The following is a 144,179-nucleotide window of genomic DNA, read 5'->3' as shown; positions in this document are numbered from 1 at the left end:
TCGAACGCATGACGGATACGAAGCGTTTTACGACGGCGCTTAGAACATTTCGGATGGAAGCGCGTTATTAAGGACCGGAGGTTCTTCTTATGTGCTAACACAACAGTGATTGTTTTCAACTCAAGCCGGGGCTTCTGTTGTAACGATCCATACTCTTTGAGTAAACTACGATATTTCTGTTTACGTCTCGAAACAATGTCTTTCACTATATGGATGGTAAGTAGATTACTACGATTGAGTTGATTAGAAATATCAGGTGTTCCCTCTCTGGGGCAATACACTATGGCTTCTCTACGCTCCTGATACTATTCAAGCATTGCAATAAGCTGCGATGGTGTGCAAGGCTGATTATTATTGCTGCGATGAGGCGACAATGCATTGTTCACATCATGTCAAATAACTAGCCTCTTTTTATTACAAAAGAAACTGAAATTGCGCGGTTTTTCAAAGTGTTGGGATCAAAACTCAGACCCGGTAATGCATGAATCCCTTTTTTGAAATGATCTTGTAACGCTTGAGGCAAAGTTTTTATGGCGTGATGCAGTGAGCTGGCAGCTAATATGAAAACCATATACTATCTTTTAAACAAAGTTGATGTGAGCTTTGCTCAAACTCCAAAGCTTGATGTTAAATGCAGAACTTATCAATACAGAAATCTTAAAACTCTGGAACTTACAGGAGTTGGTAAGAACAATGCTAGCAGACCACAGCAACAAACTCAACCAAACAAACTAGCCGTAACTCCAGAACAAATTTAGGTCACACCCCAGAAAGAAGGAGAGAAGCTACTACCAGACAAACTAGCGCAAGACATCAGGGGTTTTATTTACCAACATCAATACAGTTCACGGCAACAAAGTAGTATAACCAAAAGTCGGAAAGTTCCGGAAATTTACTAGCCGTAACTCCCGAACAAAGTTAAGTCACACCCTAGCAAACCACCATACTCAGACAGCAAAAGTGCATAGTACCAAAATTTATTAAGCTACAACAAATTGCCAGCAAACAAATGTTATGAAAGTCAGGAAACAAACCAGCCGTAACTCTAGAATGAACTTGAGGCACACCCTTGCAAGCAACGAGACTAAACAACCAACCAGCATACTAGCAGAAAAAATTTTACTACAACAAAAACTCAACATACTACATCACACAACATATAAACAGGCAATAGGAAAAAACGGCCACACGGAAACAAAAAAACAGAAACGGAAAAAAGAAACCAGATAACCTGCGGAAAACAGACGGTAGTGATTAACTCAAAAAATGGGGAGAGCGAAGTGTTTAGTAAAACGCTATTGGAGAGAACCAACCACAAATTAACCCGTAACTCGTGAGTAAACTAAGTCACACCGCCAGTTGGTGGGTAGACCCCAACAACAAAGCAAGACTAAGAGATTTTCAGGTTATCAAAGGCTTGGATGAGTTCCACCTCCTCGAACGCATGACGGATGCGAAGCGTTTTACGACGGCGCTTAGAACATTCTGGATGGAAGCGCGTTATCAAGAACCGGAGGTTCTTCTTATGTGCTAACACAACAGTGACTGTTTTCAACTCAAGCCGGGGCTTCTGATGTAACGCTCCATACTCTTTGAGTAAACTACGATTTTTCTGTTTACGTCTCGAAACAATGTCTTTCACTATATGGATGGTAAGCAGATTACTACGCTTGAGTTGATTGTAAATATCAGGAGTTCACTCTCTGGGGCAATACACTATGGCTTCTCTACGCTCCTGATACTATTCAAGCATTGCAATAAGCTGCGATGGTGTTCAAGGCTGATTATTATTGCTGCGATGAGGCGACAATGCATTGTTCACATCATGTCATATAACTAGCCTCTTTTTATTACAAAAGAAACTGAAGTTGCGCGGTTTTTCAAAGCGTTGGGATCAAAACTCAGTCCCGGTAGTGCATGAATCCCTTTTTTAAAATGATCGTGTAACGCTTGAGGCAAAGTTTTTATGACGTGATGCAGTGAGCTGGCAGCTAATATGAAAACCATATACTATCTTTTAAACAAAGTTGATGTGAGCTTTGCTCAAACTCCAAAGCTTGATGTTAAATGCAGAACTTATCAATACAGAAATCTTAAAATTATGGAACTTACAGGAGTTGGTAAGAACAATGCTAGCAGACCACAGCAACAAACTCAACCAAACAAACTAGCCGTAACTCCAGAACAAATTTAGGTCACACCCTAGAAAGAAGGAGAGAAGCTACTACCAGGCAAACTAGCGCAAGACATCAGGGGTTTTATCTACCAACATCAATACAGTTCACGGTAACAAAGTAGTATAACCAAAAGTCGGAAAGTTCCGGAAATTTACTAGCCGTAACTCCCGAACAAAGTTAAGTCACACCCTAGCAAACCACCATAATCAGACAGCAAAAGTGCATAGTACCAAAATTTATTAAGCTACAACAAATTGCCAGCAAACAAATGTTATGAAAGTCAGGAAACAAACCAGCCGTAACTCTAGAATGAACTTGAGGCACACCCTTGCAAGCAACGAGACTAAACAACCAACCAGCATACTAGCAGAAAAAATTTTACTACAACAAAAACTCAACATACTACATCACACGACAATTAAATGGGCAATAGGAAAAAAACGGAAGCGAAAACATGAAACCAGATAACCTGCGGAATACAGACGGTAGTGATTAACTTTAAAAAAGGGGGAGAGCGAAGTGTTTAGTAAAACGCTATTGGAGAGAACCAACCACAAACTAACCCGTAACTAGTGAGTAAACTAGGTCATCCCGCCAGTGAGTGGGTAGACCCTAATAACAAAGCAAGACTAAGAGATATTCAGGTTATCAAAGGTTTGGTTGAGTACCGCCTCCTCGAACGCATGACGGGTGCGAAGCGTTTTACGACGGCGCTTAGAAAGTTTTTTCGGTCATGTGCTGGTTATCAAGGACCGGAGGTTCTTCTTATGTGCTAACATAATAGTGAGTGTTTTCAGCTCAAGCCCAGGCTTCTTATGTAACGCGCTGTACTCTTTGAGTAAACTAGGATATTTCTGTTTACGTCTCGAAACAATGTCTTTCACTATATGGATGGTAAGTAGATTACTACGCTTGAGTTGATTGTAAATATCAGGAGTTCCCTCTCTGGGTCAACACACTATAGCTTCTCTGCGCTCCTGATTCTTTTCAAGCACTGCAATAAGCTGAGATGGTGTTAAAGGCTGATTATTATTGCAGCGATGAGGCGACAGTGAATTTTTCACCACATCATGTCATTTAATTAGCCTCTTTTTATTCCAAAAGAAACTGAAATTGAACGGTTTCTTGGACTTTCAAAGCGTTGGGATTAAAACTCAGACCCGTTAATGCATAAATCCCTTTTTGAAAATGATCTTGTAACGCTTGAGGCAAAGATTTTATGGCTCGATGCAGTGAGCTGGCAGCTAATATGAAAACCATATAATATTTTTTAAACAAAATTGATGTGAGCTTTGCTCAAACTCCAAAGCTTGATGTTAAATGTAGATCTTTTCAATACAGAAATCTTAAAATTCGGGAATTTGCAGGAGGCGGTAAGAACAATGCTAGTAGAACACAGCAACAAACTCAACCAAACAAACTAGCCGTAACTCCAGAACAAATTTAGGTCACACCCTAGAAAGAATGAGAGAAGCTACTGCCAGGCAAATTAGCGCAAGACATCATGGGTTTTTATCTACCAACATCAAAACAGTTTACGGCAACGAAGTAGTATAACCAAAAGTCGCAAAATTCAGGAACTTTACTAGCCGTAACTCCCGAACAATGTTAAGTCACACCCTAGCAAACCACCACACTCAGACAACAAAAGTGCATACTACCAAAATTTATTAAGCTACAACAAATTGCCAGCAAACAAATGTTATGAAAGTCAGGAAACAAACCAGCCGTAACTCTAGAATGAACTTGAGGCACACCCTTGCAAGCAACGAGACTAAACAACCAACCAGCATACTAGCAGAAAAAAAATTACTACGCAAAAAACTCATTATACTACATCACACAACATATAAACAGGCAACAGGAAAAAAACGGCCAAACGGAAACAAAAAACAGAAACGGAAAAGTGAAACCATATAACCTGCGGAATACAGACGGTAGTGATTAACTTAAAAAAAGGGGGAGAGCGAAGTGTTTAGTAAAACGCTATTGGAGAGAACCAACCACAAACTAACCCGTAACTAGTGAGTAAACTAGGTCATCCCGCCAGTGAGTGGGTAGACCCTAATAACAATGCAAGGCTGAGATATTCAGGTGATCAAAGGCTTGGGTGAGTACCGCCTCCTCGAACGCATGACGGGTGCGAAGCGTTTTACGACGGCGCTTAGAAAGTTTTTACGATCGGGAGCGTGTTATCAAGGACCGGAGGTTCTTCTTATGTGCTAACACAATAGTGAGTCTTTTCAGCTCGAGCCCAGGCTTCTGATGTAACGCTCTGTTTTCTTTGAGTAAACTAGGATCTTTCTGTTTACGTCTATAAACAATGTCTTTCACTAATAGGATGGTAACTAAAGTACTACGCTTGAGTTCATTGTAAATAGCAGGAGTTCCCTCTCTGGGTCAACACTCTATAGCTTCTCTACGCTCCTGATATTTTTCAAGCACTGCAATAAGCTGCGATGGTGTTAAAGGCTGATTATTATTGCTACGATGAGGCGACAATGAATTGTTCACCACATCATGTCATATAACTAGCCTCCTTTAATCACGAGAGAAGTGACTCAGGTGAAATTGATCGGTTTTTCGTCTTTCAAAGCGTTGGGGCTAAAGCTCGGGTATGCATAAATCGCTTTTTTTCTATGGTCTTGTAACGCTTGTGGCAAACTTTTTATGGTGTGATGCAGTGAGTTGGCAGCTAATATAAAAACCATATAATATTTCTTACAACATAATTGATGTGAGCTCTGCTCAAACTCCAAACCTTGATGTTAAATGCAAAATCTTTCAATAATGAAATCTTAAAATCAGAATTTCGCGATTTTCAATATGGAAGTTTTAAGAATTCCGCGATGTTCTATACGGGAATCTTTAATTAAGAATTCCGCGATTTTCAATACGGAAATCTTAAAAATTCCGCTATTTTCAATACGGAAATCTTAATTTCTCAATACGGAGTTTTTTTTTTGCAAATTTGAAAAACTTGACGAACTTGTTCTTTTTTTAAATTGACTTTAAATTAACTTTTTTCCCTTCGCTTTTATGCCAACATCAGCAAAAACAACGCAATTTGATTAATTGTAGATATTGACAAATTGTCAAAATCGATGTTTTTTCAAAAAGAAATTTAGGGGGCTACTAGATTTGCCGGCTAAGGATATTAAATATACAACAAACTAGAAAATTTACTGCCTGAAATGGAAATTGTTGAATGGAAAAAGTTTAAACCGGATTAGTCCTAAAGTTTCTGCGTCAACGTTTTCGCCGTTCCGTGAAGATATTGTTTTGTCAAAGGTGGGTTCATCTGTTGCACATGTGTTGATTGCGGCTGGTAAGATATCCACCACTTCACATCTAGAGTCCTCTGTGGCTGTTCCGTGTTCCTAAAACACACTGTGATACACTCTGAAACCAACTTGACCTGTGTAGATCGTAGGCCGAATCAATGCACGGACCGGGAATTTGTGTCTCTCTCTCTCAGAATGGCGTATAACAAGTTCAAGTTCTTGTGGGGTTCTTTTGCTTCTTGTACATCTGACGATTGGGATCGTATAAAACAAAGAGGCTCGTGCTTGAATGAGATAAAATGATTAGTCTCCTGAGGTAAATGGTAATTGCTATCCGAACTATGAAAACGATAGTTAGAATTAGAACTAGGAAAAAGATAAAAGGTTCCAGTCTATAATCAGCCTTGAACACGCTTGAGGAGTCGCGGCATAACTTTTCCACAAAGTAGAGCAAAACATTTGTTATTTTCGCGCTAAAACTGATTTCGCGTTACCAGAAAATATATGTGATAGAACCCTCTATCGGAACATTGTTTAAATTATCATAATTTCGATAAAGACATCCGACGAAGCACAACTGTAGTTCAACGTATCAAGGCAAAAATGAAACAAACCGGCAGATCTACTAACTTTTTGTGGCAGGTCTTAGTCTAAAGTTGATCACAGAGAAGTTTTTGAAACACAAAATTATAAAGCCTAAAATGAGCGCAAGCGATTTAGTATATTAATAGGTTCAACGAAAAATGTGTTAAACGAACTTTTTCTGAGCTTTCTATGCCAAAGAACGGATATACGGCTTACATGCTAGAAAAATAACGTAGGAAAACTTTCTCGCTCAGTAGATTGTTCATTTCATTAAACAGAGCGTTGCTCATTTCGCTATTTACTTGGCAACACTAAAAGAAGGTACGAGTGTGACATTTGAAATTCATCTTTCAACTCAAAGAAAGATTATCTTAAACATAATTCAGGTGATTATCAGTTAAAAAAAAGCAAGAGAGGAATTTGAGGAGAAATTTGATTCAGTAGCTAAGGATGAGTCTAATGAAAAGCTAAAGTTGAACATAATACTAAAAACAAAACTACAACCAAAACTGAGGATGAAGGAGGAGAATGGTAACGATGAAGCAATAACCAAAAAAACGAAGCTAAAGCTGAATTGAAGCTGAAGCTAAAGCTGAAGCTGACTCAGAAAATGAAGACGGTATCATATATTCGAAATAATTGTGTGTATTGTGATAAAACATTTAGAAGTGAGAAGGTTCTAAAACACATGAGAATATTCATTGGAGAGTGAACTTGGAATCCAGTGACACATTTAATATTACTTCTTCTCTTAATAACTGCAAGCTCTATATCAACAGACTAGATCAAAAATGTATTAATAATATTGATGAATCAGTAAACTATGTTCTATTTGATATTATTCCATATAAATGATATAAAAAGAAAGTTACTGGTAACTTTTTATATAGGAAGATAACACCAGTTGGGGGAAAATGGTCTGAGACCCATGAGTACTAGTAAATCTAACAACAATAGAACACATTACTTGAGCCCTTAATCAAGATATCAACCAATGACTAGAGCTATCTAAAGAAACATTCGAAGGTCAGGGTTATGACTATGAGTTTGTTGGTGTAACAGATACTAAATAAGTGTAGAAATAACTAAAGCATCATTTGGGGCTGGCACTGTTTTACCAGTTGACTTGAAACACAAAATTAAAGCGATATTAAACATAAAGAATAATAAATATAATTGTGTTAGATTATCATTTACTGCTGCTTGATATCCAGCAGTTAGAATTGGAACTAGGGAAATGGAACTATTCTAATCTATAACTTTGAACTGGGTGAAAGTGATTATGAGTATATAGCTAGAATTCAAGATAACTATAAACTTGACATATATATATATATATATATATATATATATATATATATATGTATATATATATATATATATATATATATATATATATATTTATATATATATATATATATATATATATATATATAAACCTTGTGGAAATGAAAAAGTCGAAATACTAGTAAGATGGCAAACTTACTCCTAAGATAGAAAGAACGTTAGTTTACTCCTAAGAACTCTAAGTATTAATATAGATGTGCAACTAGAGATACACGTTAACAAAAGATGTAAACAATGGCATTGTGATAACTGTGAAAACTGGTAATACTCTGAAGCTAAATTTAATGAATACAAATGAAGCCAAAGATTTTTTTGCTCAACAAAGAAACGTATAACATTCAAGAACTATCAAAAACAACAGAAAGTAGAGAATATCATATTCGCTAGTGCTACATGAAGGGTTTAAACAGACGTTTTGATGATAACACGTTTGCAATACCTACTCACATGCCTATTTCAGTTGGCTTTTTCTTTAGCTCACCTTAAGACTACAACCACAAAGACTGCTTCGGCTCTGATTGTTTTTCAGTTTTTGTTAAAGATTTATTAGACATATAAAACACATATAATATCAAACCAAACAAACCAATAATTTTTACTGCTGAAGATGAGCTATACCATAACGCTAATAATATGTGTCAAATATATAAAAAACAATGTTAAAACAAAGTCACAGATCATTGTCATAAAACAGGCAGATACAGAGGTCCAGCTTGTATGATATATAATCTCATTTATAAAGACCAATTGTTTATACCAGTTATATTCCACAATGGCAAGGGCTAAAACTTCAATCTGCTGTTTGATTAGATATTCAATCAAAGTGCTGGTAAAAGAAAAATGAAAGCTCTTCCCTGAGGCAATGGGAAATCTGGAACCTTTAGAGTAGGTATGTTAAAGTTTATTGATAGTTATAGTTTCATGGGCACATCCATAAGCAAGATGCCTGAGATTTGTAACCTAAAAAACAAATCAATAAACACTTACGAGTATTTTGAAAACGAACAATCATTTTATGTTTTATTAGGTAACCTAACTAGAGAGGACTTCAACTCTTCACTACCAATCAAACCACCATCTCAAGAAGAATAAGTTGATTCATACGTACTGATCGATAGAGCTAATAGCAAGAGGACTTGTAAAGACTTTACACTAGAATACATGCATGGTTTTAGCTCATAAATTAGACTAAAAACAAAAACATATAAACTCAACACTCTATACTACATAAGCCTTCCTAGTTATATTCCTTTGATTGTTTTCTGAAGATATGTGGGTTGACTCAGGATACTATTCAAGATGAGCAAATGCTAAAAGATTTCATTGATGCTATAAGAGAAGGATTTTATGGCGCCATGGGTAATAGATTTGTGAAATGTTATAGTCATAATCCTAACCTCAACTCTAGTCCTAGCACTAACTCTAGCCCTAGCCCTAGTCCCGACTTTAGTTCTGACGCCAATCCTAATTCTAGTTCTAGTCAAGACTCCAATCCTTACTTTAGACCCAACCCTAACTATAGTAAAAGGTTCATTGCAGAGCATGACCGGAGGTCCATACAATACATAGACGCTAACCCTCTAAATGGTTATGTCAAATGACTGAAATTTCCATACAAAGAATTTAGCTACGTTAACATGGCGGAGCAAGATCAGAGATCCATATTTCTGAAAACTAGTGATGATAGAGACTATGGGTATTGGATTATTTGTGATATAAACTATACACACATATGTAAAGATAATACTAGATGTTTACAACTACTCCCACTAAAACGAAGAATACAAAAAGATGATTTAGTCTTAATAAAAGGAGAGAAAGGTTGCGCAACAGCAGGAAAAACTAATCATAGACCGAAACAATGAAACAGAATATCCAATCCACTATAGAATGTTAGAAAAATTACACAGAGTGCATAGAAAAATTGTTGCTAGTATGAGAGCAGAGGTTACTAAAGTACATTGAATAATTAAACTTAAATAGGACTATTTTATTAAAGACTATGTAGAACTTAACACTGCGATGAGAACTAATGCCAACAACTGAACCCAGAAGGACACTTTTAAATTAATGGATAATGCACTAGTTGGTAAATCCTGTGAGAATCCTCTAAAGCGTATAGAAGCCAAGATACTAACAGTCGAACACGAAATAATTAAATATGTATCCCAGCCATTATTCGAGATATATTTAAGTATAAGTATGCAGTTCTTATAGAGTTTTATAAAAAGAAATAAAAGATAATAAGCCAATATATCTGGGTGCTACAGTATTAGTACTAAGTAATGATACATTCTTAATGCTCTGAAATCATCACTCAAAAATTTACAGCTACCTTATATGGATACTGATAGCTTCATAATAAGTTATAGTGAAGGTAATATCCCTGACGGATACATGGACTTAAGCAATCTTGATATACCAATCAAGACCAATATTAAAGTACCTGGTAAATTTAAATATCAATTTGGCAAAAAAATCATAGGTGAGTTTTGGGGTATTATTTACAAAAACATATAAATTAGCATGCCGCAAGCAGAGCTCTTCTACTAAAGCGAAAGCAATAAAGACAGAGAATAGAAGTAAACATGCAGACTACTATAATGCGCTAATGTATAATAAAGCGAGAACTGTAAATGAGAATAGAATACAAAAGATATGTAAAGATATCGTCACATTCAACACAACTATAGGAAGCCTAAACTCTTGATAAGCATTTGATGATAAAAAGACTATCTGAATAACATTAAGAGCTATCTTCATGATAACAATCTATATCTATTTACGACAGATTTAATAAGTAAACGTAATAATACTCCGTTAGAGCTATTAATATAGTTAGGGCTAGACAAAGATGTTGTAGACAAAAATCTACTCCTTGAGAAAACTAAAGAGCTAACTATTATTGATAAGCGCGAACTAATCTTTGCTGCTTTTACTGTATATAATGATTTACCATAAGAAATGGGAAAATTAGAAACGCTAAAAGAATTAAACAGATTAGGAAAGGACAATTGAAGAAATAGATTAGAAGAGAAACTAAGAAAACAAGAATATTTTGGTGAAATAGAAGAGTTACTTGATCATATAACTAAAACATTAAAAGCTTATGGTGAAAAGAAGTTATTCATAGCTAGCTAAACATTAGATGTGTTAACAGATAATGATGGTGAAGCACAGGCGAAGCTCCATAATAATCTTACTTCAAAATTTTTAGAGTTTTCACAAAGTATAATCTCTACCACTTTAGAGTTTTCACAAAGTTTTCTCTACCCCATTACAAAATGCTAAAGGCGAAACATTTGCCTTAAGCAACGATATGATTGAAAACCCTAGCAGACATGAAGAATCAATAGATCAAAGAATTACAATTAATCACCATTGTTGCAAAGGCAAAGCACTATCATATAAATGGTAAAAATATATCTGTAACAGAAAATGGTATAAGAACAATAAATAAACTTTATTATTTCTCAAAGGCCTTCTCTATTTTTGTTACTAATAAAGATGTAACCGAAAAAGACATAAAAAGCTATGAAAATTAAATAAAACGATTTCTAAGGGATATTAGAAAAGGGGATACTAGAAGTAATAGGGTGAAATTTATTGATATCACCAAGAATTGAAATCATATAACTAAGAAGAGATTCTACTAGCGACGAAACTCTTTATGATACTACTGAAGAAAAAGAATTTAAAACTAGTGGTCTTACTTGGTACGTTGACCCTAACAATTTATAGAAAGACTAGATCTTCTTGTTCTAGAAACAAAAGCCGGAAATTATGGTTTTATTATGAAATCTTAAATATATCTAAACAGCTATTTTCTGTAAAAATTATCAGTGAAGTGCAACTAGATAATTTTGTTTTTAATAATGGTAAATGAACATGTCCGCAACTGCGTTGGTTGATAGAAATTCGAAAATATTGGTTAGATAAAGCTCTAATTTTTGCCGAAACCACAACTAAAGCTAAACAACAATTACTAGATAAAGAATTAATCTGTCCTCAAATAACAAAGTTTAAAAGAGAAAGAATAGTACCCTTATTTAAAGATGACAATTGGTCAGCTGATTTGATTGGTGAGCCCTCTTTAAGTAAATAAATTAAAAATTATAAACTTATTTGAACCATTATAGATTTTTTCACTAAATATGCCTGGGCTATACCTTTAAAGAATAAATCTGGTAAATCTATAACTAATGATTTTAAAATAATCTTATCAGAAGGGAGAAAACCAGAAAAGTTTTGGATTGATAGAGGTTATGAGTTTTATAATTAAACATTTAACTGTTTACTTAAAGAATGTAAAACAAAATTAATTTTCTACTTATAGTGATTTTGAGGCTGTTTTTATAGAGAGATTTAATAGAACATTATTGCACATAACTAACAAACTAATGTTTATAAATGATGATGGTAATTAGGTAAGTCTATTAAATGATGCTGTTGTAACACATGACAATAATAAACACAAAACAATAAATCTCACACCCGTTTGTGCATCAAATAATCCTGAAAAGATTAGATAATCATTCAGCTTTACGAATATTAAACCCATACTCAAAGTCGGTGATTATGTTAGAAATGCTGATAAACGTAACATTTTTTCTAAAGGATATACATCTAATGGGAATACGGAGTTAATAAAAATTAATCAAGTTCTAAAAACTCAACCACCAATATACAGAATAAAATATATCGATAGAGAAATAAAAAAAGCAAATATGAACAAGAATTAATAATATCTGATTTTGATTTTGAATCTAATAAAAAGGTCTTTGGAGTCTCTTGGTTGAGTTCTTAAGGTAAACAAATACAAAGATGACCAGAAATACATTTAATCAAGCTAAACAGATAACATCAACTAGTAGTCTAAGATAGTGATAACATAGTTATGAAAAAAAAACCTATAAAATTACGAATGTACACCCTCCCCACAGATGAAAAATGTTGTTATTAAAGACTATTGAGATAGCAACTTGTTATCCTCCTCTAATAAAATGGATATTTTAAGTAAAAGAATAACTGAACCAAGCAAAAGTGAATTTGATAAAATTACGACTAAAGCATTACAACTAAACAAAGCACAAGTTAATGATGAACTAATTAATGAGTTTATTAAATCAGTGAATGATTGTACAAACAAAGTCAACTTTTGTAATAAGGTTGCTAGTGACCCTATCTCTAAAAATAATCAATTAAAACTAGAGTTTGCTACTACAAAATGTAATCAGAATATCAGTAATATAAGGCTAGATGATATGTTTACTACTGATCTACGGGAATTTAAAGAAGTTAATGAAAAGACTTCCTCTGCAATTGATGAAGCTCTTGTACAATCTAGAAAAACAATAATACACTAAAAAATAGCAATATTATTGGAAGTTAAGCTAGTAGACAGTAGAGAACAAGTAGGACTAGAGTTGCACTATGACTTTAATTATAAGGATATAATTAAAGAGATTGATAGTTAGTTTTGTTATGGAGTCTTATTTATAGCTATGGTTATAGCTACAACTATAGCTATAATTATAGCTATGACTATAGCTCTAGTTATAGTTATGACTATTGTGATAGCTATAGTTAAGACCATAGTTGACTATAGCTATGACTATAGCTATAATTTTAGTCATAACTATAACTATCAATAAAGCTAAATTTTTGTTTATTAAAATTGAATGTAGATGAAGAAACAAAACATAGTGCACCTTTACTTTGTTCTAATATTAGTTCTTTATCAGAAGAATACATAAATGATAAGATCCTAGCTAGTAATAATAATTTTAATAATATTAATAGTATTTTAAAAAGTAAAAACTGCTTTGAGACTGAAACAAAGGTCTATAGAAAGAAGCTAAGCAAATATAAAACTTTTATTAATATAGCAGAGATAACTGAAATAGTATTTTCATCAAGAGCAACAACGGCAACGACGACATCAGTTGCAAAAACTGGTATATGAGTACCTAATTCTATACCAACAGTTTTTGCTACTGTTATTGTATGAGGCTCATAATCAAAAACACTTAACACTAAAATAAGAATAAAAATCATTAAGTACTCACAGATGTATATTTGAGCTAAGCAGTTTGGTGATAATTTTAATAAACGAACCGTAAGTCAATAAAAGATAATGAGATAGATAATGATGAATATAATGAATTAGTCACGATATATGACGATTATTGGAAAAATACAAAAAATAAAAATGAATCTTTTTAAAACTTAAGTCAGTAGTAGTTTGTAACAATAGTTTATTTAGTAATTAAAATATTGGTTTCAATATTCATAGATGTCTTAGTCTCAGTCTCAGTCCTAGTCCTAGCCTTAGTCTTACTCGTAGTTATAACTCTAGCAATATAACTATTTCACCTTCTTTGTACCTAAAAATAAACCTTCAACTTCTCTATTACCTTTATACCTTCCCCTGTTGTTGCAAATTTAATTAACTCAGGTGTAGCTGTAAGAGCCGCTTTAGGGTTTGTAGTTGCAGCTGCACTTCATATTTTACTTGCTATTGCTGAAGCCTTTACTGAATTGTTTGCAACTTTCTTTCCAAAGTTAACTGTCTTTTCATCAACACTCTTAAAGGAATCCTTCAATTGCGCAGCTTCCATTGTTGCATCGGATACTGTCTTAGATTTATTTTTTTTCCATTGAGTACAAAAGCCTTTTAACTCTTAGCACCTCTAGCTGATATAAAACAGTGGATATTAATAGTACCACTGTAATGTCAACCACCAACACGATTTGAATTAGTTTTAAACTTTTGGAATTGCCCCATATTCCTCCCCATTTAAGGAAGGTAAAAAGTACAACTCTATTATTATTAAGCCTAAGCCTAAGCCCAAGCCTAAGACTGAGCCAAAGACTCAGAGTAGGTCTAAGATTGACGGTGAAGTCTGTGGCGTAACACGGACGGAGTCCTGTCTAAAGCAAACAAAAAGAAAATAGATAAAACATTTGCTAGGGGTTTTGTTAAAATAAATAACAATAAAAAGTCTGACTACGACTGTAACTAACTTATTAGCCATAACTAGATTATTAGCTAGAGTATTTAGCTAGAGTATTTACTAAATTATTAGCGTCAACAATAAACTTAACTAAAGTAATAGTCATATCTTTTATCAATTATATATATATATATATAAATATATATATATATATATATATATATATATATATATATATACATTCTATAACTACTTTTAAATGTTCTTTGACTTATATATGGTTCAATACTATCTAATAATCCGTTATAATTTCTATTGAAATTTACAATACCTTTATATGCAACATTATAATTATTAGCACCATAATTAGTACTCATTCTATCATCGGGATAGGTTACAATACCAATCTTACAAAATATTCAGTAACATGCATTTCGTTGAATATACTAGCATCATTAGTTTGTTCATTGACATTTTTATTTTCAAAAGTCGCAATAAATTATTGAAGTATTAAAAAAAACCACTTTCTACGCCAATATCAAACGAGAATGATCTATATTTTCGATTGTTTTACCACCAATAAATTCTAGACTAAAAGAACTAAATAATTCCATTGCACCACAGATTAATAATCTAACATTGGCATCATTAGCTATTATCCCACCAGCATTATCTGAAACATTAAATTCTATAACTAAATATGATTCCTGTATGCCTAAATGATTCTCTTCTCTACTAATCAAAATATTAAAATTTTTATTAACCGTATTCTTTGTTGCCAGATTGTTCGACTTGTAAATTGTTCTATTGCTATTGTGTATATCATTATTATGCATATATTTTTTGTTTAAATCAAAGTCCATTTTTTGTAGGATAAAAACTACAGACAACCTTATATTATTTGAACTACAAAAGATTCATAAAGCTTTAACTAAAACAAAACTAGAACATACACTCAAACATTAGAATGGCAAATCCAACAGACAGATTTAACTTAGGTGAATCTATACTTAAGGCGACAAAAATAGGTTTAATTAGATTATCAGTTTGTAGTTCAGTGTTCACTGTAAGGAGAAATAATAACCAATTTCCGTATGACAGTGTGGTTTTAGATATTTTCTAGCTCTGGCTCCAACACGTACACTAACACTAACACTAGCACTAACACTAACACTAACACTAGCACTAACACTAACACTAACACTAACACTAAATCTAGCTCTAGCACTAACACTAGATCTAACGTTACATCTATTCCTAATTATAATAATAATGGACCCCCATATTAAATTCAATTTTTGTACCAGGCGCATATGATTAAACCGAAATAGAAGAAGTAATGGAAGAAGAAATTGATTTTAATGTTATAATTGAACCTGATAAGAATTCAATGAAAAGTAGATTGGAAGTAAAACAATGAGAACTTAGCTCTGATGTAGAGAACTCAAAAGCCCCAATACTAGGCTTTAGAAAATTTTTATACAGAGCAGGTGGATATTCATTTTATACATAACATTATGGATATTCATTGTTATGTGATATCAGGAGTTAAAGATAATGGTAAAGATACTGATATACTATATAAATCAGTCTAATGAAACCACAAGGTCATTTAAAAAAAATCAACAAACTTGTTTTATCAAAATCTTATTAACCAAACAAAAAAATGCATAGAGTTTCATATTAGAGGTTAGCACGGAAGACCAATTGACTTTAATGGAGATGTATTAAGTTTTTCTTTACATTTAGTGTAAGATATATATATATATATATATATATATATATATATATATAATTAAAGCTATAATTATACATATGATAGAAGATACAGAAATAATATTAGATATATAATTAGATATAAAAGTACATATAATATTAGATATAAGAAAATAGATAATAGATAATATTTTTAAGATAATAGCCTTTAGATACAATTTCAGATATAATAGTAAATATAAAAATAGATACAATATTAGATATAATTTTAGATATAATATTAGATATAATATTGGATAAAATAGTAGATATAATTTTAAATATAAAAGTTGACATAATATTATATATAATAGTAGATATAAAAGTACATATAATAGTAGATAAAAGATAATAGACAATAGATAATATTTTTAGATAATAGATTTTATATAGAATTCTAGATATAATAGTAAAAATAATATAAGATAAAATATCAGATATAATGGTAGACATAATAGTAGATATAATATGAGATATAGTATTAGATATAATAGTAGATAAAATATTACATATAATATTAGATATGATGTAAGATATAATATTAGATAAAAGATTAGATAATAGATAGTAGATGATAGAAAATAGATAATAGAGATAATAGTAGATTTAAAAGTAGATAAAATATTAGATATAATATTAGATATAATTTTAGATATAATATTAGATATAATATTATATATAAAAGTAGACATAATATTAGATAAAATAGTAGATATAAAATTACCTATAATAGTAGATATAAGATAACAGATATTAGATAATAGATATGAGATAATAGATTTTAGATAAAATTTTAGATGTAAAAGTAAAAATAATATTAGATATAAAATTGGATTTTATAGTAGATATATTATAATCAGATATAATATTAGATATAGTATGAAAAATAATATTAGATGTACTATTGTATAATCGATAATAGATAACAGATATTACTTAATAGATAATAGATCTAATAGTAGATTTAATAGTAGATATAATATTAGATATAATATTAGATATAATATTAGATATAGTATTAGATATAATGTTAGTTATAATATTAGATATATTATTAGATATAATGTTAGATATAATATTAGATATTATATTAGATATAGTATTGGATATAATATCAGATATAATATTAGATATAATATTAGATATAAAAGTAGATATAACATTGGATACAAAAATAGATATTGTAGTAGATATTATAGTAGATTTAATATTAGATATAATAATAGATATAATAGTAGATATAATAGTAGATATCATAAAGATGTAATAGTAGACATAATGTTAGATATAATATTAGATATAATATTGGATATACAGTAGATATAATATTAGATATTATATAGATATAGTATTAGATATAGTAGATATGATATTAGATATAATATATGATATAATAGCAGATATAACATTAGATACAATAAAAAATATAATCTTGGATATAATCTTGGATATAATATTAGATATAAGAGTAGATATGATATTAGATATTTTTATGGATATTATAGTAGATATTGTATTATATATAAAACAGATATAATAGTAGATATAATAGAAGACATAATAAGAGATATAATAGCAGATATAAAATTTGATATATTAGTTGATATATTATAAGATATAATATTAATTACAATAATAGATAATAGATTATAGAGAATAAATATAAATAAAACTATATACAATATTAGAAATAATAGTAGATATAATAAAAAAAATAATATTAGATATAATATTTGATATAATATTAAATATTATATTAGATATAATATTAGATATAATGGTAGATATAATATTGGATATAATATTAGATATAATATTAGATATAATATTAGATATAATATTAGATATAATATTAGATAAAATATTAGATATAATATTAGATATAATATTAGATATAACATTAGATATAATCTTAGATATATTATTAGATATAACATTAGATATATTATTAGAAATAATATTAGATATCATATTAGATATAGTAGTAGATATAATAGTAGATATAATATTAGACATAATTTTCGATATAATATTAGATAAAATATTAGATAGAATATTAGATGTAATTTTAGATAAAAGGTAATAGATACAATTTCAGATATAATAGTAAATATAAAAATAGATACAATATTTGATATAATTTTAGATATAATATTAGATATAATATTGGATAAAATAGTAGATATAATTTTAAATATAAAAGTTGACATAATATTATATATAATAGTAGATATAAAAGTACATATAATAGTAGATAAAAGATAATAGACAATAGATAATATTTTTAGATAATAGATCTTATATAGAATTCTAGATATAATAGTAAAAATAATATAAGATAAAATATCAGATATAATGGTAGACATAATAGTAGATATAATATGAGATATAGTATTAGATATAATAGTAGATAAAATATTACATATAATATTAGATATGATGTAAGATATAATATTAGATAAAAGATTAGATAATAGATAGTAGATGATAGAAAATAGATAATAGAGATAATAGTAGATATAAAAGTAGATAAAATATTAGATATAATATTAGATATAATTTTAGATATAATATTAGATATAATATTATATATAAAAGTAGACATAATATTAGATAAAATAGTAGATATAAAATTACCTATAATAGTAGATATAAGATAACAGATATTAGATAATAGATATGAGATAATAGATTTTAGATAAAATTTTAGATGTAAAAGTAAATATAATATTAGATATAAAATTGGATTTTATAGTAGATATATTATAATCAGATATAATATTAGATATAGTATGAAAAATAATATTAGATGTACTATTGTATAATCGATAATAGATAACAGATATTACTTAATAGATAATAGATCTAATAGTAGATTTAATAGTAGATATAATATTAGATATAATATTAGATGTAATATTAGAGATAATATTAGATATAATATTAGATATAGTATTAGATATAATGTTAGTTATAATATTAGATATATTATTAGATATAATGTTAGATATAATATTAGATATTATATTAGATATAGTATTGGATATAATATCAGATATAATATTAGATATAATATTAGATATAAAAGTAGATATAACATTGGATACAATAATAGATATTGTAGTAGATATTATAGTAGATTTAATATTAGATATAATAATAGATATAATAGTAGATATCATAAAGATGTAATAGTAGACATAATGTTAGATATAATATTAGATATAATATTGGATATACAGTAGATATAATATTAGATATTATATAGATATAGTATTAGATATAGTAGATATGATATTAAATATAATATATGATATAATAGCAGATATAACATTAGATACAGTAAAAAATATAATCTTGGATATAATCTTGGATATAATATTAGATATAAGAGTAGATATGATATTAGATATTTTTATGGATATTATAGTAGATATTGTATTATATATAAAACAGATATAATAGTAGATAAAATAGAAGACATAATAAGAGATATAATAGCAGATATAAAATTTGATATATTAGTTGATATATTATAAGATATAATATTAATTACAATAATAGATAATAGATTATAGGTAATAAATATAAATAAAACTATATACAATATTAGAAATAATAGTAGATATAATAAAAAAAATAATATTAGATATAATATTAGATATAATATTAAATATTATATTAGATATAATATTAGATATAATGGTAGATATAATATTGGATATAATATTAGATATAATATTAGATATAATATTAGATATAATATTAGATATAATATTAGATAAAATATTAGATATAATATTAGATATAATATTAGATATAACATTAGATATAATCTTAGATATATTATTAGATATAACATTAGATATATTATTAGAAATAATATTAGATATCATATTAGATATAGTAGTAGATATAATAGCAGATATAATATTAGACATAATTTTCGATATAATATTAGATAAAATATTAGATAGAATATTAGATGTAATTTTAGATAAAAGGTAATAGATTCAAATAGATTTCAGATATAATAGATAACGTTAGATATAGTTGATAGATAAGAAAATAGTATAATAAAAAATAGGTAAAAGATAAAGATTATATTTATATATAGATGTATATATATATATATATATATATATATATATATATATATATATATATATATATATAGAAATATAGACCTAGAGATAATTTCAGATATATTACGTCTTCCAAAAGTCTCTGATAAGTTTGTCCATCCTCTTTTTCTGTCGTGTCAAAGAAATTATTTTTTCTTGTTGTTTTTGGTTCAGGCAAGGCTGTGATTGGCCGTCCTATCAAAAAATGTCCTGGTGTAAGTGCTAAGGAATCATTGGCATCATTTGAAACAGATGTAATAGGCCTCGAAGTTAAGATTGCCTCATTTTCTGTCAAAAATGTAGTGAATTATTCGAAAAACAGTTTTGTTCTTCCAATGCTGCGCTACATGTGACGTTTCAAAGAATTAAAAGCGGCCTCCCTTAGTCCTCAAAAATTGGTGTTCTCGGCGGAATAGGAAGCCAAGTAATACTGTTCTCTTTGCTGAACGTTGATATCAAATCCACAACCTCGTGAGTAGCTAAGGCTTGTAGAAACCCTAATTCTCCCCTGGTCCCAAAGAAAGTTGTTGAATTGTCGCTGTATTTTGTAACCTCTGAGATATTGCTCTCCCACTAGATAATTTTACTGGGTCTCAATATTAGGTTAATCAATTTTGTTATGCAAGGTATTCAACTTGTATAACATGAGGGGGGACGTGTTATCTAGTGGGGGTCCCGCTTTTAACTTCCCACCTTAAATTTCCCCCTTTTAGATTTTTTGCTATAATTTTTCAGGGAGTTAATGCGTTTTGTTACTAATGGCTTGACTATTTTATCCTTAACCTATTTGTCGACGAACCAGATGTTCCGGTGCAACATTAATTGAATCACTTGCTTAGAAATGCTTTATAACGCTTTATGCTAAAGAATCTCAAGTTCGAAAAGACCAAGTCATTTTGAAAATATCGTTTGAAATTTTGAACATTTGGTTTCAGCACGTTGTTAATTATCATTGTTTTTCTCATCTTGGTCGATTGCATTGAAGGTCATTGTATCAAAGGTCATTGTAAATCGTAACACAAAATTTTTTAAACAGCAGAATTATTTTCCTATTAGGCAACGCAATTTGCATGCGTTTTTCTATGTCCATTTAATTCTATTTGAGCAAGTAGAAGACACAACACACATTACGAAGATTTCGGTCTTACTGGCAAAAGATTAGCTGATTGTGCAACACCTGGTGCCGTCAAATTTTTTAAACTTCGTAATTTCTTTTTCATCCATCCAAACATTTTGTGTTTTCCACTCTCACGACGATTTTGTATTTATATTGTTAAAAAAATTTAGGGAGACGGAGGGCCTCTTGCTTTCGGAGTATGTGTAAAAATATTTTAATTGTGTAAAAAGTCTAAAATTGTGGAAACGTTAATTGTTTTGGATTGATTACAGTCCACTCATTTACACTTACAATTCGGTTGATTACAACACATTTAGAGCCATACAAGATGCTCAAGTAATAAGACCTCTTCTAGATCATCGGAAAAAACACGAATGTGTATGACAGAAACAATAGTATTAAAGCGTTGGTTAAACTTAACTTCTGCCGATTGCGCTGAGTGGTGTGATTTGAAACTCCAGTCAAAAATTCCTTGCATTGATAAGAAAATCGTCGTGTGGTTTTTGAAAGTGAAAACTAAGAAACTACCTTCATTACAGAGAAAGTACTTTTGGATATAATTATCAACCACAATAAGTATTTTGAACATAATGCGTAATTTTGCGTCTTAATAACGCGTGCATTGAAGTTGCTCTCTCGATTTCAACCCGCCTGACGACAAAAAGATAACCTTTATTGTACACTGAGTCATTAGTACCCTAAACTGATCCCCATTACTTTTTTTTAAATCTTTGTCTGTCATCGTTTCAGAAAAGTTGGAATCTAGAAGTCTCTTGGAAACTGGTTTTTTAAAGACTGTGTTCGAGAGGAAATCAATTATGTAGCGTTTGACCAGGAGTTTGTGTCTTCCCCACACCGGTGAGATCTAACCAAAACGACCCCGCCCTTGTTTTTACATCTGATGGGATCAAAAAATTCAATCGAAGCACTGTTGGTAGACTTTTTAAACGCAGAAAAAAAACGTTCTACATATAAGTATCCAATCTTAATCAGATAAAAACAGCTATGAAGACTAGAGCAAAAAACATTTTGTCAGCTGAGAGCGATTTTACTACAGAGTCTAGTCAGGGGGCTAAGCAATCCAATTTTTTTCATGATTGACTCAATAAAGGAGTAGTTTAAAAAATAATGAGGAGTAAGCGGATTTCAACCCTAAGGTTCTTTCCTGGGAAGCTCCGCTTATGATGGCCGAAATTGCTTTCATCTGTTATCGATACTTTCATTTCACAAGCACAATCGGTAGAAAACTAGAAAAAACTCTTTGCGGTCAGTAAATGAGTTTCATGAACCACGACTTGCGGGGGTGACTAACACAAGCAGCAACAAGAAAAACAGTTTTTGAGCAGACTTGAGCGATGTAGATCAGTTGATTAAGCTGCACAGAGGTACGAGGCGGACAACCTGAAACACTTAATGAAAAGTAACAACGAGTCAATAGAGGCTTTATCATGCCGTGAGTAGTCTCTGCTGGCAAGAGCAGTTTGGGGTGGAAGCGACGGTTTTGTCTTCGGAACAAATGGCGCCTGTTAACGCCACAAAGTTGAACAAACTTAAGAAGCTGCACTCTAAGAAAAACAATCTAATTGCTAGTTTGATCGGGATGGTATCACGCAAGCGTATCAATTTGACGAGATATCAGTGTTCTCGCAAATTGAGTCGTTCCCCTAACTTTCTGCAACTCTGCCGCGGAGAATTTATCCCGAGCATCTGCTGCATGCAGTAAACTGCGCTGCACCTGATCAGTCAAAACGAGCAATGAGTATTTTATCCAAATTCGTCAATTTAGCCAGCAGGGGACAGCTTCCCGAGTTTGATGCTCCTCTTCTATGTAGTGCAACAATAACTGCAATCCAAAGTGCAAAAACTAGGGTCCGTCCGATCGCTATTGGGGAAATCCTTCGACGTCTTATTGCTAAATGCATAGCTCGTGAATGAAATTAAGAAGCTGCTGTACTAATTAACACAAACAATTGGTAGTAGCAGTGAAGGCTGGCACTGAGAGCTGAGTACGTGCAACAGACATTTCCTATGCAAAACTGCTAAGAAGACAAAAATTCCGGAGTATCACTGATTGATTTCAAAAATGCATTCAATTCTTCATTGAAAAGAAGCAAAGTCTTGGAAGCAGCTGCTAAATTTTCACCTAGTTTTGCCTCGTTTGCGATATTTTGCTATTCATACCACAGTCATTTGCTTTGTAACAACATATGTATAATTAATATAATAGGTATGAGAACGAGGGGATCAATTGGGTCAACTTTTGTTTTCACTATACCTGTGGCAATCATAATAGAAATTGAAAAAAAAACAAATCTATTACAGCATATTTGGTATTTGGATGACGGCATCCTTGCTGGTACTAATCAACAAATTTGCAGAGCATTGATTTTGTTGACTGATTTGGGAGAAGGCGGCGAGTTAGACCGCAGAACAGAAAAATTTGAGCTCTTGATGTCATCTTTTGATTTGAATGCTATAGATAACAAGGTAAAGAGAAATAGCACAGCAGTACTTAAAATCTTGGACGCTGCCATTAGCAATTTCAGCTTTTTGGCTCTCTTTTTGAGGATGTTGTACGTGTATCTTGATCGCTAGTTGAAACGCTCCAATGAAAGTGTTAGCTATATGTAAAAGAGATTCAGTGACAAACTGTTTATTACTCTTCTTAAGGCAGACTGCGATTAGGCAGTTCACTGCCAGTGTATTGTCCAAGCTCAAGATTGCTAGGACCTGTCACTGATGTACTCAATCGTGGTACGATTGAATGATGTGTGAACAAAAAGTTATATATGTACTGCGTTTGACTGAGTATTAATTCACTGCGCTAATGGTGTTACTAGTGGTGGATGGATACCACAGGGTACCACAGAGGAAAAAGAGTCAACAAAATAGAAAAAATAATCGATAGCTTTGCTCATCTAGACAACCCACAGAGTGCACTTGGAATATTTGAATTTTTGAAGCTGTCTTGGTGCCCCAAAGATGGTATATTCCCTGCGATGTAAAACTCCGTCGAAAGAAAACTCGGTTACTTTGCAAGATTTTTACAATTTTTAGAGAACGATTTTGCGGAATTTGTTAGGGACCGTTATAACTGACAACGCTTGGAAACAATCTTGTCTGTACACCAATAAGAAAAAGTGGTGTCGGAATTAGATAAGCAGTTAACCAATTGAAATCGGTGTAAGTTGATTCAGGATCGCAGTCAAACGCTTTGGTAGGACATTGACCAGAGAGAAAATAACAGACAACCAAATCTTCAAGGAAGCCGTGAAGTACTGAATAATCTCGATGTTTCTCAGTATACACAACATGAGAGGCACTTGACGATGCTGTTTTTTCCAACCTTCTTGATCAACGGGATTCAAATAGCTGGAAATATTATTTGTTTTAGCTGGGTGATCAACCATTAAGCTGTCATGTTCGGGGAGAAATAATATCGCGGCTCAAAGGTGTATGTGGTAGAATATTTGCCGCTTGCTCAACTGCAAACTTAGCATCCATTTACGAACAGAAAACTTTTTTTACTGAGAGCAACTGATGACCAGTTCTGGTTTATTCTTGCCTTGCTAGTCAGCAAGACAACTAGCTGCGTATGATGTAATCATATTTTCTCTACTGCAGCCCAGTGTACTTTCAGATGCCGCGAAGAGATATGGTTTTCGTTTAACAAATGCTGAAGAAAGTAAATAGGATCAATTTGCCAAAAAAATTGTTGAAATAGGTTTCCAGTTTGCACCACTGGTATTTGAATCCTTTGGAGGCTTCTTAGAGTTGGCTCGAAAATCTTTGAATCGTTTAGCCTTGCAAGCCGATAACTGAAATTTTCAACAGGCCGGTTGATCAATTGCCCACAATTGGCTTCCTCAAGGAGTTTCAGTGACCTCAATGAAAATTTCAGCCACAATGCTGATCGCTAGAACACTTCAATACTCTTGCGACAAAACATTCAACTCCAAAAACGGTTAATTCATAGTGTTGTCTCACGCAAATGTTAGTTGCCAGGGTATTGTCGAACGAGAACTCGCTTGTTACCCAATGATTTGGGACAATGCTCATCTTTTTCAACCCAAATTTGGGTCAATGCGCAAATTGTGTGGGCTCATGGGAACAAACAAAAGGTTCTTTCTCATTATCTCCCTCCACGAAAATATAACCCCCCATTTTGGTATTTTTACCATGATTTGGGGGGCTATGGGCTATCTGACCACTAAGCTGTGGGGGGATGTTGTAATGGGAAAGACCGGAAACAAAATGTAAAGACTCAATTGCGTGGATACCATAGTGAATTGTGGGTACAAACCTGATCAAGCAAACTTAGAACTGAGTTCTCTAACAAAATTATTTGGCAATTCGGGAGTTTTTTTTGGAACGTCTTATTGCTAAGGCCTCTCCAATTTTTGAAAATTGATTTCTAAGACAGTGTTTTCATTCGGAGAATTTTCTTAATTGGTGAACATTGTTGTGGGACTGCGGGTTGCTAGTGGCTTTTTTGCACGTTGACATGGCCGAACATTAATTTAACTGTTTCAAGTTTTCCCCTAGAATTTATGAGGAGGCTAAATTTGACCACTACGCTAAACGTTTTTGGTATAATTTGATATGGCTTTTAGTTCCACTTAAGATTATCATGAAACATATTGAGAAACAAGGAACGATTAGCTGTTGCTGCTAATCCCGGAAGTTATAATTTTTTAGAATTTCTTCTAGCGTTTAATAGGCTGGCTGGCACAATAGATTTATTTTGGTTTCATGTTGCCCAACTTCCCCTCCAGGCCATTCGACAAATACACGCTTGGCTCGCATCATCTAAGCAATAAATTAAGCGCTTAAATTGAGCGCTGAATTGATTCTGAAAAACCAATTTTGCGGTATGATAGTCAGGGCAATATTAATACAAATTTTGCGCAACCCAATGTCAATGAAAAAGTCATAACTCGACCCAAAAAAAGTTGCCAGAAACTTTAATTAAGAAGACCATAATTAGGGCTGTTAGATGTCATAATTCGATGCATAGATGTGTTTTGTTTCCCCGTGTTTTTTACGCACCACAGTTACAAATTATATGTAGTTATATAGCATGATACTATGTTAGCGCGTGCTCCGGGGGGGGGGGGGGGGCGTACAAAATATAAGCTCACTAAGGGAGGGGGGGGGCAAAACAGAATATTCTAATCTATGAAATCGTTTAGCCCTGCGAAGTCAATAGTTCAATGATTATTTTGTTTTATAAGTGTAATTTAGGTTAGCCTAAACTAGTAAAATATTTCTTAAATTTGACCCCGTACCCGTTACAGCCAAGGTTATTATCCTAATAAACGCTAAAGTTTCATGATAGAATGAAAGTTTATCAAGATGCAACTGGGTCCAGAGGGCTTTATATCTGATTTTATTATAGAGGCTTTTGGATGTTACGTTTTTGTAAACTTGAAGGGTGAATTCGAGGCGTGAATGTGCGATCCAGTCTAATGAAGGTGACCTATAGCAAACAAACATAAACAGTTAGTCAAATAAATGGAACGGAACGCCTGAACAAGAATTTTTTAAAATTTTAAAAATTAAATAGACATTTTCTTGTCAAATAAGTTGCCCTGAAAAGAACACTTTATTATTCAAATTTATATGCCACTATTTTCCTCTGTTAAGTTGATTCCCATTACTATTCAATTGTGTTGCTAATTTCTGGAGAGCAATTTCCAAAAACTATCGAATTCCCTCTTTTCTTTAACTCCGCTCTATTTTCTGCTGTGAAAAGAATACGATTCATACAAGAATTAAATGATCAGTGATCAAACTATCCGATACTGAGGTATTCCCTATTTATGGTGAGAAAAATTAACTTGTACAAATTAACGTCGTCAATAATTTTGGCGCGACTATCATGCAGACGCTAGTCCTAAACATACAGCCAAAACATTAGTGATGGAGAGAGAGGTGGAGATGGCAAAGGGCCGCAAACACAAAAATGCGAGAAGGTTGGGAACGGTTTTCAATCTCAAAAAGGGCGCAGTAGCCATGGTAAGATACTGCCTGTAGACTACTATTCGATGAGACCAAATGAGTGGTACTACTAGTGGCATCAATCATAGATTAAAAAAGTTGGTAGAAAACTAATTTAGTTAAAAAAAATTGCGGTAAAAATTGAATTTTTTTTCCGTATTTCTATTCAAATTATGTTTCATTCTCAAAAAACTCTGAAACTTTTCTCAATAACAGTACTTTCTGTAAATATATTATTGTGTTAAAAACCAATTGATAAAAAAACTTTGAACGTTTTAATAAAAAAAAACGATTTAATGATTAAAAAACTGACTTCATTAAAAATTTTCATATAGTTCTAGGTCTTGCAGGAGCAACTCTGCCTTTCTCACCATCAAAATTCCATCATCTCTTGCCATTGCTTGTGAATAACAGATTGTCCATTGCTCTGACATTTGTTGCAACTGACAACATGTGTAATTATACTCTGTTCATTCGCATTGTCTTTTCTGCCATTTCTTGTAAAAGATCAGTTTTCGTAGCATTTTGCGCTAAACAATTTAGTCATTACTTCTGATCAATTTAAGTTATTAGCTAGCTCTGCAGGCCTTACTTCAGGTCAATATTGGACAAAATATTTGGTTCCAAACCTGATCAATTATTGTGGTGTCCACATTTTTCACCAGGGACATATGGCTAACTGTTTTTTACTCATTGTTGAGTCTATTCTTTACTTTGAATACTCTTCTCTTGAGCATTTTGTTAATTGAAGGTTCCTGTTTTTTGTGACTAGTTTTCCATATCCGCTTAAAAAGCAATCTCATCTAATAGTCAATGGTAAACCGAAATTCTGAGTGTCAAAGACGGAGACTACAAGAAAAACAAGTCACGTTCCGTTGTTTTTTGAAAAAGTTCCTTGTCATTTCTTCTAATCAATATAGATGATTAGATTTGCAGGTCGCATTTCAGGCCAATATTGGAAAACGTATTTGGTTCCATGGAAACAGAAAAATTATTGTGCTGTCCTAATTTTTCCCTTGGAAATATGACCGACTGGTTTGGTTTCCTTGTTAAGTCATTTCTGACGTCAAGTTCTCTCATAGTGAACAAATTCTGAAATGAAAAAAAAAGCGCATCAGTTCTTCAGTTGTTGTGTATGGCTGCAGACAGATTTCTACGAAGATATTTCTTCCAGTGAAGAAAGTATAATTCACACTTGAACTGACTGATTTTTGCGAACCTTTTGTCCGCATGATTGCCTATCGAGCCGATTCACTTATATATCACTAAAAAATGATTGCCAGTTGACAATCTTTAAAGACATTGTAATCATTTTCATCCAAGGCAGCTTTAAATGCGGAAACAGAAAGTAATCTTCCAAATATTGCGGTTCATCTGGATCTGCAAAAGGTATATTCTTCAGAAAAAGCTTTGGCATTTTCTGCAGTCAGCCGAAATGACATTGTTGGTCACTAAAACTTGTTTTTTTCAATTTTTCTATTACAACACGATCATACTAGGAGTTCCTGGGTACCTTAGTAATCGTTTTTATCTTATTTTTTCATCAAAGCAGCTTCTATATGATTGTCAATAAGGATCGATCATCAGAATCAATAAAAACTGATATTGTTGATTTTTTGCTATCTTGTGCAATACTACCTCTGCCTGCTCAACTACCTCTATTTCTCTATTTGCCTAACTATCTGTATTAAGACGAACTTGATCATCATAATAAACAAACTTATTACAAAACAGGCTACTGGCCATAATAAATCCGTGGGTATATTTACTATGACCAACATGAGGTTTTTTTCTCCTAACCAGATGTTGGTTTGCTGCGCTTATACAAAATTGAACTGTGAACAACAGAAAGTTTCAGCAAAAAACGTAAAACAATTTGCAAAAAGAACTTACTCGTTTTTTGTTATTTCGATTCAGTTTTTACACAGCTAAAAACTATTTTTTGTTATATTGTACGACACTATGTAAGAAAATAGCAGGTGCTCCGGGGGGTGTGAAAGTAACAAGCTCACTAAATTGGGGCAGGGCAAAAAAGCTTAGATCTGAAAAAATATCATATTCAAATCTATGAATTAGTTTAGCCCTGAGAAGTCAAAAATTCAATTATTATCTTTTATAATGTGTCATTGAGATTCGACTAAACTAATGTAGTATTTTTTGGAATTGACCCCCTACGCGTTACAACCAACAATTTTGTTCTAATGAACGTTGAAGGTTCTTTATAGAATGCATGTTTATCAAGATGCAACAGGGCACTAAGTCTGCTTTCATTATAGACGCTTTTGGATTTACGTTTTTGTAAACTTGAAGGGTGAATTCGAGGCGTGATTGTGAGGTTCAGTCTAATGAAGCTGACCAATAGCAAACTAACATAAACATTTAGACGAATAACTGGAAAAAAACACCTGAACAAAAAGTTTATATAATTTTAATTTTGTAGTCAAATAACTTGCCCTGATTTTTTTCTGAAAACGACTCTTCACTTTTCCAATTTTTTTTTCCAGTATTATTTTTTACTATTAAGTGGATTTCCAATACTATTGAATTATGTTGCTAATTACTGGAGAGCAACTTCCAAATAAAATTGAATTCCCTGTTTTCCTTAACTCGGCTCTATTTTCTGCTGTGAAAAGAATAGGAACCACACAAGAACTAAATGATCATTGATCAAACTATCCAATACTGATGTATCCCTTATTCTTGGTGCTAAAAATTAACTTGTACAAAATAAAGTCTGCAACAATTTTGGCACGAGTACCAAGCAGACGCTAGTCTTGAACATACAGCCAAAACATTAGTGATGGAGAGAGAAATTGAGATGGCAAAGGGCCGCAAATACAAATATGCGAGAAGGTACATTTTTCCCAGCAATGTATGGCTCACTGTTTTCACTAATTGTTGAGTCCATTCTTTACTTTAAATACTCTTCTTTTGAGCATTTTGTTAATTGAAGGTTCCTGTTTTTTGTGACTAGTTTTCCATATCCGCTTAAAAAGCAATCTCATCTAATAGTCAATGGTAAACAAAAATTCTGAGTGTCAAAGACGGAGACTACAAGAAAAACAAGTCAAGTTCCGTTGTTTTTTGAAAAAGTTCCTTGTCACTTCTTCTAATCAATATAGATGATTAGCTTTGCAGGTCGCATTTCAGGCCAATATTAGAAAACGTATTTTGTTCCATGGAAACAGAATAATTATTTTGCTGTCCTAATTTTTTCCCTTGGAAATATGACCGACTGGTTTGGTTTCCTTGTTAAGTCATTTCTTGACGTCAAGTTCTCTCATAGTGAACAACTTGTGAAATGAAAAAAAGCGCGTCAGTTCTTCAGTTTTTGTGTATGGCTGCGGACAGATTTTTACAAAGATATTTCTTCCAGTGAAGAAAGTATAATTCACACTTGAACTGACTGATTTTTGCAATGTTTTTATCCGCATGATTGCCTATCGAGCCGATTCACTTATATATCACTAAAAATGATTGCCAGTTGACAAATTTAAAGACATTGTAATCATTTTCATCCAAGGCAGCTTTAAATGCGGAAACAGAAATTAAGTTTCCAAATATTGCGGTTCATCTGGATCTGCAAAAGGTATATCCTTCAGAAAAAAGCTTTGGCATTTTCTGCAGTCTGCCGAAATGACATCGTTGGTCACTAAAACTTGTTGTTTTCAATTTTTCTATTACAACACGATCATACTAGGAGTTCCTGGGTAACTTAATAATCGTTTTTATCTTATTTTTTCATCAAAGCAGCTTCTTTATGATTGTCAATAAGGATCGATAATCAGAATCAATAAAAACTGATATTATTGATTTTTTGCTTTCTTGTGCAATACTACCTCTGCCTGCTCAACTACCTCTATTTCTCTATTTGCCTAACTACCTGTCTTAAGACGAACTTGATCATCATAATAAACAAACTTATTACAAAACAGGCTACTGGCCATAATGAATCCGTGGGTATCTTTACTATGACCAACATGAGGTCTTTTCTCCTAACCAGATGTTGGTTCGCTGCGCTTATACAAAATTGAACTGAGAACAAGAGAAAGTTTCAGCAAAAAACGGAAAACAGTTATTGCAAAAAGAACTGACTCGTTTTTTGTTATTTCGATTCAGTTTTTACACAGCTAAAAACTATGTATTGTTATACTGTACGATACTATGTAAGAAAATAGCAGGTGCTCCTGGGGTTGTAAAAGAAACAAGCTCACTAAATTCGGGCAGGGCAAAAGAGGTTAGATATGAAAAAATAACATATTTAAATCTATGAAATAGTTTAGCCCTGAGAAGTCAATAATTCAATTATTTTTTTCTCTTTTAGTGTGTAATTGAGATTCGACTAAACTAATAGAGTATTTTTTGAAATTGACCCCCTACGCGTTACAACCAACAATTTTGTTCTAATGAACTGTGAAGGTTCTTTATAGAATGCATGTTTATCAAGATACAACAGGGCACTAAGTCGGCTTTGATTATAGACGCTTTTGGATTTTGCGTTTTTGTAAACTTGAAGGGTGAATTCGAGGCGCGATTGTGAGGTTCAGTCTAATGAAGGTGACCAATAGCAAACTAACATAAACATTTAGTCGAATAACTGGAAAAGAACACCTGAACAAAAAGTTTATATCATTTTAATTTTCTAGTCCAATAACTTGCTCTGATGTTTTTCTCAAAACGACTCTTCGCTTTTCAAATTTATGTTCCAGTATTATTTTTTACTATTAAGTGATTTCCAATACTATTGAATTATGTTGCTAATTTCTGGAGAGCAACTTCCAAAAAATATTGAATTTCCTGTTTTCTTTAACTCGGCTCTATTTTCTGCTGTGAAAAGAATAAGAACCACACAAGAACTAAATGATCACTGATCAAACTATTCTATACTGATGTATCCCTTTTTCTTGGTGCTAAAAATTAACTTGTACAAAATAACGCCTTCATCAATTTTGGCGTTATTTTGTACAAGCGAGTACCATTCAGACGCTAGTCTTAAACATACAGCCAAAACATTAGTGATGGAGAGAGAGGTTGAGATGGCAAAGGGCTGCAAATACAAAAATGCGAGAAGGTACATTTTCCGCCGGCAATGTATGGCTCACTGTTTTTTACTCATTGTTGAGTCCATTCTTTACTTTAAATACCCTTATCTTGAGAAACTTGTTTATTAAAGGGTCCTGTTTTTTTGTGACCAGTTTTCCATATCTGCTTAAAAAGCAATCTCATCTAATAGTCAATGGTAAACAAAGAATGAAGAAAGTTGATGAAGAAAGTTCTTTTTCATTTCCTCTGATCAATATTGATGATTAGCTCTGCAGGTCGCACTTCAAGTCAATATTGGAAAATGTGTTTGGCTCGACCAAAACAGAGTAATTATAGTGCTGTCCTAATTTTTCCCTGAGAAAAATGACAAACTGGTTCGTTTTCTTTGTTGAATTTTTTTCACGTCAAATTCTCTCACAGTGAACAACTTGCAAAATCAAAAGTAAACCTGCCTCAGTTCTTCAGTTGTTGGGTATGGCTGCGAATATTTTCTACGAAGATATTTCTTCCAGTGAAGGATGTTTTATTCACACTTGAACTGACAGATTTTTGCAACACTTTCATACGCATGACTGCCTGTCGAATTGATTCACGTGAAATTGATTTTCAGTTGAAAAATTTCAGAGATATCTGGAACATTTTCACCAATGGTAGCTTCACATGGAGAAACGGCAATTAAAATTTCAAGAAATAATTTGCGGTTTATCTAGATCTGCAACTGGCATATCCTTCAGCCAAACCTTTGGAACCTTGTGCAGCCAGCCAAGTTGACAGTGTTGGCCACTGAATCGCGTTTTTTCCATTTTTTTCTTGATCCTACTAGGAGTTCCTGGGTACCTTAATCATCATTTCTAATCCAATTTTTTCATGAAAGCAGCTTCTATTTGATTGTCACTAAGGATCGATCATCAGTATCAATAAAAACCGATATTACTGATTTTTTGCTATCTTGTGCGATACTACCCCTGTTTGCTCAACTACCTCTATTTGCTTATCTACCTATCTTAACAGGAACTTGATCATCTTAATAAACTAACTAATTACAAAACAGGCTACTGGCCGTTGTAAATTTTTTGATATCTTTACTTTCCGCAACATTAGGTCTTTTCACCTAGCCAGATGTTTGTTTGCTACAATATTGAACTGTAAACAACAAAAAGTTTCCGCAATTAAACGGAAAAAAATGATTACGAAAAAATGACTCATTTTTGGTATTTCATTTTGTTTCGTTCTCAAAATTTTTTTGAATCTCTTCTACATTAAATTACTTTAATACTTTTTTTATAAATTGTATTGTGTTTTAAAACCATTTGATAGAAACTTTGCTGTAAAATTTCGGCTCATTATTTTTCAACCCTGAAATTGTTATAAGTCCTATAGGATCAACTCCCTGCATTTTTCACCTTAAACTGAAATTTCCCGCATCTGCTGACGCTCCTCCAGATTAACATCACCAAATGTTTCGCCTGGTGTGGCGAAAAATTTCTGCAATTTAACTTCTTTTGATTTGCACTGCTTTTCAATCTGATTTAATTTATTAGAACCCTGAAATTTTTGTAAGTCTCGTAGGTTTAACTCCTCATTTTTTAACATGAAATGAATTTTAGTGCTTCTCTTGACGCTGCTCATGAATAAAATCACCCTCTGCTTCAAGTAGTGCAAAAAATTTAAAAATTTTTGTCATTTCTTTTGATCCGTTTAAGTGAATAGCTCAGCAGGCCTTACTTGAGGCCAATATTGGACTAAATATTTGGTTCCAAACCTGATCAATTATTGTGTTTTCCACATTTTCCCCGGGGATATATGGCTAACTGTTTCTTTACTCATTGTTGAGTCTATTCTAAACTTTGAATGATCATGCCGTGAGCAATTTGTTAATTAAAGGTAGATTCAACTTACCTCTTCAGTGGTTGGAACTGACTTCAGACATTTTACCATGTAAAATTCCTTTCAAAGAAAGATGTAATTATCAGACTTGAACACACTGAATTTTGACAACTGTTTGTAGTGGGTAATTGGGACAGGTTGGAAAACTTTTTCTCCGCATGCTTGTCTCTTGAACTGATACGTCAAATTGACTTCCAGCTGTTATTCTCCAAAGATCTCTTGAGGATTTTCATCAAAAGTAGGATTACATGGATAAATGCAGAATTAACATGGATAACAGGTAGTTTTACATGAATAAATGCTCTTAATTTTTAAAGAAAAAGTTTGTAGCAAATCTGGATCTGCAAGTGGCATCTTGAGTAAAATTTTTGGAATTTTTTTGAGCAAATCAACTTGGTGTTGGCTACTGGAAAGCATTGTCTCGTTGATTAACTTGATCTCAACACGTTCATATTAGGAGTCACCGGATACCTAACAGTCATCCAAAAAGCTGCTTTATCATTGTCACCGGGGATCGATTATCAGTATCGAAAAAGTAATTGGTACTAGTGGCCTGGTTGCTACCTTGTGCGATAGTACATGTATAGTTCCTCATCCAAGTTTTTATCGAACAATCGGTGTCAAAAGATTTTTGGAAAAACTATTGCTTTTCTCCTGATAATGCAAGTTGTATACATCCTACACAGAAACAAATTTCACCTCTTTGAGTGTTGAAAAAGACTAAAAGATGTGCGCAATTTCGCATTGACGCTCTCAGCTTGTATTGGTTAGGTACAAAACAATTTTCAGCAGAGAACATTCCATGGAACGATGGCTTTGATAATCTCTCTCCGCTTTTCATGGGTACCGTTAAAACCGTCGTTGATGCTGTTTCTATGAATTTTTCCATTTGAATTCCTTTATCCAAAACTAAATCATACATATTGTTCATGATATTCAGCTTCAATCACAAAGAGCCAATGTTGCCATCTCGTTGGTGCCACCTCGAAGATTGTTTAGAAAAGTTTTTAAACTTTTAGTCATATAAGTAGCTGTAGATGCCGAAATCTCTTAGATCATCTTTTATTGATGCTTCGCTGAAACAAATTATGGCTAACTTGGCCGCAGCAATCAGTATTGCGTGAATTTGATCAAAATTCTGCAGCGCTTTTTGTTGTCTGATGTTCATAAAAATTCATTAAAAGTTTTTGCTAATTTATAACGTTTTTTAATTGGAAGTTTCACGAACTTTCCAGATGTCCTCTCAGATGAGTGATCAACTAAGAATGATCAACAAATTTTATGAAACAAATATCTGTTTCATAAAAACAAATATTTTTTCGTTGGAATCGAAACATTTTTCAGTCTTAATTTGATGACTGTTTGCGTTTATCGGCCAAGTTTGAATCCAGTGGGTCAAACCAACAAAAACTTTTTTGGTTACGCTTCTAATGCAAAATTTTAAAACAGCTTGAAATATCTTGTTGGTTGAGGTGACGCAAGTCTTCTTAATGTTATGGTAGATTTTTTCTCCCTTCAGATTTCGATAAACCCTGCGACCTTCCTCAAATCAGTTTCTGCTTCGGTGCAGGAATTGATCCGTTCTAAGACATTGCATTGATTGCGTTTAACGTTGCAGCCGCTTTAAGTAGTGGATAAAACAAGGAAACCAACCACCAGCAAAATTTGTCCCTTTCTCAAAACGCTAATCGCGTATGTCGAATCGGGCCAAATTTTACTGCTTGCTGGTTTCCTTGTTTTATCCACTACTACATATTCACTCTAAGTCTAACATTAAATTATGAAATGGCTTAATTCTAGAGAAAAATAATAAGCTCGCTTAAAAACTCACCACTTTTTTCGTTTTTTCACACTTTTATGTTAAATCTTTCAGAATATTCCTCGAATCTGTCTTTGGTATGTGTATATCTATATCTATTTAGATAAATACATAATCTACACTTAAAATTTTTAAATCTAAATCCGCTGATGTGTTGAGTTTCATTACACACACTACAAGTTATTTATAGACTAGAGTGTATTCTTAAAGTAACCCTTACAGATATAACATTCAAGTAAACTGTCTAATCATTTATCACAACATTTTCTCCATGATTTATACCACCACATTTTACTGCTGTCGACATTTTTAATTTGTATGTTTTCAAAAATGAATTTTTTGTCTATAAAAATAAAGATGTCTGAAGTTGAAAACGTAAACTTTTGTTATATTTGTGATTTGGCCCTTGAAACAAGGAAACAATTTATCAAATATAATTTAAGTGATGAACACTTAAACAGGGCGAGAAAGGAGTATGAGGATGAAGTGGAAGATCCACAAAGCGGCTTCACCGATGAAACTAAGGAAAGGGTGTATAATTCGGATGAAGATGACTACGTTCTCAGACCTAAAGATAATACTAAGGATATTATTAAAACTAAAACTGAAAATAAAACTAAAGGTGATGATACTACCTACAACAGAGTTAAGTATGAGTGTAAAGAATGTCATGAAGAATTTGGGAATAAAATAGCGCTAACTACTCATTCATATAGTCATAATCGCAAGTATCTAGTAAACACAGAATACTTTGATATAAACTCTAGCCAGAACATGAGAGAATTTTATATTACTGATAAAGCTGGAAATTACATTGAAGACATAGACGAAGCCATTAATAACTCTTTAGAAGAAATTAAAATCTGTTACCAGTATAGAAAAGTTAAGAGTCTTAAATATAAGATCACAGCTGAGTGTGAGTACAAAAAGAGAACCAAAGAAGAAGTTAAAACTACTAATATTTTTTTCAACACTGACTATATTATTAATAACGCAATATATGAAAATGGAGATTTCACACAATGGCTAATTTTTGAAAAGGAAATATATGAGGGTTATGGCTATGACTTTGAGTTTCTGGGATTAAGAAGTATTCAGAAAAATATTGAACCAACTAAAAGATCTATTGGTAGTTATATAGATTTACCCACCGATCTCAAAAACTCTAAATCAATATTGAATATACGTAGTTATAAATAAAACTGCTTGCAACTGACTATTACTGCTTGGCTATATCCTACCATGCACCACGCAACACTTGAAAGAAATACCAGGATAAACTAATTGCACCAAGACAACAACATGGAGATGACTTCGGATATATATTAGGAATACAAAAATTGTACAATTTTAATATTTGGGTATACACACCCTGTGGTGGGGGTAAAGTAGAATTGTTTAAACCAGTGGATGATTTTGATAAAGATAGAAAAGATGTCAGAATATTGGTTTGGCGAGACGATACTACAGAACACTGTGCTCTAATTAAAAACATAGAAACCTTGTTACAACGACCAAATAAAAATAACATTAAATACTTTTATTGTGATAGATGTACATATTGGTTTGATTCAAAAATTAAACACGACAGACATGAATGCAACAACTCTTTCAAACCCGAGGTTATTTGTCCTAAGAAGAAGAAAATTACTTTTATAAATGAACACAAACGTCAAAATATAAAAAATATTATAACTGCTGATATAGAATGTTGCATTGTTCAAGTCGTGGGGGTTACATCTGGCAGGGTATTTTCAAATACTACTTCGGTCTTGATTGTATCAAAAATTTGCTATTGATCTATTAGAAATAGAAACTGAGAATAACTTCAAGCGCAACAAACAAATGATATTTAATGAAGAGGATAATTTATATCATGAAACTAATAACACTTGTCATATCTGCAGTAAAACATGTATTAATAAAGTAAGAGATCAATGTCATGAAACTGGTAAATATAGAGGACTAGCATGTAGAATATGTAATCTGAGGTACAAACAACAAAACTTCATTCCTGTAATATTCCACAATGGCTCTGGCTATGACTTCAACCTACTATACAGTGAACTCTTTAAGCAGAATAATGATAAAAGAAAAGTAGATAACATACCACTAGCCGCTGGTAAGTCTAGGATGTTTAGCATTGGTTGTCTCAAATTCTTAGATAGTTATATCTTCTTAGGTATGCCTCTAAATCAAATGGCAAAGATATACGGGTGTAAAACTAAAACATTATACCCATATGAATACTTTGGTTTAGATGACTTGGGCACCACGACGAAGTAGTATGACAGCGAAGCTGCCAATGGTAGCAAAGCTACCTACCAAGAAGTTATAGGTAATCTAAAAATAGACGACATCAAATCCTCACTACATAATTAATTACCAACACAAGAAGAAGTAGATAACTTTAACAATGAAAACAGTCATAAGACCAGTAGAGATCTAACTATAGAGTATTTACAGAACGATGTCGAAGTATTAGACTATTGCATGAATGAATATGTTAAATTAAGCATGAAAGAATTCAAGCTCAATCCAATACATTACGTTAGTCTACCAGGTTATAGTTTTGATTGTTGGTTAATGTCCAGCGGTGTTTCATTAGATACATTACAAGATAAACAAATGCTAGATGATTTTGTTCGGGCAAAGAGAGGTGGTTTATGTGGAATAATGGGTGAGAGATATATAAATAACAGTGATGGTAAGTCCATGGCGAAGCATGACCGGAGTTCCATATGGTACATAAACGCAAACAACCTATACGGCTCTGCAATGTTGCAAAAACTACCTTATAAGGATTTCGAGTTTATTACTACTACTACTACTACTACTACTACTACTACTACTACTACTACTACTACTACTACTACTACTACTACTACTACTACTACTACTACTACTACTACTAATACTACTACTACTACTACTACTACTACTACTACTACTACTACTACTACTACTACTACTACTACTACTACTACTACTACTACTACTACTCTTGATCCGCGAACGGACGAAGTCCGTGGCAAGCCAAGCGGGTTCCTCGATACAATATTGAGTAATCCAGATGATAGTGATCATGGTTACTATATAGTTTGTGATATTGATTATACTAATAGTTGTAAAGATAGAACAGAGCAAGTAGAACTAATGCCCAATAAGAGAAAGATAAATGATAATGAATTGGGATATCGAGAAAGAGAGAAAGGTAAAACAAAAACAGAGAATTTAATCTTAGACCAAAACAACAAAACAGAACACATGGTTCAGTATAGGATGTTAAAGTTCTATGTTAAGATGGGAGTAAAAGTAGCAAAAATACATAGAGTAATTAAATTTAAACAAGATTATATACGTAGAGATTATATACAAAATAATACAAATAAAAGAGCAACAGCTAAAACTGAAGCAGAGAAGGATGTAAGGAAATTGATGAACAACTCCCTAAATGGAAGAATGTGCATGAATCCCCTACACTTCCTTCAGAGTAAGTTCTTACACGATGAAGAAAACATAATGAAAAATATAAGTAAACCAACATTTAAGAATATAACTAGATATAGAGATTATAGCCAAATCGAATATATAAAGAAAAAAATAGAATATGATTCTCCAGTATATATAGATGTTACTATCTTAGAAATAAGTAAATTACACATGCATGATGTATTCTATAATATTCTTCAACCATATCTCAAAGATCTACAACTCCACTATATGGACACTGATAGTTTTGTATTAAGTTATACTGAAGGTAAAGTTAGTGACGAGCACATGAATCTGTCCAATCTAGATTGCCCAATTAAAACTAATAATAAAGTTCCAGGCAAATTCAAACATGAAATAGGTAGTAAAGTTATAGAAGAGTTTATAGCCCTGTCACCAAACACTTATAGTTTCAAAGACTATACTAAGAATACTAAAGAGAAAGGAATAAAGAATTGTAATAATGCTAAACACGAGGAGTATTATAATGCAATTTTGTATATCACAAAGAGAAGTGTAGATGAATGAAGAATACAAAAAATTGGTGATAACATGACAACAACGAAAACAAATAAAATTAGTCTAAACCCATTTGATGATAAAAGATTTTATGTAATTAATATTAAAAGCTATCCTCATGATGAGAATCTATATCTATTCAAAAGAGATCTGGTAAATAAAATCTGCAAAGCAGGTTGGGGAAGGCCAAGCCTTGTTACACCAACCAAGGCCAAAGGCCCTTCCCTCATTAAGAATGCATCATTAGATGGAGACAAAGACCTATTGGTTAATAATATTCTAGAACTAACAATTAATGATGATAGAAAGTTAATTGAAGCTGCTATTAGATTATATAATGAACTAAAAAATGACTAGGCTAGATAAACTCATAGAATTAAATAAACTACAAAAACTAAACAGAAGAAATAGATTCGAAGATAAATTGAAACAACAAGAATATTATGGTGAAATAGAAGAGTTATTTGATCCTCTAACTAAATCTTTAATTACAAACGCAGAAACAATGCAAGCTCTTCAAAACAAAACTTTGGCCGAGCTAGACATTAACACTAATACTTTAAAGAGTCTAGGACACCATCAACAAAACAGCTTTCTTGACGAGCGGGCCGCCCTCTTAACACCCACACCCGATCCACACACAACATTAAAAGATGATAGAGGGCAAACTTTTGCCGTAGACAATGATATGATTGATATTTTATTACTAATAGGTAAACAAACAAATAAACAATTCCGATTAATATCAGTTGATCCAAATTCAAATAAATGACGTAGATGTATCTCTAGTCCCTGATGGTATAGAAATAAAAGGTAAAGTCTATGATTTTTCTAAGGGCTTTGCTTTTTTGTACTAACAAAGATGTCACCGAAAGAGATATAAAAGGTGATGAAATCAAAATAAAACAATTTCTAAGGAATATTGGCTATAAACAAAGAGGAGATACTAAAGGTAATAGATCAAAACTGAAGAAGAATGTTTTCTAGTATCGGTGAACTCACTTCTCATGTTATATCAATACAAACTTCCAGTGAAGATGAAATATATCGTCGTGATACTTGTGATTATGAACAAGGGATAGTAGAAGAAGAAGAAGAAACTGATTATGAAACTGATTATGAGACTGATAATCAAATAGAAGCTAGTGGTCTTAGAAACCCTAACCAACGAAGTTGCCACCACTAAGCGGAACCAAATAATCAATTAGAAAGATTAGAATAATTAATACTAGAAACAAAAGCTGGTCATGATGGATTATATGATGAAATGGAAGATATATCTAAGCAACTATTATCTATGACTATTATTAATCAAGAGAAACTAGATAACTTTGTTTTTAACTATGGTAAATAATTAATGATGGAAAAACAACAACAACTATTAGCTAAAGAAGTATTCAGTCCTCAAATAACAAGGTTTAGAAGACAAAGAACAATAACATTGTATAAAGACGAAACATGGTCAGCTGATTTAATTGATAAGTCATCTCTAAGTAAATACAATAATAATTATTAGTTTATATTAACTGTTATAGATAATTTCACAAAATATGCATGGGCTATTCCATTAAAGAATAAATCTGGTTTATCTATAACTAATGGTTTTAAAATATTGTTAAGAGGAAATCCACAGGGTGGCTCTGAAAGTCCACAAGGTGGCTCTGAACATAGAAAACCAGAAAAGTTATGGGTAGATAGATGTAGTGAGTTTTACAATAAAACATTTAAATCTTTACTTAAAGATTATGAAACAAAACTATGTTCTACTTATAGTGATTTAACGGCTGTGTTTATCGAGAGATTTAATAGAACATTATTACATATAATTAATAAACCAATGTCAATCAATGGTGATGGCAATTAAGTAAATATACTAAATGGTGCAGTCATAACATATAACAATAACATTCATTCAACAATTAATATGACACCCGTTGATGCTTCTAATAATCTTGATAAAGTTAGATACTATGTTAAATCTACCAAAGCAACACCAAATTTAAAGTCGGTGATTACGTTAGAAATGCAGATAAACGTAATATCTTTTCTAAAGGTTACACTTCTAATTGGAATAGAGAGTTGTTTAAAGTTAATGAGATTTTAAAAACACAACCACCAACTTATAAGATAGAAGATATGAATGGAGAGATAATAGAAGGTAAAAATTACGAACAGGATTTATTAAAATCCGAGTTTGACTTTGAATCTAATAATAAGGTTTTGGAATCATTAGGTATAATTCTGTAATTTTTGTAAACAAATACAAAGATGACAAGAAACAGACTCAATCAGGCTAAATACCAATCAACATCAACAAACAACTTAACACTAAGTAAGGCTCGTGGGTTATTCCTAGAAGATAATGATAATATTGATATGAAGGATACCTATAAAGTTACAAATGTACATCCTCCGATAGATGAAAAAGATGTTGTTAATAAAGAGTATTGTCACAATAACTTATTATCCTCTTCTAATAAAATAGACATTTTAAGTGGAAACATAACTGAGCTAAGAAAAGGTGAATTTGATAAAATTACAGCTAAAACATTACAACTAAACGAAAGACGAGTTAATGATGAACTAATTGATGAGTTTATTGAATCAGCAAATGAAGTCACAAATACTGTTAACTTTTGTAATAAAGTTGCTGCTGATGCTATCTCTAAATATAATCAATTTAAAAAAAAACTTGATAAAAGATAAGTTTAATCAGAATATCACTAACATACAGCTAGATGATATGTTTACTATGGGTCTAAAAGAATTTAAAGAAATTGATAAAAAGACTAATTCTGCCGTTGAAGCACTTGTAAAGAATAAAAGGACAATAGTACAATATATAATTGCTATACTTTTACAAAGTACGTTAGTTGATATACAGAGCGAGCAAGACTAGAGATGCATTAGGATTTTAAACAAGAAGATATAATGAAGGATATTGAGAGTTATTTTACTACTGAAAATGAGTCAACCAACAGTACCGAGTGAGAAATTACTTTACCCAGATCTATCATCTGTATCAGCAAGATTGATAAATGAAAAAATCCAAGCCAATAATAAATTTAACAACAATATTAACATTGTAAAAGATATTAGAAATTATTATGAAACTTAAACTAATAACTATAACAAGAAGTTAAGTAGATAAAAAACTTATATTAACGTAGCTGATATAACAGAAATACTATTATCATCATTTGCAACAACGGCAACAACAACATCAGTTGCATTAACAGTTATAGGATTACCTTATTCTATACCAACAGCTTTTGCTACAGCAACCGTTTGTGGTTCACTATCAAAAACAATTAATACTAAAATAAGAAATAAAATTATAAAATATTCACAAATGTATATTTTAAGTACAGTTTAGCGACAAGTTTAATAGACTACATACTAAGTCAATGTATGATAATAAATTAGATAATGATGAGTATAATGAATTAGTTAAGGTATATGAAGAATATAAGAAGAATCGGCGAAGCCGCAACTCCGTTGACAAAGAACAAGCTGAGTGTTTTTTTAGATTAAAGCTATTAGTGTTTAGTTATAATAATGTATTTAGTAATAATAATATTAATACTAATATATATCCGCGAAGCGGTTACACCGATGGTAGAGCATGAGCGAAGGTCAATCAGGGAAACTTCTTGGCTTGCCACGAGCGGAGCTCGTTCGCAGATAGATAATATTGGAGCTAGTCTTAGTCTTAGTTATACCCATACCCATAGTTATATTTAAACTCTAAAATAATTAGTTCTCTTTTCTTTGTACCTAAGTATAAACCTTTTCCTTTTTGTACTACCTTTATACCTTAACTAGAAGTTGCAAATTTAATTAAATCAGGTGTGGCTGATAAAGCAGCTCCAGGGTTTCTACTTGCAGCTGCACTTCCTATTTTACTTTCTTTTTCTAATGCTCTTACTGGATTGTTAGCAACTTTCTTTCCAAAGTTAATCGTAGCTTTACCAACACTTTTAAAGAAATCTTTCAATCCCTCTGCTTCTATTGTCGCATCAGATACTGCCATTGACTTATTCCTTCTACACTTAACACAATTACACTTTAACATTTTAGTACCTTTTGTGGAATCAAAACCTCTTATATTAATAGTACCACTATAATGTCTACCACCAACACAATTTGAATTAGTTTTTAACTTATTTAAAAGACGCATTTCTATCTATAAAAATTAATGGAAGTTAAAAAGTATAATCCCTTTGTTGTTATGAATAAGCATAAGTCTACGGGATCCACCCGCGAGCGAAGCTCTCTCGAAAGTTAAGCCTAAGTCTAAACCAAAGCTTGAAGCTGGAGGTTAGGTTGGAGAAGCAAGGGGGAAGCCCCTTTATCTCTAGAGAATAAAAAGAAATTAGATATTATTTATGCTAAGTGTTTTGTTAAGACAAGTAAGAAATAGTTATAATTATAATTATGATATAATATCAACCATCTTATTACCATCACTATTAACACTAATAACCTGTCTAGTTAATACTAATGCATGACATATAACATCTGCAACTGCAGCACTAAATTTAAAATTAAGTTGCATTGGTTGTGGTCCTATATGATCACTTTGATATCTAGTATCGAATACATATATTCTATAATTACTTTTGAATGTTCTATGATTTATATATGGTTTTATATTATGTTGCAGCCCAATATAATCTTTATTAAAATTAACAATCTCTTTCAAAGCCTCTTTATAATTATCAGTACCATAATTAATATTCATTCAATCCTCGGGATAAAACTCGCTACCAATCTTACAATAACATTCAGTAATATTCATTATATGAAATGTACTTGCATCGTGAGTTTGTTCCTTAACATTATTCTTTTCAAAACCAACTATTAAATATTGTGTTCTTTCCATACCACATTCCATACCTAGGTCAAACAAGAAGTTAGTAGCATTGGGTACATTCTTATAAAATGTCTTTCTTTCATAATAAATAAAGTCTACATTATTCTTTCTACTTAAACTCTTTTGCACAATATTTCTATTGTCATTACTAGGATCAATACTGAGCACACACCATGATATATCTCTAATTTCTAAATTACCATCATTATCAACTGCACCAGGATTAGCATTAACTATATATAGAGCTCTATCATTATTATTCCTTTTTAATATTAGTTTAAGTCCTAAACCATATATAATCTTTTCTAAATCATTTACGAAACCAAATAGATCACTCATCTTAATCATCATATACATATGACCTCGTTCTGCAGCAATATGATCACCTTTAAGTTGACTATCTCTATTACCTTGATTTCTAACAAAATCACTCTCATATTCATCACCAATACTATTTAATAACTTATACACTAATAGATTAGGATGACAATGATCTATATATTCAATAGTCCTACCACCACTAGTTTCAAGCTTAATTGAAGTAAACAATGCCATCATACCATAATTAACTAATCTGATATTAGCATCATTAGCAAATACACCACCAGCATCATCTGATACAACAAACTCTATCTCTAGATATGAATCCTGTAAATTTAAATGATACTCTTCTCTATTGAGTATGATATTAATATTAGTATTGATTGTAATCATTGTTGGCAGATTATTTATTTATATTTTATAATCTTACTTTTGTGTATACAATTATTGTAACCATAAGTTGTATCCAAATTAAAATCCATTTTTAGAAGATAAAAAATGACTGATCCACGAAGCGGCTTCTCTGATAATTTAATCTTAAGAGAACTGCAAAATATACATGAAGTTTTAACTAAAACTAAAGACGAGCATAAACTTAACTTTAGAATAGTGAAATCAACAGAAAGGTTTAACTTTAGTGAACCTATACCTAATACAACAAAATTAGGTTTAACTAGATTATCAGTTTATAACTCGGTGTTTAATGTAAATGGGAATAATAATAAATTTAGATTCAATTCATTAGATCGACAAAGTTTCTCTGATACAAAATTATATATCATAACATCCGGTGCATATGAATCATCTGAAATAGCAGAAACAATAAAAGAAGAAACTGAAGGTAATGTTATAATAGAAGTAGATAAAAAATACAATGAAATGTAAAGTGGAAATAAAACAAGGAGCACTTAGCTTTGACGTAGAAAACTCAATAAGATCTTTACTAGGATTTAAGAAAGTATTATATAGAGCAGGTACATATACATCTCAGAAAATTGTTGATATAATGGGTTTTAATACAAATAATATTCATTGTAATATTATATCTGGAGCTAAAGATAATGGTAAAGATACAGATTTATTGTATACATTTAATCTAACTGAACCACCAGGTTATATGATCATAGATATTCCAACAAATGTTTTATATCAAAATTTAACTAAAGACAGAATAGAATATATAGAGTTTCATTTTAAAGATGAGCATGGAAGACCTATAGACTTTAATGGCGATGTATTGAGTTTTACTTTGCATCTAACATAGTCAGCTGGGTGAAGCCCCATTTGTGTTAACAACTTCGTTGATCTGACGGAGTTAGCTGGGCGAAGCCCTATTTAGTGTTACAGCTAGGCAAAGCCTTGTTTTATTATAATCACAACATATTTGAAATAGTATTTTTTCCTTAAAAAAATGTTTAGTATTAAATGTGATGAATGTAAAAATAAGTCCTGGGCTCAAAGTTGTAATTGGTGTCAGGGCAAACCATATCAATGTTTTGTATGTAATAGAGTTATAACACATAGAGATAAACATAATCATTTGTTTGAACATTTTAATAATCCCGATCAATATCTTACATGTAGAAAGTGTAAAGTATATCAACATATCTCCCAGTTTAGATTTAAACAATTCTATTGTAGGTTATGTACATATTCACAGATTAGTATAGTTATAAATTATAATTAAACATAAATAAATAACTATAAATAAATAAATATTTAATTATAAACATAACTATACCATATTCACAGATTAATATAGTTATAAATTATAATTAAACATAACTAAATAAATATAATTAAAAATCTACAATACTCTCTGATCCCAGTTAATTCTTAGTTTACCATTAATGTTTTTATATTTAGTTATATCAATGACAATGTAATTATAAGGCTCTTTCCATACCTTATTACATATATTAGCAAAATCATTAAAACTAAGTTCAACATTATTAAAGAAATCTTGATAGATAGAGATGAGGACTTTACCTCTCTGTTCAAATAAAATAAATAGATTACAGTTCTCTTTAACACTCTGTCTATCTATTGTGATTAGATTTTGGTTAAGATAAATCATATTGCAATTATTATGTCTACCTCTGCAAAAGTATTCATTAATAACTGGTTCTTTGGCTCCAACATCATCGATTATCATTAGTTTTTTCAAATCTTTGGGTAGTTTATCGGGAGATGGTAAATCTTTTATATCTTTAACAAACTCAATATCTGCTTTTGGGTTTATTCTCTCTAAACCTATTTATTGATCACCAGTAGGTCCAATGATGTAAAGCTTATCAAAATATATACTAGATAGAATTAGTTTTTTTAATGAGAATTTCTTACCGCATTCACTAGGATTAGATATTATACATCTAAAGTTCTCTGGGAGTGTAGCTTCAGTAAATATACTATCATCATTTAGCCATGATTGGAGATCTTCATTTATGTTTATAGAGATAGTATTAGTAGGACATTCTTTATTGTTGGGTTTACCCTTTTGATGTTTTTCATCAAATTGATATATAACATTATCTTTAACATTATCATTATCATTATTAGCAAAGCTACTTCGTAGATCATTGTCATTATTAGCAAAGCTACTTCGTAGATAATTATCATTATCATTATCAATGACATTATCATTATCAATATCTTTAATATTATCAATAACATTATCATCAACATTATCATTATCATTAACATTACAAACCAAGCAAAAACACTCATTATATATTCCAGGGAATTTAACTTGATTAACTAGAATATTTAAAGCACTTTTAATTCTAAATCCTCTATCAATAAGATAGATCATATAAAAACAATAAGCCCCACAATAAGATTCATCATGTTGTTGTATTAGAGCCTAGATCAACATATTCTTCTAAAAATAATGGTGGTGTTTCTACACCAAAACTATCAAAGTAATATGTAGGACCATCTTCTCTTCTTATAACTAAAACCCAAAGTGTACCATCAGTTGGATGTAGATTTACAATAATGTTGAAGTTATTGGCAATAATATTATCTGGAGTCTCATCTCTCATTACAATTTCAATTAATGTTAGACTTATATCTTTACCTATAACTTTTATTTTGATACCACTCATAGCATTATTATCAATATTAAGTTTATTACTAAATTCCTCAAAAGTTAGTATAATCACTTTTTATATATAAATTTTATATATAAAAATGGATAAAGGAGGTAAACTTTTTATTTTCATTATCATAATTGGAGTTTGTTATATAATATATGATTCAATACCAAGTAAATATACAAAACTTGAAGAAAACTTTGGTGGATTTATGAATAGAAGTCTAGTTAGATTTGAATATGAAAAGTCACCATTACATACTATTGTTTATGGTGGAACTGGTACAGGGAAAACATATTTTATTAGACAATATTTAAAGTTATACTTGGACCAGGACCAAGATCAAACCCAAGCTAAAAATATAATCATAGTATGTAAAGATGATAGAGATTGGATAGATCTTGAGACTGGCGAGTTTTATATTGGATTTAATAAATGTGATATAAATATGATCACATCAAAAAATAAGTCTAAATTCAAAGATAGCGTAATTGTTCTTGATGATAAGGGCGATAAGTTAAATAAGGATATAGCTTATTATTTCACAGAAGGAAGACATTATAATATTCAAATTATTGTAATGTGTCATGAACCAGCTCAAATAATTAATACAGCAAGAATGGGTTGTGATACTATTTATTTAACAACTTATAATGGCGCTGATCTATTTAAAAATTTTAATGAAATATATAAATGTGAACATAACTTCAATAAAATAATTAGTGAATTAAATAGTAACTATTATAATTGTACAGATGGAATATCAGATGAACTTCGTTATGGTATAATAGGAAAGAGAACACTTTTATTATTATTGATAAGAATAGAACTATGTTATATGACTCGAGAGTTGGTTTCATTGATTTAAAAGCTCTTAGTTTAAAAGATGAAATAGAAAGAGAAGATATAAATAAACGCATAGCATATATGAAACCACTCATTATAAATGCAACAGATAGAAATGTTATTAATCACGATAACTATATATTCTATTTTAATAAACTTCTTAAATAAATAATTTTAAAATACTGAATGATGTTCTAACACAAGAAATGGTTACAGGAAAAGTTATAAAAAATTTATCAACTATTGGTGCAAATATAAGCTCAGGTTTAATTTTAATTAGTCATATTTATCCCGATATGATATCAAGAAATGCCGGAGATATAGCAATGGGAGCAAGCACAATGTTGAACAGAGTAAGTACATTGGTTAACATTGGATATGGAGAAGAGTTGGATAATGATCTGCGAACGGACGAAGTCCCTGGCAAGCCAAGCAGTTTGGTAAACCACGAACAAAATTCGTTCACTGATCCACGAATTACAATACAAGGAGAATATATAAATGAAGAGAATGGGATTTTAAATAGAAAGGGGGGAAAGTATTTAAGCAATCTATATGAAAACAATGAAGAATTTAGCAATGAAATTATAAATTTCGTTAGAGATAAAAAAAGAATTAGACCTTGAAGTGATTTTCGATAGAAGATATAAAACTAATATGCTTAATATGACGGGAAAGAAACATTTAGCTGAGTATATCACATCTAAAGATAATACTAAAGATATAATTGAAATCTTGGCTAAATATTAATTTTTAATCAGTGAAACTGCTCAACGAAGTTTTTTTGCAAATTCGCAGATTTTGCCCCATCATAAAAGGTTATAAAATGTTTAGAGTGTAATCATAAATGTGGAGCTCCCTTTAATCTAGCATTTCATTATTCAATATGTCATGAAGATAAAATTGGTAAATGTGCATGTGGTGATAAAACATTAAGTGGTATTTGTATCAAGGAACTTGCTCAACGACGTTGTTTTGCAAATTCGCCGATGAAAACTTAATGTTCTTTTAAAGATGAATCTGGATATAGTCCTAGTATTGACTCTAGCTCTAATCCTAGCTCTAGCCCTAATCCTAGCTCTTGCTCTAGCTCTAGCCCTAATCCTAGCATTGATCTTAGCTCTAGCTCTAAAGTTATAACGAGATGTTGTAATAGAGGTAATTATGTAAAACCACTAACCGATTTTGATAAAAGCAAGTATACATGTAGAAATTGTACTTCTACTAAAATTAGTTGTCTATATTGCCCTTCTATTGTGAGATATGATGGAATGAATGCTCATGTAAAAAGACAACATCCAGATGTGGACATACCTAAAGGATTTCCTAGAAATCTGCGAACGGACGAAGTCCGTGGCAAGCCAAGCAGCTGGGGAACCAAGATCGAAGGTCCTTACACTGATCTGACCCCCAAATTTTGTCACATTTCTTATTAATAATGGAATAAATATAGAAAAAGTAAAAGAAAATATAAATTTATCGAAGAGTATAGATAACTTAAAATAAAAAAAATATAGAAAAATAAAAAAAATTCATTAAAAAATTTAGATAATTTTAAAGTTTATTTAAAAAAGAGGGATTTCACTCTTTAAGCGCGATAAATAGTGATTTTGTACTGGGGCATCACTCCGATAGGGGATATACACATACCAAAGACAGATTCGAGGAATACTCTGAAAGATTTAATATAAAAGTGTGAAAAAACGAAAAAAGTGGTGAGTTTGTAAGCGAGCTTGTTATTATTTTCTAGAATTAAGCCATTTCATAATTTAATGTTAGACTTAGAGTGAATATGTAGTAGTGGATAAAACAAGGAAATCAACAAGCAGTAAAATTTGGCCCGATTCGACATACGCAATTAGCGTTTGGAGAAAGGGACAAATTTTGCTGGTGGTTGGTTTCCTTGTTTTATCCACTACTGCTTTATTTGCAATTTCGTTTTTTCACACTTATTTTTGGCTGTGATAGTTTTATTTTAGTTGCATCAACTTATGAGCTGAGATAAAATGCAGGTTATTTCGAGTAAATATGCTCCACAATAAATGCATCTGTTTTTGCAGATGATTGGAACTGATTTCAAAAATAGTTGCAAGTTCAATTTATGTCTTTGTTACAAACTTGTTCTTCATAACTTTCATCCAAAGCGAGTGAAACTTCACAGCTCCCTTTTCATTTTCAAGCCACTTCTAGCAATTGGTGCGGCCCCTGATAGTGCTTGACAAGGTAAGCAATTGAACCTCTCAAGCTAGGCCATACAATTCGTTGCTTCTCATTTCCCGCTCTAGGAAATCTTGTTCCAGGAAATCTTGTCTTTGCTTTTTCTTTACTTCATCTCAACTTCCAGTTTCCCTCTCCTACAAACAAATTTTGCTGCAGGCTTCGCATCTGTCAATTTCCTCTCAATTTCCGCCTCAGCTTGAATTCAAGGAGTTGGTAAAATTGCTCAGAAAAGTATTTTTCTCTTTCTGTGTCAAGCAGCTTGATGTTTTGAGTTATTCTTTGTTTAGGACGCACTCTATTTTGCTTAATAGTGGACTCAAATCAAGTCTCTGCCATTTTAGCGATATATTAAGGTGATACCCTAGCAAAAAATTTTTTATGACTGCCTTTTTAAAAACCTAGAGGGCTAAATTCAAAGTTTCTGAGCAGCTTGCTATGTACTCCAGTGGTTGTTTACAAATTTTGAGCTTGGCACTAATTGACTCTCTATGTGCACTTTTCATTTTCAACTTTTTTTCCAACAACCTGTACTGATTATCTTACCAGTAACAAATTGTAACGACAACGGTCAACCATTCTCTGTACAGGAATAAAAGAGAATCTAAAAGAGTCTTTTGTGTCTGGGTCAAAATTTGAAATGGACAATATCAGTGTTTTTGAAAGGCAGCGGCGGTCTGTTGGCCAAAGCTTGGTCTCATTGAGCGCTCAGGGTCGGCAAAACAAATGTAGCAGCGGCTCACTGAGCAACTCAGTTACCACGTTTTGCCTCATGCATCAGCCCGTCTCACGATGTTTACATCAGCCTTGTCGATGAAAAGCTTGATTTCCGAATATACCTCTTCATGTTCAGCATCAATACCAATTACTGAGAAACTGAGTTAAAAAATAGCGTTTTTAGGCTTACTAGAGATCATTTCTCTAACAGCTCATGTGGTCAACTTTATCTGCTTCGTGTTCTGCCAAGCCAAAGTTAAGGATTGCTGCAAAAGAAATTTTCAGTGAATTTCATCGTTTTCAACACGACATTCATCAAGTTACATACTTGGCCATTTCTAAATGACAGCTTAGTTATGTTGACTTCATTTGACTCACTATTTGCAACTCAAATATAAAACTACAGTTAGGTTTCAAAGTTTAAGAAGTAAACAAGTTAAACAAACCTCAACGTGCGTCTACTTGTGTGGCAAAATTCACGAGGAACAGTTGAATTTATCAAACATTTCAATAATATCATTCCAATTTAGCTTGTAATTGCAATTTTGACAGGTTTTTTTATACATACACACTAAATAAAGTTGAGGTAAAGTCACCTGAAAAAACACCTTAACTTACTGAAACGTTCTGGTAATTTTACCATACCTGAACTTACCTCAACTTTCCTCAAATTTACCTGAAAATTACCTGAAAAATTGGGAGGAATCACCTGAGATTTAAACTGAACATATCTTAAATTTAACTGGAAAACACGCCTGCACAGTTAAGGTAAAATTACCGGATCTTACCTCAAAAATTTTCAAAAAATACTTAAAAATTAACACGTGGTGTGCTGTCATAACTGTTTTCTAATTTTCCTAGCTGTGTTTGCTAACTGCGAAGCAGAGCTTCCTCGTTTATGTTCGAAAGACGATTTCAACTAATTATGATTTCTGGTTTGACATCGTTTTTCAATATCTTTCCGTTGAGATACGGGCTGGAACCTCTGTTTTCGTAATTTGGCCAAATAAGTTCTTGTTTCTGTTCTGAGACCGATCGGAAATATTATACAGAAGAAGGAAAATGTCTGGAGCTGAAAGTCATAGAATCAATGCAGCCGTTGTTTTTCAACCTTTTCATAAAAAGTTAAAGCCTTGGTCGTCGCATCATCATTGTCATACAGGCTAATAGCAATAGTTTGAGTAAAAAATTACATCGACGATTTTTTTATATCGTACAAAATGGTTTCAAAAATTTATCTTTTTGTTAAACTACAGTTAAAAATCAGAGATGTTTGCTTGTTTTTTTCACTTTCTGGTTCTAAAGAAAACGTCGGATGTGGCTGAGCGATCAAAATATGCCTTAACGAAAAATCTTAGATTGTCAATTTCCTTCTCCACCACATTTTTTTGAGTTTGCCATAAAAAAATAGCTAGCTTGTAAACTGTTAGAGAAAGCATTTGTTTATTTTTTCATCACAAAAATTAATCAGCTTGTTAAAAAACCGAAAACAGAAATGCATCATCATCGTAGAGACAAAAAAACTTGGCTTTCGTTATATGATAAAATTGTAAAATTTTTATTTCAATGTATTGTTTTTGAAGTTTTGATATTGACGTTTTGCGATATTAGATTTGATGATGAGAGGAATGTTACCATTCTTCAATTTTTCGAACAGAAAAAAGAAAAGATTGCAATTCAAATTATTTGGTGTCGGTATGGCGTGAAAAAAAACTTTACTCTCTTTACAAAGCTTGATTTGTGTTGAGAAATAGCATTTCTGTAGCTAGATGGAACAATGAAACTACATTTATTGACCTTATTCAACCAAATTTTCCAATTCAGTGGAATTGTTGATATCTATGATTTAGAAGTTTAAATGACACCAGGAAAAAAATGCCTGCTTAAAAAACTTTTGTTGTTTCCAGGTTAAATTTTTGTTGTTTCCAGGTTACTAATTTGTAAGCTTTTTGTTCAAAATATCTTGCGACTAGCTTCAAAAAAGAAAAATTAAGGGAAAATGACGCCTGAGAACGTTTTTTTTAATTTTGGCTTCAAAAAGAAATATTTTGTTTCTTTATTTTTTTATACCAAATAAACTATTGCTATACCCCAGCAAAACTTAGAATTTATGGCTGGGATATGGATAAGCTTCTAAAACAAAAAAAAAGTAAAAACTACTGTTTAAACCCATGGCATTATTTTTTTTCACAGTCATTAACTAAAAACTTTCATTCTCGTTTTAGCAGTTGTTATGGCAGATGTATTATGTTTATTTGAACATTAAAAAAACATTTTTTCAGCGGAAACCCTAATTCTATCAGCGGAAAACCTAATATATCAGCAACATATTTGAATGTCGAATAAACTTCTTTTGTTATCAGACGTTTTTACCTGTAATCGCCAAATTACTAAACCTACTTGGTCCAATTGGTGTCTGTTTTAGAGAAATCCTTTAATCCAATAACGAATCGAGTAAAAATATGCATTTAACTGACCAGATCAAATGAGCTCGCTGGATCAGGCAACTCTTGAAATGTGTATAAGCCAAAATTTAATTTTGGTTTAAAATATCAGTAGTAAATTCCCATATATTTTACTTGCGCAATTTTTATTATCATTTGCTGCTACCGAAACGCAAAAACATAACTTCCACTAGAATTAATCCTTTCTGGATGGATTTATGCACCATAAATGTTGAAATTTTTGTTGTTGAGAATCTGATGTTCGAGATGTCGCATTTCACGCCTGATGACATGCCTGACGTTGCCTGCCTGTCATAAAGCAAGCAATCTAATCAAAATTTCTGCGGGTTCAAATACGAATTTCAGTTTTTTTCAGTGACCTTTGCCTTTTCATTGATGTTTTTGATTGTTTTTTTAAACCAATGTAAAGCTGACTACCGAGCAAACGCTTTCAAGAACAAATTCTTCCTTTTGCCAGGATCCTGCAATTTTTGAAGAATCTTTCCTGCATTACCCTCCATTTTGAGCAAATCAAGCCTTTTATATTGGGTACTTAAACATATTTCATAATCAAATCAATTATTCCATGAAAAAAATGACCTCGACTTTTACCTCGTATTTATCTCAGCTAAAACTTTGCTACTGTTCTTTAGGATGGCCTACTTTTGCGGCTGGTCTTGCAAGCCTGGAGTAATTCTGAAAACAAAATATTTCTGCTTGGCCCGAAAACTTTACGTGCTTTTTATGTGTTATGTGATGTGTTGGCTATTGCATATAAAGTGGTCAACCGGTACACATCCTGAGGTTTTCATTGCTTACGAAGTTATAAATACAAAATCTATAGTAAAATGAAGATCAAAAATCATTGGTGTATGCTGGTGTATTGACGACAATTAGAGCTATGCTAGCTAGATCCATTAAGAGATCAAAATGTTTTTTAGGGAGAACTTGAATCTGTTGGACTGCGTTTTGCTTTTTTGCAATGTTTTTTTGGTAGATAGCGCATCAACAGAACCAAATGAGAAAAAACAGTTAAACTTCATCCAAAAACTGCAAATTACTCGACCTACGAAAAGACCAAGCTCGACCTGAGTATTCTATGAAAAGACTTTACATTTCATAAACCAGGCGCTGGACCGTGTATTTATAGTTAATATAGCACTCAGTCTACTAGACTTTAAAAATCTTTCCGTAAGTCGAGAGAAGTATACACTGGAGTTTGGAATTTTCGTCAAAGCTCTATGATGTGCAACTCATATAGAACTGGTTTATACTTGTTTGTGGCCTTAGGTTATGTTTTGTGGGTGACCACCAGAAATTCAAATAGAATTTGGTTTTACAGCTTCATTTACAAATGAAAATCCATTTACATCTCTTTGTTTTGTATTTTATCAATTTTACTTCGTATAGTTTGTTATCGGCGACATATTCTCGACAGAGCAAAAATTATTTCCCGCATAGTTCAATAAGAATTCTAATCATAAATGGGGTTCCTAGTAGAAATTACGCGTTTTATGTTCGAGTTATGTACAACCAGACTTCATCATTTTGTGGAGGTGCCAGAATTGCTTATAATTGGGTCATAACAGCAGCGCAGTGCATAAGGAACAAGAAAAGTAAGCAAAGAATGTAGATCATAAATTAGGCAAAAGCTTGGTGAAAATTATCTTTAAGAAATTAGCCATGTTTTAAACAATTTTATCACCCTGGAATTCAATATAATGCTGGATGATTTTTAAAGAAGCGGGATCTATTTGCCTATGACGACATTCCATAAACGTGATTAGATGAAATAGAATATCATGGATAGATTATTATTATAATCAACCAAAAGTGTTCACAAAAAAAAATTCATGTGCTTTCAGAAGGAAATGAAAGATAGTTTTTAGAGTTCTTAGAGTTTAGGGTTCATAATGAGATAATCTGACATCTTAATGAGTTAATATTTGTTTCAGTGTCAGAAGTGGTTGTAGAAGCTCGAGACTTCTCATTGCCTGAAAAATCAGCCATGAAAATGAACTTCACTGTCAATGATTGGCGAATTCCCCCTGAGTTAGTTCTTCACATTGTGTCTTTAGAATCTGTAATGTATTTACTATTAAGTAACTGTCTTAGTGGCCATACAAAACATTTCAAGGCAAAAAATATTATGCATTGTTTCGATTTGGCTACTGGAAAAATTTCACAGGGAGGAAACTTCTGCTCTTTTTTATTCTTTAGAAACCACATTCCCGCCAGCACCATTGAACTTATTCCCTGTATACCTAATTTCGATCTTCGCCTACTTACCTCAATTGTGGAAAAAAAATCCAAAAGCGACTTTTTAAAACTACCCATCAATTGACTCTATGGGTGTTTAATACTGGTAGATTTGTTTGGTTATTGCTGTAATTGTTTAGTAGAATTCAATACATGCAAACTATCTTCTCAGATCTTTAGCAAGACGATATTGTAAATTATAGGATGTCAGTGAACAAAATTTCCAATTTTACCTAGAGGATAAAATTATATTCATGACGTCGATAAACTTTTTTCTTAATGACTCAATTATATGGCCTTTTTGAGTGGCTCTTGATGCCATCCTAAAACAAAAATTTGTTTAGAAAAAATAGAGAGCTCTCATTTATCTTTACTGTTGCACTTTCAATCGAAGCATCATTGAAAGATACATTAGTTACAGCAGATCCTGGTTGATTTTTTTGGCGGTTGCGGGACAATATTTTCAATAGGGTTAAAGTTTTTGATATGAAGCAGAGATATGAGAACAATGTACCGCAAGTCAGAAAAAAAATAAAATAAATTTGAAATCAAAAAAAATGTTTTGCTTAAAAACAATTTTTGAATGAATTTTTTATCATTAAATTTAATTTAGCTCGTTCCCCACAACGCTTATTGCTTTGATTAAATATTTGATAGCTTTCTCAATTCAAATTAAAATGCGGTGTGGAGTTGAACTCCATTTTGGTATTTTCATTATAGTAATTCGCACATTAAAACTACGACAAATGAGATAATTTAAATTTAAAGTAGAGTTTAATTTGAGTCCTTCAATGGTGGTTCCTTGAAGCAACCACACTTTTAACTGGCTATCTTAACCGGACAAATTCGCCATAACGGGGTATATTTTATCTAGGCTAAATGCATTCTGAATTATTCAATTAAAAAATAGAGAATAATCATGTAAGGACAAAAAGTTTAAAAAATGACTAGAAAAATTATTATCGGTGATTGCAAAATTTTGCGTTTTATGCATGGCTTAACTCCGAAAAATACAGTAAAAACGCACGGTTTTTCTGAAGTTTTAACGACATATATTTTAACAGTTGAGCTTCAGGCTTTTTTTGAAGACGAGTTGTACTAGGCTAAGTTAGTTCAAAGGTCGTTAAAAAATTGCACGGATATAGAATCCGGAAATGTTGAATAATTTCGGAAATAAACTTCTCGATGCAAATTTTGGATTGAGAAGACATTTTCAATAAATTACTGATAACACTCAGTGAAAAAAGTTTTAGTCTTACTGCATGCTCAAAATGGTTTTTTCAACAAAAGGCAAAATTTTGTAAATTTTGCTTATTGCTTATAGATAATGACCAGGTAATTTTGTTACATCTCCAAGCTTTATGCCTGTTGCATCTAAAAATAAATATTTTGTAAATGCAGAAAGTGTCGATTTTTTATTTTTGCCTCATAGAAGAGACTAGAGATTAATTTTCAAACTTCCTCACTCGGTTTTTTGTCTTTTTATATTTTTTATTTTTGTCTGTAGGTCACTGTTAAATCGAAAATCACGTTTATCGAATTTACACTAAGAAAAACGCTGAATTTTTCTTTGCTCACAATTTTTCTTACAGAATAATTAATTAAATCAGCTTGATCTTAAGATCGATACCAAGTTACCTTAATTTATAAGTTAGATTAATATCAGCTCAATAAGTTAGACTAAAGCAAATTTGCCTCAATAGTTAAAATGAAAAAAAAGCACCACTAAAGTAAAAGAGACAGTTACGGCATAGAAGTTGGGTGTCTCTTAGGTGAGTCAGGGCAGCTGAAATACAATTTTAGGATGCCAAAATGATTTGAATTCAGCGTACATTAAAGTGTCTGATTAACCTGCATTGTTGAGCTTAATTAAAATTTTATATTAAAGCAAATATTTCTTCACCTGGTTTACTACGAGAGCAGTTAACGGGTTATAGAAATGCAGATTAAAAGCAACATTCAAAAAATACGCTAATGCAAGGGTGAGACGCACTCGTTTTTTCCACTGTTTCTATGCCAGGATGCATGTTTGATCACTGATATTTTTATTTCCCGTCACTGATTAATTCAAGACCTAAGATATATCCGCAGTCAAGATTTTTTGTGAATCAAACGCATTTCTGAAATAGGTATTTCAACTTCGTAAATTTGACTGTATAATCTCGCTGATTAATCATACTCAGCATTTTTTTGCAAAAATTTCACTCAAGTTTTCTCAAAGTTTCGTTTTTTTTGCAACGAAATGCTGCAATGTCACAAACTTTGAAGACCCAAGCTGCTATTTGCAACATAAAACCCAACCAATCCTCTTCAGTCGAGCATTTTGTCCACTGATCTTTTATATATAAGTAAAAAATAGTTCACTTGGATTCAAATTAGAATTCATATTTTGTCACAATTTTTTGATTAAATACGTTTGGTTCTGCATCATTGAAATGCCAGAATTGTTCAAGACCAGAAAAAAAGTAAGTGCTGAGCATCAATTCGTCTTTTAAACCTCTTTTAGCATCCCAAGGAACTTCTATGCAATTTTTATCATTTGCATTTTTTTTGTCTAACTATATACACTCGAACTCCTGACTGCAATAAATTTTAACAGCACGCAAATCAGACAAAATTGAAAGCAAACCTTATTGATAAAAGTTGCATAAAAGTCATTTAGGTTACTAACTGAGGTTTGAAAGAACAACTGATGTTCAACAATCACTAATAAATCTGGTCGAGCGAACATTTGGCAACTCAATCATACGGTAGGTATTTTATACAATAAAACGAAACAATGGTTATTAAGCTAGGATTCTTTCAAAGTGTTTCAGTACTATTCGCTTACACATGAAACGAGTGCATGATGTTGCCTTGATTCGCATATCTGACTTCATGCTAGTAGTGGATAAAACAAGGAAACCAACCACTAGCAAATTTTGGCCCGTTCTCCAAACGCTGATCGCGCATGTCGAATAGGGCCAAATTTTACTACTTGTCGATTTCCTTGTTTTATCCACTACTATACATTCTCTCTATATTCGATCAAAAATCAATCAGAAATCAATTAAAATCAAAAATAAAACAAAAAATCAAAAAATCAAAGCAGGATTTACATTTCACTCTTTAGGAGCGATTCACTCTTATTCGGGGTGATCCCCAGTAGAAAGATTGCTCTTTTTCGCTCTTAAAGAGTGATTCCCTCTTTTTTTGAATTTTTTTTAATTTTTTCATACTTTTATTTCAAATTATCTATACTCTTCAATAAATTTATATTTTCTTTTACTTTTTCTATATTTAACCCATTATTAAAAAGAAATGCTACAAAATTATAATATTTACACGAACAACTTTCCGCAGTTTGGCTATTAACTAAAGGACTTACAGTCTTGCTTTGCCAACTAGGATTAATTGTTTTCTCACTCAAATTTCTACTAAATCCTTTAGGTATATCTACATCTGGATGTTGTTTCTTTACATGAGCCCGTATCCCATCATATCTCGCAACAGAAGCACAATATGGACAATTATCTTTAGCTGAAGTACAATTTCTACATGTATACTTACTCTAATCAAAATCAGTTAGTGGTTTTACAGAATTACATTTATTACAACTTCTAGTTAAGACTTCTGGGCTAAGGTTAAGGTTAAGGTTAAGGTTAGGGTTAAGGTTAAGATTGAGGTTAAGGTTAGGGTTAGGGTTAGGGTTAGGGTTAGGGTTAGGGTCTGAGTTAGAGTTAGATTCATAGATAGAACTAGAACCAGAACCAGAACTCGAATTAGAGCTAGAACTAGAACTAGAACTAGAACTAGAACTGGATTCATTTTTTAAAGAACAACCCCCATTGAGAAAAATTATTAGCACAAATACCACTGTATTATATTACCACACATACATTTATCAGTTTTATCTTTATGACATGATTCATAATGACATTTTAAAACAGCAATGTTTCCATATTTATAGTTACACTCTCAAAATTTTAAAAGCATTTATAATAGGGTAAACTATAATATTTACCTAATCATTTCTCTGATAATATTTAGCCATGACTTCAATTAAATCTTTAGTATTATCTTTAGATGTGATACACTCTGCTAAATAATTATTTCCTAACGTATTGAGTGTATTAGTTTTACATCTCTTATCTAAAATCAATTTAAGGTCTAATTCTTTTTTATCTCTAACAAAATTTATGATCTCTTCTCTAAATTCTTCATTATTTCCATATAGTCTGGTTAAAAACTTTCCTCCCTTTCTATTCAAAATTCCCATCTCTTCATTTATATATTCTTCTTGTTTTTCTAAGGGTGTAACAAGTTTACGTGCCCCATTAACTAAAATGTTTTTTAGATCGGTATAATCAAATATGATTTGAGTAATTTGAGTAATACAATGTAATAATTTGTGTATTAGCAAAGCTACTTCGTAGATCAGTAAAATCACTTTGCAAATAGGACTTTGTTCATGTTTCACCATCGGTGTAACCGCTTCGCGGATCAGTAAAATCATTTCCCATATAGGCCTTTGTCCATGTTTCACAATCGGTGTAACCGCTTCGCGGATAGGCTTCGCCCATGTTTCACTATCAGGGAACCTGCTAGGCAGATCTTCTCCATATCCAACGTTAACCAAAGTGTTTGCTCTATTCAACATATTGCTTGCACTCATTGTCACGGCTCCAACAGTTTTTATTATTGAATCAGGATAAAGAACTAGTTATAACTAAACCCCAACCTATAATTCCACCAATATTTGATAGTTGTTTTAAACCTTTTGCTCTAACCATCTTTTTTGTTAAAACATCATTCTGAATTTTAATATTATTTAAAGTAAGAAGTTTATTAAAATAAAACTGAAATTATCATGATTAAGGGTATTTCTATCTGTTGCATTTATCATGAGTGGTTTCATATATGCTATAAGTTTTTTTATATCTTCTCTTTCTAATTCATCTTTTAAACTAAGAGCTTTTAAATGAAGGAGACCAACTCTTGAATCATATATAATTGTTCTATTATTATTAATAATAATGAAAGTATTTTCTTTCTTATTATATTTAATTATACCATAACGAAGTTCATCTGACATTCCATCTGTACGATTATAATGGTTACTATTTAACTCACTAATTATTTTTACTAAAGTCATGTTCATATTTATATATCTCATTAAAGTTTTTAATTAGATCAGGTCCATTATAAGTTGTTAAATAAATAGTATCACAACTCATTACTGCCGTATTAATTATTTGAGCTGGTTTATGACACATTACAATCATTGATTATTATAATGTCTACTTTCAGTAAAATAATAAGCTACATCCTTATTTAACCTATCACCCATATCATCAAGTACTGTTACACAATTTGAAATTTATGCATATTAATTTTTGTGGTCTTATTTATATCACATTTATTAAACCCAGTATAAAACTTATTAGACTCGGGATCTATCGAGTCTCTGTCATCTTTGCACACTATAACTATATTTTCAGCTTGGTCTTGGTTTTGGATTTGGTCCCGGTTTTGGTTTTGATCAGTGAACGAACTTTGTTCGTGGTTTACCAAATTGCTTTGCAGATCTTGGTTTTGGACTGAGTATAATTTTAAGTATTGTCTAATAAAAATATGTTTTCCCTTTACCAGTTCCACCAATAGCAATAGTATGTAATGGTGACTTTTCATATTCAAATCTAACTAGACTCCTATTAATAAACCACCAAAGTTTCTTCTAGTTTTGGATATTTACTTGGTATTGAATCATATATTTTATAACAAGTTCCAGTTAAGAAAATAAAAATTATAACTGCTCTACCTGTCTCCATTTTTATATATAAAATATAGATTTGATTTAGACTTAGACTTAGACTTATTAAATTTATTATTTAAAATGCTTATCCTAACTTTTGAGGAAATCAATAATAAATTTAATATTGATAATAGTGCTATGAGCGATATCAGAATAAAATATATTGGTAAAGATATAAGTCTAACACCAATTGAAATAGTAATGAGAGATCAGACTCCAGATAACACAAGTGAACCTAACTTCAACATTATTGTCAATCTACACCCAACTGAAGGTACACATTGGGTTTGAGTTATAAGACGAGAAGGTGGTCCTGTGTATTACTTTGATAGTTTTGGTGAAGAAACCCCTCCATTATTTTTAGAAGAATATGTTGATCTAGGCTCTTATGAAAGAATACAACAATATGATGAATCTTATTGTGCGGCTTATTGTTTATACATGATATATCTTATTGATAGAGGATATAGAATTAAAAGCGCTTTAAATATTCTAGTTAATCAATGTAAATATCCAGGAATATATAATGAGTGTTTTTGTTTAGGTTGTAATGTTAATGATAATGATAATGATAATGATAATGATAATGATAATGATAATGATAAAAATAATGATAATAATAATGATAATGATAATGATAATAATAATGATAATGATAATGATATTGTTAATGTTAATGATAACGATAATGATAATGATAATGTTAATGTTAATGATAATCTTAATGATAATGTTAATGATAATGATAATGATCTACGAAGTAGCTTTGCTAATAATGTTAATGATAATGATAATCAGGGAACCTGTTTGGCTAGCCACGAGCAGAGCTCGTTCGCATATAATCTACGAAGTAGCTTTGCCAATAAAGATAATGATAGTGTTAAAGATAATTTTAATGATAATCAGGGAATCTGCTTCGCAGATCTATTTGCTGAAAAACATGGTGACATATGGGCGAATTCCCATCATAGTGGAGGGGATTGAGCTTGAATTCTTTCATACTTAGTATAACATATTCATTCATGCAATAGTCTAATATTTCGACATCATTCTGTAAATACCCTATAGTTAGATCTTTACCAGTTTTATGACTGTTTTCATTATTAAAGTTATCTACTTCTTCTTGTGTTGGTAATTTATTATGTAGTGAGGTTATGTAGTGAGGTTTCTTTTTTTAGATTACCTATAACTTCTTGGTAGTCATCTAAACCAAAGTATTCATATGGATATAATGTTTTATTTTTACACCCGTATATCTTTACCATTTGATCTAGAGGCATAGCTGAGAAGTTATAACTATCTTAGACTTATCAGCAGCTAATGGGATGCTATCTACTTTTCTTTTATCATTATTCTGTTTGAAGAGTTCATTGTATATTAGGTTGAAGTCATAGCTAGAGCCATTGTGGAATATTACAGGAATGAAATTTTGTTGTTTGTACCTCAGATTACTTATTCTCATGCTGGTCCTCTATATTTACCAGTTTCATGACAATGATCTTTTACTTTAATAATATATGTTTTGCTGCAGATATGACAAGTGTTATTGGTTTCATGATATAACTTATCGTCTTCTGTGAATATCATCTTTTCATTATGCTTGAGATTATTTTCTGTTTCTATTTCTTATAGATCTCTAGCAAGTCCTTTGATGCAGCTTAAACCGAAGTAGTGCTTGAAGTTACCTTGCCAGGTTTAGGCCACAGCTATTGCAATATGTTCAGCTATTGCATATTTATGGGTCTCCGACCATGCTTCGCCATAATCATTAGTTGAGACTTCAACAATGCAACATTCTATATCGGCAGTTATAATATTTTTTATATTCTGACGTTTGTGTTCATTTATAAAACTAATATGTTTTTTCTTAGGATAAACAATCTCTGGTTTGAATGAGTTGTTGCATTCGTGTTTATCATATTTAATTTGTGAGTTAAACCAATAGGTACACCTATCGCAATAATAATATTTAATGTTATTTTTATTTGGGCGATCTAACAGGGTTTTTATATTTTTTATTAGGGCACAGTATTCTATTTGACCATTACTCCAAACCAGTATTCTTACATCGTTTATATCTTTATTAAAATCATCCACTTGTTTAAACAATTCTACTTCGCCCCCACCACAGGGGGTGTATAACCAAATAATAATATTGTGTAATTTCTGTATTCTTGATATATAACCGAAGTCATCTTCATGTTGTTGTCTTGTTTCAATTAGTTTATCTACATATTTACTTTCTCGAGTTGCATTACCTATGACTGGATGTAACCATGCGGTGATAGTTAGTTGCAAGCAGTTGTATTTATAACTTCGTATATTTAATATGGATTTAGAGATTTTGAGATCAGCTGGTAAATTTATATGGGTACCAAAAGATGCTTTAGTTGGTTCAATGTTTAACTGAATACTTCTCATTCCAAGAAACTCGAAATCATAACCATAACTTTCATATATTTCCTTTCTAAAGTTTAACCATCCGTGAAACGGCTTCGCCGATTGTGTGAAGTCTCCATTTTCATATATTGCGTTATTAATAATATAGTCAGTATTGAAAAATATTTTAATAGTTTTAACTTCTTCTTTGGTTCTCTTTATGTACTCACACTCAGCTGTTATCTTATATTTAAAACTCTTAAATTTTCTATACTGGTAATAGTTTTTAATTTCTTCTAAAGAGTAATTAGTTGCTTCATCTACATCTTCAATTTAATTCCCACCTTTATCTGTAATATAAAACTCTCTCATGTTCTGACTGGAGTTTATATCGAAGTCTTCTGTGTTTTCTAGATACTTACGATTATGACTATATGAGTGAGTAGTTAGAGCTAATTTATTCCTAAGTTCTTCATGACATTCTTTACATTCATATCCGTGAAAGGGGCTTTGCCCTTGGTTCCCCAATGGCTTCGCCGATCTAATTTTAGAGTAGATGTTGTTATCGGTTTTGGCTTTAGCTTTAATAATATAATCATCTTCATCCGAATTATACACCCTCTCCGAGATTTTTTCTTCTTCAGACTCAAACATTTTCTCCAATAGCTCCTTATGTTTGAGATCGTTTGATTGATGCCTGTATAAACCCTTCTCTGTTTCAAAGGATAAATTACAGACATCGCAGAAGAATATGACACTAGTATTAGTTGATTGAGACATGATGTATTTATTTAGGGAAATAATGAAAAAAAATATTTTTTCGAAAAATGAAAATGAAATGCAATAAGTGTATAAATAAACCTTGGAAAGAATGTAGTAATAATTGTAAAGAATTAGAATATTCTTGTTATGTATGTAAAAATATGGTTAAAGTGAAAGATTATATAGAACATTTGGGATATCATTATTCTGATCCTGGTCAATATCTAACATGTAGTATGTGTATTGTTTATAAACTTATATCATTATATAGATTTAGAAATAGGAAATGTAGACTATATATTTATCTTCATAGATATAGATATGGACATACTAGAAATCAATTCAGAGAGCATGTTTATAAATATAATATTGAAGAAGCTAATTCTTCTTCTTTTAATTTATCTGTCATGTAGTTTTTGTGTTTTATTGATATTTTAGATTTAGACTTTTTTTTCTTAATTAATACCAGATTTAGAAAAAATAATAAGCTGGTTTTTTATTCAAGTTACACTGAAAAACACTAACACTAATCACTGTGTTGCCAACGATCTCAGTGTTTTTTGACTGTGCTCTTATTGTTCAAGTTATCCACGAAGTGGTTAAAACAATTTTCGCAAGTTTGTTTTACGTGCTTGTTACACGATCTCATCTGCGAAGCAGTTCAACGGGGTTGTTTTACAAATTCACTGATTAGTTATACTGAAAAACACTAATCACTGTGTTTCCACCGATCTCAGCGTTTTTTGACTGTATTATCATCACAGTGTGTCCCATATACAGCCTCGCAGTACTGATCTGCGAAGCAGTTTCACTGATCAACCTTACTGTGAATTTGATTTTTTTTTATCTCACTTAGTTTTATAGTATTTCATCAAAGTCGGGGGACGTTCACTGGAGTCAGTGAGGAAGGAACCCCAAACCTTCCGTTTGCTAAAGCAACTTAACTAGACTCGATGATTTAATTACTACACCAAGTGAAACAGAAAGTTTTAGTTTTAAATTGATTAAATATTGATTAGGGGATATATGAAAATTTTAATTATTTTATTATTTCTTCCAATTTTTGTTCAAGTTTTCTTTTTTGTTCAAGTTTTTTCGCAAGTTTGTTTACGTGCTTGTTACACGGTCTCACTAGTTTTTTACTAGTATCTGGGGACGTCCACTGGAGTCAGTGGAGATAGAACCCAAACTATCCGTCTGATAACGATTAATTACCAGCTTAACTCGACACTAGTGGTTTAAACCAAGTGAGACAAGAAATGATAGATTTAAAATATAAAAGAAGTGAATATAGAGAGATTGTATAGTAGTGGATAAAACAAGGAAATCGACAAGTAGTAAAATTTGGCCCTATTCGACATGCGCGATTAGCGTTTGGAGAACGGGCCAAATTTTGCTAGTGGTTAGTTTCCTTGTTTTATCCACAACTGGTGGATAAATACTAGTGGATTCTTTCAAAATGTTTCAGTACTATTCACTTACACATGAAACGAGTGCACGATATTGCCTTGATTCGCATATCTGACTTCATGCTCAATTTGTTTACACAGCCCATACCCTTATGCACAGAATATGTAACTGATAGAGTTCTGCTGGGAACGTGTGGAATGGGATCAACAACTGTGGAAAATGACAAAGAATGTTCCCAAGTTACTCAGGTGGGTACGTTACTAGTGTAACAAACACGAAACACAAGACCATTATTTTGCTCATTTCCTTTAAAATCCTTCGTTTTTTTGTGGCTTTGGCCCAATTTGGAACGCAAATGGGTACTGTCTGTGAGCCGCGAAATTTTTTTTACTTTTTTCCTTTTTCCGGAAACCAATTACTGGCAAAGAAAATTTCATAATTAAGACAACTTGTTCCGCTGAAATTGATAAAATGATATAAATTTGTCTTCAATAATTTTTAACTAAGAATGTCTTAGCTTGGTGCACGTCGTTTAAGAGGAAATGCTCCAAACAATCATCCCTCGATCAAATGCTCAAGTTAATAGCGCTTTAAACCTCTTCCTCTTTTGGTATTTTATCAAACACGAATTTCGATCAGTTTTTCTCCTCACAGGAGTAGATTAAAAGTTTTTGTGGTTGCCACCCTTCACTGGGTGAGATTTAATTCATTGAGAAGACCGATGTTTTATTTCCCACTCGTTGGGTGCGTCAAGTATTGTGGTAAATGTTCCCCAGTTTCACATAAAATGCCGCCTTACGCTAATACTCAAGTAATTTTTGCAATTATCTTTGCGGATGTGCCATGCATTACTCCAACGTAGGAAAAAATTTTTCGTTAAAAATTGTTAATCACCAATTTTGGTGAGAAATTTTTGTATTCATTGCTTTTAAACTCTTCTAATAATTTGTGAGAGACCCATTCAACCAAAGGAAGAACCTCTGCCAAAAACAATTGAACAATTTGCTGAAAAGTTTGTCAAACACAGATAATGTTTTTATGCGAGGACGAAGATCTCAGCTCATCAAAAAAACAGGAAAAAACTTTCAGTGAAAACAATGTGTATAAATATAATAATAATCTGATTTCAGTCAAAATTTCTTGATCAATAGCAAAGAGAATGCACACAAAGCAGAAACAGAATAACTGTTTACGTTTTCTGAAAGTCGATGCAGTGCAATTTTGTAGTTTTCCAAATCGACAATATTTTTTAGATAACCTTCCTCTATATTTTCTCAGAGCGTTTTCAAAATCAATTCGTGGCAACTTCTGTTGCATCTGAATCTACAGAATATTTTATCTTGCTGATGGTCAAGAGAGGTGATGTTCTGCTAATTGCCAGGAAAGGTGGAAAGGTAATTTAAGGGTGGTCCTGCAATTATTAGAAAGAAAGATTCAAACTCTATCTTTTTCTTTTAATTTCAACTCTTTTAAATTGAATTTACAACAATTTGATTTTTTTGTTTATTTCTAAAAATCGCCCCTGAAAACTTCATTAACTGTTGTTCCGATTGTGTTCCGACCAAATTCTGAACATTCTAAAGAAGAGTTTAACATTTTACCTCTTTTCAAGGCCAAGAGACTGCTAGGAACGCTAAAACTCCAAATAATATTCTTAGATAAAACATTCATAAACAGACAGAGACGTCGACAAAAATAAGAGTAGCCGGTGAAGCAATCCTTTGATGAGTTAATTCAATACTGAAGTCAAGAGCACAGTCGGTTTCAATTTTTTAAATTTATAGACAAAGACATGCATTGATTTAAAAAGAAGTTTTCTGCAAACAGTGTTTGTTCAAAGTTTTCGTTTGCAAGCAAATGTTTTGAAAAGAACTGATAATTAGAAAAAAAGCAAATATTCCAAGGTAAATTCTCAGTTAAAACGGCCAAAAACGAAGAACTGATAGTCGAAAAAAAACAATTATTTCATGGTGGTGTTTTTTCTTTTTCATAATAATATTATTTTATCTATTGTAGCAGTGGAAATACTAAATGCACCCCTTTAACCAATCAGAGACTGAGAAGAAACTATTCTCTTTTATATAGAGAGAACTGAACTAACTGTAGTCAGTCTTTTAATTAGATACACCATGTGTATACGATTGACTCCGGTGCTATACTTCTTAACCACCGTAATAATAGAAGTTTACTCTCAGTGTTTTAAAGAGTCGGTTAGTTCTAGAGATATAGGTAAGTCTACTTCGCGCGCAGAAATAAGTAGCCCTAGCTCTTTATGCTTTAAGGCTGTAAAAGGAGCCCATATCGGCTCTGACTTAACTGGTGCGACCAGTGAGTTAACAAACTCTAACCGTAAAAAGAACACGCACAAAACACCCTTTTCCCTCCTAGAAAGAAATCTAGAACTGGATTACATAGCTTTTTTCTCTTTATTTACATAAACTTAAGAAAAAGGGGAGCACAGCCCCAACAAAACAAAAACCATTAACAAATAAGCAAAATAACTAACTAAAATGGGCCATCACATTGATCAACCTTCTTCCCACGTTCCGACACACTTGGACGAATTACAACTAGCTGTTCTTACACAACAGAAAAGGCGTTTAACAAGCGAAGATTTACCCTTTGATGTTAAACACTATGAACACCAAGATAAATTGAACACCCTTTTAAATACAGCTAAACAGCTTAAATACCACTATTTTGCAGTAGAACACAACCTCACCTTTCTTTACCAGAAAAGGCATCACAGGTTTCACGAACCGCCTTTCTTTCATATTTAGTTGAAATTTACGGAACTCAACTCTCAAAAGGTTCAGTTCTTTTCATTTGTGATCCACTCACAAATAGTTATATCTCTTTAATATACGATACTCTGTTTCACCCATTATCAGACACACTATTTGAATTCCTTAACGGAATATGGTCTGAAATACAACCATCAGACAGGAAAGGATTGTTCAGAAAATCTTCATTCAATTTTCTTAAACGCCTTGCACCGGATCTAAATACTAATGCTTTACACTCTCGAAAAGAAAGCGTGCACAAAATCGCTCGAGAGGAAATGGAAGGATTCACTCAACTTCTCAAAGTTTATATTAGCTCTGTCACAGATCCACATTTAAACGAAGAAGAGATTTTTGACTCTGTTACACTTCTATCTTGGTATCTACACAGATTTTGGAAAAGTCTGGTTAGACACATCTTTCCGGCCTTTAAACTAATAGCGGAAACGTATCCACGAATAATTACCAAATAAACAGAAACACTCCATTATATATATGACGCAAATGGTTTTCCACAAAATTTTGTGAACGTCACGGAAATTCCATCGGAAATTATACAAAAATTATCAATTGAACCATCAAAACATAGAAATTAAAAATTATAATGCAGAAACACAACCATTTACTTGTACAAATATTATAGAAAACACAAACAATTCTTTAGAAGTCTCACCTATTGAAAAAATGGAAACAATAATTCACTCTCAACAGTCAGAAAGCCGTATAAACGAGACCACAGAAACAGATTTCAATTCAACACTGTTATATGATGGAACACTCTTTTCATCACACACGGTAAACATATTAATTGATCTTGAAGATAATGATCAGAATAATAATTCAACTACTAAAACACAAATGTTTATCAAAATCATCAACACAGACAACCTGTGGATTCAACTTAATTGACACAAAATTCAAACCCATTAAACACAACTATACCACCATTACCAAATATAAACACACCTTTACCACGTCTACACAGACAGAATTCCGTACACTTTAAAACGCAAACCATCATTCTAAATAATTCAACCCAACCCACACAGGGGACCAACCAAAATATCCAAATTACTCCAAAACAATTAGTAAACATAGTCAGACAAATAAACTCACAAAATACACGACAAAGTACAAACGTACCGACTCCTTATTATCTACAAGCAGCTTCTACACAAACGCCATCACCTGTAGTTCGTAGGAATACACAAATGATGTATCCCTTCCTAGGCGGCTCGGTACCAATGCAACAGTCGTTACGACCGTTAGACGGTACTGATCCCATCTATACAACAGAAGATTTTCTAAATGCTAACACAGCAAAAATGGTAAGGACAGTAGGACCAGACTGATTCACCATTTCATGAAGCCTGGATCTTGAAACGGATTGCCATTATCCACACGGCCCTAATAGGACCAGCACAACAATGGTATTCACATCTCCCACTTGACATTAAAAAGGTTTCGCAAGCATTTTACCGCGAATTTCAGAAAACTTTTGATAATAAATAATCGCAAACACAAGCGAAATTATTATTAGAGAGCATAACGCGTGCTTCTGGTGAACAAATTGAAACACTAGCACTCAGATTAGAACAAATGACTCGAAAAGCATATGTTACAATGCCCCGGATATGCGGAATGCACAAATGAATGACGCACTAGTCAAAGCACTTGATCCACAATTAGCTAGAATAGCATTGAAAAAGATTGCAAATCACAAGTCAACCGCAATAGAACCACAATTTCCATTTGCACAACTTGTTGAAAAAATACACCAAGAACATATTACACGAACACATATTGATAGACACAAATTAAATACAAATCCCCCTTCTTCACACCCAATTAACAATCTCTCACTCGAGATAGATAATCTTACAGTAGATGATATACACGCAATGGAACAAGATATTGCTCACGGAATAAATCTAGTACGACGCACGCACTCAAATGACCCCAATTTCAAAGGAAAACCACTCCTCCTAAAATTTTGTAAAAAATGCTCACGTTCAGGACATACTAATTCTACATGCCCTAAGAAAAGGTATACAAAACCACTTGATAAGCGTAATTTTCTAAAACAAACTTTTAACCAAGCAATGGAAGGTAATCAAAACCTCCCTAATAGACAAGTTACATCGAATAACATGACAAGTAAACCACTAACATTTTCACATCGCTCTCGCAGCAATAGCCGAGAACAAAGAAATTACTCAAGACACAGAAGTCCAAATAAAATCTCGCAAAACAACACGAAACTCTATTACGGAAATAGCAATTTCAAACCACCGAGTAGAAACGGTTCACCATACCCAAGACCAAGTTTCCACAATAATTCACAATATAAATTTAGACCACAATCACCTCACTATAATAAAGACGGAAATCGTTCACGACCACCGTTCTCACGGTATAGACTTCGTAGCGTTAGAAATTATATTAATTCATTACTAGATCAAGAACAAACACACAACACTACGTCGAACACTGAAAATGTAGATACAACAAATCTCTCCAAGGAAACACTTCTCGAACAACAATTTAATGATTTACTTTTAGAATTGAAGCAGGATACACAAGACGAATATTTTAATTGACAGGAAGAATGTAACACTATCACTGAAGATTACATTCTCTCCACCTCTTGTAAAAAAACATATGGGTACTACCACTCACAATATACACATAACAAACACTCGATCATAAGAGAACAATCTCTCCACCACATCTAGAAGTAGATTTCCTATTAGACTCTGATGCAACAATTAATAAACTAAAAACTGACACGTGGAATGAAATCAGGGAATATCACAAATTACAATTGAAAGCAACAACATTTGTTCTGTCAACAGCAAATAATTCTAAATTACAGTCAAAAAGTAATGTAAAACTTACACTTTACTCGGATGTAACTGAGAGTCGAATTCTCAAAAACAATTCGTTTTCACTCACTTTCCATGTAACGAACAAAAAATTTAATATTCTAGGTACACCCTTCCTAAAAAAAATAAAAAAATTATCTTATACACTTGAGATTAAACTTAATAATGACGTAAAATCACTAACATTTTTTGATTCATCAAAAAAACCACCCTCATATTATTCACGAAAATTTCCAGTAATTGGAGATAATTAGTATATTTTACTCAATCTGAACACCGTATCTTAACATACTCCCTAACCGCGTTCTCTATAATGGATAAAAACACTCTCGAATATCCTTATCAATCATTTATTCAAATATTAATACAAAATCCTTTACATCACCCGTTGACACTGATAAAAGGAATAATTGGATATGCACAACAAGATATTTCGCTCAACGACTATCAAACTACAAAATATCGCATCAATGAACTCACAGAATTCATGGATGCTTATACATTAAATTGCTTCAATCAAGGTACGTCAGAAACACTTATAAAACTATATTGCTTAGATCTTAGCAAACAATAAGAACGCGAATACAACTCACAACAGAAAAATTTCACCATACCCTTTGACGTCTCAAAAATCACCGAGACAGATAAAGAATTCCTCACTGTTTTTAATTTCGAAAACACAAAATTAACACAAACACAGTTTGAGAAATCAGCACAGCTTTTCATACAATTTCAAAAGTGCTATGCAACTTCGAAATTCGATGAATAACTTCGGAAAATTTAAATTAGAACTAAATCTTCCTCTTAAAGCCACCGCTATCATTAAGAAGCAAAGAGCTACTCGTATTCCACTCCAATTACAAGATAGATTACAGCAATTACTCGATATCTTCACACACTTTGATATTATAGCACCCGTAAACACAGACTCTTTAACCACCGGAAGTACATTTATCAACCCTGTATTAATTCTCAAAAAAGGAGAATCTCTAAAAATTGTCTTAGACGCTCGTCAATTAAACACAATGATTGACGAAGCAAAATGTAGTTGGCCCACAGAACCAATTCAAGTTATTCTATCGCGGATTAAAGGGTCAATTTTCTCTGTAGCAGACATGAACAGTGCGTATAACCAAATGCCACTCAATAAACCATCACAAAGGCTCACAAATATTGTGATCGCTTGAGAACAATACTGTTTTAAACGCTCGTTTCATGGTATTTCTACGGGCCAGCAGCTTTCTCATCTTTTCTGAACAGTATTTCCAAACCACTAATTAGGAAAAAACAAAATAATCACCTATTTGGATGACGTTTTCATCCAAGATACAACAACAAACACAATGTTGCAAACGCTTACTCACTACCACACTACTTTATAGAATAAAAATCTCAAAGCCGCTCCAGATAAATCTTTCTTTTTCTTAGACTCCGTTGAATTGTTAGGACACCAAATACAAAATAATCACATACACCCACGCAAATGAAAAATCGACGGATTTCTAAAACTCCAACCACCCAAAATAAAAATGAAATTCAAAACTATGTCTGATTTCTCACATTCATTTTAAAATATATATACAACCTACAAGTCATTCTTCGACCTTTTCATCTCCAACTCAGATACAACAGATTTTAAATGGACTCCTGAACTACAGCAAACATTTGATAGAGTCAAAAAAGAACTGACGGAAGAAACACTCCGCCTCGCAATTCCTAATTCAGAAAAAACTTTCTACATTCTGTGCGATGCCTCCAATTATGGCATTGGAGCAACACTCCTACAGAAAAATCAATTTCGAAAAAGAGAACTATTATCGGCAAACTTTCGTCTATTTTCTACCACAGAACTTAGATTATCCCCTATTCTCCGCGAATGCTCAGCCATTATATATGCACTTTCAGAATATGAATTCCTTAATCAAGGATCTAAACACCCAATAATACTATAAACTGAACACAAACCAATTTTATTCTTATTTATACAAAAGAATAAACCAAATCACAGAGTTTATAAGTTTCGATTAATATTAAAAAAATTTCCAAACCTACACATAGTTTGGAGGGAAGGGAAAAATCTTCCACTTCCAAATCTATTAAGTGGCTCACTGACTACCACAACACAAGACGAACACCGTCTTCACACAGTCGAAATACCAGACTCAATTAAATTCTTTATGACGCATAACCAAAATACACAACCTATACAACCTATACAACCTGTCACTACTCTGTATCAAAAAAAAATATATTAACTCAGTATCTACAGACAGTCATGTGGAATCACATTTTCCAATCTATTTACAGATTAAAGATAACCATTTTAAAGTTCAACTAGAAAAAGATCTTTATCTTCCAGTATCACACACTGAATTTAAAACCAAAGCACAACCTTTGAAGAATCTACACCAACGAAAATTACAACAATTTAAAAATAAATATTCATCCCCAGAAAACTATCCAATTATACAACACACAGACGTCTCATTAAACACTAACAAAACAACCCTTCATACAATCTAATCACGACCCAAACTACGCCGAATTAGTAAATAGTATCACATTTTCACCTCCAGTGATGGACAACTTTATACCAAAATCACCCACCATTTATAATTATTTTTACGAAGAACAAACTGAAATAGAGGATACACTTCTCTATAAAACTCAACAACAAGATCCAGTATAAGACAAATTTTGCTTGGGAAACGGCATAAAAAGTTCCCCCCTACCCCGTCACTCACTATTCGAGAAAATGAAGGATTACTACACTATTATAGACGTTTCCAAAATTTAAGCATTAATGAAGACAGTAATCTCTTCTATCACATACAAGAAACAACATCACCAAAAATTTGTGTACCAGTCTCTCTTTTCATAGCCATTTTCTATAGAGCACACTCCCATGATCTTTCAGGACACCCTGGTCGTGAAAAAACACACGCAACGATCACGGAAAATTACTATTTTTCAATCATTAATATACAGATAGCAATACTCACACAAGATTCCACAAGATAGCAATACTCACACACGCTTAAGTTTCCAGACGAGTAAATTCATGCCAAACCTCTTAATGGCACCGCAGCAGCCATTTCTAGAAGTTTCACCATACTTCAATCACCGTATTTCTATGGACACAAAAGGCCCAATTTCGTCGTCTTCTGATGGAAACTCTTACGTCTATGTTATTGTGGACGCATTCACACACTGTGTTGTTCACACACGGAAAATTCACACATTTCTGCAGTTCAAAGAATGTACAATTCAAACCACGTACGCCATACGCACTGTGGTCTAATGGACTCGTTGAAGATAGTAACCGCCAATTAAATACAATTCTTCGAACAGTCCTAGACTCACAATATGACACGTGGTCACATAATGTGAAAGTTTTTCCGTTTGCATTTAATTCACATGTTAGAACTAACATGAATCTTTCACCATATGAACATGTATTTGGTCAAAAACCAAAGAAACCCAAAATGTTCAATCTATCTTCAACCAAAGATAGTTTGGGAAATTGCAAACCCAGAGAAAATTCACCCTGTAACTCATTACCAAATCACACACATACTGACCACTTAGGTCATCACCCACAAATTAAAAAGTTCCAGAAAGGGACCTTTGCACATTGGTTTCTTAATCGTGAAAAGATACACTCGGAAGTTTATAACGAAGTACATAATTATTTAAACCAAAATAAACATTTACGCACATTTATAAATCGCCGCTTTGGAACGGCGCAACCACTCAAAATAAACACTTATGTTTTAGACTCTTTAACCACCGGAAATACATTTATCAACCCTGTAATAATTCTCAAAAAAGAGAATCTCTAAAAAGTGGCTTAGACGCTCGTCAATTAAACACAATGATTGACGAAGCAAAATGTAGTTGGCCCACAGAACCAATTAAAGTTATTCTAACACGGAATAAAGGACCAATTTTCTCTGTAGCAGACATGAACAGTGCGTATAACCAAATGCCACTCGGTAAACAATCACAAAGACTCACAAATATTGTGATCGCTGGACAACAATACTGTTTTAAACGCTTGTTTCATGGTATTTCTATTAGCCCAGCAGCTTTCTCATCTTTTCTGAACAGTATTTCCAAACCAATAATTAGGAAAAAACAAAATAATTACCTATTTGGATGACGTTTTCATCCAAGATACAACAACAGACACAATGTTGCAAACGCTTACTCACTACCACACCATTTTAGAGAATGAAAATCTCAAAGCCGCTCTAGATAAATCTTTCTTTTTCTTAGACTCCGTTATATTTTTAGGACATCAAATACAAAATAATCACATACACCCACTCAAATCAAAAGTCGACGGATTTCTAAAATTCCAACCACCCAAAATAAAAAAGAAATTCAAAACTATGTCTGATTTCTCACATTCATTTTAAAATATATATACAACCCACAAGTCATTCTTCGACCTTTTAATCTCTAACTCAGATACAACAGATTTTAAATGGACTCCTGAACTACAGCAAACATTTGATAGAGTCAAAAAAGAACTTACGGAAGAAACACTCCGCCTCGCATTTCCTAATTCAGAAAAAAACTTCTACATTCTGTGCGATGCCTCTAATTATGGCATTGGGGCAACACTCCTACAGAAAAATAAATTTCGAAAAATGGAACTGGTATCGGCAAACTCTCGTCTATTTTCTACCACAGAACTTAGATTATCCACTATTCTCCGAGAATGATTAGCCATTATATATGCACTTTTAGAATATGAATTCCTTATTCAAGGATCTAAACACCCAATGATACTATAAACTGAACACAAACCAATTTTATTCTTATTTACACAAAAGAGTAAACCAAATCACAGAGTTCATAAATTTCGATTAATATTAAAAAAATTTCCAAACCTACACATAGTTTGAACGGAAGGGAAAAATCTTCCACTTCCAAATATATTAAGTCGCTCACTGACTACCACAACACAAGACAAACACCGTCTTCACACAGTCGAAATACCAGACTCAATTAAATTCTTTATGACGCATAACCAAAATACACAACCTATACAATGTCACTACGCTGTAGCAAAACAATATTTTGATTCAGTATCTACAGACACTCATGTAGAATCACTACATTTTCCAATCTATTTGCAGATTAAAGATAACTATTTTAAGGTTCAACTAGAGAATGATCTTTATCTTACAGTATCACACGCTGAATTTAAAACCAAAGCACAACCTTTGAAGAATCTACACCAACAAAAAATACAACAATTTAAAAATAAATTTTCATCCCCAGAAAACTATCCAATTATACAACACACAGACGTCTCATTAAACACGAACAAAACAACCCTTCATACAATCTAATCACGACCCAAACTACGCCGAATTAATAAATAGTATCACAATTTTACTTCCAGTGATGGACGACTTTATACCAAAATCACCCACCATTTATAAATATTTTTACGAAGAACAAACTGAAATAGAGGATACACTTCTCTATAAAACTCAACAACAAGATCCAGTACTAAGACAAATTTTGCATGGGAAACGGTATAAAAAATTCCCCCAACCCCGTCATTCACTATTCGAGCAAATAAAGGATTACTACACTATTATAGACCTTTCAAAAATTTAAGCTTTAATGAAGACATTATTCTCTTGTATCACATACAAGGAACAACATCACCAAAAATTTGTCTAACACTCTCTCTTTTCATAGTCATTTTCTATAGAGCACACTCCCATGATCTTTCAGGACGCCCTGGTCGTGAAAAAACACACACAACGATCACGGAAAATTACTATTTTCCAAACATTAATATATAGATAGCAATACTCACACAAGGTTGCTTAAGTTGCCAGACGAGTAAATCCATGCCAAACCTGCAGCCATGACACCGCAGCAGCCATATCTAGAAGTTTCACCATACTTCAATCACAGTTTTTCTATGGATACAAAAGGCCCAATTTCGTCGTCTTCTGATGGGAACTCTTACGTCTATGTTAGTGTGGACGCATTCACACACTGTGTTGTTTTCCATCCTTCACCCAAAAATGATGCCACAAATGCACTCACAGTATTATTTGACCACTGGATTGTTAAATTTGGCATTCCAGATTTTTTGGTAACACATAACGGAAATTAATACATTAACGGAGAATTCACCCATTTCTGCCGTACAAAAAATGTACAATTCAAACCACGTACGCCATACGCACTGTGGTCTAATGGACTCGTTGAAAATAGTAACCGCCCATTAAATACAATTCTACGAACAGTCCTAGACTCACAATATGACACGTGGTCACATAAAGTGAATATTTTTTCGTTTGCATTTAATTCACATGTTAGAGTTAACATGAATCTTTCACCATATGAACTTGTGTTTGGTCAAAAACCAAAGAAACCCAAAATGTTCAATCTATCTTCCACCACAGATAGTTTGGGAAATTGTAAACCCACAGAAAATTCACCCTGCAATTCATTACCAAATCACACACATACTGGCCACTTAGGTCATCACCCACAAATTAAAAAGTTACAGAAAGGAACTTTTTCACATTGGTTTCTTAATCGTGAAAAGATACACTCGGAAATTTATAATGAAGTACATAATTATTTAAACCAAAATAAACATTTACGCACATTTATAAATCGCCGCTTTGAAACGGCGCAACCATTCAAAATATACACTTATGTTTCAACTCCTTAACTCTTTATAGAGTTAAAGAGTTAAACTCAAAATAAAAGCTTATGTTTTAGACTCTTTAGCCACTGGAAATACATTTATCAACCCTGTATTAATTCTCAAAAAAGGAGAATCTCTAAAACTTTTCTTAGACGCTCGTTAAATAAACACAATGATTGACGAAGCGAAATGTAGTTGGCCCACAGAACTAACTCAAGTTATTCTTTCACGGATTAAAGGGCCAATTTTCTCTGTAGCAGACATGAACAGTGCGTATAACCAAATGCCACTCAAAAAACGATCACAAAGGCTCACAAATATTGTGATCGCTGAACAACAATACTGTTTTAAATGCTTGTTTCATGGTATTTCTAGTGGGCCAGCAGCTTTCTCATCTTTTCTGAACAGTATTTCCAAACCACTACCTAGGAAAAAACAAAATACTCACCTATTTGGATGACGTTTTCATCCAAGATACAACAACAGACACAATGTTGCAAACGCTTACTCACTACCACACTATTTTAGAGAATGAGAATCTCAAAACCGCTCCAGATAAATCTTTCTTTTTCTTAGAAAGTCATAGAAGTAATATAGTACCATATTACCCCAAAGAACTCTTCATTCAAGAACAAATGGAGAAATACTCTTCGGATAATTCCCTTTTAAAATTCCATCCAATGAAGCCACCACTTACCAAGTCAAAGACTGTCTCGTTCAGTCTAGACAATTTAGAGGTACCATCCACAAATGACCTTCCCCCACAACTAACTGGTAGCCTGTCCGAAATACCCGAACACACTTCGGAAAACTACACTACACGAAATAGTCGCCTTCGACGACAACCAATAAAAGACTATAGAGTATTCATACCACAATCAAAAATTTCGGCTTCACGAACAGCGCACACTTAAAACTATTCACACTTCACTATTAGAACACACATTAAATCACTGTTCTCGTTTTAAACAGCCGAATACAATTCAGCATAACACGATGAATAGATATAAAACACAATACCGATAAAAATACAATTCCCTCGTTCTCCTACACGAGAGGGATAATTCGGGTAGTTCTTTCACCCCTATCCCCCGTCATACAATTACTTTCACTGGGAAAGTTAATCAAACACCCTAACTCAGCAAACAAAGCACAAGGACTGTTTTTTCACCTGCTACCCTAGCAAAATCACAAAAACCCCTCCATCAGGAAATGAAAAGAAGGGAATTACAGGCCATTACCCACGATAATAATAAAAAGGAAATTAACTAAAAATTAAGTTAACAACCGACCCACAGCTCGGTCCGGGAACAATTCCCTAATCTCATTTATTTGCCAAGATATGATTCGGTAACTTTTTTGTACCCAACTATAAAGTCGTGGTCAGATAAAATCATATCGTCTAAAATCACTTCTCAGTCCTCCGTTCTTGCAATATAGTTGCTTCTCTCTTACTCTCTCTTCTTTCAACACTTTGAAAACCATCTACTAAACTCTCTCTCTCATCTCTTCTAATTCTCTCTCCTCTAATTCACAACTTAGAAAATCTCTAATTTTCTAAGATATAATCATAACTCACTTCTGCTCTCTTAACAAAACAAGAACTGTCTCACAGCACAGTTCTTTCGACTTCTGACTTCACCAACAGCTCACAGAAAGCTCTCAAATTTGCTCAAGGAAGCAACAACAACAAAAACACTCGAATTTCAATTTTCAGTCTCACAGTACTGAAAGCATCTCCTTCAAAACACTTGACAGGTATGCACATAACTTCTCAACACAGACTCGAAGTATTGTTTAAAAGAACATCCTACGCTGATATATTCAGCCTACGCCTTTAGATATATTCAGAATTTTTAAACCTAGACAGGTCCGTTTTCAGTATATTTTCTATAATTTAGATCACAATCTATATTCACACACTTGCTGTGAATGTGTCTTTACATTAGAGATTTTAATAGCGAACACATCGCTCTTTTCTATCTCCCTATCTTTCCACGATAAGCAACATCTAAACTCTCTGAAATTCTATACACAGACATTGTTTACACTGTTAATCTTGACGCTATCCCAGCCTGGTATAATATTAAATATATTAAGGAACTGCTAAGATTGGATGAACAATACGAACAAATTGTTAAACAACAACAACCCACCAAATGAAATTACATACCCACAAATTATCATTTCTTTTGAGAGAAAAGATTATACAGTCGCTGAAATATTAACAGTATTTTCTGCTGATTTTTTAGATCTCTTCTATCTACAAAATGCCATCCTAACAGAATCACCCTTAGCAGCAATCCGCGTAAGTGTACCCACTTTAAATCTTCCAATAACTGTTATCCCCACCTTTACTGACTATAAAATTTATTATTGCGATAATTGCCCCACTTTGGGCCAAAGATTATTGTCACAATTGCGTCCTCTACTCAACAATCAAACACTAACCCAAGTGCTCCCCCCGTCTGAGAATCGCCTAGTTGTTCATACAGCGAAACAACTAAACAATCAACACTTAAAAAGTCATCATTTAAACTCTTTAATAAAAAACCACAAATACAAGAAACCGAGGAACACCCATACTCAGTCATTACTACTACCAAATCTACATATAGACCTCCTCCTACTGGACACTCCCCCCACTTTACCCAACAATCGGTAATCCCATATCCCCCCATCAAAGTCAAACGCAAATAAACCAAACGCAAGCACCACAACAGCAACAAAATACCGCAGAAACTTTACTACCATACTCTGGTTTTCTTCCAAATACCTCACTCCCTCCAATCACACTTATACCAGCTCCTCCAGGAGCACCACAAACTGAATTACTTAATCATTCAAACACTCCACCATTTTCCACACAACCAATAAACTTTTTCCACACAGCAAACCCCGATAGGACAAGTAGCTCTGGATTGCCACAGCCAATTCATACTGTTTCAAATATTCACGATACCACTCATGATATTAGCTTACTTTCTGACACTTCTAATTCTGATCCAATTAGTTCTCAATTTTCTTCACCTATTGCACCCAAATTGCAAATAATCCTTTTAATCGGCCACAAGGACAAATAAGTAATTTTGAACGCTCGTTATCACAAGCACACTGGAACCACTCCTTTAATATAGTCAATTCATCACCATCATTTCAAAGTTCACTACCACTCAGATTTCCGGGTACACCACCCATTATCACTCTAAGCTCAAATTCACCGACACCAGATCCTGATCACCTGATCGACACTCTCATCATTATATCGGGAAACAAACCGACACAACAGGAACCTATCCAACTCTACCACTAAAATTAGACCCTAAATTTATTGTTCCCCCACCCGCTCTCTTTGGAGATCACGAAAACGGAGAACACTTACATAATTGGGCGAAACAAAGAATTTTTAAATCATACAAAATAACACCAGTTGAAAAACAAATAGCTCACAAATTATTACAAGAATCAAAAATCACATTCTCTGTTGAGATAATTGTTGAACAAGACAAACTTACATTTCAACCACAAGTGGCAGCACCGCCTATCTTTAGAGTTAAAACAAATCCATCACTCTTCATTTGTCAAGAAATACACTACAAATTCGATAGATACAAAAAAAACACCGCAGGCTATTTTGTCTTCTATAATCCACACTCTGAACTCTCTTACACAAGGCCACTACAAATCTAATTCTAATATTAATTAATTTATTCTTTTCATTTCAACTCCCAATAAAACAACCAATTAAAGTTGACCGACATAATATTTCTACACCCAAAACGGGCATACAAGATCTTGTAGTCATACACTATGATTGTTCACCAAAGCACATCACAAATATGCAATATTATAAACTTAACAAAATTGGTGAATGTAAAATTATACCAGCCGATTTCAAAATCCTCCCCACACAAGTACAAATTATTTCACAAATCCGAACTCTCCAAGTACGCGCTTTCGCTATACACGCCAAACTTAGCGATAAGGAAAACTTTTGTCACAAAATCGCACTCAAAAGAGGCTTTCGATTTGATCACGATAATTGGTATGTTAATGATATGGAACGACCTTTCTTTCCAACACAAATTGAAGCTCGTAGAGAACTTGCACTCGTTGGTCTAATAAGCAAAAACCACTACCGCCCTCAAATGATACAATTTGATGTATTAGACTACCCCCGTTGGCAAGCTAACATAGAAGAAAAACAAGGCCGTTTTCGTTTAGATCCTTATAGACAATTTTCTTTCCAACACGAAAGCATGGTTTATAATCCACCGGATCATAACTGGATTCCTAACGCCACAGATAATCCCTGGGCTAAATGTCCCGGTAAAGACTCAGAGCACGAATATTATGTCATCCACACACTAGGATGGTCACTACAATTAACTAACATCACTCTCACTTTTAATGTTGCCTCAGAACACATGTATTATGGCAAAGTTCGCATAAAATGTGATATAGAAAGAGGTTACTGTCCTCCAAATCAAGCTATTAAAGCCACTGTAATTTGGGAACCAGAACACCACTGCCGTATTTTTGATGTTTGAAGATCATATGCACGCATGATTAAACTCCAAAAAAAGATATTTTATCAAAACACTTGAGAATAATGAAATTAATTCTGGTCAGGAACATAATGCACACAAGTATTCAAGCCGTTTTCAAAAACAGCTTCATGATGAATCTGCACTCTCTCGTTTTGAGGTTCTCACAAAACCAATCTACAAATGTAATGAAGACCGCCCATATTACGCCACTCAACATCAAGATATTTTTTATACAAAATAAAGAAGGTTTTAATTTTGTCTCCGGAAAACCGTCCTCCGACTTTGATAACACACAAATCACAGTCCCTGATGGACCACCCTCTTTAACACCCTACACAAAAGCAAATATCCGTGATGGATATGCCATTCCACAAGAATCACAATTGTACCACAAATCAAAAAATACGAATTATTTAGAAAACAAAATTGGTTTGGAGTTGTTCACTCTATTGTCGAAATCGACTCCAAACTCGATTACATGATTAGTCGAGTCTTGCTCGAAATGGATCAAACAAGTTTGAATATTCATAAGAAACTCTGCGAATTAGACCGCGATTTGAAGCAAACCGCTTTTATTTTACTTACACAGAAATTTCCTTTAGTTGGTTAAATAATTACAGGACAGCGACACACATTCGCTACACTTAAAAGTCAAAATGCAATTTCACTCTTTTAATGTAAATTTGTTTCATCACCCCATTTATGTATTAGAGAATCAATGTTTCGAACGTATTCCTATATACTATCAAAATAAACTACAATTTGTAGACCAAGTCACCCGTAAGACCTTCCCTTGATCTGTTAAAACAGCATTTAAATCCGAGAAATTTGATCAACAAATCTCACTTGATGCAGAAGGCGATGACACATATCGCTTAACACCCTACCCAATTAAGGCGCGAAACCCCGTTAAAACTTTCACGCCTGACGAAGTAGAAAACCGCTTCACCCACGCCGATTTTACCGCGCAACAACTCGGAATACACAATCAACACGACTGGAGTAAATCAATAGATAAGATGAAATTTAATCAATTAGTCGATGACGCAGCTGAAAAACTTGAAGTACAATTCAAGCACAATTACAAGCACAATTCTCACAATTACGCACCGAATATAACGATTATTTCAACAAACTCTGTATTAATGGCAAAGAATTCGCCCTCTGCCGACCTGATTGGCGTGATTTGATTAATGGCAACTATTAAAAGAATCCCTCATAGGAATCTTTGGATACCCTTGGTACGTATTAAAAGAAATAGCCATAATGTGGACTGTATTTAGTTTTTTACAGTGGTTTTTCGGCCTATTTTGTAGTGCATTTAACACCTATAATCTAAACACTTTTAAGACCCTGTGGTACCCCGTGGTATCCACTAACCACCTAACCTATCCTTAGTGCAGTAAATTCATATTCAGTGAAATGCAGTACATTTGTAGCCTTCTGTTCTATGCACCTCTCAATCATACCACGATTGATTACCACAGTGACAGGTAGTTGTAACCTTGAGCTCAACTATCACAATGGCAGCGAATTGCCTAATCGCAGTCTGCCTTAACGTTTGTAACTAACAGTTGTCACTGAACATCTTCTGAATCACCTTATTCATCATACTAGGCCTATTGAATAGCGCAACACTTTCTGAGTACAACATGGCGCAGTCAGACATAATAGGACATACGGCGCTTGGACTTGAGCCCTTCTGGGACAAACCTAGCAGTAATCCAACAATATCATGGGAGAAATGGAGGAGTCAACTCAAAATGACCCTCGTCGCTAAGACAAACATCGAACTAGATGAACTACTCCAAGAGAGACCAACGACAACATTTACCCCTCCCCCCGAACCGGTAGAGGAACAACCCGTACAGAGTCCAACACAAACAATGGAAAGAGAACTAATGACGAGGTACCACCAGGCAATAGCCAAAGTGAAAAACGAATGCAATCAAATCGATCGAATAGGGGTCCTATGCGGCGACAAGCCATGGGACATGGCAGATAGAAAAACCAAATCTCTGATCCACCTTAGCCTCGGAATCGAAGGACGCAAGCACGCAAGAAAGTTCCCCCACACAAACGTGGAATCAAAATCAACAATGGAACTATGGGACGAATTAGAGCCAACGTTCATCCGCCCAAGAAATGTAACGTTCGATAGATACCTTCTGTTGACACGCAAACAACACCGAGGGGAAACATTGGAACAATTCCATTCTGCACTCAGATTGCTAGCGAACACTGTCAACTTGCAGATTTAGAAGATGACCTCCTAAGGGATATATTCACCGCAAACATGAAAGATCAAGAGATACAAAAAGAACAGTTAAAAACAACCCTCAACCCAGAACAGGCCCTCGAACTAGCCGTGAGCATCCAGTTAGGCATCAAAAGCCAATTAGCCACACATGCAAGGCAACCATTGGACGAGAGGAACCAGTCAGGGAAATCTCAAGCTCACGCTTCCGGGGTTCTAGCAGACCACCAACAACACCGCGAGGTATGGGTAGGAAACGGCAGAGGAATAAACAATAACAACAGAGCATCCACCCACAACTGCAGGAACTGCGGACAACCCTGGGATAGCAACCACCGAGCAAGGTGCCAAGCAATCGGTTAAACGTGCCGCCGATGCAACAAACAGAACCACTATGCGAAGGTTTGCATATCCAACCGACATACGATGACTCAGCGGACGAATACTCAGTTGACATGATGGAAACACCGGACGACCCCACAACAACATCGAAACTACGTATCCAGTATGGTCACAGTAAATTCGGGGTAATGGTCGACTCAGGAAGTTCCACTAGCATCGTCACGGAACAAATGGCGAAAGATATAGAGGCCAGAGATAGCAACACGTGGTGGAGCAGAACAACAAATCCAGTGAAACTAAAGAGCTACACCGACACCCCTATAAAAAACCTGGGAACACTCTACTGCGACATTGAGTGCAACGGCTGGAAGGCGGGACGCGCTGACATCATAGTGGTCCCGAACAAACACCGAGCGATTGTGGGAAGGGACCTATTCAAACCCCTAGGAAAACAACTAAAACAACACGACTCCCCAAAGTCCTCAGTTAAGAACGTCAATTCAATAGACACCCCTCAAATCCCCTCAATCAAGGAAGAAGTAGCAATTAAATACAATAACTTAACAAACCAGAATAGGACGATCCATAGATCATAAGGTAAAATCACATTTTAGGTCAAACTACACCCTGTCCATTAAAAAGGAAGACGCGTACCACTACAACTCGAAACACAAGTAGAAGAAGAACTAAAAAATTTACAGAACAACGGACATATAACCAAACTAGATAAATGTAGCGACGAATTTTTCATATCACCAATCGTAATCACAGTGAAGAAAGACAAATCAATAAAACTAGCAATGGACTCGAAAACAATCAACAAATCAATTCACAAAAACAAATATCAGATGCACAACATCGACTGCCTAATGGACAGCATCGCACAGACCATCACTCAATCGTCCGACGAAGGAGAAGTCCTATTCTCAACAATAGACCCACACTACGCATACAGCCAATTACCACTAGATGACGACACAGCAAAACAATGCAATTTCAATATCATAGGCGGTCAAGCCACAGGAACATATCGATTCAACACCGGCTTTTACGGACTAATACAATCTACCGAATACAATCAGTTTTCTGGACGATATCATTATCGTTATAGGAGGTAGTCTACAAAACAATAAAAAAAATTATTCAAGTGCCTAGAGAGACTAAATGAAGAAAACCTGGCAGTAAACCTTAATAAATGCCACTTCGCAAAAAATAAGATAACGTGGCTAGGCTATGAAATAGACCAAAAAGGTATTAAACCAATCGTCTCTAAGACACAGGCAAAACTTAATCTGAAGCCACCCTCACCCCATGAACAACTCAAATCATTCTTAGGAAGCGTCCACCACCTAACGAAAGTTATACCAAATCTAGCACCTCTATGTCGCGAATTCAGTAACTTACTACAAAAAGATACGAAATACGTATGGACAAATCAACACCAAACAAAGTTTGAAAACATAAAGAAATGCATACGCAACCTGCCTGACAGAAAACACACATAATGACACAAAAAGAAAGACCAGAGTTAAAACAGACGCATCAAGATCGGGCCTAGGGGCAGTCCTGGAACAAGAAACTTGCAACGGATGGGAGACAATATGCTACGCCTCAAGATTTTCAAATAAAGCAGAAGAAAAATACAGTATAAATGAATTAGAATTATTAGGAGTTGTATGGGCGTTAGAACACTTTGAACACTATTTATTAGGTCATCATTTCACAGTACGAACCGATCATAGGGCTCTTCTATCAATCCTTAAAGAACTATCAAGTAAAATCCGCCAAAGCCGCCTAACCAGGTGGTACGATAGATTAATCCCATTCAATTTTACTATAGAACACATTGCCGGAACAAAGAAGGGACCAGCAGATTACATGTCCCGAAATTCATCCGAACCTGCAAAACCCCCGAGCACGTATGACAAAAATTTTATAATAGCTCAAATAGACGTCATAAACGAAACACTACAAATCATACGCAAAAGAGGCAGACCAAAGAAACTGAACAATAACAAAACACAGCACAACACAAAAACGACGCATAACGATTCCAATGACATTAAAACAAATACAATGGAATCGTCCAACGATTTTCCAACAATTCCCTACATTGCCAAACCAATTGACAGAGAGGCAGGCCCAGAAAAGCTGACGTAGAATCGTCGAACGATTCACACTAACAAACTACAATACCGACAAACGCAGTATGACTACAAACAATTCACTAAAGAATAGAAAATACAGCCTACACAGCAGTCACAAGACATTTCAAACACAATTAAACACAACGAATATTGACGTCACTAGCAATACGCAAGACACACAGCAAACGAATACACAAGCGCATTTGCCAATTAACACAACTATACTCCAACAGCCTAATTCAAACAAACAACACAATTAACAAATCAGATGAAGCACCGAACCAATAACCCAAATAGCGCCACCGCTAAATCACCAGTGCAGAAAACATCCTTCTCAATGAGAAACTACCTAAGCCCTACCCCAAAATCATCGCATCCTACATCAGACGACCAAATCTCAAAACAACTGGAGAGCGTGTTCAATCAACAACTAATTGCAGCAATCATCAATAGAGATACGGTACTACGGGAGATAAGAGACTGCATAATCAATGAGGACCAAGCCCGATGCAAAAGCCTGAGCAAGCAGATATATGCAAAATGGGGAAGTCTAAGCGTCATCAACGGCTGCATACTGGTGGACAAAAAATTAGCAATACTCCATGCAACTCTTCCAGGAGCGTGGGGCATGACTGAACTAGGACAGAGATTATGGTGGCCATTCATCAACCGAGATTTAATCAATCAATCGAAAACGTGTCGACCCTGTACCGTATTCGGTAAGAATCTAAAATCCTAATACGAAAGTCCGATTTGACACCTCTTCCGCCATGCTCTGAACCAAACGAAGAACTTCAATTCAATTTCGGCGGACCAATATTTGATGGACAAGGGAGGGAAGTTTACTTCTTAGCGTGCATTGACCGTTTCTCGAAATTCCCAACTCTGAAATTAGTCTCAAACGCAAATGGCCCAAACATAGAAAAGTTTTTAAACAAATACATAACCCAACACGGGGTGCCTAGAAGCATTAGACTAGATCAAGCCAGATACTTAAAAGGCAATAAAATACAACTATTTATAAATTAATATATATGTATATATGTATATAATATCTATGTATAATAAACTATGTAAACGATACAACATTGAATTGATATATGCCCCAGCTACCAACCATCGCCCCATAGGACTAGTAGAACTTCTAATGCAAACCGTCAAACGACGACTGGGCTGCATAAAACTCGACCCCAATCAGAATCCGTTCAATATTAAGAACGCCCTCCAAAACACATCATTTGAACTACACACCTGCAGAAAAAAAATTCTAATTTCTCCCCTTTCGAAACCCCCTATGGAAGAAAAGCGAACAGCGCACCGACAAACATAACATCTAAACCAAATATCAAAAACTTAAATTAGTCAAATACTTTAAAGTACTATTTAGATGACAACATCATAGGAGAAGAGGAACCTATCAGTCAGGACAAATGGTATGACGAGGATCTGGATAGTGATGCCGAAGTAAAAGCATCGAAACAACGGAAGCTACAGGAGGCCAAAGATGACGAAGGTGAAGTACCCCGCATCATCAAACTCCCAGCCGCCAACTTTGAAGAACCATTAGCCAGAAACAGCCCTCGACTCCAACTAGCCCGTAAAACTCTTGCCGCCTCGCGAAACAAGAAGCAACTGCAAGAACTCTATGAGGCTATTCCGGAGGGGGCAGCACTCGTCAAAACAACTGACAGCACAGTAGCGATCAAAGTACCAGGCCAGCAGGACACCGTCCTCAATAAATCTGATGTCGCAAAATTCGGCACGCCAGAGCAACGCTACATTCCCCTCATTAATTTCGCCGCCAGAAAGACCGTGCGCAATCATCACGCAAAGTTCATACATAGCATGAAATCACACGCACAAGACATCAAAAACAAGATCGTCAGCCAACGAGCCATCTACAAAAGAGCACTCCAAACGTCGGACTTAGACAAAAAGGCAAAAGCCAACCTCGCAAAGGTCAACCGCATCAGAATACCACCTAAAAGATGCTATCAACCATCACCCAAGAAGGGATCTCCCAAAAAGAGAAAGCTCTAGACGACGTCATCACAAGAGTCTGCAGACGAACAGCGCAACAAACTCCACGAGTCCGATACTAGCCAAAATTACAAAGCCGCACCCAAACAACACGGAAGCACATTACTAGTGGAAACGACTGTAGCATCCACCCGACGCAGCGCACGAGACAAAAAGAAGCCGAAACGCTACGGTGATCTCACAGAAATGTCATCATCGGATGAATAGTCGGACAATGGACAAACCCCAAAACAACGAAGAGGAATAAGCATCGCTTCCTATTAGCCTCCCAGAACAACCCTTGCTGAAACCATGTCGTTGCCGCCCAACAGCGTAATACCTTTGACCGCATCCAGCCAAATCCACCCGGCCAAAAACATTGGAATTGCACCACAAGACATCAGCGAAGACCGAACCCACGGAGATTTGCTTGCGATCTTCGAATAGGACCAACCGGAACGCTCCCTTCAACCCCACGAACTCTAGCCAACAAAGTTAAAAACTCAAAAACTCTGATCATAGTAAAACTCCTAGCTCAAACTTATTATGTTGCCTTATCATATTACTTGAAATTATCTGTAACCATTAATTGTAGTTACAAGAGTAACCACCAAACCCCTCGTGCTCACATTCGCAACCCACCACCAAGACATAACCATAGTTGTTACTAGTTCTCATCGCCATAACGCGCTCACTGCTTTACGCCACCAACAACCTTTCAATTGTTACTAAAGTTCATTAAATTGTATTCATCCTCAACCATCGCTAACCTTTATGTTATCTTGAAATTTTCTCTAGAGGGGGAAATGTGGTACCACGTGGTATCCAATAACCACCTAACCTATCATTAGTGCAGTAAAATCATATTCAGTGAAATGCAGTACATTTGTAGTCTTCTGTTCTATGCACCTCTCAATCGTACCGCGATTGATTACCACAGTGACAGGTAGTTGTAACCTTGAGCTCAACTATCACGTTGGCAGCGAATTGCCTAATCGCAGTCGGCCTTAACCTTAGTAATTAACAGTTGTCACTGAACATCTTTTGAATCACCTTATTCATCATACTAGGCCTATTGAATAGCGCAACACTTTCCGAGTACAACAGACCCAATATCACATTGGCTAAGATCATAACCTCTGGATTTTTTGGAGTATTTTCACAAACAATATCCCAGGTGCTACAGTCCGACTCTACACAATATCAACCACCCTCACCTAAAAGCGACGTCGGCACTCAATCGATAGTTGCACTCCACATTAACAACATTGATTGAATTTATCACACAAAAAGATTGAAAATTTCCATAAGAAATTCTCCTCCCCAGTACACAATAATTCAAATAAACGTCATACAGCCACTCTCCCAGCTTCTATTTATCAATGCTATGCAACACCAACTGATTCTTGCACGAAAAAATTCAATCTTTACAATTACACACTTTTCAACCAAATAAGCGTAAATACTCACGTGGAATTTCGCTTTCCCGCGACTCTCTTGATAAAGATCCTGACTATCAGGAATCCTGACTATCAGATCCTGACTATCAGGAAATTCCAGAGGAACTTTTCCTCAACCTTCAAAGTACTCGTATTTAACACTTTTTTTTGTTTTAGTGACTCGACTTCAGTCTCTACCCACCAAGAAGGAGGCTCACCGATCCCCCAAATGTCGATCCGACAGCATATGAGCTTATCATGCTGGGGGTTGATGACATTCTGCCATCACTCCTCACACCGTTGGTACTGGCATCCACAGTACCCAAGCCAGTTTGCGAGATGCAAACACCCGCCCTCTTCACGGTGGCGCAAACTTTCCCACAACCACAGTCTGTGGACACAGCCAATTATGTGCGGGTGAACCCACTGCCTTCACCCGCCACCTCTTCCTCGAGTTCAGTTGAACTTCACTTGTACATCGATAATGATACGAGTACGCCCACAGTCCCTGCAGGACAGCACAGCTCGTCACAAGAGCTTCAGCCACCTTCACTAATCTCAACTGCGCACACAGCAGTCTCCTCAACACAACCACCGATACCAACCACGCACATTCCATCTTGGGCTGATGAAGTGGCCACAGCAGAACAGTCTGGTCACTCCACACCAGAAAATGTTGCCCCCAACTGGGCATACTCTGGTAGGATCCGTGGACCACAACCACTGGTTTACCCACCGCCAGTCATGCCCACACCTCACTCACAGAGCCCGCTGGTACCCTCACCGCGGTACGGCCCGGCTCTACCACCTCTGAGGCCACAACAATCTTTCCCTCAGCCATCCCCCTAAGACCTAACCACGTCAACTGACAACTACCCTTGCACGGACCCCTCACCTAAGTGGCGTCCACGGGCAACAGCACATGAAATCTACACTGTCCGCTCTTCGCCGATACAAGCTTCACAATCGCCTGCTCGCCACACAGCAAGCCCGCCCCGAGGCCCACAGCCCTCATCCTCTCGCGGAAGGCCAAACCTTTTCGTTCCAACACACGGCATTCCACACAGGTCATAAGGACCTAATTTCAGATTTCAAGAGTTCACAAACCCTCTCGGAATTAATACAATCCAGGGTAAACATGTGCCAGAACGAATTAGCTGCACCTCCACCCCGCCTCAGCACACATTGAAGCTAACAGCCAGTTATTGTTCTCTCAGACAACTAGAGAACGAGTATGTCCAGAAGGACGAGACAAGGACCTACCCCTGGAATGTTTGCACTTCCCCATCAATTTGCGTTTCACAGAACGCTTCTGGCATCTGTCGAAGTACTTCTTCGCACTCGCAGATCGCGCGATTGACTACTTCAACACCTTTTTCAATCGCGACACTGCACCCTACAAGATATACGCCAAGTACGACCCCTTCTACTTGCTATTTGGTTTTTTACATCCCACACAGATGGATGCAAAAAAACACCACACACAAACTGAATCGGGGAAAATGCTCCACACGATGCACAACTACTTATTTGTGCAGCATCATTTTCAACACACCAACCTAATAATCCACATGAATTCACGCCTCCAATATGCTAACACAAAGCTAACCTCACCATATTATATAAACTTTAGCTACATAATTTAACCTACTTATTGTGAAGGCACTCTTCGTAATTTCGACCCCAACAAGAACTATTTTATATTCTCACCACTCTACACCAAGACCAATCGTCCCATCCTCTACCCAATCGAGTCTTTACAATGTGTAGAAGGATGCGCCACGAAGTGTACCTATTGACACACATTCAACCTCCTCTACAGGGACTGGATGGCCGATAAACTCGAAAATCGCCAGCCCTTACAGGAAGAGCAACAGATATTCAATCTTCTCCTCGCGTTGCAGCCATATTGCAACACCGATCTGTATCCTCGTGCTCTTGCTGCTTGCCTGGCACGTGACCCAGAAATTCTCGCCTTCTTTCGAGATCCAGACAATCGAGCTCCGGATTTCGAATTTGAATATCAAACGTAAGTCACAGCCCTACAACACCACCTTGGGCTCACAGACCCACAAAAACGAGACGCACTGATCTCAAAACTCTATTTAAAACTTATTTTTCTATTTTTCTTTCTTTTTCTTTACTATACCTTTTTCCTCTCTATCTAAGATATATGTCTCACATATTCTTCTCTTTTCCCACAAGAATGAAGATTAGGATCAGTTCTTTTTTCTTCTTTCTCCCCGGTCGGGACTTACACAAGAAAGCATTAAATCTCACTAATAGATTTAATAGGAAAGGTAACTCACACAGTAGCTAAAAGATGGATTTCCACAAGAAGGTAAGCTGGTAAAATCGACTGGTTCAAACCTTGTACCAGCTGGAGATAAACAGAAATCTCCTCGTGCAAACCAGACAGAGACTACGACTACAAGCGGTCCTCCAACTGGGAATAAATCCTCACTACAAGACAGTGAGAGCAGTTGGACATACTCTCAACAGGACTGAGGTTACTGGCTAGCACACCCTGTAACTGGCACCCTTATTGGTTTCACAAGACAAACCTCTTCACTGACGACACTAGTCACCACGTCACTGACAAGGACTACAGACGACGACACAAGTCACAACCCACTTCAGAGGGGACACAACTCATCACAAACCTCGCCCTACTTTTCAGCGAGGATGACACATTCTACGTATTTCTTCTACACTACACAGATTCGGATTTGAAACTCTCAACCCCGGATGGATGTAGCAGTGGAAATACTGAATGTACACCTTCAACCAATCAGAGACTGAGAAGACACTATTCTCTTTTATATAGAGAGATTTGAACTAACTGTAGTCAGTCTTTTAGTTAGATACACCATGTGTATACCATTGACTCCGGTTCTATACTTCTTAACCACCGTAAATATAGAAGTTTACTCTCAGTTTTTTACAGAGTCGGTTAGTTCTAGAGATATTGGTAAGTCTACTTCGCGCGCAGAAATAAGTAGCCCTAGCTCTTTATACTTTAAGGCTGTAAAAGGAGCCCACATCGGGTCTGCCTTACTATATTGCATTGTCTGCATCAAACATAAGATGATTCTGGGCTCCTGAATAAAACTGGTAATAAGAATCATCGTCAGAATTTTTTGAATCAAATAATAAATTGTGAGCACCATGAAGTGTTCACAGACTGTTTTATTGAACCGCAGGGAAAAAGTTTTATTTTTATTTCTGTTACTTTTTGTGAGCTGGAGACGCCCCCAAAACACCACTTTTTTGTATCTAGAAAAGACCAAACTCGAGTTCCTAGCATCAAACATCAAAAAACATCAGAGTCCGTTCTGTAATTATCTCTTAAACTAAGCAAAGTGCAATTAGATTAAGTTCCAGTTGCATCACTTTTTTCATGTTCAGTTAAACGTGGATCACTTCCAAGTGACTGTCCAAATGTATCTATTCAAACCAACTGGAGATCCACAGCTTAACTATCCACATGGGACCCCAAATTCATTTGCACTTGATGACCTCTCTTTGCTAATCTAACAAACTCACCCAAATTGCAAAAATGGCTGCTTTTGTACTAACAGTTCAACAAGCCGAGAAAGATGGACTTGGAAAATGGAAAAATGGATACTTAGCTGCTCGAATTTATGACATTGAGATGGATACGAACCTAAGTTCAAATTGATCGATGAAACTGTAAAAAGTAGTATTTTCCGGGTAGAAGTCAAGGCGATATTAGCTCAAAATTCGCCCAAGTTTTTTCGTTTAGCTCTCAGTGGTCATTCTTTTAAGCATTAAAATTTCGGTGCATATAGTGGAGTGCAAATAAAAAAAAAGATGTATTGATATTTGTCATAAAAATTTCAAGTATTAACGATATGAAGGATTTGCACATAAAAAATCTACCTAATTCTTATGAGACCCAAATTTTCTCAACTTGTTTCGAATCGAGTCGTTCAAATCGAAGCCTTTTCAACAAAATGTAGTACCAAAAAAAATTTCTCCGTAAAACAGTCAAACAATATTATATTATATTATATCGTCCAATTGTGCTGTCAGTAGTTGATTCACTAATTGAAAAGTTCCCTTTATTTTTGCTGAGCACAGAGCAAAACCGAGTTGAGCATATTTCTGCTAATGCTTGTCACAGTTGATTCTTAAACATTTTTATATCAAAAACCAGTGTTTCAAATAATAATACCAAAAATGAAAAGGCTGATAACCCTTGCTTAAAATTTTATATCAAGCCAAAGCCACAAAAAGCGGGAAGGGGAATAGGAAAACATTTTTTGATGGAAAATAATTACGAATAGTTTGTGTCCCGCGATTGTAGAAACTCTCATCTGTTGAATATGCACCAGATACAAAGTATCTTGTTGGGTAACTATTGAGTCTTCAACTTGAGCAGAAAAAAACTACTAATAATAGTTCAAAAAGAATCTACTTTGAAATTGATAGCTTTTCTCAAGGTGGATTTTTGATCAAAAAATAAATAAGTTGCACGGATTCTATTCAAGGTGGAAGTTTTAGTGATATTGATTTCCGGATCTCATTTCGCGCTGTTAATCCAATGTCCAACTGGATTATTTGGGCAATCCATTTCACAGTGTGGACTTCCCATTTTTTTGTCATAGAGTGACACTAAGCCTCTAAATTTTTAAATAAAATTAAATATTGTATTCGAGGAGTTTTTACATTGAACTCATTTCGGGCACTGAGAAAATTTTTATTATTGCTCATTATTAAAAGCAAAACTATTTTTTTGAAGTAATTATTTCTCTATAACTTGATATAAAAAATCAGTTGCAGAGACAAAAATTTATAGTTATTCTGAGAATTTATCTTCACTCAAAAGTTAATTTTTTTTGACCGTGTACCAGTTCATCTTATCTCTTTCAATATGATTCCTTCTGTTGTTGCGATTTACACAATACGTTTTTTAAGGTAAAATCAGTTTTTGTCTTGTTTACATAAACTCGCAGTGTTTAACTTAACTGTTGAAAATGTTCGAAAAAAGTGTGCTTCCAATTTCAATTCCATTAAATTTGATTTGGCTGTGACTTTTATACAAAATTTTTTGACGGATCTAATTTTATGTTAAAAAATGAGAAAAGATGAATAATGAAAATTGATGATTTGAATGTGATGATTGTCGTTTTGCTCTTTGCTGGCAAAACTGCGCTGATTTTTGCGCTTCTCGCTGCTGATTTTTCTAAATCGTTTGCGATCACAACTTTTGTGCAATTTTTTTGCAAGGTTCAAAACGAGTTCAAAGTGAAAAATCGGCACTAGACCAAAGATCCAATTTACTAGACAAAGAAGCGCAATGGGTCTGGAAACATGAATGAACGCACTAATGTCTGGACATAATTAGTTTTGAAAACACGAAAATTTGTACGCAAGTAACTTTGAACGCAAGAAATTTTTGACATACTAACTTTTCAATCAACAAAAAAATATTGCACAAAACATTATTGAACGCACAAAACATTGAACATACGCGCTTTTTAACGCAATAACGTTTTCGAACACACCAAATGTTGGCGAAAGCAGGAGACTCTGGCCAAAAACCCAAAAAATCACCCTTTTGAACGCGTACGAAGGCACGAAAAGTTTAAAACGCTCAAAAATTGTGACATAGAAAAATTTCTATTATTATTTCAGGAAATTTTTTTCCGGCAATCCACGTACATTCAGCCCTCGAATCCCGACAACTTCCGAAGATGCCCATCAAACAAAATCTGCACACAGAGTGTTCTAAGAGGTTCAAAAATGAGCCTGTACGATGTAGGGGGACCATTGTACAAGTTAAGCTGTAACGAAGTTTTGGCTGAGTGCCTCTACGGAGTTGCCAGTTATTCGAAAACGGAATTTGTTTTGTCGAAAGAAGGAGAAGTTGAGCAGTTTTCACACTCAAACGTGTTTGAAAATGTACCAAATATGGTAGAATGGATATTTTCAATAATTTATGAGGATCTTTAGTGTTATTGTTTTCATAGAAACAAATTGTTTTGAAGTGATCAGTGTTTATCTATTAAATAAAATTTCAAAAAATCGCAGGAGCACCAGAGAGATTGCGATTAAGTTGTAATGAACCCTTTTCAAAGATCTGAATTCGGAAAGCAGAACTCAATTTCTTAATCAAATGCGCAAAAAGAAAAAAAAACATTAAACGTTGCTTTGTGAATCTAGAGCAAACAGATATAAATTCCTTAATGATATATTTTTCATGCAATTTATATTCATAGAATTTATAACATTCAAACTATTTTGTAGAACAATCGCATTACTTGACAGTACTGCTTTTCGAAAGATTATATAGGTGTATTTATTACAGTTTTCTGCCATGCGAAAACGTGTCGAATTGAATGATATTATTGAAAATATATACGGTGAATAAATCATATAAAAACGTCCCTGAGAAAAGAATAAACTGCTATTTCTCAGTGAATGTCATATGTATACTATATTTACCGATGAACTCAAAGTGGGAAAAAAGCTCATTCGTTTCTATTTGATACCCATTTTTATGTTAACTGTAAAGTTAAGTGCTCCTTCTGAATTCACTTTCTCCTTTAATGGTTCCCGCTGAGTCTGAGCATCGCGAATAATTTCTACAAAAGCATAGAAAGTGATAATTTTCGCTTTGTCATCGAAAACAAAAAATTCGGAGACTCCTGTGAAATAACAGTGGAATGAATGTGTCGATCAATTTTCCCCTCTGTCCCGATCAGCTTCCCTGTGAGAAAGATATATTTATCAAAATTAATGTAACGGATTTCGGCTAATATTTTGCTCTTGAGATCTCATAGATCCCATTCTTGTTACTTCATTTAGATACTTCATTTTAGATACATCAGAAAAGATTAATTTTATTGCATGCTTTCAATAGTCTGTTGCACAAAAGTACATAAATATTGCTTCTCTGATTTTCTAAAATTTGGCTTTCAATGTTATTTCATCCTTCATAGGTTGGTTTGGCTGGTAGTGTTAGTGCTCTAGGAGAATCCATTAAAAGACGTTTTACTGATGTTCCTTCGCCTTGCTAATTTTATTCGGATTGCTAATTTTATTTGGGGTTTTTGTTGACTGCGCCATGTTATATCGAACTTGTTCACTTCAATATTGTTGATTCAATTGTGTTGAAAAAACCCAAACGGGAATTGCTCAGCAATTTCACTATTTAATAATGTCTTGTATTTGAGGTGCGAATTCTACCTAAATCAGAATAATTAGATCAAGGGATATGAGAGTCGATTTGAGTTTAAAAGTTAACAGGGGAGAAAGAGAAGGAAAACTACTTTATTTACAATTAATTGCTTAGAGACTGCCGGATTTATAATCATCAGTGAATAAAGACAAATGAAAGTATCTACTGTCAAATCAAGGTTATTTAAGAGTCAATTAGGGGTCATGAGTTAAACTTGGTACAAATTGAATGCCTAGTGTAACCTAGACCTATACATGTTCTCCAAATACTGTAATATGTTTCAAAGAAACTCCTAAACATATTTTTGAAATCCTGAATTATGAGCTTTCTTTTGAGATATAATCCGATAAATTTTATAATCTGACTGATTTGGAGCCAATTTGTTTTAAAAACGGCTAAATAATCGAAATATTCAACAGCAAAATTTTTCTTCTATAAGCCTTCCTCAATAGTCTGAATTCAATGCATCAATTTATCTTCATAAATTGTCCTTTTTCAGCCATTGTTTCCAGTTCTTGAACATTTGATTCAACGGTACAGTTCTTGAACATTTGATTCGGCCGCCAGACCAATAGAAGCGTACCTCATATTGGCGACATGATGCTTTTTTGAGAAACTGGAACAACTATGTTTACTTAACATAGATAATCTTTTGAGGTGAAGAATAAATGAAACACTGGAAAATTTTTTTTTGAAACTTTAATTTTGGCAAATTAACTTAGATAATCATTTGAAGGAAGGAATACGCTTTTCAACAAATATATTTGTTGAAAAGCGTATTCCTTCCTTCAAAGAATTCTCCTGCATAATTTGAAGAATAATTATAATTATTCTTCAAATTATGCAAAAACTTTCAAATAAGCAACTGCAGGCAGTTTTGAGAAGTAGGAAGCAGGAATAAGACGGAAAATTGTTAGAATTTTGATCCGAGTTGAAGACTTAAACTTATTATTATTAGAAAGTTAAACTTACCAAATTAATCTGACAGAGGTAAATTGATTCAAGTCACCAATACTGATATAAAAGAATCTTCAAGAAATGTTGCTGTGAATGAATACTCGGTTCAAACTGATTATTCTAGATAACTATTATTAGAGTTAGATTAAATGATGTAAAATCTTCCCAGCATGTATTAAATGATTATGTTATCTCCGGAAGTGTGAATGAATTCTTAGAAAAGTGCAAATTCATTCAATTTATGGTTCCCTTTGCGACTGATTTGCAGAAGCAAACCATATTGGGTAACCCTTGCGACCCTCACTATAAATCATGGTGCTGAGATTAGTTTTGTGTCTTGACTTTTTCACAGTGATAATGGGTATATATACAGCTGATTTTTGAGTCATTTTCATCCCCAAAATCAAATCACCATCTTGATCTAATAATCAGATCTCTCCTGTAAATCTCTAAATTCTACTGTAAAATATCATTCTTGTTATTCTCTCATTTTGAGAGATCAATTTTTTCTACTTTGTTAAAAATGCTTTTTATTCCGCTTGCGAAAACCCATAACCCAACAGGTTATGAGCCCAGCAACTTTCGAAGTCTTAAAACTAATTTCTAAAACAAAACTAATTTGTTGTTGACAGTCATAATCCTTTTCTGCTTAGTACCTTTTCTTTTCACAACTGTTTTGCCTGCTCAAACTACGATGGATCAACAGACAGTGAAGCTGCTGACCTACAGAGGAAAGGCACAGGACTTTCCAATCTGGAGCACAAGATTTGTGGCAATGATGCAGACGAAGGGACTCTACAAATCACTACTTTGGATAGAGGAGCAACCCAACGAGCCGGCACCACTAGCCAATGGGGCGGGCAATGATGAAAAGAAGAACCACAAGGCGCTGAATGATGCACATGAGAAGGAAGTTGCAGACATCAAGGCGAAACAGAAAAATTTGTGGTGCCATCTGGCACTGACTCTAGATGCAACAACCCTCATGCTGATGAGACATGATTGTGTGGGAGATGACGGCGTCGGAGATGGAGCAAAGGCTTGGAAGCTTTTGCAAAAGAGATTTCAGAGTGTGGAGACGCTGACAGTGGTGAATTTGGTGGCACAGCTTGCTCGACTGCAGCTCGAGGATGCTGAGAATTTGGATAGCTTCTTCATCAGAGGACAGAAGTTGCTCACAAGGCTACAAGAAGCAGGGGAAGCAGTCTCAGAGACCCTCTTCAACGCCTTGGTCCTCAATGGTCTGCCAATGAGGCATGAAAGTTTTGTTATACAACAAAGTTCCAACCCGGCAATGTACTTCACAGAGTTGAAGAAGAAAAGGCTGCAGAACTTCCATGAGAGCACAGCACAGAGGCACAAGTGACAAAGTGGTTCAGTGGCAGTGGCAGTGAAGCGTGACTTTAAGAAGGGACCCGAGAAAGGAAACTGCTTTGTGTGTGGGATCCCTGGACACTTTGCCAAGGACTGCAGGGGGAAGGAGACAGCACAATACAGCAAGTGTGGTGAGAAAGGTCACCTAGACAGGGCATGCAAGAGACAAAGAGATGGAGGCAAACAGGAGTCAGTGGCAATGGGTCAAACATTGGCTTCACCAGACGAGGAATACTGGGCAGCTCTTGCACAGTGGAAGACAGCAGGCAAGCTAGTGGACAGTGGTTGTACAGATAACATAGTGACGAACATCGATGGGTTCTTGGACTTTGTGCGAATTCAATCAGTGGTCAGAAATCCCAACGGAGAGGCTTCCAAAGTGTGGGGCGGAGGCTGTGTGAGGATCAGCATACCCTCAAACAAAGGGAACTCCAATGCAAACTCAATAATGTTTTGTGTGTGCCGGACTATTCTTAAAACCTCCTGTCAGTCTCAAGATGCACGGAGTGGCGACATAGCTTCACTTTCGAGAAAAGAAACAGCTGCATGAAACTCCAGAAGGGAACTCGGGTAAAACTAACACAAGAAAATAATTTGTTTTACTCACACTGCAGCGTTCCAGAATTCAAGATGAGTTCCAACAGCGTGAAACTTGACAGTGCAAGGACGTGGCACAGACAATTGGGTCATTTGAATCAAGCGGATGTGGTCAGGAATGCACCAGAGACAGTGGGGGAACTCGATGATGTATGCAATGTTTGTGCATTGGCCAAGATCACAAAGACTCCAGTACCAAGAGTGGCAGAGACCCAAGCAGAAGAGAAGCTGGAGAGGGTGTTCACAGACGTGATGGGACCTTTCAGAGTAGAGTCACTGTCAGGGTTCCCATTCTGCATTGTGTTTGCAGACCAGTACACGAAGTTTGTGTTTGTGAACTTGCTTAAGGCAAAGAGTGAAGCACTGGCCAGCCTGAAGAAATTTGTTCTCAGTGTGTGGACGCCCAAGAAGCTGAGGCAAGACAATGCGAAGGAGTTTCTCTCAGAACACTTCAAGAAATACTGCTTAGATGCAGGCATTCTACAGGAGAAGACCATACCAGAGACGCCACAACAGAATGGGTTAGCTGAGAGGTGCAACAGGACACTGCTGGAGATGGCAAGATGCTTGCTCATTGACTCAGGACTTCCCAAGATGATGTGGGGAGCAGCAATTCTTCACGCAACAAGGATGAGGATCTTGGTTGTGAGACAAGGAGAAAAAAAATGCCCGGCAGAGCTGAAGCGAGGTATAAAACCTGAGCTTTCAATTAGTAAACTATCTATTTTTGGCTTCACAAGGAAGCGGGACAGAGATGTCAGCAAAGTTTAACCCAAGGCACTGGAAGGAAAGTTTTTGGGTTACACTGAAGGAGACAAGGGATACCTGGTGTACGTACCCAACACACGCAAGGTTGTGGCAGTTCGAGATGTGATCATCAAGGAGTCCGAAGTGGGCTCAATCCCTGACAACACAGAGACGCCCGACCTACTAGATGAGGGGTCACAGCAACTGGGGATCTGGCACCCAGATGATGGTCATCAAGACGATGGCAACAAAGAGGAGCAGGGCATATCTACTGCAAAAAAGGAAGAGTGGCATGACGCAGAGAGCGCGAACACTCAAAAAACGACACTGAGACGAGATGCCTCAGATGTTGAGGAAGCAGCACTGGATGGAGAATCTACTGCAACAAGAGGGAGTCTCTGAGACCCTGAGTTACTGGAAGACAGTGAAACGGGGGACTTCTCACAGACAGTTGGCTTCTTTGTGAAGAGGCACTAGAGCAAGCGGACAGGGCAGAGCCCAGACGAGGGGCACGAGCAAGGAATGTTCCGCAATTTTTTGCAGAATCCAGGACCCATCTTGCTGTGACTGAGGGTAACTATGTGGAACCCAAAACAGTCTACGAAGCCAAGCAAGCTGACGAATGGGACCAGTGGTACCGGGCAATCAATGACGAGGTCAAGGCACTCCAAGACAACGAAACTTGGGACCTAGTGAGACCACCCACAGACAGGGTCGTCATACCGGGCAAATGCGTCTACAAAAAGAAATTGAGACCCTGTGGTCAGGTCGACAAATACAAAGCACGCTATGTGGCGAAAGGCTTCAAACAATTGGAATAACTGGACTACTTTGAGACTTTTGCGCCTACCTATAAGCCAGAGACATTCAGGATTCTACTTCAGCTATCAGCGAAGCATGGCCATGAGATGCACCAATTTGATTTCAAGACTGCTTTCCTGTACTCACCAATCGAGGAAGAAGTGTATCTGGAACATCCACAGGAGTTTGTAAAACGCGGATCAGACGGGGAGAATTTAGTATTTTGACTAAACAAATCAATTTATGGTTTGAAACAGGCTGCTAACAACTGGTACAAAGGGCTGGCAAACTACCTACTGAGACGGGGGTTCACCAGAAGCAGGAACGATCACTGCTTGTTCGCAAGATCAGAGGCTGAGGATCACACCTTCATCTTGGTCGGGGTTGACGACATCATAGTAGCATCAAGAAGTATGACAGTGATCTCCGATGTCAAGAAGGCACTAGAGGCAACATTTCACATGGAAGACAGAGGGAGACTACACTGGTTTCTGGGCCTTAGAATCAGACAAGAAGAGGGCAAAGTCGCAGTCGACCAAGAACGCTACATAGAAACAATGCTTGAGCGGTTTCAAATGGATCAATGCAAACCCTCAGGAACTCCAGCTGATTTGAATTTGAAACTTCCGACAGCAGAGAACGGAGACGATGAAGTGGACCAGGGGATGTACAGAAGCTTGGTTGGATCACTTCTTTATCTGGACAAACAGACGAGGCCAGACATCATGTTCACAGTCAACATTCTGTCCAGGCACAAGAACGCACCTACCAATCAACACTGGCTATGCAGAAAACGACTTCTGCGATATCTTCAAGGTTCAAAAGGTTTAACACTTACTTACACAACAGAGGCTAGTTATGATTTAGTGGGGGAAAGTGATGCAGACTGTTCTGGAGATGTGAACGACAGAAAAGCAACAACGGGCTATTACTTCAAGCTCAACGGACGTGGGGCAGCTCTCAGCTGGGGTGTCAAGAAGCAGGCGACAGTGGCTTTTCTTCATCAGAAGCACAGTATCAGGGCATGGCAGCAGCAGTTCAGAAAGCACTCTACCTGAATCAACTTCTAGACGATTTGGGCATCTAACAGAAACGTCCAATAGCAATTGGAGAGGACAACCTAAGTTGTATCAGACTTTTGCCAAAACCCAGTCATGCAAAAAAGGAGCAATTACATTGAGATAAAGTTTCACTTCATTCGGGACAAGACGGAGGTTGGGACTATTTCAATTCCTTACGTTCCTACAGACAAAATGTCAGCGGACATCTTCACAAAGTCCTTACCTGTTCCGAAAGTGGAAACATTCAGAGCAGTTTTGATGGGAACAGACTCTACGCAATCAGCTCAGGTCTGAGAGGGGTTGTTAGAATTTTGATTCGATTTGAAGACTTATGTTTAGTATTATTAGAAAGTTAAACTTACCAAACTAATCTGATAGAGGTAAATTGATTCAAGTCACCAATACTGATATAAATGAATCTTCAAGAAATGTTGCTGTGAATCAATACTCGGTTCAAACTGATGATTCTAGATAACTATTATTAGAGTTAGATTAAATGATGTAAAATCTTCCCAGCATGTATTAAATGATTATGTTATCTCCGGAAGTGTGAATGAATTCTTAGAAAAGTGCAAATTCATTCAATTTATGGTTCCCTTTGCGACTGATTTGCAGAAGCAAACCATATTGGGTAACCCTTGCGACCCTCACTATAAATCATGGTGCTGAGATTAGTTTTGTGTCTTGACTTTTTCACAGTGATAATGGGTATATATACAGCTGATTTTTGAGTCCTTTTCATCCCCATAATCAAATCACCATCTTGATCTAATAATCAGATCTCTCCTGTAAATCTCTAAATTCTACTGTACATATCATTCTTGTTATTCTCTCATTTTGAGAGATTAATTTTTTCTACTTTGTTAAAAACGCTTTGTATTCCGCTTGCGAAAACTCATAACCCAACAAAAAGAAATAGGAAGAATTTAGAACTCTTGAAGTCGAGAAAGCTTACAATTTGATCAATTTCAAACCAAATTTAAGGACAGCCAAAGTTTCCAACATTAATCAGCAAGCACTTTGTCTCTTCTAAAAACCGTCATCAACAGTAGAAATTCAATGAGCCAGTTATACTAACCTATCTTCAGAAAATGTCAATTTGATCAATTCTGTTCTAAAGCACAGACACAGTTCAAATTTTTGCTTTATGTTTCAGTGACCTCTCTAAACAAATTGGAGGTTATTTCAACATCGTTCAATTTGCAGATGATATCCGCAAAATTTGAAAATTTTAGACAAATGAGGTAAAGTTCAAGAAGGCAGGATAAAATTGAAAAGAGTGGATAAGAGCGAATAAGAGCGGATATAAAAACTAGTTGAAAGTAATGAAAAACAAAAACATAATTTTATACAATCAATAAAAGAAACCAATTCCCAAATTCATTTTTAAATGTGAAACTAATATGGCTACAGCAAGCTCTGTCAACTTATTCTCAATTAAATTTTTCTATAGAACTCAAAGGCTGAAAAATGATAATACAAAAAACTAGCCAAACAGCGAGAAAAAAACCTATTTACTTTGCTTCGGAAGTTTGACAGCTATTGCTATCATTTTTTGAGAGAACTCAAAAATTTGAAGCTTTTCTGCTGCAACCAAATGCTAAGCAGACGCCACAAACAAATGCTTGTGGCATCTGCTTAGCATAACTTCTCATACAAAACAGGAAAAAAAGACTAACAAATTGCTGCTAGTTATAAGCGTCCAGAAGTGGAGTATAATTTTAAACAATCTTAAAAAAATTTGTCTATCAATGATTTAAAATACCAATCAAAAGAGATCGGAAACATTTAAGTCTCTATCTATATTTACTGCATGCGAGCCTCTTTGAAAAACCTCCGTTTGATTGTTATATATCAGAATAATTTCCTGATGATCGGTCATCTGTTGCTTTTGAACTTGTAAGTAGTAAAAATAATGGTTTTCTGCTGATTTTCATAATTTTCAAATGAGATGTTTATTTTAATTTTTTTGTTTTCACAAATTTGGGTTTCTAATAGACCCATGCAGTCAAAATAATGTCTTCAATATATCCTTCAGTTCGAGAATTGTTGTTCTTGTTCCGTTTCAACGCTTATCTTTTGGCATTGACTGTATCACAAAGAAATTAAAAGAGTGTAGCTGATTGTTCAACTGGTATTTCAAGATAATATAGTGTTTCTAAACAGTTCCAAAAATTTAAGGCCGCCACTTTTCAAGATCAACTTTTCCAAACTTCCATTCAATTGTCTAATTCTGTTCCATGCTTTTTATTGTTCCTTGCTTTCTGCTCCTCGCTTTTGTTCCTTGCTTTTTCAGTTCCTATTAGGGCCACGGAAGTTTTTTGAGATTGATTTTCGGTAATCTGCTTGCTATGTTTTTCTCAGATAATTATTTTTTTTCTGTATTTGCTCTAAGTTCAAAAGAGCAAATCTCTTTCTCATCGGCTATTAGATAGACCCTCTCCTTTTGACAATTCAAAAAACTTGAATGGCATTATGCTATGTTTTTTGCCATGACTTTAAGCTTTCAAAATGGGATAAAAAAATAACGCCCGGTAAGTATTGAGCCACACAAGAGGACCCAGCTAGATTTTCAGGCGCCTTGAAATCTGAACCTGCTGAGAAGGCCTACACTCAAAATGAAAAGGTCGTTTTTGGGGAGGTAAATTCAAAATGAAAAAGAAATTTATTACAAGATTACTGGCTGTTTTCTAGAGACCAAAAATAAAGACTTCATGAATGAATATCAGAAAATTGAACATGATATTGCAGTTTTTGCGAATAGCAAAAGCACTGTACAAAACAGTGACACGGCTTTGCGTTATGCTTTGCGCATGCCAAAGATACCGAAGAAAACAATTGTTACCGCACCACCGCAGCCACCTACAGAAATGTAACTGATTTTGCGCCGCCAATGGTGTTGCCACAAACATCGATCGTAATCGCGAAGCCGCCGACACGACCAAAACGAAAAGCAGCTACAAAAGTCACTGAAGCCTTGCAACCCTCATAGAAAGGTAAATACTCCTCCCCATCTGTAACAGAGTCGGACGAATCATCGGCATCAACACAAACTTGTCCGCCAACCGTATCATTTACTTCAGCACTCTCGAGCAAAAAAGAGAAGGCAGATGATAAAACAGCCACACATACAAAATAAATCTATTGTGACAACAATCCAAAACAGAGCTGCCCGCAATCAAAATGAAGAAACAATTTTTTCAGTAGGCACCTAAACGCCAGTACAGACGTATCCAACACAATACTACGTCTTCCCGAACTATGAAGGACCTGAAAATTCAAAGACAGTTCGCGAGGCGGAATGCACATATGAAAGTGATTCCTATAAAGTAAAAACTTCTCACAAATATTATGTTATTATTTACAGTAACCAGTACAAATTTTAATAATTTTCTCATAAACATACTTCGTTGTTTTTTTTTGCTGAGGGCGAAATGTGATATAGTTGTACAATGGACGTTGTCATTTGTTGTGCTAAATTTTCTAATCTCATTTAAACTGAAATTTAGTTCAATTTTGATCATTTCATTTTTAATTTTTTCAATCTTGATTTTGAAAATCAAACCTTCATTGTTCATACCTTTTAAATTGTTTACATTAATGTCGTGATTGATTGTCTGATCATGCTGTCTGTTAAATTTGTTTTGCCGCAATTTCCTTTTAAAGTGGTGATATGTTATGATCAAATTGATGATCAAATTTCTGTAGTTATTATTTATTCATTCTCTTGAATCAAATTTCAATTATCAGTTGAGTCTTTTTATATCTGATATCAAAATATCTGATATAACCATAAAATTGCCAAGCGAATTAATAGTCTAAAAGCTCACGCTACAATCGCGACGCGAATACAGCTCCAAATTGAAACTCGGAAAGAATAGATTTCTAAATTCAAACTTTGTAGTGGAAACGCTCCGCAAAAGCAGTAAAAGTTTCGCATCAACTTAAATTGTAAAATCGCTCACCAAAACACACTCGACTACAGAAGACGATTTCTACACAACATGGCGCAGTCAGCGCTCGAATCGCGCAAGACCCCAATTTCAATTGAACCGTTTTGAGAACGGGCTACATCAGACCCTCCAATTAGATGGGAGAAGTGGCGAATCCAAGTGAAACTACCAATTCTTGCAAAAGACGTTGGACATACTACTTCGACCGAAGCCGACACATGTTCGACTACCAGCAGAGCTGAAATATGAAATAGCCATCGAGGATGCAACAGAGCAAACAGAACGGGATCGTCAAATCAGCAACAGCCGGTTGAAGCTCCAATGGGAATTGAAATGTCAGAAAATCTCGGAAGCAGGCGCTTTGTGTGGCAAAAGACACTGGTCTCTGTGTGAACAGAATTGCGTTTCACTTCTCTACCTCAATACTGGAACGAAATGAAGACGTCTTTTAAGGCTAAAACTTCCTCATGATAACCTCTAAGAACTTTCCACCCTCAAACTTTGGGAAATGATGGAAATAGCTTTCATTCGACCCAGAAACATCACTTTTGATCGCTATGTCTTCTTCTCGAGGAAACAGAAGAAGTGTGAAACGGTAGAACAATTCTAATTCTACAGCATTTTGAAAGAAATAGCGGAAAACTGTGATTTCGAAAATCATGAGGAAGTACTAATCAGAGAAATCTTCATCACCAATATGCTGGATGACGATATTCAACAAGAACTCCTTCGTGATACAGTAGACCCAGAAAGGGCTCTCAGTATAGCAGTCAATATGGAGATGGGACATCAAAACCAACAAAGAGTAGCTTCCAACAACAACAACAAAAATAGCAACGCAATCAACGCTATACAATCATTCAATAGATTTCGCGGCGCGAATACCCGTATAAATCAGTCAGGCAGAAATTCATTCAATCGAGCAGCGAACGGCCAATTTAGAGGTTGTGGCCAAAATAGGAATTCAACACGTCTTCAGGTTCGCCCTGCTCTGGGTAAGAAATGTAATCATTGTGGTCTGCTGAATCATTTCGCAAAGGTATGTCGGAAAAAAAATGACACAAAAAAATCTCGACAAAATACCCGCATCAATAATATAGAAAATTCTGAAACAACAGAGCAATCGGAAAGTCAAAATGTAAATTTTATAAACTACAATGAACATTATAATTCTGAATGTAAGCATATAACTGTATGCAAGCACAAGGGTCAGAAAAAAACCACGAGAACTTAAATCTTTCTCTAACAACATAGTTGAAACACTCGGAACATTGAAAACACCAGTTAGCTGTAATGATTGGAAAATTCAGAAAGCAAAATTAACGGTAGTCGCAGACGTTTTTCAACTTATTCTTGGACGTGATCTAATCGATCAATTGGGAATAACTATTTCACAAAAGCCTTGCCCAAAACAGAAGTGAATACAGTTTAATTACCTTGCGCAATAAAACAATCTCTAGCTAAAAGATTTCCAGAATTAATTTCGAGAATTGAAAAATTAAAACATCATACTGTCAATTCAAAATTTTACAGAAATTATCACACATCAAAAAGGGAGAAAAGTACCAATCCACCTTCAATCAAAAGTAAAAATCGAACTAGAAAAATTACTAAACGAAGGACATATTGAAAAATTGTCAAATTGTTCCGACCATTTTTCGTTTCCCCAATTGTTATCACAGTCAAAAAGGACTAATCAATCAAAATAGCTTTAGATTCGAAGATTTTGGACAAAGCAATTCACAAAAATAGGTACCAGATGCCAAATATCGATTCTTTGATACAAACTGATACAAATTGCAGTACGCTGATAGCCAGTTAAATTTTCACAACGAAACGGCCCGCAATTGTAACTTTAATTTTGTCAGCACTGATATGACTGGCACTTACCGTTTTAAAACAGGTTTTTATGGATTAACGGATATGCCTGAAGAATATCAGAAAGCAATCGAATGTACGCTCGCCGGCCTGACTAATACATTCTGTTTTCTGGATAATATCTTAATAGTGAGTAGAGGTAGAATTGAACATCATCTCAATCTTGTACGAAAATGTTTAATAAAACTTGATCAGGAAAATCATTAATTTAGCAAAATGCCATATTGCTTAAGATCAAATTGAATGGCTCGGAAATCGTATCACGCAATCAGGCATAACATCATGATCAAATAAAACCGACGCCATTCAGAAATTACCTTCACTTTCAAATCTCAAAAAAATGCGATCCTTTATGGAATCTCTACATCGCTTAGGCAAATCTATGCCAAATTTATCTGAAATCTGTCACCCACTCAGACCTCTGCTTAAGAAAAACACTAAATTTTTCTGGACAGATGATCAAGAACAGCATTTCAAATTGATAAAAACGAAAATTGCAGAGGCAACTAGGCAACGGAAAATAAACAGATCTGGAAACCCGGATCTGGAAAACCGGATAAAATGCGATGCATCTCGAAAAGGCTTGGGCTGTGCATTAGAGCAACGAATTCCGAACGGATGGCATACAGTAGCTTTTGCATCCCGTTTTTATATTCAGTTGGAGATCGATATAGCATTAAAGAGCTTGAATTATTGGGCGTCGTTTGTTCCATTAAACATTTCAAATATTACCTTAATGGAAAGCCCAACACTGTCATAACAGATCACAGAGCATTATTGTCAATAATGAGAGAAAGCAGGGCTAACAAATCTTATAATATTCGCCTCACACATATGGTCGATAAACTTTTACCTTTTGATTTTTCGATAGATCATCTCCCTGGTTCAAAAAGGGGGCTAGTAGATTATATCTCGCGCGAACCTCAGCAAAAAGATGTTAATTTTTCTACTTATGATGAGCAATTCATAATTGCCAAATTGGACGCCACCAAACGCAGTGCAAAACGCTTTTTTTTTGAATGCGGAAAATTATACTGATTTTGGGGCGCGAAATCCACTTATAAAACCGGCCTCGAATAATCCGCATTCCAGTGACAGAATATGCAGCGAAATCGAGAATATTCTTAGATTACGGATAATTGCACTACAATTAGCAAATTAACACCAAATAACTCACATTCCCCTGAGAAAATTGAGAACGCCAATTTTCCTCACTCGCTTTTTGCCTTAAATCACTCTACCGATCAATTGGATAAAAAAATTCAATAATTTTCAATGAATAGCTAATCGCTTTCAAAACGTTTTGATGATGTCACAGTCCGATGAGGAAACACTTTTGAAAATAAAGCAATCTACTTCATCCAAAATTCGTTTCGCCGATGAAGCAAGCCCATCTACAGCTCCATCAGTACCAGGCACACCTTCTGCCCCAAATACTGATACAACGAAGGTGACATCATCATCAACGGACGATCTCTACCCTGACGTCTTTAACTTTGGCCGGTCGAAAATCTTCTCTAGTACGCTCATATCAAGTCTAACTTCAAAGGATGCAATCTTCAAGAAAGTTCGAGATTGCGTATTAACGGACAACAAGGACTGGTGCCGTCAAATCAGCTCCTACATTCACAGCTTTTGGAAAGATCTCCACGTGAAGAACGGCTGTGTATGTTTCTACGATCGGATCGCCCTCACCAACTCCATAAAGGACACCTACGTAGATGCAATCCACGCAACACATCCCGGGAGTTTGGGGATGATGGACATGACAGTGCACGCATGGCGGTCGCACATGCATCGGGACATCTTTATTAAAACGGCCAATTGTAACAACTTCCTCAAAATCGGTAAAAAACTAAAAACAATCATTCCGTCTAGCAAATGGGCACCACTAAAATTGTGTAAAGTGTCAAATGAAGAAAGTAAAATTGACTTTGGCGGACCAATTTATAATGCAAAGAATCAAGAAGTCTATTTTCTCGCATTTATAGATCGTTTTTCTAATTTTCCAACAGCAGAGGTATTTGACAGAGCAAATGCTGAAAAATTTTTGAAATTTCTTCAAGAGTATGTTTTTTTACACAAAATTCTTCGTACGATTGGATTACAATAAGCGCAGTGCCAAATTGTTCACCATATTAAAGCCTTTTGTAATCAATAAATCAAATAATATACAATAAATCAAATAATATACAAATCATATATATAATAAATCAAATTTTGTAATCAAATAATGTACAGTTAATTGAAGCTCCAATACACGATCACAGAGCAATTGCGCTATTTGAGAGGCTAATGCAAACAATCAAGAGTCGTTCAGCTTGTATTAAAATGGCGGCGCGAAATCACTTTAATTTGAAAGCATCCGTAAACTCAATTATTTATCATCTCCGTATATATCGCTAAAATACAATTAACATTTCAGGGTTTGAAGCGCATTTTGGCGGAAAAGCTAATACACCACTAAGTAATATCTAACTGACCCTGATCCTAGTACGCTCACATATAAACCAATTTTAAAAAATTATTTAGACATGGAGACAGTACGCTGGGACGAACTAATCCCAGATGAGCAGTGAGACAATGAGGCAAGAAGCGATATTGATCCTGAAAAAAGTAGAGACCAAACCAGGGACGCATTGAGACGGTGCAATGAAGACCCTAATAAACAGTCAAGAGTGATGTCGTACAGAAATCGTCTTCTGTAGTCAAGTTTGTTTTGCTGAGCAATTTTACAATTTAATATGATGCGAAACTTTTAGTGCTTTCGCGGAGCGTTTCCACTACTAAATTTGAATTTAGAAATCTATTCTTTCCGAGTCTCAATTTGGAGCGGTATTGGCGTCGCGATTGCAGCGTGAGACTTTAGAGTATTTAATCGCTTGGCGAATTTATGTTTATTTCAGATATTTTTAATTGAGTGATCTCCGGAGCGAAATTCGAAATAAAGAGACTCAAGTGAAAATTGAATTTTGATTCAAGAGAATGAGAATGAATAAATAAGAACTACAGAAACTTGATCAGCAATTTGATCATAACACATCACCACTTTAAAAGGAAATTGCGGCAAAGCAAATGAAACAGACAGTATGACCAGACAATCAATCACGAAATTTATGTAAACAATTTAAAAGATATGATCAATGAAGATTTGATCTTCAAAATCAAGATTGAACAATATAATATTGAAATGAACTAAATTGAACTAAATTTAAGTTTAAATGGAATAAGAGGATTTAGCACAACAAATGACAACGTCCATTGTACAACTATATCACATTTCACCCTCAGCAAAATAAACAACGAAGTATGTTTATGAGAAAATTATTAAAATATGTACTGGTTACTATAAATAATAATATAAAGTTTGTGAGCAGTTTTTGCTTAATCAAAATAACTTTTATATGTGCATTTCACCTCGCGAACTGTCATTGAATTTTCAGGTCCTTCATAGTTCGGGAAGACGTAGTATTGTGTTGGATACGTCTGTACAGGCGTGCAGGGGCCTACTGAAAAAATGGTTTCTTCATTTTTATTGCAGGCAGCTCTGTTTTGGATTGTTGTCACAATAGAATTATTTTGTACCTGTTGCTGTTTTATAATCACCATATTAAAGCACCATATTAAATGTTCACCATATTAAAGCCTTTTGTAATCAAAATAATATACAGTTAATTGAATCTCCAATACACGATCACAGAGCAATTGGGCTAGTTGAGAGGATAATACAAACAATCAAGACTCTTTTAGCTTGTATTAAAACGGCGGCGCAAAATCACTTTATTTTGAAAGCATCCGTAAACTCAATTATTTATCAACTCCATATATGTCGTCAAAAGACAATTAACATTTCGCCGTTTGAAGCGCATTTTGGCGGAAAAGCTAATACACCACTAAGTAATATCTAACTGACGCTGATCCTAGTACTCCCACATATAAACCAATTTTAAAAAATTATTGAGACATGGACACAGTACGCTGGGACGAACTAATAAGTAGAGACCAAACCAGGGACGCATTGAGACGGTGCAATGAAGACCCTAATAAAGAGTCAAGAGTGATGTCGAACAGAAATCGTCTTCTGTAGTCCAGTGTGTTTTGCTGAGCGAATATACAATTTAATATGATGCGAAACTTTTAGTGTTTTCGCGGAGCGTTTCCACTACTAAATTTGAATTTAGAAATCTATTTTTTCCGAGTCTCAATTTGGAGCGGTATTCGCGTCGCGATTGTAGCGTGCGAGTTTAGAATATTTAATCGCTTGGCAAATTTAAGTTTATATCAGATATTTTGAATTGAGTGATCTCCGGAGCGAAATTCGAAATAAAGAGACTCAAATGAAAACTAAATTTTGATTCAAGAGAATGAGAATGAATAAATAAGAACAAGAAAAAGGTATGATCAATGAAGATTTGATCTTCAAAATCAAGATTGAACAAAATAATATTGAAATGAATTAAATTGAACTAAATTTAAGTTTAAAAGAAATAAGAGGATTTAGCACAACAAATGACAACGTCCATTGTACAACTATATCACATTTCACCCTCAGCAAAATAAACAACGAAGTATGTTTATGAGAAAATTAATAAAATATGTATTGGTTACTATAAATAATAATATGATGTTTGTGAGAAGTTTTTGGTTAATCAAAATCACTTTTATATGTGCATTCCGCCTCGCGAACTGTCATTGAATTTTCATGTCCTTCATAGTTCGGTAAGACGTAGTATTGTGTTGGATACGCCTGTACTGGAGTGCAGGGGCCTACTGAAAAAATTGCTTCTTCATTTTTATTGCGGGCAGTTCTGTTTTGGATTGTTGTCACAATAGATTTATTTTGTATCTGTTGCTGTTCTATAATCTGCCTTCTCTTTTGTCTCGAGGGTGCTGACGGAGGTGATATGGTTGGCGGACACGTTGGTGTTGATGCCAGTGATTGGTCCCGCTCTATTACAGATGGGGACGAGCGTTTACGTTTCTGTGAGGCTTGCAAAGCTTCATTGGTTTTTGAAGCTACCTTTCGTTTTGGTCTTGTCGACGGCTCCGCGATTACGGTCGATGTTTGTGGCACAACCATTGGCGGCGCAAAATCAGTTACCATTTCTGTAGGTGGCTGCGGTGATGCGGGAACAAATTTTTTGTTGGTTTTGTTGGCATGCGTACCCGTAGTGCTATGGAAGCATTTAAATGAATTGACGAAACTGCACTCATTTCATCGGCAATTCTTTTGTGCTTAATCTTTTTGTTCCCTTCTAATTTTCGTCTTAATTCTTTGCCATGCTGATTAATGAGGTCTTCTGTAATTTTACCCGTTGGTTCTTTGGGTCTCCAATCCGCGTATATTTTTAGTTCAGCCTGCCTCTCTGCTTTTGTCCAAAATTTAGCTATATCGGAATTTCTTATGGTTACTCCCCGTTTTCATGTTTCGTTTATTATTGATGTATATTCGTCGGATTTTATCACAGATGAGCCGGGTGCCAGCACCTCGTCTAGTCTATCCAGACTCTTTTTGGATAGTTTATTCTTCGGTTTTTTCTTCGCCATTTTCAATCTCAACGAGGCCTCAGTTCCAGGTAATGGCCAACCAACATCTGGGTGTGAGATCACTCTTAACTCTTTATGGGTCTTCATTGCAACGTCTCACTGCGTCCCTGCAGAGTTGGTCTCTAGTTTTTTCTCAAGACCAATATCGCTTCTTGCCTCATGGTCCCACTGCTCAACTGAGATTAGTTCGTCCAAGCGTACTGTCTCCATGTCAAAGTGTTTTTTTTAAAAAAAAAATGGTTTATATGTGAGAGTGCTAGGATCAGGGTCAGTTGAGATATTACTTAGTGGTGTATTAGCTTTTTCTGCCAAAATGCGCTTCAAACGGTGAAATGTTAATTGTATTTTAGCGATATATACGGAGATGATAAATAATTGAGTTTACGGATGCTTTCAATTTAAAGTGATTTCGCGCCGCCATTTTAATACAAGCTGAACGACTCTTGATTGTTTGCATTAGCCTCTCAAATAGCGCAATTGCTCTGTCATCGTGTATTGGAGCTTCAATTAACTGTATATTATTTTGATTAAAAAAGGCTTTAATATGGTGAACAATTTGGCACTGCGCTTATCCAATGTAATCCAATCGTACGGGGAATTTTGTGTAAAAAAACATACTCTTGAGAAAAAATTTCAAAAAATTCTCAGCATTTGCTCTGTCAAATACCTCTGCTGTTGGAAAATTATAAAAACGATCTATAAATGGGAGAAAATTGAGTTCTTGATTCTTTTCATTATATATTGGTCCGCAAAAGTCAAATGTAATTTCTTCATTTGGTACTTTAGACAATTTTAGTGGTGCCCATTTGCTAGACGGAATGATTTTTTAAAATTTTTTACCGATTTCAAACGCAATTGTTACAATTGGCCGTTTTAGTAATGATGTCCCGATGCATGTACGGCCACCATGCGTGAACTGTCATGCCCATCATCCCCAAACTCCCGGGATGTGTTGCATAGATGGCTTCTACGTAGGCGTCCTTTATGGAGTTGGGAATGGCGATCCAATCGTAGAAACATACACAGCCGTTCTTCACGTGGAGATCTCTCCAAAAGCTGTGAATGTAGGAGCTGATTTGACGGCACCAGTCCTTGTTGTCCGTTAGTCCGCGATCTCGTACTTCCTTGAGGATTGCATTCTTTGAAATTAGACTTGCCATGAACGTACTAGAGAAGATTTTCGACCGGCCAAAGTTAAAGACGTCAGTGTAGAGATCGTCCGTTGATGATGATGTCACTGTCGTTGTATCAGTATTTGGGGTAGAAGGTGTGGCTGGTACTGATGGAGCTGTAGATGGGCTTGCTTTATCGGCGAAACGATCTTTAGATGCAGTAGATTGCTTTATTTGCAAAAGTGTTTCCTCGTCGGACTGCGACATTATCAAAACGTTTTGAAAACGATTAGCTATTCGTTGAAAACTATTGAATTTTTCATCCAGTGATTTAATGCAAAATCGGTAGAGTGATTTAATGCAAAAAGCGAATGAGGAATGTTGGCGTTCTCAAATTTGTCAGTGGAATGTGAGTTTTTTGGTGTTGATTCGCTATTTGTAGTGCCATTACTCGTAATCTAAGAATATTCTCGATTTCGCGGTGCAAAATTGCTGCATATTTTGTCACTGGAATGCGGATTATTCGAGGCCGGTTTATAAATGGTTTTCGCTCCACAAAATCAGTATATTTTCCGCATTCAATAGAAAGCGTTTCCCACTGCGTTTGATAGCGTCCAATTTGGCAACTATGAATTGCTCATCATCAGTAGAAATATTAACAGCTTTTTGCTGAGGTTCGCGGGAGATATAATCTATCAGCCCCTTTTTCGAACCAGGGAGATGATCTATCGAAAAATCAAAAAGTAAAAGTTTATCGACCAAATGTGTGAGGCGAATATTATAAGATTTGTAAGCCCTGCTTTCTCTCATTATTGACAATAATGCTCTGTCATCTGCTATGACAGTAAAGGGCTTAAAATAAAAGTAATATTTGAAATGTTCAATGCACCAAACGACGCCCAATAATTCAAGCTCATTAGTGCTATATCGATTTTCAACTGAATAAAAAAACGGGATGCAAAAGCTACTGTATGCCATCCGTTTGGAGTTCGTTGCTCTAATGCACAGCCCAAGCCTTTTTGAGATGCATCGCATTTTATCCGGGTTTCCAGATCCCGGTTTCTAGATCTGTTTATTTTCCGTTGCCTCGTTGCCTCTGCAATTTTCGTTTTTATCAATTTAAAATGCTGTTCATGCTCATCTTTCCAGACAAACTTAGTGTTTTTTTAAAAAGAGGTCTCAGTGGGTGACACATTTGAGATAAATTGGGTATAGATTTGCCTAGGCGATGTAGAGATCCCATAAAGGATCGCATTTTTTTGAGATTTGAAAGTGAAGTTAGTTTCTGAATGGCATCGGTTTTATTTGATCATGGTGTTATGCCTGATTGCGTGATACGATGTCCGAGCCGTTCAATTTGATCTTAAGCATTATGGCATTTTGCTAAATTAATGATTTTCTTGATCAAGTTTTATTAAACATTTTCGTACAAGATTGAGATGATGTTCAATTCTACCTCTACTCATTATTAAGATATTATCCAGAAAACCGAATGTTTTAGTCAGGCCGGCGAGCGTACATTCGATTGCTTTCTGATATTCTTCAAGCATATCCGTTAATCCAGAAAAACCTGTTTTAAAACGGTAAGTGCCAGTCATATCACTGCTCACAAAATTAACGCTACAATGGAGGACCGTATCATTATGAAGATTTAACTGGATATAGGCGTACTGCAAATCTAATGTTGTAAAATAGGCCGTTTCTTGCGGTGCGTGAAATAGTTCGTATCAAAGTATCGATATTTGGCATCTGGTACTTATTTTTGGGGATTGCTTTGTTCAGGATCTTCGAATCTGAAGCTATTTTGATTGATTGGTCCTTTTTGACTGTGATAACAATTGGGGAAAAGAAAAAGTGGTCGGAACAATTTGACAATTTTTCAATATGTCCTTCGTTTAGTAATTTTTTCAGTTCGATTTTTACTTTTGGTTGAAGGTGCATGGGTACTTTTCTCCCTTTTTGATGTGTGACACAAACATTTCTATAAAATTTTGAAATGACAGTTTGATGTTTTGATTTTTCAATTCTCGAAATTAATTCTGGAAATTCTTTAGCTTCAGATTGTTTTATTGCGCAAGGTATTTCAACTCTATTTACTTCTGTTTTTGGGCAGCGCTTTTGTGAAATAGTTTTTCCCAATTGATTGAATAGATCACGTCCAAGAATAGGTCGGAAACCGTCTGCATCTACCGTTTTTTTTGCTTTCTGAATTTTCAAATCATTACAGCTAACTGGTCTTTTCAATGTTCCGAGTGTTTCAGCTATATCTTTAGAGAAAGATTTAAGTTCCAGTGTTTTTTTTCTGACCACTGTGCTTGCATACAGTTAAACATTATCTCCTTGGCAAGTGACATGTTTATAATGGTGCAACCACTAGCAGAATCGAGAAGCAAGTGACAGTTCGTATTTCCAATTGTTATTGTTATATATTGCAAAGCAATTTGTGGTATATTAAGATTTTCTACCATTGCAACATAACTATCGTCAGAAGAGTCGTATTCAGAATTATACTGTTCATTGAAGTTTATAAAATTTACATTTTGACTTTCCAATTGCTCTGTAGTTTCAGAATTTTCTACTTTACTGACGCGAGTACCTTGTCGAGAATTTTTTGGGTCATTTAATTTTCCCGACATACCTATACGAAATGATTGGGCAGACCACAATGATCACATTTCTAACCCAGAGCAGGGCAAACTCGACGTTGTGTTGAATTCCATCTTTGGCCTCGACCTCTACACTGGGCATTCGCTGCTCGATTGATTGAATTTCTGCCTGACTGATTTATACGGGCTTTCGCGCCGCGAAATCTCTCGAATGATTGTATAGCGTTGATTGCGTTGCTACTTTTGTTGTTGTTGTTGGAAGCTACTCGTTGTTGATTCTGATGTCCCGTCTCCATATTGACTGCTATACTGAGAGCCCTTTCTGGGTCTACTGTATCACGAAGGAGTTCTTGTTGAAGATCGTCATCCAGCATATTGGCGATGAAGATGTCTCTGATTATTACTTCCTCACGATTTTCGAAATCGCAGTTTTCCCCTAATTCTTTCAATATGCTGTAGGATTGTTCTACCGTTTCACCCTTCTTCTGTTTCCTCGAGAAGAAGACATAGCGATAAAAAGTGATGTTCCTGGGTTGAATGAAAACTCTTTCCATCATTTCCCAAGGTTTGAGGGAGGAAAGATCTCAAATGATTTCAGGGGGAAATTTTTGCCTTAAAAAACATCTTCTTTCCGTTCCAATATTTAGGTAGAGAGGTGAAACGCACTTCTGTTCACATAGAGACCATGGTCTTTCGCAACACAAAACGCCTGCTTCCAGACATTTCAATTCCCATTGAAGCTTCAACTGACTGTTGCTGATTTGACGATCACGTTCTGTTTGCTCTGTTGCGTCCTCGATGGCCATTTCACATTTCGGCTCTGCTGGTAATCGTACGTGTGTCGGCTTCGGTCGAAGTAGTGTGTCAAACGTTATGTTTTCTCTTGCAAGAACTTCTAGTTTCACTTGGATTCGCCACTTCTCCCATCTAATTGGATGGTCTGATTTAGCCCGTTCCCAAAACGGTTCAATTGAAAGTGGGGTCTTGCGCAATTCGCGTGCTGGCTGCGCCATATCGTACAGAATGTTTTAGTCAGGCCGGCGAGCGTACATTCGATTGCTTTCTGATATTCTTCAAGCATATCCGTTAATCCAGAAAAACCTGTTTTAAAACGGTAAGTGCCAGTCATATCACTGCTCACAAAATTAACGTTACAATGAAGGACCGTATCTTTATGAAGATTTAACTGGATATAGGCGTACTGCAAATCTAATGTTGTAAAATAGGCCGTTTCTTGCGGTGCGTGAAATAGTTCGTATCAAAGTATCGATATTTGGCATCTGGTACTTATTTTTGGGGATTGCTTTGTTCAGGATCTTCGAATCTGAAGCTATTTTGATTGATTGGTCCTTTTTGACTGTGATAACAATTGGGGAAAAGAAAAAGTGGTCGGAACAATTTGACAATTTTTCAATATGTCCTTCGTTTAGTAATTTTTTCAGTTCGATTTTTACTTTTGGTTGAAGGTGCATGGGTACTTTTCTCCCTTTTTGATGTGTGACACAAACATTTCTATAAAATTTTGAAATGACAGTATGATGTTCTGATTTTTCAATTCTCGAAATTAATTCTGGAAATTCTTTAGCTTCAGATTGTTTTATTGCGCAAGGTATTTCAACTCTATTTACTTCTGTTTTTGGGCAGCGCTTTTGTGAAATAGTTTTTCCCAATTGATTGAATAGATCACGTCCAAGAAAAGGTCGGAAACCGTCTGCATCTACCGTTTTTTTTTTGCTTTCTGAATTTTCAAATCATACAGCTAACTGGTCTTTTCAATGTTCCGAGTGTTTCAGCTATATTTTTAGAGAAAGATTTAAGTTCTAGTGTTTTTTTCTGACCATTGTGCTTGCATACAGTTAAACATTATCTCCTTGGCAAGTGACATGTTTATAATAGTGCAACCACTAGCAGAATCGAGAAGCAAGTGACGGTTCGTATTTCCAATTGTTATTGTTATATTTTGCAAAGCAATTTGTGGTATATTAAGATTTTCTACCATTGCAACATAACTATCGTCAGAAGAGTCGTATTCAGAATTATACTGTTCATTGAAGTTTATAAAATTTACATTTTGACTTTCCAATTGCTCTGTAGTTTCAGAATTTTCTACTTTACTGACGCGAGTACCTTGTCGAGAATTTTTTGGGTCATTTAATTTTTCCGACATACCTATACGAAATGATTGAGCAGACCACAATGATCACATTTCTAACCAAGAGCAGGGCAAACTCGACGTTGTGTTGAATTCCATCTTTGGCCTCAACCTCTACACTGGCCATTTGCTGCTCGATTGAATGAATTTCTGCCTGACTGATTTATACGGGCTTTCGCGCCGCGAAATCTCTCGAATGATTGTATAGCGTTGATTGCGTTGCTACTTTTGTTGTTGTTGTTGGAAGCTACTCGTTGTTGGTTCTGATGTCCCGTCTCCATATTGACTGCTATACTGAGAGCCCTTTCTGGGTCTACTGTATCACGAAGGAGTTCTTGTTGAAGATCGTCATCCAGCATATTGGCGATGAAGATGTCTCTGATTATTACTTCCTCACGATTTTCGAAATCGCAGTTTTCCCCTAATTCTTTCAATATGCTGTAGGATTGTTCTACCGTTTCACCCTTCTTCTGTTTCCTCGAGAAGAAGACATAGCGTTAGAAAGTGATTTTCCTGGGTTGAATGAAAACTCTTTCCATCATTTCCCAAGGTTTGAGGGTGGAAAGATCTCAAATGATTTCAGGGGGAAATTTTTGCCTTAAAAGACATCTTCCTTCCGTTCCAATATTTAGGTAGAGAGGTGAAACGCACTTCTGTTCACATAGAGACCATGGTCTTTCGCAACACAAAACGCCTGCTTCCAGACATTTCAATTCCCATTGAAGCTTCAACTGACTGTTGCTGATTTGACGATCACGTTCTGTTTGCTCTGTTGCGTCCTCGATGGCCATTTCACATTTCGTGCTGGCTGCGCCATATCGTACAGAAATTGTCTTCTGTAGTCGAGTGTGTTTTGCTGGGCGATTTTAAAATTTAAGTTGATGCGAAATTTTTAGTGATTTGGCGGAGCGTTTCCTCTACAAAATTTGAACTTAGAAATCTATTCTTTCTGAGTCTCAATTTGGATCAGTATTCGCGTCGCGATTGTAGCGTGAGCTTTTAGACTAATAATTCGCTTGGCGAATTTATGGTTATATCAGATATTTTGAATTGAGTGATCTGCGGAACGAAATTCGAAATAAAGAGACTCCACTTAAAATTAAAACTTGATTCAAGAGAATGAATAAATAAGAACTACAGAAATTTGATCAGCAATTTGATCATAACATATCACCACTATAAAAGAAAATTGCGGCAGAGTAAATTTAACAGACATTATCATCAGACATTCAATCACGACATTTATGTAAACAATTTAAAAGCTATGAACAATGAAGAATTGATCTTCAAAATCAAGGTTGAACAAAAGTATTGATGAAATGAGTAAAATTGAACTAAATTTAATGTTAAATGAAATTAATGACAGTTCATCAATAAGGACCTGAAAATTCAATGACAGTTCGCGAGGTGAAATGCACATATAAAAGTGATTCTGATTAAGCGAAATTTTTTCACAACATTATATTTGTATTTATAGTAGCCAGTACATATTTTATTAATTTTCTCATAAACATACTTCGTTGTTTATTTTACTGAGGGGGAAATGTGATAAAGTTGTACAATGGACGTTGTCATTTGTAGTGCTAAATACTCTAATTTCAATTAATCTTAAATTTAGTTCAATTTTAATCATTTCATTTTTAATTTGTTCAATCTTGATTTTGAAGATCAGATCTTCATTGTTCATACCTTTTAAATTGTTTACATAAATGTCGTGATTTATTGTCTGATCATACTGTCTGTTAATTTTGTTTTGCCGCAATTTCCTTTTAAAGTGGTGATATGTTATGATCAAATTGCTGATCAGTTTTCTTTAGTTCTTTTTATTCAATCTCTTGAATCATAACTCAATTTTCAGTTCAGTCTCTTTATTTCGAATTTCGCTCCGCAGATCACTCACTTCAAAATATCAGATATAACCAAAAATTGGCCAAGCGAATTAATTGTCTGAAAGCTCACGCTGCAATCGCGACGCGGATACTGCTCCATTTTGAGACTCGGAAAGAATATATTTAGTAGTGGAAACGCTTCGCGAAAGCACTAAAAGTTTCGCGTCAACATAATTTGTAAAACAGCTCAGCAAACACACTCGACTACAGAAGTCAATTTCTGTACGACATTCATAACGCTTGAGTTCTGGCACAAGACAAATAAGTGAACAAGCGGTGTAAAAAATGACTTAATATTGATGATAAAAATTCAAGGTAATGACATGAGAAAAAGCTCTTCACAACTGTTTGAATTTCACTATATAAAATAATCTGGAAATATTTACTCAGGGGTAAGCAAGATATTTCCTTTTCTGCCAACAAAACTTTAAAAAGTTTTTGAGTTGTCTTTTATAATTTTTAATTAAAACAATCGTATAAATTTATAATGATTTCTTAACGGTTTACGCCATCTAAAATATATTTCTCAGTTACGGAAGGCTAGTGATAATAAAGATTCGGTGGAATGTTTCTGTTTGTGGTGTTCTAATTTATCAATTTCGAAATCTTCGTTGTCAAATTATGAAGTGGCAGAACAGCTTCAATTAGGTGGTCAGATGAGTGGGTCAGGTTGAGACCTATTATCGATCATAGAGAGAACACAGCATCGTATTCGGGAAGGGCTCCACTCGCTCGGCATTGAAAGTGATCGTTTCCTATCAGTGCCATGTGTGACTGATGACTCTCAAATTCAAACGATCATCTTTGCCATTTGGTGTCAGAGTTCTGGTGAGAACTAGTTTTTTGAGTTTCCAACACGGTTATTCTTTAACAAGTTAACCTCTAATGATCTCGTCTTTTTGGTGCTATAGGAATAATTGTTCTGTCAATGGTTTTTCTCATTGTAATACCAGTTTGCGGTTGTATAATGGTGCTGATTGAGTTGAAAATTGAGAAAAAGTTTTAGGTATAGGAACGCATGGTGAAATCGTTGCTTCATTAATTGGATGAAACGCAACTGTTGTTGACTCTCTTCTGGTTTTTTATCTTCGAATGGCCTTCCCATATGCGGTGATATCTTTTATGCGTGGTTTAATCTTAACCTCTTTGCTTTTCTGTGAGAGCCTCAGCGTCACCTATTATTATACACTCTATCTCCGATAAAAACAACTTTAATCAGTAGATCGATTTCAATTCGTTTCTAAATAACAACACATAAGTTAACTGATTAGTACTGTTACGATCATAGCAACGATGAAGTCACGTATAAGAGCAACGTATTAAGATTACGACGATCGAACCAACAAGTGAAACTTAGACGGCAAAGTTTTTTTCTAATGTTCTTTTTACTGGTTTTTGATTGATGTTTTTGACGTCAAAATTGGTTCATAATCAGTCGACAATCGTGTAGAAAACCAAAAAATATTAAGCCGAAATCCACCTTAATCCGTACATATCGTGGTTATATTAACTTAAAATTATGTTATACGAACTTTTTCGGAGCTTTCTACGTATAATAGAACATATTTTAAATACGCTATTCTGATTGATTAATAATCTTTCGTTGCATCTATTTACTTAGGTACATCCTCCGGACCAGAAGAATTTGTAGGGAGAATGGGTACTAATTTAACAAGCGGGCAGACGAGCGATCCTGTGGACGTGCTCAATACGGCGGAACGTGCGACGCTGTCGGAATCGTACCGTAGTTCAGTGATATGAGCACTAGGATAGCAACCCTTGGGTTGGTCTCTTCAACAACCCAAATCAAGTCATCAGTCTTTAGGTGTTGCTCGGCAGGTGTTTGCCACTTCGAAGGTCGGTTCAGCGCCGGTCCGTGCTCTTTGATCCAACATGACCAAATAGTGTTAGCATACGACTGTGCGCGGGCGTACCGTTTACGATGATCGAACTCGTCTACGCCAATGATTGACGGATTTGCTTGGTTACCGAGTAGGAAATGATTAGGTGTTATTGCGCCTAGGTCGGACAGGTCGGCGCTTACAGGCGTTAAAGGGCGCGAATTAAGTGCGTTTTCCATGAGACAAAAAGTAGTGTTTAAAACCTTGGCAGTGAGGGGACTAGTACCGAGGACGGTATAAAGTATTCGATTGATACTACGAACTAGCCTCTCCCAGATGCAACCTTGGCGCGGCGCGCTGAGCTGGTTGAACATCCAATTAATGCCTTTTATGGACAAGTTCCACTGCTATATTTATAGTACTCCACTTCTCGATATCCTCGCATAGTTCACTTTCCGCGCCAACGAAGTTGGTACCATTGTCTGACCAAACAATTGCGGGTATACCCAGACAGGAACAAGCCGCTCCAATCCCATTACGCACGAACTGGCTTCCATGGACGGAACAAGTTCAACTTGAACGGCTCGAGTAGTCAAGCATGTGAAGAGGAAACCCCACCTCTTCTCGTTATTCTTGCGCACAGTAACGTAGAACGGGCCGAAGACGTCGACTCCTGTGTTTGTGAAGGGAGGAGACTGGTATGCGGGTCTTTCTACTGGGAGGTCAGCTATAATGGGTGGAATAGAAGCAGCACGTAACAGTTGGCACATAATACAGTTAGATTTAATCATACGCAATGTTGAGCATAATTCGAGGCTGAAATAGCGGTCCTGTCATTTATCCCGTACATAGACATCACGCTGATGATGATTTTCTATATGAGTATGCCGCAGGAACAGTTTTACAAATATATGGCTTGCGCCAAGAGTGATTGGATGTTTTACCTCAAAACCAACTTCGACAAACCGTTTGATGCGGCCAGCCGAAAGAATTAGGCCATTTGATTTGACGAAGGGGAAAACGGGGCAATACGATTACCCCTTTTAACAGATCTGTTTTCCAAGTGATCTTTTCTTTCGGAGACGAAAGACTCTCCTAGAACGAGATACTGAAGATGACGCGCAGCTTTGTCAAGCTCAGTTAGATCTATTATACTACCATTGATATTTCGGTAGCATTCATGTGAGCGTAACATCAGGAGTATGTATGCTGTTATTCGTCAAAATTTTTAAAAAGAACTGAACTTATTGAAGGGGATTAGTTGCGGGGGCGGTTCCTTGGTTGGCTTACTTGCGGATGTGGTCAATGATGTACTATTTTATCAGCTTCTTCGGTTAATATACCAAATATGATGTTATTAACTACTTCAATGCTTGGTTCGAACGGGAATTGATTGGTTATTAGGAAATTCGGGCGCCTCACCCAGCTACTTGATTTCAAAACGTCAGCTGACATACCACGAGTTCCGGCGTCTGCCGGGTTATCACTTGAGGCAACCTGGTTCCACTCGTCGACGCTAGTGTGTTCTAAAATCTCGCAAAAAAAGTTTCCAAAACATATTGGGTGTTTGGTTGTAGAGTTAAGCCTTTTTATCACAGTATTTCTGTCGGTCCACATAAAAACCCTGTTCTCTTTCACTGTTGGAGCTCGACAGATATCCTAGCCGAGAGGCCAAAAGCGCTGCCTCTAATTCCAGCTTTGGAACTGTCATCACCTTCATAGGTGCAACAAGAGCTTTACCCAGGACAAACGCAAGCTCCGTTTGAGGCCCACTCGATGTATTTACTCGAGCTCGGAGAAATGCAAAGGCACTGAAAACTTCTTGTGAACTATCGCCAAACATGTTCAGTTCCAGTTGTTCAAAAATTCCCCAAAAGTAGCTCCTCGGTATAGTAGTTTCTGCAAGCTTGGGTAGCTCTGCACTCAGTTTGAGGACACTTTCTACTGTGTCTCTTGTAAGCTGTTCATGTCAATGCTGCCCGCAGACGCGCCAGAAGTCCTTCAGTAACAATCGAGCATCAACGGTAAATGGTGCCACTAGAGCAATAGGATCAGATACTTTAGACACTAAGCTCAGTACCAAGCGTTGTGATGACGCGATTAGGTTGGTCCGGTGGACTGCGGTGACCCATCAATTTTATCAGCCAGATTTGTTACATTGCTTAAAATCTTAGTAAGCTTCAACCCACCTAGATGGGGAAGATGTACAAATTCCTTCGATCTATTGAGAGCCCTCTCATGGGACTCCGCCAAATCTGGGTAATCGTCCATGTAGAAGTTTTTAGGACGGTTTTGGTTGCTTCGGGTTATGACCTATGTGTCTCGGACCGTGCGTTGCAATGCGTACTTAGCGCAAATGGGCAAATACTTAACCCCGGAAATATGGTGCGCGTATTGATACACTACAACTTTTGTTGTGGGGTCATCTCCCCACAAAAAACGGAGTGATGGTTGGGACACCAACCAGGAGGAACATATGTTCGATTTATGCGGACACGGCAAATCGATGTTGACGAAAACCTGAGTAATACATGGATTAATTCTGGAGCAAGTCGGGGCCTGTGAGCAAAGATTTGTTCAAAGAAAATCCGTGAAACTTTGCTGCACCATTTAGTACCCTAAGCACTTTCCCGGGTTTGTTCGCATTGATTATGAGATGATGTGCTAGGTACCACACTTTATCCGACCGCTGCTCGACAATGTGAGCGTCAGGGACTGTAATTCCAAGTCTTCACTGATGGTCTTAGCGTAATTTTACTTCAATTTTGTGTCTATTGAGAGCCGCTTTTCGAGAGACTTAAGCTGTACCAGTGACGGAAAGTAGTTGTTCGGGAGATGGATGTTGACATCAGCCCACAACATACCGACATCGTATCTTTGGTCATTATGAAAAGTTGTTGTTTCAAGTATTTCAAGCGCACGAGCATCCGCTGCGAATTGTGTTGCAACCTGCTTGTACGCGCCTTAGAATTGCGTACCTTACCAAGACAAAACTTGTCAGGACAGTTCATAATCCCGTTTGAAATGGCTTTAAAACACGTTGAGTTTAAGCTTGAGCTTGACAGAATTGGGCCGCTTAATACCCAACCCATGGGCAAGCAAACAGCAAACGATGAGCACTATTCGTCGGCTGAAAAGTACTCTAACGGGCAGATGGCACGATAGACATCCTGTCCAAGTATCATATCAATGTCTACATAGCTATATCTTACGGGATAGGACGGCCATTTGTGGGTAAGGTTCTTGCATGGACTTAACGTAGTGCTAGTACCATAAGAATTAGTAAGTTTCAGTTCCGTCTCCTGAATTAGTCCTTTGACATCAGTGATAGAAGACAAAGTGGTTGTTTTGCTTGGTTGCGTTTGTCCTGTTGATAGCCTACTAATACCTGCACTCGACTTCAAACTATTGACGCTGTTGTTTGGTGACGGTTTAGCTGGAAAAACCCTTTCAGCTCCATGAAGCAAGGTGTCCTGGCAGCTGTTGCAGCCATCTTTCCAACATTTATGAGGACCTGGGTATTGCCTAATCATGTGTTTATCACGCAAACAATAGAAAAAGAGCTTGGCTTCAGCCACAACCTTTGCTCGCTGCATGGGAGTTTTTTCCTGAAATACACGACACTCCCAAAGCCGATGACTGCCTTTGCATACAATGCAGCTTGGGGTAGATATTGAAGAACTTTGTTGTAACCTATGGTGACTCTTCTGTTGCGTATTCACTGCGAATGCCTCTGATGCAACTTTTGTCTTGGTTACGGGTTTGATGGTCTCCTCAGTCTTAGATTCAATTCATGTGAGCGTAATATCAGGAGTATGTATGCTGTTAATCGTCAAAATTTTTAAAAAGAGCTGAACTTATCGAAGGGGATTAGTTGCGGGGGCGGTTCCTTGAATGGCTTAATTGCGGATGCGGTCAATGATGTGCTATTTTATCAGCGTCTTCGGTTAATATACCAAATATGATGTTATTAACTACTTCAATGCTTGGTTCGAACGGGAATTGATTGGTTATTAGGAAATTCGGGCGCCTCACCCAGCTACTTGATTTCAAAACGTCAGCTGACATACCACGAGTTCCGGCGTCTGCCGGGTTATCACTTCAGGCAACTTGGTTCCACTCGTTGACGCTAGTGTGTTCTAAAATCTCGCAAAAAAAGTTTCCAAAACATATTGGGTGTTTGGTTGTAGAGTTAAGCCTTTTTATCACAGTATTTCTGTCGGTCCACATAAAAACCCTGTTCTCTTTCACTGTTGGAGCTCGACAGATATCCTGTTTCAGCCGAGAGGCCAAAAGCGCTGCCTCTAATTCCAGCTTTGGAACTGTCATCACCTTCATAGGTGCAACAAGAGCTTTACCCAGGACAAACGCAAGCTCCGTTTGAGGCCCACTCGATGTGTTTACTCGAGCTCGGAGAAAAGCAAAGGCACTGAAAACTTCTTGTGAACTATCGCCAAACATGTTCAGTTCCAGTTGTTCAAAAATTCCCCAAAAGTAGCTCCTCGGTATAGTAATTTCTGCAAGCTTGGGTAGCTCTGCACTCAGTACTTCAATTTTGTGTCTATTGAGAGCCGCTTTTCAAGAGACTTAAGCTGTACCAGTGACGGAAAGTAGTTGTTCAGGAGATGGATGTTGACATCAGCCCACAACATACCGATATCGTATCTTTGGTCATTATGAAAAGTTGTTGTTTCAAGTATTTCAAGCGCACGAGCATCCGCTGCGAATTGTGTTGCAACCTGCTTGTACGCGCCTTAGAATTGCGTACCATACCAAGACAAAACTTGTCAGGACAGTTCATAATCCCGTTTGAAATTGGCTTTAAAACACGTTGAGTTTAAGCTTGAGCTTGACAGAATTGGGCAGCTTAATACCCAACCCATGGGCAAGCGAACAGCAAACGATGAGCACTATTCGTCGGCTGAAAATTACTCTAACGGGCAGATGGCACGATAGACATCCTGTCCAAGTATCATATCAATGTCTACATAGCTATATCTTACGGGATAGGACGGCCATTTGTGGGTAAGGTTCTTGCATGGACTTAACGTAGTGCTAGTACCATAAGAATTAGTAAGTTTCAGTTCCGGCTCCTGAATTAGTCCTTTGACATCAGTGATAGAAGACAAAGTGGTTGTTTTGCTTGGTTGCTGTTGTCTTGTTGATGGCCTACTAATACCTGCACTCGACTTCAAACTACTGACGTTGTTGTTTGGTGACGGTTTAGCTGGAAAAACCCATTCAGCTCCATGAAGCAAGGTGTCCTGGCAGCTGTTGCAGCCATCTTTCCAACATTTATGAGGACCTGGGTATTGCCTAATCATGTGTTTATCACGCAAACAATAGAAAAAGAGCTTGGCTTCAGCCACAACCTTTGCTCGCTGCATGGGAGTATTTTCCTGAAATACACGACACTCCCAAAGCCGATGACTGCCTTTGCATACAATGCAGCTTGGGATAGATGTTGACGAACTTTGTTGTAACCTATGGTGACTCTTCTGTTGCGTATTCACTGCGAATGCCTCTGATGCAACTTTTGTCTTGGTTACGGGTTTGATGGTATCCTCAGTCTTAGATTCAATTGCGGTATTCTTCATCAAATCGCGCTCTTCGGCCTTCTCCGTTAACCAGTCGTTAAACTCTCGAAGAGTAGAATTCACCGAATGTTTTTTGAGAGTGAAAATTGACCATAGCTTCTCCATATTGGGCGGTAATTTTGTACGGCAGTGCTGAAAAACGCAGTACTCATCAAATCCGAATCGTATGAGAGCGATTTAAAGAAGCTGACAAGACTTGAAATGCATCAGGGGTTGAGTTTCTTTGCCGTCTAAATCCTGCTATAGCAATTTATTGCCTAAGGCAATTTTGTCTAACAGTTTTTGAAGTTTCACGATAAGTAGATCCTCACTGTTATCAAACAACCAAATGACCATCTGAATGAGTGTTAATTGCAGCTGGGAACCGATGCCAGTAGGTACCTGATCAGGAACAACTCTTTGCCAGTCTGCGTCTCGAACTCTGTCATAGATCCGGACAGGTCATCTGGTGATCCGAAAGATAACCCTCCCCCGTGTATGTACACCAGAGCACCCTTCTTGTGTCCATCATGTCCTCTTGCGCTTGAATACCGGAGGATTTCCGCTTTTCCCTCCTTGAGGAAGCTTTCCAATTCACGCTGTGCCTCATTGCGCAGGCAATGATTCCAAAAATGTTTTACTAGAGGGTTGGCCTCACGGAGAGTAGCATCGTTTGTAAATAAAAATGAGGGGAAAATTTTGGGGAGTATTCTGCAGTATTGATAAAAGACACGTGATAACACAGCTACTGGCAACGTAAGACACAGAGCTGCATTTCTTTTCAATATCTTCAAATATCTTCAAATATCACAAAATTTAGACTAACATTGTTCGTAAAACCCGGAGTGGCACCAAAATATCTCCGATAAAATAACTTTAATCAGTAGATCGATTTCAATTCGCTTTTTCGGCCAGTGTTTTTTTGCAGCTGTGCACGCGAATTTACAGCACGCGAATTTCTTGGTCCCTATTAGTTCGGAAAGTATGAATTTTCTCTGCCAGCGTATCTTGAATTAGTTAGCCTCAAATTCGGTGACTAGGGATCCAGGTGCATCGACGTCGTGCATACCCTCTAGTTTGAACCGTTTGGTGCATTTCTTTATGGGATAAATTGAGTTTAAATTGCTTGTTTTTAAGGGAAATGATATGCACACGATTTGTGCGAACTTCCTCTTCTAATGCATCCATGAATGCGCTTTGCATGGCCACATCCTCATCCTCATCTTACACGAAGCTAAACAAAAAGTGTAGGTCTCGCCAATAAATATGGAGGTAGGGGCTCACTTCGAGACGCGCTTCGTCTTTTCTTAGTAAGCAGTCCCTCGTTTATTTTAAGAACGAATCTTTAATCGTCAGGGAAGCAATGAAAGACTTCTCAAAAACCTTGTCAACTACTTCGTCCTAGAACAGTGCTTAGGGTCAGTGCGATTGAAATACCGAGGTAAGAGGATGATGGTTGACCCTGGATGCATTTTTGGGTTTGTTTCGGTATCAAAAAATTTTCTTGAATATATTCAAAGACGCTATTTGCTTGCTGTAAAGTAATGTGAGATACCTAGACAAGGAGGCGCATTTTCTCCCAAGCAAATGTTCAATTTTAAAATGAAACAGTAATTGATTATCTACCCGCTACACAATTTGCTTTTATATGATTTGTTCGATCAATTTTCTATTTTAGGTTGGTTATTAAAGGTTTGTGATCCGTTAAAGCAAAATCTGTTTTGCATTAATAATTTTTAAAAGAAACATTGGACCAAGCATTTAAAAGTAGCTCTAGTTCATTGACAACGGAGCCTTTTTAGCTACGATTAAGAAAACGGGGCGCAAAAGGTATGGGTTTACATTCAACCACAGTTGATTTTTCCAGCGCCGCGCCTAGGCCAGGAGGATGCATCAAGTTTAACACGCGCTTCGAGTTGTCGGTTATTTGGCATAATTTTAATGTGAATCGCAATGCAATAAATTGCAATAAAAATGATTTTCTTAAAACTTTCAAATTAGATTATTAAACAAAACAAATAATAATTTTTTCAGCAGGGTTCTACCCCCCCTCCACGTACCCCCCCCCCCCCAACCCCCCATACCCCCCCCAAATACCCCCCCCCCCGACTACCCCCCCCTCCACATACCTGCCCACATTTCTCTCTAAAAATTGAATTTTCTTCTGACAGTTTAATAAGTCTCTTTCAGTATATTTTTATATTTTTGAAGAAAAGTATATTTGAAAAAGTGGATGGTCATTTGGTTATAAACGTGCCTTTTTAACGGTTTTTTATCTTTTGTAGTCAATGTTTCTCTAGATTAAAATTTGTTGAATATGGGATAGGCGGAACCCACCCCGGGTATCAGGGGACGCCACCATGTGTGAACTGGGACCACCCACCACGGGTCTAAGTGGGACCTCTCAGCCCCGGGTATCAGGGGTAATAGGCATTAGGACATAATTAGGTTTTTGTTTTTGGTTTTTTTTTTGGTTTTCGGTTTTTTGGTTTTTTATCAACAAAATTTGGTTTTGTTTCCAGATGTTATCCAAAAGTGTCGGTGCCCCTTTTCAATCTGTTCCGGACGCCGTACGACCGAAAAGGCACGAAGAGACATTTTCAGAATCACAAGTGCAGGGAAAAATTGTAAAGAGTAAGCCTGATGGGTGGTCTTTGGAGTTCCTGTACTGTAACTTCAGCAATTCTAAGGAAGTGCATACGGCAATCATCGGGGATTCGATCGTCAACGGAATATAAATCGATAGCTGCTCTATCTTGTCTTTGAGTGGTGGAAGAATCAATGACTTTCATGAGATTCTACCGACCCTTAAAAGCTACCGAAACATCATGGTAGCGGTTGGCAGCAATGATCTGTCTCAGTGGAACGAGCCTGGAGAGCTTTGTGAATCAGTTTTTCAACAAATCAAAGACTTGCGCTCGTCTATATCATCAATGGAACACAAACCCAAGGTTGTTTTATGCACGGTATTGAAATGAGTGAACGCGAGACATAGCAACATCCAGAACTACAACAGCCTTATTGTGAAATCGACTTTTCGATATTTGAAGCTTCATCGAGAGATTTCAAAATCAACGTATTTTTAAGACGATGGAGTGCATCTCAACAAGAAAGGACTGCAAGCATTGGCATGCGCTTTCAACAAGGCAATGAGAGACCAAAGATTGATTTAAGGGCTTCATTTCTTGAATCTTGTTGTTTGTTTAAAGTGCTTAACATTGTTTTAAACATTGTTTGGAATGCTAGCTGAAGTTATGTTTTTGTTTCTTCTGCCTTTGTAGAGTGAAAATTAAACGGTTGAATCCGTTGATGTTTAACTTTCTAACAAAGAGAAACCTAGTGTTGTGTGAGTGCGTTACCTACACCGCTTTCAGTTTTTGAAAATGTGTTTTACTTTCTTGCAATAGGTGCGAAATATAAGCTTTAATCTTTTCGTGCGGACGGTGTTAATCGAAACTCTAAATTTTTAAGCCATTGAGATTACGCCTTTACATTGCAATAAAAACTGATTTGCTTGGTTATGTGAATTAGAAATTGAGTTTTATGTTGGTGTCTCACCTACATCACTTTAAGCTGTTAACAGGGTTTCTTACCGTCGGAAGTTGGTAAGAAATCCTGTTAACAGCTTATAGTGGTGCAGGTAGGACACCAACATAAAACTCGCTTTCTAATTCACTTTCTAAGCAAATCATTTTTAGTGCAATGTATTGGAATAATCTCACTGGCTTAAAAATTTTGATGAAATTTATACTTAACGAATTTAGCTTTGCGCTTTGCTTGCACATTTGAGGTCTTAAGCAAGTGAGCTCGAGGCGTCAAACTCAGACTTCAAAGTCAAAGCGAAATCTAGTGTTGTGTGGGTGCCTTACCTACACCACTAAATTTTTAAGAGAGTGTCTTACCTTCTTGCAATAGGCGTGTGATATAACATTTAATGTTTTGTTGTGCGGGCGTGTTGCTTGCACCTCTAAAATCTTGAACCAGTGGTTTTATGCCATTAAGTTACCTTTAGAATTGATATGCCTGATTTGGTGAAATAGAAATCTAGTTTTGTGTGGGTTTTTTACCTACACCACTCTAAGTTGTTTAGAGGGTGTCTTACCTTCTTCCGAGAGTAATACTTAACCAAATTATTTTTTTGTGTGCGGGCGCTTTGCTTGCACCTTTGAGGTCTAAAGCAAGTGAGTTTGAGGCGTCAAACTGAGACTTCAAAGTCAAAGAGAAATCTAGAGTTGTGTGGGTGCCTTACCTACAGCACTAAGTTTTTAAGAGGGTCTCTTACATTCTTGCAATAGGTGCGTGATATAACATATAATATGTTGGTGTGTGGGCGTGTTGCTTGCACCTCTAAAATCTTAAGCCATTGAAAATATGCCATTAAATTACTTTTTGAATTGATATACTTGGTTAGATGAAATAGAAATCTAGTTTTGTGTGGGTGTCTTATCTACACCACTCTAAGTTGTTTAGAGGGTGTCTTACCTTCTTCCGAGTGTAATACTTACCAAATTATTTTTTTGTGTGCGGGCGCTTTGCTTGCACCTTTGAGGTCTAAAGCAAGTGAGTTCGAGGCATCAAACTGAGACTTCAAAGTCAAAGGAAATGTAGTAACGTGTGGGTGCCTTACCTACACCACTAAGTTTTTAGAAGGGTGTCTTACCTTCTTGCAATAGGTGCGTGATATAACATATAATATATATTGTTGTGCGGGAGTGTTGCTTGCACCTCCAAAATCTTGAGCCAGTAATTTTATGCCATTAGGTTACCTTTAGAATTGAGCAATGAGAGACCAAAGATTGATTTAAGGGCTTCATTTCTTGAATCTTGTTGTTTTTTTAAAGTGCTTAACATTGTTTTAAACATTGTTTGGAATGCTAGCTGAAGTTATGTTTTTGTTTCTTCTGCCTTTGTAGAGTGAAAATTAAACGGTTGAATCCGTTGATGTTTAACTTTCTAACAAAGAGAAACCTAGTGTTGTGTGAGTGCGTTACCTACACCGCTTTCAGTTTTTGAAAACGTGTTTTACTTTCTTGCAATAGGTGCGTAATATAAGCTTTAATCTTTCCGTGCGGACGGTGTTAATCGAAACTCTAAATTTTTAAGCCATTGAGATTACGCCTTTACATTGCAATAAAAACTGATTTGCTTGGTTATGTGAATTAGAAATTGAGTTTTATGTTGGTGTCTCACCTACATCACTTTAAGCTGTTAACAGGGTTTCTTACCATCGGAAGTTGATCCAGGCGCATGCGCTTTCAACAAGGCAATGAGAGACCAAAGATTGATTTAAGGGCTTCATTTCTTGAATCTTGTTGTTTGTTTAAAGTGCTTAACATTGTTTTAAACATTGTTTGGAATGCTAGCTGAAGTTATGTTTTTGTTTCTTCTGCCTTTGTAGAGTGAAAATTAAACGGTTGAATCCGTTGATGTTTAACTTTCTAACAAAGAGAAACCTAGTGTTGTGTGAGTGCGTTACCTACACTGCTTTCAGTTTTTGAAAATGTGTTTTACTTTCTTGCAATAGGTGCGAAATATAAGCTTTAATCTTTTCGTGCGGACGGTGTTAATCGAAACTCTAAATTTTTAAGCCATTGAGATTACGCCTTTACATTGCAATAAAAACTGATTTGCTTGGTTATGTGAATTAGAAATTGAGTTTTATGTTGGTGTCTCACCTACATCACTTTAAGCTGTTAACAGGGTTTCTTACCGTCGGAAGTTGGTAAGAAATCCTGTTAACAGCTTATAGTGGTGCAGGTAGGACACCAACATAAAACTCGCTTTCTAATTCACTTTCTAAGCAAATCATTTTTAGTGCAATGTATTGGAATAATCTCACTGGCTTAAAAATTTTGATAAAATTTATACTTAACGAATCTAGCTTTGCGCTTTGCTTGCACATTTGAGGTCTTAAGCAAGTGAGCTCGAGGCGTCAAACTCAGACTTCAAAGTCAAAGAGAAATCTAGTGTTGTGTGGGTGCCTTACCTACACCACTAAATTTTTAAGAGAGTGTCTTACCTTCTTGCAATAGGCGTGTGATATAACATTTAATGTTTTGTTGTGCGGGCGTGTTGCTTGCACCTCTAAAATCTTGAACCAGTGGTTTTATGCCATTAAGTTACCTTTAGAATTGATATGCCTGATTTGGTGAAATAGAAATCTAGTTTTGTGTGGGTTTCTTACCTACACCACTCTAAGTTGTTTAGAGGGTGTCTTACCTTCTTCCGAGAGTAATACTTAACCAAATTATTTTTTTGTGTGCGGGCGCTTTGCTTGCACCTTTGAGGTCTAAAGCAAGTGAGTTTGAGGCGTCAAACTGAGACTTCAAATTCAAAGAGAAATCTAGAGTTGTGTGGGTGCCTTACCTACAGCACTAAGTTTTTAAGAGGGTCTCTTACCTTCTTGCAATAGGTGCGTGATATAACATATAATATGTTGGTGTGTGGGCGTGTTGCTTGCACCTCTAAAATCTTAAGCCATTGAAAATATGCCATTAAATTACTTTTTGAATTGATATACTTGGTTAGATGAAATAGAAATCTAGTTTTGTGTGGGTGTCTTATCTACACCACTCTAAGTTGTTTAGAGGGTGTCTTACCTTCTTCCGAGTGTAATACTTACCAAATTATTTTTTTGTGTGCGGGTGCTTTGCTTGCACCGTTGAGGTCTAAAGCAAGTGAGTTCGAGGCATCAAACTGAGACTTCAAAGTCAAAGGAAATGTAGTATCGTGTGGGTGCCTTACCTACACCACTAAGTTTTTAGAAGGGTGTCTTACCTTCTTGCAATAGGTGCGTGATATAACATATAATATATATTGTTGTGCGGGAGTGTTGCTTGCACCTCCAAAATCTTGAGCCAGTAATTTTATGCCATTAAGTTACCTTTAGAATTGATATGCTTGTTTAGGTGAAATAGAAATCTAGTTTTGGGTGGCTGTCTTACCTACACCACTCTAAGTTATTTAGAGGGTGTCTTACCTTCTTCCGAGTGTAATACTTAACGAAATTAGCTTTTTGTGTGCGGGCGCTTTGCTTGCTCTTTTGAGGTCTAAAACAAGTGAGTTCGAGGCGTCAAACTGATACCTCAAAGTCAAAGAGAAATCTAGTGTTGTGTGGGTGCCTTACTTACACCACTAAGTTTTTAAGAGGGTGTCTTACCTTCTCGCAATAGGTGCGTGACATAACATATAAAATATTGTTGTGCAGGCGTGTTGCTTGCAGCTCTAAAACCTTAAGCCATTGAAAATATGCCATTAAATTACTTTTAGATTTGATATGCTTGGTTAGGTGAAATATAAATCTAGTTTTGTGTGGGTGTCTTACATCACTTTAAGTTGTTTAGAGGGTGTCTTACCTTTTTCCGGGTAACAATTATTAGTTATAGACTTTTTTCTTTCTCTGGTTTTATGTGGTCTCATCTTGTTTTCGTTGCACTTTCTTGTTAAAATCATGTGTCTTCAGTTTGTGTGATATGTCTTCATCGTTCTCTAATTCTCTCGTTCTCAGCCCAACGTCTCGAGAAAACAGGGGTGTAAAGGTCCCCGAGGCTTTACCGGATGCCGAAAAACGCAATGCGGAAAAACTAAATTGGGTTTTCTTCAGCTGAGCGGATACATCCGAGTTGGTATGGTTCCTACGAGCTGGTATGGTTCCTAAACTGGTATGGCTCCTACGACAAAATGAACATCCCAAAGCGTACGGTTATAAATATGAAGACTCTGAGAGGCTACTATGATTGCCAGTTTGAAGAGAAATGCCCTGAAAAAGAGTACCATCATCGATTGGAGAGGCTGGAACGGATCATTAACACTGCCAAGGCGAATATGACACAATTGCCGAGCTCTCAAGTTAGTTTTTTTTCTTAGTCACGGTGAAAGGTTTCATTTGGTTTTGAGTGAGGAAAGGTGTTGAGGACGAGTTTTAAAGTTAAATTTGTTTCCTAGGCAAGAGAACGATGAAAATTTTCCAATCGATCGTTCGGTAGATGACTTGTTTGAAGAGTTCAAAGCAAGTTGTGAAACTCAGCCATCCGTTCTCACAAGCACATAGAAAAAGACTGCGAAAAGGCAGTTGATACAGCCGAAACTTCAAAATCTAAGCGACCTCTCGTTGAACCTGTCATACGTCTGGGTACAAATGCTGAAGATCTGGATGCCAGCATTCAGGACGGCGACGTAACTATTCAGGCGGCCAGATCTGAGAACAACGGTCAAAATGAAGACAGGGTTAGCATCTTAGGTTTTTTGCTTATGTGCTTTAGACTCAGAAGTTCCCTTTAGACTTCGACTAGAAGTACCCAGATTGTGTTTTTTTCGATTTTACGGATCAATTTGTACAGGTTCTTGTTGCGACTGTAAAGGAAATGGTCAAGAATCAAACGGAGCTTTTGGAGCAGATGGCTGCCAAAAACGTTTCTTTGATCAAATGCTTAAGGTGGGAAAGGCTGAGAAAAAGGAGTTTCTTAACATCTGGTCGGCCCATTTGAATGTAAATCAATCTGCTGAGCAGGAGCCCGGTAATGCGAATGATGAGTCTCTACCGCCGCTCATGTACAACGGCTTCAACCTAATGACTATGTACGCTCCGGAGAAATCCAGCATCTTTGGAAGAGACTTGTGCCTTCGCCTCTTTGGGAAAGGAAAACGATGTGAGCTAGTGTCTTACCTTCTTGCAATAGGCGTGTGATATAACATTTAATGTTTTGTTGTGCGGGCGTGTTGCTTGCACCTCTAAAATCTTGAACCAGTGGTTTTATGCCATTAAGTTACCTTTAGAATTGATATGCCTGATTTGGTGAAATAGAAATCTAGTTTTGTGTGGGTTTCTTACCTACACCACTCTAAGTTGTTTAGAGTGTGTCTTACCTTCTTCCGAGTGTAATACTTAACCAAATTATTTTTTTGTGTGCGGGCGCTTTGCTTGCACCTTTGAGGTCTAAAGCAAGTGAGTTTGAGGCGTCAAACTGAGACTTCAAAGTCAAAGAGAAATCTAGAGTTGTGTGGGTGCCTTACCTACAGCACTAAGTTTTTAAGAGGGTGTCTTACCTTCTTGCAATAGGTGCGTGATATAACATATAATATGTTGGTGTGTGGGCGTGTTGCTTGCACCTCTAAAATCTTAAGCCATTGAAAATATGCCATTAAATTACTTTTTGAATTGATATACTTGGTTAGATGAAATAGAAATCTAGTTTTGTGTGGGTGTCTTATCTACACCACTCTAAGTTGTTTAGAGGGTGTCTTACCTTCTTCCGAGTGTAATACTTACCAAATTATTTTTTTGTGTGCGGGCGCTTTGCTTGCACCTTTGAGGTCTAAAGCAAGTGAGTTCGAGGCATCAAACTGAGACTTCAAAGTCAAAGGAAATGTAGTGTCGTGTGGGTGCCTTACCTACACCACTAAGTTTTTAGAAGGGTGTCTTACCTTCTTGCAATAGGTGCGTGATATAACATATAATATATATTGTTGTGCGGGAGTGTTGCTTGCACCTCCAAAATCTTGAGCCAGTAATTTTCTGCCATTAAGTTACCTTTAGAATTGATATGCTTGTTTAGATGAAATAGAAATCTAGTTTTGGGTGGCTGTCTTACCTACACCACTCTAAGTTATTTAGAGGGTGTCTTACCTTCTTCCGAGTGTAATACTTAACGAAATTAGCTTTTTGTGTGCGGGCGCTTTGCTTGCTCTTTTGAGGTCTAAAACAAGTGAGTTCGAGGCGTCAAACTGATACTTCAAAGTCAAAGAGAAATCTAGTGTTGTGTGGGTGCCTTATTTACACCACTAAGTTTTTAAGAGGGTGTCTTACCTTCTCGCAATAGGTGCGTGACATAACATATAAAATATTGTTGTGCAGGCGTGTTGATTGCAGCTCTAAAACCTTAAGCCATTGAAAATATGCCAATAAATTACTTTTAGAATTGATATTCGTTGCACTTTCTTGTTAAAATCATGTGTCTTCAGTTTGTGTGATATGTCTTCATCGTTCTCTAATTCTCTCGTTCTCAGCCCAACGTCTCGAGAAAACAGGGGTGTAAAGGTCCCCGAGGCTGTACCGGATGCCGAAAAACGCAATGCGGAAAAACTAAATTGGGTTTTTTTCAGCTGAGCGGATAAATCCGAGTTCAGACTGACCCTCAATCACTGTTCCTGGCCCAACTGGTATGGCTCCTACGACAAAATGAACATCCCAAAGCGTACGGTTATAAATATGAAGACTCTGAGAGGCTACTATGATTGCCAGTTTGAAGAGAAATGCCCTGAAAAAGAGTACCATCATCGATTGGAGAGGCTGGAACGGATCATTAACACTGCCAAGGCGAATATGACACAATTGCCGAGCTCTCAAGTTAGTTTTTTTTCTTAGTCACGGTGAAAGGTTTCATTTGGTTTTAAGTGAGGAAAGGTGTTGAGGACGAGTTTTAAAGTTAAATTTGTTTCCTAGGCAAGAGAACGATGAAAATTTTCCAATCGATCGTTCGGTAGATGACTTGTTTGAAGAGTTCAAAGCAAGTTGTGAAACTCAGCCATCCGTTCTCACAAGCACATAGAAAAAGACTGCGAAAAGGCAGTTGATACAGCCGAAACTTCAAAAGCTAAGCGACCTCTCGTTGAACCTGTCATACGTCTGGGTACAAATGCTGAAGATCTGGATGCCAGCATTCAGGACGGCGACGTAACTATTCAGGCGGCCAGATCTGAGAACAACGGTCAAAATGAAGACAGGGTTAGCATCTTAGGTTTTTTGCTTATGTGCTTTAGACTCAGAAGTTCCCTTTAGACTTCGACTAGAAGTACCCAGATTGTGTTTTTTTCGATTTTACGGATCAATTTGTACAGGTTCTTGTTGCGACTGTAAAGGAAATGGTCAAGAATCAAACGGAGCTTTTGGAGCAGATGGCTGCCAAAAACGTTTCTTTGATCAAATGCTTAAGGTGGGAAAGGCTGAGAAAAAGGAGTTTCTTAACATCTGGTCGGCCCATTTGAATGTAAATCAATCTGCTGAGCAGGAGCCCGGTAATGCGAATGATGAGTCTCTACCGCCGCTCATGTACAACGGCTTCAACCTAATGACTATGTACGCTCCGGAGAAATCCAGCATCTTTGGAAGAGACTTGTGCCGTCGCCTCTTTGGGAAAGGAAAACGATGTGAGCTAATTCTGCTCATTTTTGGCAAACATGCTACCAGAGACACTTGTAGGCAACCTTGTGATGAGCACAGATACAATTTGTTCAAAGGTACTCTACCTCAAAACGAATACTTTTTCTTAAGTCATACGTGTTCGTGTCTTTGAGTGCTAAGTGGTTTTTGTGGTCTCTTGCGGGCGTTTTCTTAGAAGTCAAAGAGAAACCTAGTTTTTTGTGGACGCCTTACCTACACCACTAAGTTTTTAAGAGAGTGTCTCACCTTCTTGCAAAAGGTGCGTGATGTTACTTTAAATATATTGTTGTGCGGGCGTGTTGCTTGCACCTCTAAGATCTGAAGCCAGTGATATTATGCCAATGAATTACATTTTAATTTTATTTGCTTGGTTAGGTCAAATAGAAATCTAGTTTTGTGTAGGTGTCTTACCTACATCACGTTAAGTTGATTAGAGGGAGTCTTACATTCTTCTGGGTGTAAAAATAGTTATAGCCTTTTTTCTTTCTCTGCTTTAATGGTGATTGCTTTAAGTTGTTATTGTGGTCTCCTGCGGGCGTTTTCTTTTATTATTTTTTGCCTAGAATGCGTAAAACGAAAGTACCCTCGTGCACCTGAGACGGCGTTTGCTTCTGCTCGTGAAGCTGCAAACCAATATGGTCTCGACTAAAAAGGAAAACATGGCGTTGAATTCGTTACTAAGATGCTAAGACAACCTGAAAACACTCTTCTTCAGGATGAGGAAAACCAAGATGGAGGTAGTCAAGCTTAGGATGAGTTTGAGCTTTGTATTGAAACAAAAAAAACTTCTGTAATCTTCATCTTACACCTGATTAATCTATCCATTCTGTTTCCATTAACATGTTCATGCAGTTAAACTTGAAATACGCTTTGTATGCTTTGTATTGATACAAAAAAACTTTTCAGTTATCTTAATCTGAGCAGCTTATTACTTTATCCATTGCGTTTCTATTAACATTGCTCATTCCATGCATTAATTATGAAATACGTAATTTCCTCGTTTTGTATTTTTCACTCATATTTGCTTTCAAAAATATTTTGAGCAATCCTCCAGAAGTGCTGATAACTCCGTACATATTTTGTATTTAATCAAAATATGCTTAAATTTACTTTATCCATTGTGTTCTATTAAAATTGTTCATTACATGCTATTAAATATGAAATACGTAATTTCGTTCTCTTGTACTTTTTATTCATATTTGCTTCCGATAAGATTTTGAACATTCCTGCAGAACTGCTGATAGCTGTACAATGAAGTTATCTTACAAAATTTGGTTCAGTTGAGGTCTAATTTGTTCCTATAATTCATGCTATCGTTACTAATCTTTCTTTATTCTCTGCAGCTTGCAGTTTAAAATTTTTTCGTAATTGTCCTACAAATTGTT

General features: G+C 35.3%; 1 protein-coding gene across 5 annotated transcripts; it reads left to right on the top strand.

Annotated features, from left to right (window-relative positions):
- The first annotated feature begins 52,631 nt into the window (after nt 1-52,631).
- Nucleotides 52,632-98,929, top strand: LOC142338243 (chymase-like). 5 transcript variants are annotated; one of them, XM_075387911.1, is made up of 5 exons: nt 52,632-52,763; nt 55,912-56,237; nt 56,577-56,673; nt 67,284-67,473; nt 98,000-98,929. In XM_075387911.1, exons 2-5 carry the CDS (start codon nt 55,976-55,978, stop codon nt 98,315-98,317), a joined length of 867 nt encoding a protein of 288 aa, XP_075244026.1. In that variant the 5' UTR covers nt 52,632-52,763; nt 55,912-55,975; the 3' UTR covers nt 98,318-98,929. The 5 variants fall into 5 exon arrangements, with proteins under 5 accessions (XP_075244026.1, XP_075244027.1, XP_075244030.1 ...); XM_075387912.1 differs by having other exon boundaries at nt 52,651-52,729; XM_075387915.1 differs by having other exon boundaries at nt 52,692-52,710; nt 55,964-56,237.
- The last annotated feature ends 45,250 nt before the right edge of the window (nt 98,930-144,179 follow it).

Source organism: Convolutriloba macropyga, chromosome 4 (genome assembly GCF_964194025.1).
Source record: "Convolutriloba macropyga chromosome 4, txConMacr16.3, whole genome shotgun sequence".
Taxonomy (NCBI): Eukaryota; Metazoa; Xenacoelomorpha; order Acoela; family Convolutidae; genus Convolutriloba; species Convolutriloba macropyga.
Note: the sequence above shows the minus strand (reverse complement) of the source record. Positions and strands in the feature narration are given on the sequence as shown.

Coding starts and splice junctions, on each gene's coding strand:
- LOC142338243 (XM_075387911.1), top strand. CDS start 55,976: ATGAAAATCCATTTACATCTCTTTGTTTTGTATTTTATCAATTTTACT. Junction 56,238..56,576: donor GTGCATAAGGAACAAGAAAA/GTAAGCAAAGAA, acceptor TATTTGTTTCAG/TGTCAGAAGTGGTTGTAGAA. Junction 67,474..97,999: donor AATGTTCCCAAGTTACTCAG/GTGGGTACGTTA, acceptor TTATTATTTCAG/GAAATTTTTTTCCGGCAATC.